The sequence below is a fragment of the Odontesthes bonariensis genome, chromosome 14 (assembly GCF_027942865.1).
Source record: "Odontesthes bonariensis isolate fOdoBon6 chromosome 14, fOdoBon6.hap1, whole genome shotgun sequence".
NCBI lineage: Eukaryota > Metazoa > Chordata > Actinopteri > Atheriniformes > Atherinopsidae > Odontesthes > Odontesthes bonariensis.
Window position 1 is genome coordinate 21,866,673 of NC_134519.1, and position 112,187 is coordinate 21,978,859.

A 112,187-nucleotide genomic window follows, 5' to 3' on the forward strand; every position below is an offset into this window, starting at 1 on the left:
AGCTCAGAGAGTGTAAAATGGAAGACAAAATGGCACCTGATGTACCCGTGGCATTTGAATTTCTCTCCCTCAGCTGTTCCCAGGAAAGCAGGAAGGCTCAGTCTCACATAGACAGGCAGCACAACAGTTTAAGAATTCCCCAAGTGAGTTAGACACACAAATCTCGTTGATAAAGACAAATACCTGCTTTAGGTTCTTGCTGCTGCTGTTCACACCACGTACTTTCGGGTAATGAAACGCATAATAAAATGGGTTGATCATGGAAGACTAATTTGTTTATCTCTGGTTGTAGGTAATAAGCATTTTTTTCCAAGGTATGAAACCAAGAAATATCAGTGTGATACTACCATCTGCAGGGGGAAATATGGTATTACTCTTAAAAGGTGTTGGTTTTGTTGTTGTTTTGCTTTGTTTGAGTATGTTCTTTTGGTACGTCCATCATAAGCCAGAAATATTCTGGATTTTCTAAATATCTCAATTTTGCAGCTGTGACCATAAAGGAGCTACACCGTTTGATACGTACCTGCAACATTTCTTTCTCATGTATTCTCAATATTATCTTTATTGTAGTCTATGTCTTCTTACTTTCTTTATTATGTCTACCCGTGGTAACTTTGCATTTATATATAGTTTTTAGTCATTTGCATCTCCTAGCCGATATGTTTGTGGGAGTTTTTAATGTCTCTTTGTAGTAATTTTGTTGATTTTCATGAAAAGACCTGTTAACAGTCACTTCAAACTAATGCCCATAACTAGGGGGCCTCATGCATATTTGGGCTCCAGGTCTAGTTTTTCTTAGCCCTGTTCAATAATCCTTCCATAAGTGGATGGATGTCTAAATATCAATGCATGTCTGCTTCATTTATAGCTGTTTACACATTGGCCACTATTCTTAAGTTATGGTCAGGGATAATTTTACTGTCCAAGGTTCCATTATTACTGATTTTTGATGTTAGATTGTATTTCTGTATCCCGTTAGATGTTACACCTCTTTTCCTTCTGTATTTTTATGTTCTTAATTTGATCCGTGTTCCGTTTTGTGTTGACATGTGGTAACTTAAAGCATGCCAGTCTCCGCCTCTTTCTCCAGCTCATTAACACAGGAGTCCAGTTCTAAAGGTTGTGCTGTCCTTAAAGGGGAACTGCGGTATTTTCAACATTAAGCCTCTTTTCTGAGTCGTCTGCAATGTTTTCGAACCCCCCTCACCGCTTTTTTTATGTTTACTGCTGTCTCCTGTATTTGCCTAATTTTGATTCTTCTCAACCTGCTTCAGAATGGCAAGTCATGCGCATGTCCAAAAAGGTCCGTAAAAGCACAATAAACGTCCGTTTTCAAAATAATCAACTCACCGGAGTGGTTACTGGTGTGCACTGGTAATCCATATCAAATTTCGTTGCGAAAAGTTGCTTCTGTCAAGTTTTATTTGGCAACTCGTTCATGCTCGCACTATTTTCTTAGCGGTGGCGGAGTAATATCAACGAACATCTAGTACAAAATGTCAAATAAAACACGACAGAAGCAACTTTTCGCAACGAAATTTGATATGGATTACCAGTGCACACCAGTAACCACTCCGGTGAGTTGATTATTTTGAAAACGGACGTTTATGGTGCTTTTACGGACCTTTTTGGACATGCGCATGACTTGCCATTCTGAAGCAGGTTGAGAAGAATCAAAATTAGGCAAATACAGGAGACAGCAGTAAACATAAAAAAAGCGGTGAGGGGGGTTCTAAAACATTGCAGACGACTCAGAAAAGAGGCTTAATGTTGAAAATACCGCAGTTCCCCTTTAAGCTGGCATGTTGTTCTTTTGCCTCAGGTGCACTGGAGATCCAGCAATAAAATACGAATGTATCCTATGTGTGCTGAATCAATAGAGGCCAAATTTGAGAAATAATTGCAGCATTTCTGTGTATCGCTCCCTTGAATCGCAGTAGCTCAACAGTGGAAACTTGTATTTCATAAGTATCTTTGGCTATGATCTTGCCCATTAACAGCTGCTGAGTGAGGGAACCTAAAGTGACATGTTAAGGGAAGTTTTACCTACTTAGAAATGCTAATTGCTGATAGGAAGATGCACTTTATTTGCGTTCAACAACTTTTCTTTTAAAACGTTTCACTGAATATTTAGCTTTCTATGTCATACAAAGTGTAAGTGTGATGACTCAATCTTCTTTTTGTTTCAATATTTTGGAAATAACTGATATTGGTTTCTTTAAATTGTGTGATGTCCCAAATCAAAAGCACAAAAGTGAAATGCTGAATGTATTCCTCGTTACACTTGTTCAAAATGACGAACTGCCTCTTACACCTTTTCTTGCTCCTTTAATAACACACTTTGTTGTATGAATTCATGATACTTTTAGCCTAATTAAGTACCACACACTAACTATTACTATAGAAGAAAAAAAAAGACATTTCCTTAGTTTTCGAGCAAAGACACAAGACACAGAGTTTCTCTGAAGCATAACTTGAATGCGCAACAAAGATTTAACAATTTTTTTAAGGAGTATTTGAAAGCCACATGACTGCAGGACAACCACGTGTTAGAAAACGTAGCCCCGCCCAGAGCTATAGCCCCGCCTACAACAAAACATGAGCCACTGTGAAGATGTGATGTTTCTCTCTTTAAGCCAATTCTGTGAACTTAGATTTTAGATCATTTCGTGTATCATTATCGTTGTACCAACACATCCACAGTAAGCTCACGCGTCCTGTCTGAGGACTAATAGTTGCTGTAAATTACCACACGTGGACTTATTCGCAGTGAAGAACCGGCTTACGCTTGTTTACCCGCCACAGACGTGCCGAAGCCAACAAGTAGTTTGTAACTAATAAGTAAGTAATGTGCAATTCAGAGTCCGTTCTTAATAATTTATGTCACACTCTTACATTAACTTTACGGAATATGGCATTCTTGATTAAACTGAACAGCGCGTTCTCTTCCGCGCATGCGCTGTACGTCGTGGGCGTGGTTACTACACTGGGTTAGTTTGCTGAGGGAAGTTCAAGAGCACCAAGTAACTGATAACAGCTTCCACTTGCGTTAACGATTTAGGCATTTAATGTTTAAAAGCTACAATAGAAAACGACATTAATTAAAAAATAATAATAAACAAACCCTCATGTGCCTGTTTAAGTCTGAATTTATACACGAGAAGTTCATTATAATGTCATTATAACAGTATTATTACTACATTTATTAATTGGAATGAATTTGATTGAAAACAAGTTTCTTCAACCACCTTCAAGATGTCACAGCAAGTGGGAATTTGTATTCAAAGCAGCCAAGCGTATTGTCCAAGAGATGAAAAGCATGAAAACACATTAATCTCTCAGGAAAAATAAAGATGTTTGGTACAAGCAAACTGCCATGCAAGCTTTTACGTACGATGACTAGGTATGGTCTGCAGTAATTACAGCAATTTACCTGTAAACTGATTATTTTCCCATGATATTGTTTATTCCATAAAATGTAAAAAAAAAAAAAAAGTGTTCCAGCAACAAAGGTGCTGGAAAAATGTTTAATGTTTGATTTGTATTAATAAAAAATGGGGGAAAAGGCAATATCTCGTTTTAGAGACTGACTTTAAGGGGATTTGGGGAATTTAAAAAAAAATTAAAAATGAATAAACAATTATCAAAATACAGATGACAGATGAGTTTCTACTGATTAATTGTCTCAACTTCTGCAGAACTTGATGTAGATGTCTGTGTTGTACATTTACTTTTTTGATGTTTTTAAAAAAAAAATCGATTCGATCTGCTCATTGTACACGTTTACACTGTGAAAGTGATTCTCGAATTCTGGCACCAAGTAACCCTCACTCACTCATTACTTTGATTTCTCTCGTATTAGCAGGGGTTCCTGCCGATTGAGAGCAGGTGAAGGTAAAACAACCAGCGCGGTGAAAATAGTATCATTGTGACATATCCAGTATTTAGAAATATTTTGTCAAATTGACTTGTTGCAGAGAATATGGACTACCTGCCAGATGACAACTCCAGATACAAAGACGTTGCCTACTGGGATGAGAGGTACAAGACGGAGCAGAGCTATGACTGGTTGGGGAGCCTCTCCAAATTCCAGCACCTTCTGGAAAAACTGATCAAGAAAGACGACTCTATTCTGATACTGGGTTAGTAGTTTTTCTTCTTTTGCGTCTTTGGCATCTTTTCACCACTCAATGATGTGCACACAGAACACACGCTGCAGCCCAAACGCTGCAGCAAACTGTCAGAGCTTCTTTCTCACTTGTCCGTTCCTGTCACTTCTGCGCTGTCTGCTGCAAATAAAGGGAGAAGTCCCTGCCATCATTTGTCATTATGGCTGTCACATATAATCCACGGGATTGTCATTACTGTCATTACGATAGCCAATAGTGTCATAAAACCTTTCCAGTCAGTCATTTGCGTAGAATTACCCATAGGTGGTGTTGTGGTGGAAGTGACTTCAGATGTAAAGTGTTGAAACACTTGACAATTGTTCAGATGTGGAAACTTCTGCTGAATAGTTCTACTTTTTAATTTAGTACTTTGATGGAGCTGGATGGTGTCTGATCATTATCAGCAGCATTTCCCGTTTTTTACAATTTATTTACGAAGCAAAACCAAGTGTTAGTTGGGCACAAGTAGTGACGGACAGGATCATACTTGAAAATACAGAATACAGTTGACAAAATGATTATTTGATCCGCAGGGAACCGTTTTTTTATGATCCGCCATCACTGCTCTGACAACATAACATTAATGTGCATTACATGGAAATTGTAGGCTGGATCACTTTATGTACTGAGTGAAGCTGCTTCAAGAGCTACAGGTAATTTGGTCCAAATGATGTGTTATCTGTCAGAGATGGGTTTACCTGTCGAAGTCTGTGGAAACTCACTAACGTAAAGGCCCAGTGACTTCTTGATGCCCCCTTTTCAGCTCAGTCTGGGCTGTTTCAGTGTATATGCTGCAGTGGTGCTAAGTTACGTTATACATTCTGATGGGGAAAAAATATTAATAAGGAATCTGCTGATAAAAGTGTAGATGTGAAAGAGTCTTGCTGTTTCAGTACATGTTCTGAATGAAAAAAAGCTGAGAATAACATTCCAGCAAATGTCCACAGGGTGTCACTGTTGCACTGAAATTAATCCAGCTCCCTTGCATTCACCTGCCTCGCTGTCCTTTTATGTCCCTGCTGCTGCTCTGTAAGGCTACAGAGCTACACAAGCATTTCAGTTGGGAACATGGCATTTTGGCTGATGGAGTAGAGTCGATCTTCACAGGAATCCTAACTGCACCAAATGTGAAGCTTGACGACCTTGACTCATACTAGATAATTACTTAAACAAAGACGTGCCAATGTTTTAACCCACCAAGCCAGTGCGCAGCTGTTACGTCGCACTCTCAACTGCACGGATTAATTTAAACACGATCAAAACAAGCATTCTTTCTCTGAGGCTGATGTGTTATTATTCTTACAAGCAGATGTTTAGAATGCAAAAGATGGCAGGGGGGTCTTATTCCTCTTTGGTGGCACAGAGTTTGGTCGACTCCTCTTTGGTGCAAGCTTTGTTTCTGCATGTGCACTGATGTTTGTGGGTGTTTCGGTGTGTCAGGGGTTCATTAAATTGGTGCCGGGGAGTGACAGGGGCCTTCTGCGAGGCGTTTGTGTGCTGATGGGAACAAGACCGGTGGGGTTGTCAAAAGTTGGGCTTTCTTTTCTCAACAAAAGCTCTGTGTTTTGATGCTTCTTTATTTCCAGAATGCCCACAGCTTTATGTGTCAGAAGGTCTTACAATTCACTTTCCATTTGTGTGTTGATAATATGGTACCTTACTGGTGATGAACTGTATTTTGAATTAGTAAGTTAGAGACGGTCTGAGATAAGATGCAGCCTCATTTTTCAGTGTGAGTCATAGGCACACCTACAGCAGAGGCGTGAGTGGGCTCAGAGACTCTGAGAGTCTGACATATAGGACATCTTCTCTTGCTTTAGTCCCGCATTACGCCGCACCAGGTCTGACCACTTTCTGTACTTTGATTTAAACTCAAACGAGAACCGTCATGCTCGAGAGCTCTCATCTTGAAATGGGAATCTTTCTCTGTCTCTCTTCTCTTCCCCAAATCACGAGAGTGCACAGATGGGGAGCTACGGAGGGAATCAAGACGTGTGAAGAATCACGTTTTGTGTCGAAATGAAGAGCTTCTCAAAGCACTTTAATGTAACCGTGCTCTGACAAGTGCTCGCCACACGTCTCACTGGCTACACTACTTTGTCAAACCTGAAAGCTCAGAGACAGCTGACTCCTGTGAAACGACACATAACGTTATCTCCTAACGGTATCTGGGGATTTAACTTTACAGAAAAATGGAGAAGGAGGAAGATTTGAGGAGAGACTGAAGGTGCCACAGAGCTGTTTGTGGGCTGATGAGTGAATACAAGAAAGATCTGGAAGGGAGGTAAATAGCTAATCAAGTTTGGTCCGCTCGGCTTTCTGAGATGGAGGTCATTTCCATTTAGATAATCCGAACAAGAGAGAAAGAACGGGGCGTGATGCATAGATGAGAACTCCTGGCGGTTTTGCTGCATCCTGGTGGCAGATTTGATAAAGTTTCTACATGCATGTCATGCTTAACTTTATATCTACAGCTTTATGTCACAACTTGATCTTTTACTCAACACTCAACACGGCACGTCCAGCGTCCGCTTCTTTTCTGAAGAAGACTCCCCAAAGCCTTGTTTTTTTGCTCCTTTACCTTCATTAACATATGAGATCGTGTGTAATTGCAGGAGATAATGGAGCATGCCTGACCATGCAGGCCAATGCTACTCAGTGGTTGTCAATAATAAATGAATAAGAATTTTCAAAAAGTGATTTTATTGTTTGTTTTCAGCAAAAAGCCCATTAGTCCAATAAGTTTTTTTTTGTGTTTGGACCACCAGCCAGCCAATCATAGAGTGTGAATTTAAAAAATTTTAACTAGAGTGGATCGTTGGTGGTATTACACTTTAAGTTACATCTACATCAGCTTAAAGTATAAAAGCTGATGACTTTCTCCTCCACATTGTAGAGGAGGGGCCATGATTTACAGTTTTCCCAATACTCATTATGTGAAAACTGTTCACACACTTTATACTTTATGCAGCTTGTCGTGTGAGAGCAAAGCACCCTGCACACATTTTTCCCCGATGAAGGAAAAAGTTTGTCATCGACCTGAAAAACAGTCACTTAATCTCCTTTGATTTCCAATCGAATTTTTTGCTGGAAGTGAACGTACCAACTACATTAGTCAGACTAAGAGGTTCACACATGTTTTAGTATTTCTATGCAGAGGGGACTCATTTTATCCGGTACCTTTCATCACTCGTATGTCACAATGAGTGAAAGGCAGGACTGGAGGAATTTGTCCAAGTCGTGCACACCGTGGGAACTACAGTGTGGAGGTTGGAGTACTTTTTAGAGCATAGTACTTTGTTTTCACTTCAGAAATGTCTCAAGGAAATGTGTTTTGGGTTGTGGGGGCAAGTTGACCTTTTTCAGCTTCCCCATAGACCCAGCAGCTTGGATAAGTGGATGCAGTTTGTTTTTCCTGGCCAGTTGGGGAAAAGATTTGGATTTGTTGGACAGTTTTATGAATAAGAACCAGCGTGACGCTGGCTTTGAGAGGAGACAGGAATTGAAAGTTTCAGCCGTTCCATCACAAGAAAAGACACAAATCTGAGCCGCAAGCATCGAGTGAAACTGTTTCAAATGTCTGCGTTGGGTTGGTATTATAATTACAAACATTATAGTTACGCTGAGTCAAAAAGCAGCCAAGGGGGCCGATGCTACTTTGTGTGAATACATTTATACACAAGACGGCTGAACAGATCCGTTTGTTGCTTCTACAACCGCTCAGAAACACAGACCATACTTAATCTTTATTTTGATGGTTCATCATGCTGCTCGCTTTGATATTTGGGATCTGTTTCTGTTTCTCGCCCTCACCCGCCCCCTCGGCAAACTGTCAGGACTTCGACCAATCAGAAGACTCTTTTTTCCAGCTCCACTCGTTCTCAGGAGGAAACTTCCCCAAGATAAAGCTCTGCCTTGTTCTCAACTCATTCTAAACTATTTGGAGTTGTGAAGTGTGCAAAGCTAATCTAGAGGTACCCAAGATTTTTACTGATTAGATGACCGGGAGGGATCATGTCATCTCCACTTTAATGTACATCTTTATTAGGAACAAAGAGACATCAGGCTGATGAGGAAACTGCAGGAAAAAAACAAAACTGTGAAAAAAAGTCAATTTTAATGGTTTCGCTTTGTTAATAAAGTTGCAAATAAAAATAAAGATACTCGTAGCTCTTTTTATGTAGGATGTTTTTTTTTAAATTGGTGCTTTCAGGAGTTGCACAGCCTACTTAGACACCCTCTTCAAGCTCACTGACATCCGGTCAGTTTTGTTTTAGCTTTAAAATAACCAGCATCACTTTGAACGATGATTGGGATAACCACAAGTATGATCCAGCATTTGTCCTGAAAACGTGGACAAATACCGGAATGGGTTGGAATATGAAAGGCCTGTAGTAATGAAATACAAAAAAATGTCATTGCCACATAATTATCAGCCTCATAATGTGACGTTCTCATTGTTATTATGCTCATTACATGCTGGTCTGGCTGCATGGTAAGATAAAGGCTCGGAGTCATGTGTGTCATGGCATTGCGTCAAACAGCCCCTGACCCTCCGTCTCACCAGTATGTGAGTTTGCAACATTATCAAACATTAGCAATGATCAGCTCACACATGGCCCAGTTCCTGCCTGCCACAAAGCCCCAGCTCCTTCATTTATGGCCTGCCCCAGGCCGCAGCCAGTGATGTAATGACCCCGCGTCTCCAAGTGCTCACTGCTCAGGGCTTGTTCCCCAAAGCTGGGGGGGGGGGGGGGAATGATGTAATGGCTCTTTAATCTTGCGGTGTATGTAGCTGAGGTGCGTGTGTTGTAGTACCGCAAGAGTTTCTGTGTTGGATACAACCGATCAGACCCGAGAGGTGCGTTTGAGTGTCCGCAGGGCATCTGAAAACTGTATGGGTGCGTTTTAGCATCAGGGTCAACAGTTCAGAGTTGGACCAATTTTCATTTAAAGTGCTTGTTGTCACACATACTCTTGACCAGGAAAATTCAGTTCGACATGAGGTTTTTTTTTTGGTTGGAAGCTCCGGTTGTGAATTTAGATATCTCTGTTTTGAGTCATCAAATGAAGCCCCTTGAAGTGAGCATTTTTGTACAGATTCAACAATATCACAGACAGTTATTTTTTATGCAGTTCCAATAAGCAGTTCATGCTGATAAAAGGTATTCTCTAACTCAGGGCATTTAGGCCCTGAATTGTTCTTTCATTTCAGCTGACCCACTGACATTATTGGTTTGTCCCTCCCTTGCTCCTTTCAGTTCCTGAGGAGGATGTAAGTGGTGTTTATTGCCAAAGGAATTGTGAGTGTGACTGTGCGGTTAGCTTGTGTGACGACATGCTGTTTTTTTTTTTTTTTTATAAATAATATTGCTACACGATAGCAACACCATAACCTTTTGAAGTCCAGCCTCCATCACTTTATTCACCTTTAGCCTCATTGTTCCGGTTTCTTTTCTACCTCTTCATCACATCCTTGAGTCACCTCCATTTTGTCTCCCCCACCCCACCTCTCATTTCAACACGGACCATCGTCTTACTTCTCGTCTTTTACCCTCCCCTATGTCCGTTTGTCAGCATTTGATGTCACAGATGTCCACCTGTGTACCCTGAGCGGGGTCCAGCTCTATATATACACCCTGAGCAGAGGTGTTTACAACTGTGTTGAGAGGTGTGTGAGCTGCATTTTTCGCTGGAGAGTCCAGCTAACTGACCGGGCTATTATGTTGATTTACGACTCATTGAGAAATTGGCATCCCCCTGAGTTTGTTTTTTTTCTTGCACATTTCAAGAGGAACCTTTCAGGCACTGCTGCTGTATAATTTCTGTTATATACTTTATCAATTGAGGTCAGTATTCAAATGAGTGTTGGATATTTAATGCGCAGAATTATTTTTAAAGATTTATAGTAGAAAGCCGCCTTTAAACATACAGAGGTGTGTCTCTCTGTGCTTGTTTGTCCCCATCAGCATGAGCACGTTGGAAAAAGCGTACTCCCATCCCAGCTCTCATTTCAAAGTAGTAGTTGTTGGCTTCTGTGGTAGTTATTGACATTTTTGTCAACAGTTTTTCTGTTTCAGTTCTTACAGATAGATACATTTAACGAATTTCCCTCCAGATAAAACTCCATTTTTTTTGTTACTGTCACACACACACATATATAAAAGCAAAACATTTAACATACCTCAGAATCAGTGAACGTTGTACCATGGATTTGAAACTCATTTGGCAGTGACACGACGACTGGACCGTTACTAATTGAAGCCTCTCACAAGTGAACCGTGCTGTTCTCTTTGCTTTTGAAATGTGCCGTGTCATCGTCCGACTCGTGGCTATTGGATTAGCGCTGCACAGTGACACACACACCTTTACCTGGAGTTTAATTTGTCTGCAGAGTCCAGGTAGAGCCTTTTCTGTGGGGAAAAGTTGGCACACACAGCAGCTCCAAGAACAAGCGGTGAAACCCGAGGTTCTTTGCAACCGAATACTTCCAACACACCTCTGGTCCTGGCGAGCTAACGTCTCACCCTTCTCCATTCTGCATTAAGCTTTGTCACACAAAACTATCCACATTTAGCAGAAAACACGTTGCCGTTACTCAGATTAGAAATGGGAGATGATAAACAGTCAATCTCTCGTACAATAAGAATTTTTACTTACCAGACACAAACTGTTCCCATGTTTTTAAACTTGAATCACAGTTGTCTCACTGAATTGCTGCAGTCCATTTGTCTCTCTATGACTTTTTCGACTTTTCTAAAAAGACTTCTTTCTGCGTCTGTTGGTGCAGTCGATTGCATAATAGTTCTCCCCTGTTTTAGACGCGAGTTCTCTGTTTTCTTGCAGGTCACAGTCCACGGTCGTTGACCCAGCTGTCTTTTTTGCCACTCATACAGCAGAAATTCTTGCATCTTATAACAGAAAACTCTTGGACTTACTTGGGTATTTAATGTTATTGATTACATCTTTATTTTCTCACTGTGAGAAGTAAAGGGTCCACATTAAAAAGAGATGGATTACTTCAGTTCAATGCATTACCTTCAGGTGCATTCTCAAAGATGAGCCCTTTTCTTTAAGGTTAACGGGAGATCATTTATTTTTACTCATGATTTTATGTCATACATCTTTAAGCTGGAGGATCATTTAGGTTGGTAGGAGAACTCTGTGACAACCCTGTTCCCTGTTTTGCCCACCTACAGTGTTATAAATGCACACACGGGCTCATACACTCTCAGAGAGGCAAAGTGCTGATGGAATGGAAAGTCACTGGCAACATGGAGAGCATGGGACAGAGTGAGAGAGGTTTGAAGTCTCTGCAGCTGTCAGATGATCCAACTCATAACAGATTTGCTTTTGCACTTGGAGTTCATCCCTCATTTCTAAAGCTTTAGTTTCTACAACTTTTTACATGATCTTTGCCTAAATGTTTTAGTCTTTATCATCTCTTATTGCTATTATTTCCACTCTGTATTCTCCTTTTCCCCTTGTTTATCTGTATTCGGTCATCAGTTTAATCTTTCTTTTCCTCTCCTCACTCCGCACACCTGCATGCATTCATTCATCCAACAACAACAGCAGAACCGTGTGGCATACGAAGCTATCAGGGGAATAATAGTACCAGGAGACAGGCCTTAGCTATTTCACGCTTGCTTCAACAGAAGCAAAGGGCCTTTCCTGCCTAAAGTGGCTGGGGTTGGAGCATGTATGACCAGATAGGCTTGAATCCACTCAGCTCCCCCCTGGTTTGTGCTAGATATTAGTTTCATGTATGTGACAATGACCTAATTCTGTGTTGAACGTGTCGTCTTAGAGGCCACAGTGAGCCCAGATAAGTTTAAATGTTAATTACGCTCTCGCAAAGTTCCTTCATTGACGATGCTGAAGGATTTGCGTGCCTTGCTTGAGAACGAGCAGCGGTGATGTGGAAATCTTAAGTCTTTTGTCAGGAGGAAGTCGATGCAGCGTTTAATGTAACTGCTCAACAAACCAAGGCAGCAGAGGTTGTTTTGTCTGCAGTGTCCTCTGGCTTCAACGGGAGGGAAATTACACTCTCACACACCCCCACACCTATGCGTATACCTTTACTGACCTTTCACACAAACCGTGTACACCACTGCACTGTCTGATAGAGATCAGCTGGAACTTCTGCTGCAGGTGCAAAGCATCAGATGAGGGTCGATGTGAATGCACGATGATTTGAGTAAATGAATGGCTGAAGGCTTGACTGAATGAATGAATGAAAGATGAGCAGAGGAGAGTGTGGCTGGTAGCAGATAGAACCCTTTACCCCCCCATTCTCTCTCCTTCCATCTCCCCCTCTCTACCCTCCTCCTCCCCTCTTCTCTGCATTTGCTGTTCTCAGTGTTCAGGGAGCCCTCTCCATGCAGCAGTCAGTAAGTCAGTAGGGGTAACCCTCCCTCCAATCAGCCCTTTCCTCCTACTCCCCTCCCTACCTCCCAACTTTTTGCTGCTGTAAGGAGTGGTGCTGTTTATGAATGAGCCTTGTAGCCGCAGACTGTGAATGAACAATGAAAGGGAGTGAGCAGATAAGGTTGCGGGCTGAATGGAATGCAGCAAAGCAATGTGGAAGATGGTGGAAAGATGGTGAATGAAAGTCACAGACTGGGGAAAGGGATGGTGGTGTAACCTTGGTGTTAAAATGAAAGAATGTGAAATCTCATCGGAGAGATGGGCGCGCTCCATTTGTGGTCCATTGATAGGCCACTCTATGTGTGTTTGTGTGTGCATGTCTGTGTTCACACACATGCGCGTGCAGATCAGGGAGGATGCTGTGAAAGAGGATACCTGGAAAGGTGGCTGCTTTGCCTTTAAGCCAATGGGAATCTCCACTACCTAACCAACACATGCACACACCCGCACACGGTCCTCTCTGCAAGCTACCGCTCCGTGCTTTGAATAATAACAGGGTTACCCGGGCAACCAGGCAAGTATGATCGATGGGCCTGGCCCTGATAAACAGAGCACACAGGGGGGGCAGTGGTGTGTGTGTGTGTGTGTGTGTGTGTGTGTGTGTGTGTGTGTGTGTCGCAGGCTTTCTGATGTTGCAGTGGGAGTTTCTTTGTTCGCGAACAAGTAAAAAATCTCTGATTTATCCTTTCTTTTAAAGGTTTTTATAACCAACCTGTGATCATGTGTGTGGATATTTAAACCACACAAAATGCAGTGGAGGTGGGTTTACTGATTTTGTGTGGATGTGGAATTTGTTTATATATTTTGTCTTTTATTGGCACTGAACACCCTCAGTCAGGTGTGTGTGTGTGTTCACTCCCTCAGTCCAACTATGGGGGTGACCACACATACTATCCTGATTCATGGGCTTACAGTAAAAGCACAGTCACTGGAAGACACGGGAAGAGACCACACGGCTTTCGCTCTCACTCAGAGTGCAAATTACACGGCAAAACAATAAATCCGACTACTTGACGTGATTAAATAGGTTATGCAAACAATTATTCTTTTACAGATACGGTTTTTGTCAGATTGTTGGAAAAAATAAAGTGGGTTGAATGAGGTTGGGGGATGTAAGATATGTAAGGAAAGTGAAGGTAGCACGAGGAATAAAGCAAGTGACTCGTCTTCCTGTGAAGGCGCCACGGTCCTGATCAGAATTATTGGCACCCTTAACTGATATTTGGTCGCTGAGCCCTTTTCACCAATCACAGCCTCTAAATTTGACTTGTAACCATCTAGAATTTTCTTCTGTCTGCTGGTACTGTAGTTTCTGGAACTCTTCTGCTTGCGTAATACAAGCTCTTTGTAGTGTGCATGAAAGGCAGATTTCAGCTCTTTCCAAAGGAATTCATTGGTAATTAGGTCAGGACTGCTCGCTGGTCAACTTAAAACAGTCAGTCTTTTCCTTTTCAATCTTTAGTATGTGCTCTTTGATGTTGTTTTATGCTGAAAAATACTGACAGCATCACCTAAAACCCAGTATTCTTACTTTTTTTTGCTGTAAAATTCTTCGTAATCTCTTGATTTCAATGCTTCTTTGATACATTTAATGACTCAAGTACCAGAGGCAACAAAGCTGCTAAATCTCCATGTTTTACTGAAGGAAGGGGGAACATTTCTTTGTAGGCTTCATTTCAGCTATTAATGGATACGCTGCATTTCCGTCTTACTTTACTTTCCTCTTTCCGAAACACAATATTCTAGAAGGACCGGGGCTTATCTATGGAAGTTTTTGGAAACATTAGTCTCGCCTCTTTGTGTTTATCTGTCATTAATGGTGTCTCCTTTGGCCGTCATCCTTGGGGCAGCACGAGCCTCAGTCCGCAGCATATGGAACAGGCTGATATCAGAAGTTCACATTGTTCTGTGTCAGCTTAAAGCTCGTTATATGTCATGTGGTGTGTCGTCCGTCCCACAATCCACAGCAACCTTCACCGACTTTACTCACAGATTTCTTTTTCTTTTTTTGTTAGATAAGGTTTTTCAAGATCTTTGGCCATGGCGTTGTAGCCTTTGGAATTGTTCTGCTTTTTTTTTATTATACCGTCTTCGGTTCCCCCTGGTCTTTGTCATCGTTAAAGAGAAACTGGATACAATCATAGCTTATGATTATAAAAATGAGCTATTTAAGGTAAAGTGAATACTGAAAATAAAGCACAAAGAGGTCTTATTTTGTTCTGTTTAAATTCATCTTATACCACAGCAAGTTTTTCCTGCATTAAAGATTCTGAATGTCAGTCATGGCTGTAAGACTTCTGATTGGCTGCTCATCTCAAGTGGCCATCCCTCGAAGTGTTCTTTGCTACAGAAATGGTAACGTTCACATCAAAAATGACAGTTGTGATTAATTTACAGACATAAAGACTTGTATGGCTATGGAAGATGATGATTGCACAACACTGGTTCATTTTCATTAATATCTGAGGCAGCTCAGGGGCGTCAATAATTATGACCAGGATTGTATGGTATGAAGAGGTGCCTTCCAAGGAGAACTGGATTACATAGGAAATTTCAACAGCACAGATACTTTCTGGAAACAATGCCCCAAATAATAAGCGGATAATCTGCCAAACACAAGGTCTGATGTTAATTTAACTGGTTGGATGAAACTCAGTGAAATCTCTTCACCCCAAGGTCAGCAAGCTTACCACACGAGTGGATGTGCTGATGGAGAGGAAGCTGCACGGAAAGTTTGCTATTAAAGTAGATAACAGTAGGTAGAGGTAGCCGTCCACTGTACTGTGCGGTTGAGGTGGCCCAGAGCTTTACAACTGCACAGCATCTTTGTACGCCAGCAGCCACACGTAACCGTCTTATTTCAGTTGCAGCCCTGAGTGCCTGCAGATGTGTTCGTTGAAGTGTCAGTGGATGGTGCGGTTGATGACTAATGAATTGAAATATGGAGCCACTCTTCTTCCCTGAGTAACTAAGTATTCTGTAATGGTGCTGGCACAACCAGTCACATCCAGCTGCATGTGCAAAGTATGTGTGATCGATGGAATCGTGTAACAATAAGGAAAGAGCCTCTTGGTTATTTGTTGCCTTTGGGTTACAAGGCCCACATTTTAGTGGAACTGGAAAAGTAATTGAGTTTACGTAAAACCCCCCTCTCTCTGCACTGCTCTCTCCTGCCACACTTTAACTCACACCCTTCCCTCTTTCTCATCTTTTCCCCTCCTCAGTGTTTCTTCTCTGTTCCCCTTTTTTTCCAGTAGAAAGGAGAAGGAGGTCTGAAGAGCGGCTGCCGAGAGGTGCATGTGCAGCCAGAGTCACTTCCAAAGAGTGGATGTCATCTCGGAGCCTGCTGTGATTTGTTCAAAAAGACATCAAGTCAGCCTCAGAGATGGGTTGTCTAAGTGCGTTCAGTCGCGCTGCTCTTTTGTCATCAACGTCAAAAGAAACGCTGTGCTCCCTGTGACAATTGCTGTATGGTGCGGCACAGAAAGTGGCTTTTCTGTGACCTTGTTGACTTAAATCAGTGATTCCAGCCACGGGCTCCGTCTGGAAAAATCTACATGCAAGATTAAAAAATGGCTTTGAGAGAATTGCATCATTTCATAGGATTAACTGATGGCAAAATTAAAAGTACAGATGGACATTGGAGCACATGAGGCCCTTCTTTGGAGCTGAGAGTAACATATCACTAAACATATCTCTAATGTCGAAACATTTGAAAATGTGTACGTTTCAGTCACGGGATGCCTTCAGCGCAGAACACGTATATATACATTTAAGACATATCAAGCTACATTAGTGTTGTATTTTTTCCTCTTGGATTTAATTGTTCACCCATATTTGGACGTTGTCATGGGTACATGTTTGTGTTTCACAAAAAAAGCTGGCAGCCACAGTTGTGTCCAGCAGCTCAGACCTGATGAAGAGGAGTATGAAACAGCCACGGCTCTGGACAGTGTGTTGTACTTTATTGCATCAGCAGTAAGCTTCCGAGGCAGGCACACATCTGACGCACACACCCACGCACAATTGAGCAAATATGCTCACACACATTTAATTACACCTAATAGAAGTTAACAACTAAACAGTATATTGTGTAGTATATATGTGGTTAATTAAGGTTTTTCTCTGAGAATAAAGTTGTAAGACAGAATTGGGTCTTTTATTTTTGGCTTAGTTAGAGACAGCTTGGCTCTCTCTGCGAGTGTCTCAGTGGCGTCATTACCCTGTCATCACATAGCTCTGAGCAGGGAAACCCCTATCAGCGAGGTGATATGTGTGCGTCATCGGTCTGCCGATGCATTTAGTTACCTCCGGTGACGCAGTTATACGTGGATGTGGGTGATTTGAAGGTGAAGATGCTGCTCGTGTCAATGAGCTGTTTAGATGTGTACTGTACATTATACTGTGGGGATTTCCTAATTCCTATGCCTATTCTCAACTAACAAATAATATATTTTTGGCCTTTTGGAAATATTCAGTGACCAATCCAACAACATTTCTTTTCAATAACTGCAGTAAGCCTTTTCAACCATGAAGTATATATTTCTTCTGTTCACATTCAACCTTTGGTGAAGTGGCAACCACAGCCTCTCGAATGTTGTTCAAAGAAGGAGTGTTGCCCTCTCCTGCTGCAAATCTCTAGCCTGAGAGGGACTCACAAAGTCTGTCCTGCATAAAGATCATGTTCTGCCAGAAAGCTGCAGATTTCTTCCCGCCGCCCTGCTTGAAGGGAGATTATTTGAGAAATCGGCAGGAAGTTTTGGCACTGTTTTTCCAGTGGGCCCTAGGCCTGTTCTTAAAGGAGACATTTGACATTATATCTTGTGTTCTTAATGAAACGTCTGTGACCTCCTTTAGTCCACATACAGTGATACAGTACAGTGGTAGGGATACAGCTTTAGACACAAATTCAAGTCGATGACCCTTAAAGCAATTTGTATGTAGTAGTTTGCCTGACAGCTCACTCAAACCCACACAGTACATTGAGCTCACGCTACCACACACCAGACTAATATAAAAATCATTGACTGACAGTTTTATGCTCAAATGCTTACACATGCAATGCCAAAAAAAGAAGCTGGATTTCCTTGTCAGAAATAAAAGAAAGTACTGGTGGAACACGTTTAGCTTGTTTCTTTCTTGAGTTCAGGGAACAGTGCTTGTTAACACCAGATTATGTCATCCTGGACATGTCACTGTGAAGGAAAGGATTTGTTCTTGGGATATTGAACTGCTAGCTGTGAGTTTATGTCCATATCATCTACCAAGAGAGTTAACCTGTTTTATTTTGGTAGGAGTATATGTTTTACCTGGCTTCGATGCCGACACATGTCATCACCCCAGTCTACGCCAGGCTACAAATACAACATTCCAACGTTTTCGTGGCAACCTAACCTCCTATCCAAACTCAAGCTTATGAACATCTCCCCCCACACTAGGACCCTATAAGACCTCCTCTACCCCTCACCCAGCCTGTTTGTTTCCAGCAGTCAGGTCAAGAGGAACCAGAACAAGGCTGCAGGTGTAGATGGTGTCTACCAGGGTCCTGAAGAAGCTATCTGTAATTCTGCAGCACCTCCTCAACTTTAGCCTGAGTCAGGAGAAAGTTCCATTGTGGTAGAAGATGTTCAGGACCCACTGCAGTTTGCTTATCTTCCTGGGGTTGGTGTTGAAGAGGCCATCATCTACATGCTTCATCGAGCCCACTCTCATCTGGACAAAGCATGGTGAGGTCCATCTTCTTTGATTTCTCCAGTGCTTTTAATACAATCCACCCTCTACTGTTGTGTAAGAAACTGCAGAACATACAGAAGGATGACTCCCCAACCACTTGGATTATTGACTACCGCACAAACAGACAGAGAAGGTGGTCAGCAGCACAGGAGCATGACAGGGAACTGTACTCTCACCCCTTTTCTTCACCCTGTACACCTCAGACTTTCAGTACAATCAGAGTCCTGTCATCTCCAGAAATACTCTGATGACTGCAGTTGTTGGTCGTATCAGTGATTGACAAGAGTTTGAATCCCTTTATGGCATCATGCGAGAACAATCACCTCACCTTGAACACAAACAAAACAAAAGAGATGATTGTGGATTTTAGGAGGACAAGGAGTAAGCCAAAATTCTCTAACCTAGGTGAAGAGGTGGAAAGGGTTGAGTCCTTTATTCATTCATTCTGCTGCACCTAATCTTCTTCCTTACCTGACCCACCTCATTAACACATCTTTGACAGCAGGCTCTTTTCCTTCTGCTTTCAAGAGTGCCAGAGTCACTCCTCTTCTAAAGAAACCAACTCTTGACCATTCAGAGATCAAGAACTACAGACCGGTATCCCTTCTACCCTTCCTGTCCAAAACTCTTTAACGTGCTGTCTTTAAACAACTTTCCTCTTACCTCCTCTTAGAACAACCCCCACCAGTCTGGGTTCAAGGTGGGCCACTCAACTGAGACGGCCCTCCTAGCAGTAACTGAGTCACTCCAAACTGCTCGAGCTAACTCTCTCTCCTCTGTCCTGATTCTCCTGGACCTATCTGCAGCATTTGACACAGTGAACCACCACATCCTTCTCTCTACCCTGGAGGGAATGGGTGTCTCTGGATCTGCGCTCTCCATGTTCTCATCCTACCTGACAGGTCGCTCCTACCAGGTCACACTGAGAGGGTCTGTGTCGAAGCCACGCAGGCTCACCACTGGGGTTCCGCAAGGTTCGGTCTTGGGTCCTCTTCTTTTCTCCCTCTACACATCATCTCTTGGTTCTATCATCCACTCCCATAACTTTTCCTACCACTGCTATGCAGATCTTTTCCCCCTTCTGATACCCAAGTGGAGGCACACATTGCTGCGTACCTGGCAGACATCTCGGGGTGGATGCACCACCTTAAGCTCAACCTGGACAAGACTGAGCTGGTGTTTCTCCCGGGGAAGGGCTTCCCGTTCCGAGACCTGGCCTTCACCATGGATGACTCCGTGGTGACGTCAACTCGGACCGCGAGGAATCTGGGTGTGACCGTGGATGACCAACTGTCGTTCTAGGCAAACATCGCATCAGTGACCCGTTCCTGCCGATTCCTCCTCTACAACATCCGGAGGATTCGCCCCTTCCTCACCGACAAGGCAGCGCAGGTGCTCATCCAGGCTTTTGTCATCTTGTCATCCGTTCCTCCAACACCAACCTTCTTCACACTCCCAGAACCCGCTCCCGCACCATGGGAGACCGGGCCTTTTCCTGCGCTGCCCCTCAGCTGTGGAACGCTTCCACATCTGATGGCTCCACAGACTGTGGAACACTTTAAAACAGGCCTGAAAACCTTTCTTTTTACCAAATGTTTAGAATGATCTCCCTTCAAATGCTCTATCCTGTATTTATTTCGTTTTAGCATTTAAAGGACTCACTACTTTTATTTGTGTATTTTATTTGCATTTTACTGTCCCTGCTTTTGAACCTAATATTTGTCTTTTATCCCACTGTAGCACTTTAAGATTTTATTGTAAATGTAAAGTGCGTTATAAATCAAATGTATTATTATTATTATTATTATTATTATCTCCCGCCTGGACTACTGCAACTCCCTCCTTGCTGGCGCCCCGGCTTCTGCCATCAGACCCCTGGAGCTGGTTCAGAAAGCTGCTGCTCGTCTGGTGTTCAACCTCCCCAAGTTCTCCCACACGACTCCCCTTCTCCGCTCTCTACACTCGCTCCCTGTAGCTACTCACATCCAGTTTAAGACTCTGGTGCTAGCCTACAGGGCAGTGGAAGGAACAGCTCCTTCATACCTCCAGGCTATGGTCAAGCCCTACACCCCCGCTCGACCACTTCGCTCTGTGGCCTCCAGGCGCCTGGCTGCCCCGTCACTCAGCGGTCCCTGCACACGATCGACACGGTCACGGCTTTTCTCTGTTCTGGCACCCCGATGGTGGAACGATCTCCCGACTGATGTCAGGACAGCTGGGTCGCTGCCCATCTTTCGCCGCAGGCTGAAAACCCATCTTTTCAGGAAACACTACCCAGATCCGCCCTCTTAGGACATCACCTGTTTCGTCCTAGCTTCTTATGCACTTATTTGTTTCCTAAATTGTCTTCCCATTTGTCAAGGTACCTAACTTACCGCACTTACTCTAGCACTAGTTATGCTCTTAGCTGTTTGGTTTTGGAAGGAAATGCACTTATGATTTCTTGTGACCTGAAGTTCTTTTGCCTACCGATGTGGAACACACTTATTGTAAGTCGCTTTGGATAAAAGCGTCTGCAAAATGACCGTAATGTAATGGAATGGAATACAGAAATCTGGGAGTCTACCGCAGACTGAGCTGGAAATGCAACGCCAAGGCCTGTCCTCAAGAAAGGACATAACAGACTGTTCTTCTTAACCCATTGACGCCGGATGTTGCTTAGCGCAACATTGCCCCTCGCGCCGGTTGTTGCGTAGCGCAACGTTGTCCCTAACGCCGGTTGTTGCGTAGCGCAACATTGTTCATTTATCATTATTTTCAAGACGCATGCAGCATGTAATGCACAATAATTGGTTCAAATATACATGAGGTGGGTGTTTTCGATTAGCCTGTTCTGCAATAGTGCGTTTGTAGCTAATTTGACAGCTCGGCTACAATGGCTGCGGTTAATGAGACATACTGTGACAGCGATGGAAGTGATGTGGAGTTGGCGCGGCCACACACCATCCAACTCGAAGTGGAGCCCCGTGTCAAAGCAGGAGATGAAATCTTTCATCGATCTCTGCCTAACTTTTGGAATAATCAAACTACCAACTCGCCGGGATTACTGGAGGCAGAGCAAGTGGCTGTATCAGACAAATGTAGCCCGAATGATGGCACGAGATCGTTTCGACATGATGTAATTATTTATTCTTGCGCTGCATTCTGACGACTTCTCATTCTTATTTGAGTGACGTTGCCCTTATGTCAAAAAAAAAGAGAGCCCGGTGCGAATTACTGCAGTATGACAACTATGATGTTTTAGAAGTCGTGTCACTGAAGTATACAGTATAACTGCACAATGCAAGATATATTGCAGGGTTTTTTATCATTCATTATTATTGCTGATATTATGATTATGATTTAGTTATAGTATAGTAACAGTATAGTAATAGTAGTATAATAAATAGCAGCATTGGGTATTATCCTGAATCATAAAGCAAAACTACATGAACCAAATGTCCAACATTGATAAAAAAAAAAAGTAATACAATCCAGCAAGCGAAATTTTTTTTAATTTTTCTTAGGTGTTTTCAATGAATTGTTTTTAGTGCAAAAAACCCTCAGGCATTGGGGACCTTTTCTAAAAACTGGCTTAGGCATTGAGCAGCCTTTTTTGCAGGTGCTTTAGGCGCCAATGGGTTAAGGAAGCTGAGGTCCTTCAATGTGTCCACCAAGATGTTGCATATCTTATGTAAGTCTGTGGCGGATGGTGCACAGACTTGTTTACTATGCTTTGCAGCCATCTGTATGGGAAGCATATCAGATCCAGTGACTAAAAGAAACTTAACAAATTGGTAAAGAGGGCTGGCTCTATGCTTGGGAATGCTCTGGAGTCCCTTGACCTGATTGTAAAATAAAGAGTGCTGCACTAGTCAGTGATGCAATTTCCCCTTTTCTTAAAAAAAAAGAAAAATTTGATTTGGTTTTATTTAGCTAAATTAACCCCCTCCCTAATTATTTTAACTATTTAAAACAAAATGTTTGACTGTCCAGAGATCACCTCCCAAAAATGTAGTTGTTTAAAGCAGTGTTTCCCAACCCTGGTCCTCAAGGCACACTGCCCTGCATGTTTTCCATGTTTCCCTGCTCCAGCACACCTGATTCAAATGAATGGGTCGTCCTCAGCATTCTGGAGAGCTTTAAGACCTGACCCAATTATTTGAATCAGGTGTGCTGGAGCAGGGAAACATGGAAAACATGCAGGGCAGTCTGCCTTGAGGACCAGGGTTGGGAAACACTGGTTTAAAGAGTGACAGATACTTTTCACTCATTTTTTTTTTTTTTTTAAAGGTAATGCTGCTGATTATTATTAATGATACAAACCTCAATGTAAGGTGTTCATTTCTTAAATCAAACCATCATACATATGATGAAAACACATATGCACCCTGAGAATTATATACAGTTGAAGTTTATATCATTTTGAGTTCTGTAAGAGTTATGTTCAGAATATTGTCAGGGCTAATCATTTTGACAGCACTGTTTGTGTGTACTTTGCAACACTCTTTGGCCAATATCGCAAACCTCTGTCTGTTAAATCACATAACACCGTCTCCAGCTGTGAGTTATAGCAGCTGAACCTCAGGTTATTTAGGTTGGCATAGCAACTATGTTTACCGAGTCTATGGGCCTGATAGTGATGTCTATACCCACTTTCTGACACCACTTACACGGATGTGATAGGCTGAAATGTCTGCTGTTGAAAGATTATCTATTAAAAACTACACAGAGGTGTTTGCTGTTCTCTTGGTGTGAAGCGCATTGTACTGTTAACCCAAGTGTTATTTCTTTCTGATACTGAACATATATTCGTCGCAACATCGTCTTTCTTTTGTCTTGTCATTATCTGATTTTTTTTTTTTTTTTTTACCCAAACCTTTCGTTGCACGTGTCCAATAGGATTTTTATTTGAAGAGTGCAGGCTTTGTGGGAGGCGGCAATCTTACATAATACTGCTTGTAATTCTGCAGGCACAGACTCCAGTACCTCCACTTCTGCATCTTAAAGTTACACATCTGTCTGTCTCTTTAACCCATGCTATGTGCATCAATGCCATTTATTTCTTCGTCTGTGTGTCTCTGAACAGGCAGATTACACTTTAGAGTTTATGTTTGTCATTTGCTAATTCTCTGCATGTGTCTTTTTCTTCTGTTTTGCTCAGTCTTCAGTATTTGCTTTATTTTCTCAGTGTCTGTATATTTCGTACTGCTCATATATCTTGGATAGAACAGTTAGTTTAGTTTGGTCGTTATAATCTTATGTAACTCTCCATTTGTCTTTGTAGTCTCCCTTGTCCAAAATGCACAAACACACACGTAACTACTCACACACACACACACGCTCAGGATGTACAACTCAGACAGAGTTTTATTCAAACAAGATTACGTTATCCTCTCTCTGTTTTCAGGGAAATTAGTTTAGTATTTTGGACTTTTTCACGGATCAGTGTCTCTTCTTGGTCATTTCCAGTGGCCTTGATAGCTCTTCATATTTTGTTTAGACATGGCTCCAGACTGACCTTTTGCATTGGTGCACCTAACTTTGTCTTTTAAGTGCGCTGCCAAAAAAACGTCTTTGTTTTGAAGTTAATTCTGTCTTGTTTTGATTCTTCATCGTCAGGACTCATTAAGAATAAAAGATAAGAGTTCCATTAGGTTCTTGTTGTTTATTATTTTTTTTATGAATGAATGAATGAATATGACGCAGAATTACAACTGCTATTGTAAGTAGCATGACCAGAAAACGTATTGATGATACACACAATAGAATCAGAATCAGAAAACTGAAAAGGAAATTGCTCAAATTGCGACTGCACAGCGAAATATGGAAAAAGAACTAACTGATGAAAATAGAAAGATAAAAATATTTTCAATAAATGTCAAATAAAATATAATAAGATAAAATATGTCAAACTATGTAAAGGTAGACAAATAAGTCTATAAGGTATATAACTTGTACTCCTGTACTGCACATAACATAAAAAGTGAAGAGTGTAGTGGTATGATGATGATGATGATTGTCAGGTTCAAATACCTACAAATTTATAAAGAAGCGAGAGAGAGACGTTTATAGGATTTTTAACTCATGAGGAGAACCGATGAGGAGACAGCCTTCACAGCTTCGTCCTGATCAATTCTAAACTGCTCCTCATGCCTCCTCCAATTTATTTAGGAAATGGGTGTGTACAACAAGGAGACAAAGAAAAGAGTATCCAATTACAAACAGCTCTAAAAAGAGACAGGGGGATCCACTTTCAGGCCGCATTCCTAACATTGGAATTTACGACCTTAACACAAATGAACAAGGCACAACTCTGCTTACACTCTTAATCAATACAACAAACAGAGTATATTATGGGATAACTACATAACATGCATTTACAACTCAACAATGATGATGATGATGATGATGAAGATGATGATGATATTGTCCATGATTGTGCAAGAACAATGAGTATATTGCACAAGGTGATAAACACATGTAACAAAAACCATGAAAATTTTTTATTTTGCACTTATCAACAGAAATATATTGCACATGATTACTCTTTTTAGGTGATTGATGTTAGCGGCTAAAAGTGCTCCTCCGTCCTGCCACCACGCCACAGAGCGGATGATCTTCATTGTTCATGATAGATTTGAGTCTCGACAACATTCTCTTATCCTTCACAGTCTCCAAAGTCTTGAGTTGAGATCAGTTTGATAAGTCTTTTTTTGTGTCCGCCACCTTCCAGCCACCATCCCGACATGTCACAGCAAAGAAGATGGCGCTGGCGACCACAGACTCATAGAACATCCTTAGCATGGTGCTGGAGGCTTCGAATGACTGCGTGGCACTTCTTGTAAGTGGCTGGCGAGTTCTTTGACCTGTCCAGTCTATGGTCCGTGCACACACCAAGATATTTATAATCCGGCACAATCTCCACATCCAACCCCCCGATGATGATGGGGTTAACTGGAGACCGTGTTCTACTCCGATCCACCACCAGTTCTTTAGTTTTTCTAATGTTGAGCTGCAACTGATTAGGCTCACACTAGTTCACAAAACCCTCCTGTACTCTCTCTGTATCTCATCCTCATGCCTGATGCATCCGACTGTCGCAGGGTCATCTGAGAATTTGTACCTGAAGGTGGATGTGTACAGGGTGAAGAGGAATGGTGACAGAACTGTACCTTGTGGAGCTCCTGTGTTACTTAATTCTGTATCAGACACACCAAACTGTAGCTTCCCGAGCTTAGTCCATAAACCACAAGACCAAAGGAGCATCTACCTGCATGGCACACACTCCCTAGTTGGCCTGGCTGAATGGCTTTGAAAGTGCTGGAGAAATTGAAGAACATAATTCTTAGAGTCCCTCCTGGCTTGTCCAGATGGCTGTTTACACTGTGCAGCAGGTAGATGATGGCATCATCCACACCCATCTCAGCCTGATAGGCAAACTGCAGGGACCTAATGCTGCCTGACCATGGGACTAGAGCCTGGCTCGGGCCGGATTTTTCTGTCCGAGCCCGGCCCTCAACCGACAGAAAAGTTCTCAAATCCGACCCGAGCCCGAGATTAATTAAAATATTTGGGTGGCCCGCCGGAAGCCCGAGACCAGTGACCAACGCAAGACGGCGCACCCTAATCAGTAAATACACATTGATGACAGCGCACCATTATCCACCATAATCCATTATAGCTTTAAGCGTTTCCACACAGTGGATTTCCCCCTCTCATTTTCCACGACTTTCAGTTCTCCAGAAGCTATTTTTCTTTTAATGTCCTCCATAGCGCTTCCAGCCAACTGAGCTCGGCTGCACTGATCGCACGTGTTTAATGTAAAGTTGTTCGAATGTTCGATATGCGTGCGTGCGCACCGAGCATGCACAGACCACAGATGCATGCTGCACGGCATGAGGCACGAATAGCCTACCAACATTTTCATTTATGCATATTCAATTATTTATGTTTATCACAAAAACTGACGTTTGCAATGAACTGAAACCTGTCCTCTGGCTGTTTATAATTTTCACGATGTCTGCTTGCTTTCGAGCCCGACCCGAGTCAAGAGACAGGGGGATCCACTTTCAGGCCGCATTCCTAACATTGGAATTTACGACCTTAACACAAATGAACAAGGCACAACTCTAGACATTAGAAATTAGACATTCTAATTTTTTGTCCGAGTCCGGCCCGGCCCGTCGGGTTCCGACCGGGCCCGTCGGGCTTCGGTCGGGTTGCCATACTCTACATGGGACACAGGATCTGAAGCACTAATCTCTCCAGGAATCTGGAATCTGGAGAGATTAGTGCTTCAGATCAGATTAGTTATTTGTGATTAATCTGGAAGAAGGTAGTTTTTGAAAACAAATCAATTTTCCTTAGAATTACCCAGGTAATAACTTTACAGTTGTCATTTAGCTTGTATAATACAGCATACTTCATGTGAACGCAGCTTTGCACTGACCTGTAACCAATGCTGTGCTGGATTGAAAGAATAGAAATGATGATTTTTCTCTCAGTGCCGCTTCTCTGCATTGTCTGTACGTATTAGAGTGGCTCTTGGAGATTGTATGAGCTGACCAGAGATCCAACGTGACTATTCAGTGAGTCAAGGAACGACGAGTGGTGATGACTGAATTGATAAATGGCTGAAACCACTTAGTGTTGACTCTTGCTTGCTGAAAGCTACTTTCACGCTATGTGAGCATGACTGATTTTAACGAACCTTAATGTACTATGTTCTTTGTGTTGCTGGCGTTGGAGTGTGATGTCTGTAGGAACACACAATCAGTCCACATTGTGAGCTATGTAAGATGGTATGACAATTTTCACTTAATCTTTGCAGGCAGTAAGTATAATTTGGTACTTTTGGGGTAAATGTCTCTTCTTACCATAAATGGAAAACTTTGTGCCTTTTAACAAGCTCCTCAAAGCAACGAGGAATTGTATTTTTGTTGAATAAGTTTGTTTGATAAGAAATCAGTCTGTAGTTTATCCATTACAAAGGACCCTTTGCACAACCTTGCAACAGTTATTTGATAAACTGTAAATATGCTGGTTATTACAAAGACACTTGCTGAGTTTTGTTGCCAGCAGTCAAAGCACTCAGTTTTTTTGATGATTAAAACATGTTCTTTTTTTTGGTCAGATTGGTTTATCAAAACTATAAGATATAACCAGAAAATCTTATTTCTTAATTCTTATATAAGACACAAATTTCATTATTGATGCAGTATATACAGTGCAATATCTCCAGAGTTCTTTTTTTGTGATAATAAAAAACATATTTCGATGATATTGTGTACTTTAGATGATGGAATAATACATTTTTTACAGCTTCACGTTGAAGAACAATATTTTATAAATTGTTTCACATTTTTTAGTAAAAGTTTTTTTGCAGATTGCTGAACCTCTGTCCATCTTTACTTCAGAGAGACTCTGCCTCTCTAAGGTGCTTTTTCCATATTCAGTCATGTTATTGACCTCTTACCAACTAAACACATTAGTTGCAACATGGTCCTCCAGCTGTTTCCTTTTAGTACCGCACACTTTGCCAGACTTTTGTTGTCCCTGTCCCAGCTTTTTTGAGATGTGTTGCTGCTATCACATTCAATATGAGCTAATATCTTTCATGAAATAGTGAGAAATCAGACTTTCAAGAGTTGATATGTTTTCTATTTTGTCATTTTGTCATTTTACACAGTGTGCTTCCTTTTTTTAGTGTGGAATTGGGGTTCTAATATCCAAGATATTCCAGGAAATTAAAGTGGCTGCTGATAAGGAGCCCTCTCCAATTACGTCTTGTGGATGTCCACCTCAGTCGGTGTTGTTTTTTTTAAACTCTTGTTTCCAATTAAAACAACTTCTTCTGCTGGTTAAATCGTCTCGCAATGTAGCTTGTACTGCCACCCTCTGGTAACACTATGCAGCCAAGTTTATTCACTGTAAACCAGTAGGTTGAAAGATGTCCGATTCAAATTTTGACTATATTTTATAATCATATTGTGCTCAAATGATGAGTTAAAAGATATAATAAGGATACTTTTGTTTGTATTGGGGGTTCTTTTGTCCAGTGGTGCATAACAAACAATCCTGTGTATGCATGGCCTATATTTGCCTGTACAGGGAATCAGTGAGCAGATGGTCTGCCATAGTTTGTATTCTCTGCTCACTTAACCTGAACCTTGAAATAACCCTTGCTTTTGAACACACACAGAAAGTATTAGGAAGAAAGGAAAGGAAGGTGAAACATGTTTGGTCAGCCAAGTAGGACTGAGAGGAATGAACCCATAAGGTTTGAGCTGTCTAATGCATTGAAATTTATCAAGACAATCCCTGCAATCCCCTCAGTATTATTCCACGTTGAAGTCTGCGAGAGTATCAAGAGACAAACCAAAACCACCACTGCAGAATCAATTCCTCTGCTTGTTGCCATAGCTACCTACTTCCCAAGACAATATTTATTTAAAAACACATTGTTATGCATTAATTTTACTGTTGAGCTGAAAAGAAAAGGTGGTGTTTTTGTGTCTTTGTGTGAGTTTAGGGAGGGTGAGAGCCAACAGCGATGTCACAGGACCTATACCATGATATAACCAAGGACTGTACTTATCACTTTATCAGGGATACAGTATATTGTGTTTATTTGACTATTAACTAAACACGCCTCCCTTACTGACTGTTTTATATGTTCTGTCATACTTTCCCTTTTCACACGGCATATGTTTGCACTTTACAGCTGTTTTAATGATTTGCTAGATGTTTTAGATATTTAGAAACAGTTGTCACAAAAGAAATTGTTTACATTTTTTTCTACATGTCACTTTGGTGTCATATGCCATCAAAGTCACTCCTTCTGATCAGGAGGGCCGAATGAAGAATCAGCACTGGATTTTTTCTTTGCTTCACTGTGGACATAGTTTGGCTAGCATTGGAAGTATCATTTGGAAAAAGATGTAAACTTTTTTTTAATACAACCCCATTTGAGTGCCTAGATAATTGTATTTCAAATGGGACGCTATAAGAGATAAAGCTTTTGGGACAAGGACTTAAGAGACTTGAGCATGTGATGAAATCTGAATCAAACAGATGGACAGATATGTTATAATTAGCTCAAGGACTGTCTTCCTTACACTGGATTGTAAATTACATTCTCAGCTACTACTTTGCCATCCCTTACACTTCGGCTTACGTTTTCAGCATATGAAGACGTCCCAAGCTGGGCAGGCCTGCTGTGTGGGGTTAGAGTTGCTTTGACATGACTGGGCTAATGTTGTTCAGAGGGAGGACCATGAACTGTTAGTGTACCTGTTACTGGGTTCATTAAAAAAAGAGGAAAAAAAGGGAACCAGACAAAGAGGGAAAAAAAAGAAAGATTTGGAGACAGGAGTGAATTGAGCTGCAGATTTTCACAAATCCCACTGATGGGAGTCCTTCCAGACCTCATGTTCCTATGCAGATTAAATCCAACGCACACACAGACACACACAAAATAGTTATACTCAAACTATGTCGCCCCAAACCGGACTGCGAATGCTATGTTATGACACAAGCTGTCACTCTGTCTTTCATTCGTGCGCTGCACAAACCCAGCTGATGAGGTTTCCTCTGTCCCTTTAACAAGACATAGCTCTTAGTTTAAAGAGCCATTTGCCTTCTGTGCGTTGTGCTGGGATGATGACTGTGTTTCCTGCCACTGTGTGCTGCTAATGAAACTACATGAAAGGCAATGAGTGCGAGGCCCATGATTATTTGATGATGAGAAAATCTGTGATTCTCTCTGGTTTTTATATTGAGTATAGTTAGGTTAATGAAATGCTGACACCCACAGTGTAGTGTCTTTCCTCTCTCATCTTAATAGTCTACTCTACTCTTCTTTTCTTTTATAATTGTTGAAGTATCTGTTGTGTCACGTTCTTTATTGATTTCTACTTCTTCGTCTTCGTCTTCTTCTTCTTCTTCTTCTTCTTCTTCTTCTTCTTCTTCTTCTTCTTCCTTAAGCCTTTTCTTTAAACCGCTTTGTGACTGGCCTCTGACTCTGTCCTGCTTTTCACTCTCTGCTGCCTCTTGTTTCTTCTTTACAGAGCCCCTTCATGACTCATGACTCATGGCAACCGCCCTCACGCCTCACACCTCTTGTCTCTTTGTACTCCTGGTGCTTGCATCTGTTTTCAGGTCCATTTTATGCCTGTCGACGCATATCTGTTTTTCTGTCTTTACCCTCGGCACACAGTCTTCCTTCTTTATCCCTGGCACCCTCCTCAGGAGTTCTTAGCCCAGGTTACATAATACATATTAGAGAGAAGCTAGGGGAGAAGTGGTGAAAGTAAGGAAGTGAAAATGGATGAAGGAGGGGAAGATGATATTGTCCTCATCTGCAGACAAGCCTTATTTTCTTATGTGTCCAAGCAACACATGTGGCCAGTCTGAGTCTTAATTTTTGGGCAGATTCTCATCTTATTTGTTGTTGTTTTGTGTAACTGCAGGGTTGTTGGATGTATGCTCTTTATTCACTCATTTTGGTTGGATTTTCTCACATACATTTCACAGTTACTTCTCTGCCTTCATGTTGCTCCTCTTTCTTTTCTCTTATTGTTTAAATGCATGTAGCCTTTGCTGCTGGTCCAGCTCATTTTCATCTTTAGGGGCTGACATCTGGGCTGCCTCTCTGCGCCTCCCCCTTTCTCCTCCTCCTCTCTCATCTAATTTCTATCGTGATTACGCTTTCCTTCCCTGACCTGAAATGATGTAACTTCATTTTGGCAGCAGACTTCACCCTTGCCAAGTTTTATTTTGTCCAGTCTTTGAGCAGTCCTTCCCCCCAGTCTCTGCCACCCACTCTTATCAGTCAGGGCCATTTCTTTTAGGTTTTAATGTTGTTCCCAATGCATATCCCAGCAACAGGTCAATGTTAGTGGGGCGAATAAGATTGAGGGGTGGAGAGAAATTCCAGTATGACAGCAGAGCAAAATGAAAAGATATTGGCACCAACATTTTCTGTGTTTTCCTTTGTTTTTTCGGAAACATTTTTGAGTCTACCATCCATCTATTTATTGTTTGGTTCCAGACCTTTAAATCGCACATCTTGTTCAGTTTTTGCTTGGCCAGAGCAAAGAACAGACTGTGTTGGGGCCTTGGGCATAGAATATGGAGGCTAAGAGGGCTCCAATCAGAATTTGTGGGGCCAATCACTGAATGTCAGAAGCAGGATTGGCTGGTACAGCTCATCGATCGCATGATGTTTATGAATCCTTTTATCTTTCATAAACATAATTTACTAATGTAGTTTTTGTAACTACAATCTTTTCATTCAGGGAGGAGAAGTTATCACGATTTGACTGCAACAGATTTATCATTAGGCAACGTGCGCATCATAACAATCTTTTAAACCACAGCAGCCTGCTCTTGGTTATTGGAACAGATTGGAGGTTAGAAAATAGTCTTTGTTTTAATATAAGCAATAACTGTTGACATAGAATACCAATTAAAGGTTTGAGAAAGAGTACAGCACGCTTGATGTTGTGATTTTTTTTTTTTTACACATAACACAAGAATCAATAGGTTTGTTAGGGCCGGGAGTGTCAAAATTGAAAAACTCTGGAAGAGAACCTTTCATGTTGAATAAATCACTAAACCTATAAACTATTTAAAAAGTAGTATTCGTTAAAGTAGGACTTCTTTCTGTAAAGGTTGAAGGAAATTGTTCAGAGGCCTTTTTTGGAGCTGCTAATTATAAAATTCCCATGTGGTCATGATGTTGCTTTAAGATTATGCCAGGTCACTGAAGATTTATTTTTCTGTGCTGCTGTCCTTCTACACGTTCCGGGGCTTTATAATTCTACACCCCGTAAATAGGAACTCAAGCCTGAGGTAGTCCCCGAGGACACTAAGAGCTTTGTCATAGATCAGCCTCTTGGGTCTGGAGATGATGTGCGATGTCATCTGAGGGATCTTAGTTTTAAACCTCCTCACAGAACCACTGTGGCATGACATCACCCTGTGATCACACATGTTGGCCTTGATTAATATTTAGCTTTGAATTATTTTTAATTGACTGCTAGCTAGCCAGACAGCATTTGGCCTTGGCAACTCATTCTTTGTCATATTCATGGTTTTTTGACAGCAAAGGGAAAATGTTAAACCTTTTATCTACCAACTTTTTAAATATGCACTGCATTCAGCATTGCTTTCGCGTGTGTTTGCCTATAGATATTTTGTGTATGTGCGATGATCTTTTCTGTCTTTCTTTTTTATTACTGTTCACTGAGGAGAGGGTAGGGCAGGGGAGGCAGGGGCTGCGTACACACCGAAGAGGACTGGTTAATATAAAGTAAAGCTTTTTAATCCACGATTCACTCTTCTCTTTCATATATTTGCTCTCATCTCTGGCAGGAAAAATCCTACTTGCATATTTTTAGTATTTGTGAGTCCAATCTGAGCGTCGGTGTTTGTAAAGGCACGAAGAGCTCAAATGTAATGATGTGCAAAATGTTCACCAATTGAAGGAAAAGGATAAAACCTTCCACTACGCTTTAGCTGTGCTAGCAGTGTTGCTGCACTGATGGTCAGTTAGTACATTTGTCCACCATCCTGGTCCCTCCAGACTGAAATCTCTCAGCACCTAATGAATGCTTAGATATGAGATTTTGAAGCCAAGTGACTTGACATTTACATGTTTTATTTCATTTGGTTTTATGTAAGGTTATAGCCTAAAGCTTACAAAATAAAGCAAATTATTTGAACATGTTTGCAAGGCGAATTTCCTTGCTGTGACCATGGCAACTTGAGTTCGCTAATTTAAGTTGCCCAACAAATATTACTGACACAAAATCTGCATTCCAAACTGCCAAGCGTGTTATCAACAAATACAAGAAAATGTATATTACTTTCTGCATACTGCTGTCAGTAGTGTTGTGCAGCATGACCTCTTAAACAGATTTAAAGACTTTGATTTAACCATAAGAAAATTAGAGGGATAAAAAGCTATTTTAATGGTGCCCTTAATTAGTTTGCCTTTCATGTCAGAAAAATGACAAAAACATCTTTAATAATCTTGATAATCAGAATTCGAGTAGCGGCACTGTTTTCAAGGCATAACAAAAAACCTGCAACACACAGCTTAATAAAAACCACGAGGGCTGCAAATACAGGTTTATCACTGCTGCGATATCAACATGTGCCACATCTGTCACATGTAGGAGGTGGCGAGGACCCAGGTGCAGACACAGCTTGAGAGCCAGGAGGTAAAATGAAAAGAAAAAACATTTATATTAAACAAAAGGCGCTGCAAAGCCGGATAACCATTTCCAAAAAAAGGACACTAGAAAACAAAACCAGAAAAAGTGGACCGAACTAGGAAAAGCAGGAATAATATAGAACTGAACAAGGACAGTGAGGACAACCGGGAGAAAACAGAGGATCTGACAAGGAGTGGACGAAACCAGGAGTTTAAATACAGACGAGGGTGACTGGTGAGTGAAGACAGCTGAGGGAAATAACACAGGCGAAGGGAGTGGAGCTGATGAGAGACTCAGGAGGTGAGGAAGTGAACAGGACTGAGATGAGACAGAAAAAACACAAAAAGACACAGATCATAACAACAGCCATATTGTGAAGACAGTTTGACTTGGAAAAATAAAGAAAATAACAGGCACAGGTGTTATCGAGAAATGAATTCCCCTCAGAAAAAGTTCTTCTTTTGTGCATGTTGTACAACCACTCAGCATGCACAGGCGCAGACATGGAATGCAGACTTTTTAATACATTTGGACTTAACACCTTGAGTTGATGTATTTGTTTATATTTCACAAGTAATATCGTCATCGCCATATTCAACAATCATAGCGCATATAGCATGTTTTCCGTAAAACCATCCCACCATAAATGCTGCCACAATAATGCAGCTCAGCCATATAAAAGGTTTCCTCCTCGTCTTGTTTCCAGATCAGAATAACAACTGGATTTGTGGGATAATGCAGATTTAATGTGAGCATGATGCAACTGTGTCAACACAGAATCTAAGTGAATACAGACTAAGTAGGGACTAAATAAAACCAGCTTTGTGCTGTGCTATGTTTATATTTATTAGGTGTTTGCATTTCAAGTAGAAACACTGTTCAAAATCAGATTATTCCATTATTATTCCACTAATAAGTGTGAAGTTTTCCACTAAAAGCGAACAAATTCGCAACCAATAATTATAAAATGAACAATATTAACAACTCCTTGAAACAACCCCTCCAAATTGATCTTCTTGTTTTTAACTGAAGCCTTTACCTGTGGAAGCATCTACTTGCCCGTAGTAGTTACCATTTGTAGGTTGTATGGACTTATATGAATCCCAAACATCTCACTGTTGATCTCAGAGTTCAGCATGTTCCTCCATAAGAGACCCAAGTGAAACTTGAAAATATTCTTGTCACCGAGCTCACCACTTCTCAGTGTTGTCAAATCAAGACTCTCAGCTTCCATAATATGGTCCTCCCTTAGTGCGAATACCAGAAAAGTAACAATCACTATCAGCCTACAGTATCAGGGGGGCAAGTTTGTACAGTTCCATTAACGCCCATTTTTATGTGTGCTCCTTAGTTTACTATTTGGCATGGTTCTCTGCCCTCTCATCAACACATTGTAAGTAAACAGATATCCCATAGCCTGAAAAACGCTGCTGGAAATGGTGCAACCCTGGTGTGACCTTCTCTTTGCTGTATGTGTGATACTGTGTGTGTTTCTGGCAGTTTGTTTGGTGGTGGTAACAGTTCAGGATCAGTGCCAGACCCACCGCTGAGCCTGGCGCCGCCTTTTCCAACCGTGCGCTTGTGTGTGTGTTGTGTTTCAGGACCTATGCTTGCTCTCTCATCAAGTATGCCGCTGGAGTCAACGCTGCAGTAGAGATGCCTAATAGAGAGAGCAGCAGAGAGAAGAGAGAGTTGGAGAAAGACTCTGAATACGTCATACCACCCGCTCGCTTCCAGCTTCTGCGCTCTCCTCTTCATTGTCGCACTTGCCAATTATGCCTTTTCACACTTATCTATCTCAGCCTGCTCTTCTTCCGCATCTATTCCCTTTCAATATCTACCCCACCCATTAAATTCCACCGCTCTTATCCTCATTCATTGCCCCAGCCTTTCACATCTCTTGCTTTCTCATTTCCACCAAATTGAATGTCATTCATACCTCTCCCTCGATCCCCTGCAGCCTGGGAAAAAGCCGTTCAGAGTTTCAGCAATCCTCAACACACTGCAGGTAGCCTCCGAACATCACAGATATCGCCACAGTGACACACTCACAGCTCTTCTTGGGGTTCCTGTTTTCGTGCCCATATAAGTACTTCCTCTGTGCCAAATGGTTGAGATCACAGTGTGGGTCTGACTGTAGCAGTTACGGTAAAAGGTCACTGTTTTTTTTTGGATGATGGGACTGTGTTTGTACTTTGGGAAGAGTGTTGTAAGATAAGAGGCACACAACTTTTGTTTTACACTCACACTGACTTCTCACGTCCTCCACTTCATCTTTCTTGCTTTTCTCATGGACGAAGGACACCCAGTCCCCGCCAAACGGGAGAAGTGGTCATGATTCAGTGAGAACTGATTATTTACTGTGTTTGTTTTTCCTTTCGTGCATCTCGTATCGTACAATCAAAGCAGCAGTTACTTGCAACAGGAAAAAAATAATTTGCCCAGGATCCATTATCCACTGGTTGACTGCAAGAAATATGGACAGAAATCACAGTGAATCACAAATGATAAATGACAGCTTTCTGATGCAGCATCAGACGAGCAGCCGGGTGACTGGATCAATATGTGTGTCTATGTATCTGCATGATGGGGAGTAGCGTTGACGCATTGGCATATTGCATGTAGCAGCAGACCAGAGGAAGGGACAAAGCATGCTGCATTAATCACCATCTTCATCCACCAGCCTGTCTTAGAGGCTGACTCACTCTTCAACTCTTCATTAGCAACTTCGTCGCTGTCAGCTGCTCATTGAAGACCTGAAAGCAGGCTGCAAACCCCACTATCATGCTGGTACAAACTACAGGAACTGTTTTGGAGCGAGCACGTTTTTTTTTTTAATATTCTGCCTGTCGGGTGTGGTTGACTCTCATGACATCATATACTAAAGCGTTTTTTAATGTTGAATCATTAATTGTCAACACGTGCACCATTTTAATACTAAGCCAGACAGCAAGCTTAGCCACTCATGTATCTGGCACAGATGTTCATTGGCTCTAAATGGATAACACTTAATGACTCAGTCTATGCATTCCTGGGCCATATAGAGGTAAGAGGAAATGTTTGTCATTTAATTCCTCTCACAGTATTTCTAGGCAGAATGGCATTATACAACATATGCCGGTATTTTATACGCTAAATGTTCCATTTTAATTCATTGCCACATGTGTGTCAAAAGCACTTTTATTTAAAGACTGCAATCAAATTTGAACCTTATCAGGTTTGCCTGTCCTGCAAAACAAGGCACACCTGTACAAATCACAAATAATTAAACAACAAGAAAAACACCTCTTCCTGGTGCTGCGTATGCCACGTAAATGCACGTGAAGCTACATCAATATATCTTATCACAGGAGATATCTCTTTTATTTAGGACTGCCGTGCCTCAGTGACATTCCAGGGAAAGAGATCACCTCAACTGCCTCAGGAATGTAAATGATTAAAAAAAAAAGTTGTGACTTGCACATTTTTCCTTGATTTTTAACTGTTTGGGATTTGAAATGGTTGGATTCCAAATGAGTTGGTGAGTTGTTCCCGTATCTCTTGCTTTAAGTGCAACATTTGTGGCATGTGCTGGATCAAGGATCAGTCTAAACAAAGGAGCACCTCCACTTTTATCTAAAAACATTTTAAAGTACGCTGAGAAGCTCAGAGTCGTCTCTTGTATCTTCCATGCTTCCCCCACAGTAACAGCAACACATCTCTGTGTTGTGATTGTGAGTGACTGCTCCATATTCCCTTGCTGAGTCATACTTAATGTGCCAACAAGTTCTGGACACTAATCTTGCTTTGGTCACATTGGTTTGGCAAAAGACAAACTGTGTGTTTTTTAATTGTGTTAAATAGAATATGTCAATGTATGGTATGGATGTGTGTGATTAATCTTGTGAACCTTTCCATCTACTGATATTCAAACAGTGGAAATATATATATATTTTTTTAAACAAATACTTTAGTATGGAACCCCGGTGCCATATACTGCTCAGCTTTAATCAAAGAGACAACTCTTTATATTAATTTGCAATTACTCATTCAATTAGTGCTGATAGGCTCCATGTCTTTGCATTTAAGTCTTGCTATTAATCATGTGATTTTTTTTTTTTTTTTTCAAACTCCTGACAGGCAGGTTGCTAAAGTTGCCTCTGCTAAGTAAAAGGCAGTCAGACGATGTTGCACACCTGACGTTGCTTGGTGCCTCTGCTGCCTCACTTGGGTGACGAGCTAGCCGCTGAGTCTGCAGGTTAACCATATAAAGTAAGACAGCTGTTTTGTAAAAAGTCTAAACAATCTTACCGTTATTTGTTACTTTACCATCTATGGTATAAAATAAAAAAAATACTTCAAAATGCTGCTAAACAGATGCTTTGGTGTTGTGTTTGTCCTCTCAGGGAAGCTTTATGCCCCCACCCCCTGTTTTCATTGCAAATGTAAGATTATTAGCTTTATCTACAAGTACAAGTCAACAGGGCATCCGGGTCAAGCTGATATTAGAACGTCATATACCTTATCACAAGTATGTGGTCTGAAGCACTTTCAAACGGGTCCCTATATTCAAATGGTAACAGCCTCAGAGCTAAGTGCTACTGAGTGAGGGCTGTTGTTTTTGCAACGGTGCGTATATTTCACTGCAGTTTTCCCAGGTTGAAAATGTACTTGAGGTGGTGGGTGGAGGGACCAAAACTGACAGGTGTACACCAAACGCCTCACATGCTGGCAATCTGTAGTTGAAACAGTAGCCTATTACAAAAAAACACCTTCTATCCATCCGTTCAGTGTAGTAGTGCCATTACAATAATCAATTACTTAAATTACCCATACAAACTAAAACTTATGCTGTGTTATTTAGAGACCTTTTAATACCTTGAATCAGCGGCTGTCACAGGGTAACAAATTTCTAGAAGCCCCCTTGATTTAGAGCCTGTTCTCAGATCAAGCTAGGACATGGTGAAACTGCAGGGAGACATGCTGTTTCCTCCAGCTGGAATCAATATGCTTTGTCAGCCATAAAGCTCCCACAGTGGACTGGGCCTCTTCTGTTGTGCCTGATCCATACTGCATAATCACGCCAAGGTCAAGCAAGAGAGCCATTTACATACAGACGCAGGCACCTTGAACTGACAAAACTTGCCTGCCAGCCGGGCAGAAAATTAACCAGTCAACTCAAGTTTGAGCCACTCTGTGTGTGTGTGTGTGTGTGTGTGTGTGTGTGTGTGTGTGTGCGCACACTTATAAGCTTAATAATACCTGTACTTTCTCTGCTATTCCATTTGGTCACAGACGCAGTCTTGGTAGGTGGCTAATTGAAAATACCTATACTGCTGTTACTCTCTCTTTTTCTTCTACACATAATGTCTGTGAGCATGTCCGTCTTTGTTGTGTTTACGTGCTTGTCTCTTGTTCACAGCATGGGTCATTCACAAGCATAACCGGCCCATGTTTTGGAATAATTGCAATAGTACCTCAAACATTTAAGTTAAAACGTATTTTTACACAATATTACGTCATTGTAGCATATTTTCATGAAATATCTGAGGGATCTTTGTCAGCGTGTCTGTTAAATCTTGTCACGTCATTTGCGAATAAGGGCTGTCAAGGAAGAAAAATAAAAAACAACTACTTCCATCTAACTTTGCTGTAGTACGGTATTTTATTTTAATTTTTTTATTCACTCTGCAGTAGTTTCCTCCTTCTAATGAACGTGTGTGTCATATGCCCATCTCATCACAGTTAAGGTGAGATGGATTAATCACATCCTGTGAATCTGCTCTTTCACACACTTACACACTCAGTGTATTGCTGAATCATGACCTTTCTGCTGCGACAACACTGACTCACTGACAGATTAAAACAATGCTGCAGTACAGAGGGAGATGTACACACACACAGGCAGACACACGCACACACGCACAGTGCATAATCACATAGGTCCATGCTAGTATGGCCTGATGGAAAAGTAAATATCAGTATCTCTGACTCAGCCTGGCTGAGTGGCTTTAATGAATGTCAAGGTGAGCGAGGAGGGAAGATGTTGACAGACACAGTCGATAATACAACCGTGCACGTAAACCCCAGACGAGCTCCTATGGTTCAGTTTTACTCGTACTGTAGGTAACACGACCTGACAAAAGCTGTGACAGTGTGGATTTTTCCACAGCAGTGAAAGGGACACACGGATTTCTTTTTTTTAAACTAATGGAGAGAGCTGGTGCTACATGTGTTCTTGCTGTGTCATACAGTGATGGTGATTTTCCATGACAGGTGTGGCACACTGAAAGGTGTCAGGGGAGATGTGTTGTATGTTGGCTTTATATTCAAACTGAGGTAAGAGACATTTATTCAAGCCATACATATACAATCAGCCTAAACGCCCCCCCCCCCCCCAGGTAAATTTAATGCAGATGATTCCCAGGGGTGGAAAGTAACGAATTACACTTACTCACGTTACTGTAATTGAGTACTTTTTATGTGTAATTTGTAATTTTCTGAGTAGTTTTTGAAATGTGTAATTTTTACTTTTACTCGAGTACATTTTGACCCAAGTACTTTTACTTCGCTACATTTGAAACCCCTCACGTTGCTGAGTAAAACAAATATTTATGGTGAAAAATTAAATGCGGGCGGAAATTTAAACAGCTGTCCCGGAACTGAAAGTAGCTGGGTTTCACTTGACGTCACTTCTGTATTTTCTAAGCGCGCGAACCTAAGTGGTGGGCAACTGGAGCTGGGTCCCATTGAAAACACTGTGTTTTGTCTGCCACTTTTTTTGCCCAAAATGCCTCAGTTTTGTGCCGTTTTTGGATGTTGCAATCGGTCTAACCGAGAGAAGGGAAAGGGTTACTATCGAGTACCTAAAGGCTCGTGTATACTTCGCAGCAGTGTGTCGCAGTGAGCTTGTCGCAGACACGACGCAGTTATTTTTGATTTATGCCTTGAAGCGCTGTCTGCGCTATGTTAATCCCACGCCACAACGCAAGAGGGACAATCACGATTCCTGATTTATGGTCGGAAACCAGGTCGTCTGCGTGTGTGTCGCAGTTAACGCAGACATGCCCCCGCCCCCTACGCAGACGCTACGCAGACACTCTGGTGCACCTCCTCAAAATTGTAATTCACCGCAGACATCGCCGCAGGGAGGAGAGAAAGGAGGCCTCTGATTGGTCAACTCTACATCCGCTCTACACTATGCGTATTTCCGGTTTGCTAACCGGCTGACGCTAACCGTGACGATTCTTTCGCCTCTCTGCCAGCTCCAGTAGTAGCAATATTTCTTCTATTTCTAGATCGATCAGCTGCATCTCAATCAAAGTGCGCATTCGTCCAGTCGCCATTGTTGTTGAATGACCTCCGTAACCGTAACACCCACAATCCTAGCTTGTTCGTGATTGTCCCTCTTGCGTTGTGGCGTGGGATTAACATAGCGCAGACAGCGCTTCAAGGCATAAATCAAAAATAACTGCGTCGTGTCTGCGACAAGCTCACTGCGACACACTGCTGCGAAGTATACACGAGCCTTAATGCTAGAGCCTTTACAATTTTGAGGAGGTGCACCAGAGTGTCTGCGTAGTGTCTGCGTAGGGGGCGGGGGCATGTCTGCGTTAACTGCGACACACACGCAGACGACCTGGTTTCCGACCATAAATCAGGCTTAAGGTAATCGCCCATAGAGGTGAGAAATGGAAAAAACTCACAGAACAACGCCGTAAAAAGTAGATAGCTAACTAGACGTTTACAGACTGGAGGAGCTGAATCTGCAAATGCTCGTGTCTGCGGTGACCACTTCGTCAAAGGTATGCGCGAAATCCAACTGTTTTGTAGTAGTGCATTAAAGTATTATGTTGTTAAATGCCAATCAACAGTAATGTAATACGGGCTACGTTTGGGCTTTGTTTTGAAGGCTGCCCCAGCGCGTTGTTGGCTACTGAGTAAGTGGACTGGGCTCCGACGTCAGTATTTGGATATTTGGATCTCGGCATTTTATCAAAACATAAACATTTTTTATTGTTATTCCACAATGAAGTCCCGCAGGTCAGAGGGTTCTGGGGAATTGGAGGGGTACCTTGCCTGTGTGTCGGAGAACATGGACCTGCTGAACTCCTTCCCAAACATTAAGAAGCTGTCTCTGAAACTCAACACAGGCCTTCCAGCCTCAGCTGCCTGTGAGAGGCTTTTTAGTTCAGCCGGGTTGCTCTTCACAGCAAAGAGAGCAAGACTTACAGCAAAAAACTTCGAAAATCAGCTGCTGCTGCTGAAATTGAACAAGAGCTTTTCCAGTCTAAAGTTGTAGATTATTGGCAGATATGTGGGATCCTGTGGGCACTGTATTTTGTATAGTGGGATCCTGTGAGCATTTTGTTTTATTTTGAGATGTGGTATCCTGTGGGCACTTAATTTTGTGTGCATTTTGTTTTTTTTAATACTTTGATTGTAGTTTAAATTTCTTTATTCTTATCATAGTGTTGTCCATTGGACAATAGGACTGAAAATTGTTTGCACTTTATTCAATTCAATTCAATTCAAAAATACTTTATTTATCCCAGAGGGAAATTAAATGTTGATGTAACTGAATTAAATCAAGGAGTTATTATAGATGCTGATGGCTGTGGGCAGGAAAGATTTCCTGTAGCGGTCCGTTTTGCATCCAAACTGAAGAAGCCTTTGACTGAAGAGACTCTGTTTTCCGATAACAGTCTCATGGAGAGGATGTTCAGGGTTGTCCATAATTATGGTACAAGTTGTGACTGTTCTTGTGAGGAAATATGTTCCTGAGCCCAGTTGATCTTTTGCAAGTGTGGATGTGCACTTTAATACACCTCGAAATAGATTAAAACAACTTGTACTGAATTTGATTCATGACTCATGCTTTTTTGCATTAAGAAACTGAAAGTAATTAAGTAATTTTTACTCAAATTACATTTTAAATTAAGTAATTTTGTACTTTTACTCAAGTAAATTTTGAGATGGGTAATTTTACTTTTACTCTGAGTAGAATTTAGGCAAAGTAAAGATACTTTTACTTAATTACAATTTTTCAGTACTCTTTCCACCTCTGATGATTCCATACAAGTCTTCGTGTTACAAACCTTATGGACTGGTACTTGGACCACTTTTAAGGCCCGTTTTTTGCATTGTGTACGGGTTTGCCGATGAGTAAAATTGGTATTTATTTATATTATATTTATTTATTAAGAGCATATATGTACGTAAAAAAAGACACAAGTACAGAAATGAACCAAATCTCTTAAGTTTTGTTAATAAAAAAAGGTTTAAAAAACTAAATGAATTCTGAACCTATGCCGTTTTTTTCTTGTTTGCAAGATTTTATTGCAGCACTTATTATAGCATTAAGGAGCAAACATTCAGCAAAGATTCATCATAGTTTGTTCCCGCTTTTGTAGCTGTAAATAGCCAGTGCTGTTATTCGTTCATTTCGTGACATTATCTGTGGAATTATTCTGACAAAAAAAAAAAATCATATCCCAAAGTAAGAAACGCAGCTGTGCATGCATGTCCATACCCAAAGAGAGAAACCAATCTAGTAAGATTACCGATGATTTGTTGCAGAACAGCACCATGGTTCTCATTCAAAAACGTTTCCAATTCATAGCTTACTGGTTATATAACAGCTACCGTTTACATCTTTTCCACGATGATAAAAACACTAAATGATGGAATATCTTTTTTAGGCATGGTGTTCATTCATCCATAGGAGATCCAGAGAGAATAAGGTGTCATACATCTGTATGTGTCAATACCACGATGCGAAGTGTGAGCGTATTTAGAGATGCTGTGTCGGGTGTTGATTGATGTCATTTTGTGTTGCCAATTCAGTGAAAAGAAAACTGCAAGTGGTGGGGATATGGACACAATAGCTCTATGAATAGCTGATTGTCATCACATTATATCAGTCTGTTCACTTTATTGTATCATTTTTTATAATTCCAAGGGAGGAATGCTTACTGTTGTTTCTGGAAGTGTAACAGGCCACAGCATCATCCTGTACGAGGACCCGATGTGCAGTGATAAATCTGACTCATACGGTGTGTTTGCCCCTACTGCTCCTTCATTTGCACAAAAATGGCAGATCAAATTGCATCATTTAGCCTCTCTACCACACTGTCTGTCTTTGTTTCTCTTGTCTAACTCCTACTCCCACTTTTAGTCACCCTACTTGCCTACTCTGTCTGACGGCTGCACAGCTTTTACATTAGTGCTCCATCCATCGTTCCTCATCTCAAGAGTTTTACCACAGCACAATAGGTGTTTCAGTGGCTGTTTGACCCCGTTTAAGACAAAAGTGGGCTTTAAATGCACACTGTAGTGCCGCAGCTTCCACAGATGAGAATTATTTTCTATGCGAAAGTTAAAGTGAGGCCTCTAGTTTTCCAAAAAAAAAAAGAAGAAAAACATGTGCAGCAAATGCTTGACTTATGTTATTGTATGAGTTCTGGCAACAAGGCATTAATGGTAATATAAAGAGGGATGTGGGTGGCTTTCAATAACTGTTAGTCCTGGAATAAAGAAGAAAAAAAAAGTGAGAAGCAATGGCTTTCTATCTTGTTGCAGTTTATTAAGCTTCCATTCCTGGTGCCTGTTGGTGTTTTGGATCGCAGAAAGGCTTTGGGCGCCATGCCACAACAGAGAGGCAGATTCATACTGTGGAGTCCTTCCAAAAGTCCTCCATCCCTCTCACATACACATGCACACACAGGCACACTCTCCATCAAACAGCCACACTGTCACAGGCACACGCTTAATTATTCAGCCACTAATTATCTCTATACCCGGTTACATAACTGAGGTTGCTTTTGTAAGTGGAGAGAAGAAGAGACTTGTGAAGAGAACTTGCCGGAAGAGCCGAGCTTTTGAGAGAATTTCATCTGGCCACGACACTGATGCAACTTTTCTGAAGCATCTGAAACTGCGAGAAAATCATTTCTCTGTAGAATATCTGAATCTGATGCAGATGCAAAGGGAGCGGTGGAGAGAAAAAAATGTACACATACTGAACCATAAATCCAGCCATGTTTGTAAATATCCCTTCATCAGATTACAGCAGTGCAAGCTGGTGATGTATGTACACATACGCAGAGAGTGATGTAAAAACACTGGGGACTTGGTGTACATCGAGCACCATGGAGACCAGGCTGCTTAGTTAACCCAGTCATGCATCTCTTTTTCTCTCTTCTCTCCTTTGCTCGCCCACTCTCTCCTTTTCTCTTCCACCGTTTCTTTTTTAGTTTTGTAAACCCTCTCCTCATCCACTTTGCTATCATATTTTTGGTGACTGAAAAACATGTATTGCATTAAAAGCCAAGGTCTCCTTTGCTGGAGGCTTCGGCACAGAGAAAGAAAACAAGATGGTGCATTCGAATTGACACAAACCTACAGAGTGGGGTTCACACAGCAAACGCTTAGAACAGAGCTTGTTTTTTTAAAGATGGGGCCTTCTTAATCTGGAAAGGAACCAACATTCTGACAAACTCCAGAAGTAAAACTCTAAACCTCAACTTAATTATGTGGCAACCTTTCCACACTTTGCAAAGTATTTTGCCTCTTTTGACAGCTATAAGGAGGATGCTGACGCACCCAGTCTCACCACACACTTAACTAAAAGAAACAGTTACTTTCACTGTAATGAAGCCCAGATTTCTCAGGATCAACAGCAACAAGCTCAGAGAATAGAATAGAAATAGAATAGAATAGAAAAATACTTTATTCATCCCCCAATGGGGGAAATTCAAATTCATCAAGTAGCTCAACATTTTTTTAAAATATTTACAATGATTGAATTAACAACAGTAAAACAACAATAATAATACTACTACTTACTAAATAATAATAAATGACTAAATGGCAAAATAAACAAATAAATAAAAGTCAATCAATCAATTTGAGAAGAACTCAGCAGTCACTGTTATAAAGCCTTATGGCTGTGGGAACAAAGGACCTCCTGAACCTCTCAGTCCTACAGCGCAGAGAGATGAGCCTCTCACTGCAGCTGCTCCTCTGTCCTGTCAGGATGCTGTGGAGAGGATGTTTATTGTTCTCCATCACAGAATCTAACTTCCGCCTCATCCGTTTCTCCACCACAGCACCGAGAGGGTCCAGCCTTCTGCCTACAACAGAACCAGCCTTTTTCACAAGTTTGTCCAGGCGCCTACAGTTTCTGTCTGTAGTGCAACTCCCCCAGCAGACAGCAGCATAGAACAGTGCACTCACAATGATAGTGTGATAAAACATGCACATCATATCACCGCAGACATTGAAGGACCTGAGCCGTCGCAGGAAAAAGAGACGGCTCTGGCCCCTCCTGTACAATGCGTCTATGTTGGCAGACCACTCCAGTTTATTATCCAGCACCACCCCCAGGTATTTGCAGGTCTGAACTGTCTCTATCTCCCCTCCATCAATGCAGACTGACTGGTATGGGGTTTTAGATCTCCTGAAGTCCACCACTTCTGGTGGTGTTCAGGAGCAAACAGTTCTTTTTGGTCCAGTCAGTAAAGGCCTCCACAAGGTCCCTGTACTCCTTCTCCTGTTCACCGCGCACACATGCCACAACAGCCGTATCATCAGAATACTTCTTCTGAATGTGGCATGACTCTGAGTTGTACCTGAAGTCTGATGTGCACAGGGTGAAAAGAAAAGGAGCCAAAACAGTACCCTGCGGAGCCCCAGTACTGCATTCTAGTGTTCCAGAAACACATTTCCCCATCCTGACATACTGTGGTCTGGCAGACAAATAGTCTATAATCCATGATGTCAGGGAGGGGGCCACACCCATACCGAGCAGCTTGTCTTTCAGTATGGGAGGCTGTATGGTGTTGAAGGCACTGGAGAAGTCAAAGAACATGCATCTCACATGTGAACCAGGCACATCCAGATAAGCATATACCCGATGCATAGTGGTGCAACGGATCATCATTGATCCGTGATCCGTTCGGATCAATTATTTCGGTTCGGCACACACATGATCCGCGGATTGCTTTATGAAAAAAAAAAAATTGTGCGCATGTTCAGTCCTCACACAGCCGTTACCATTCCTGCTAGTTTCCAGGGACAGAGCTACTTTCCACGCTCTGGGTAAAAGTCTGCAACAGTTCCTTCTTCAATAAGCAAACAGTCCTATGGCTCGTTTGTGATTTATTGTCCTCAGCGTAAAACATGTAGAACAGTGGGCATGGAAAATAAAAGTAGGCTAGACTTCGGTGCAGACTTTGCAGCGACATCACCCCGGTGTTTCACTGACAGGAGTGAAACCGAAAGCGGGTGAACAACCGCTCATCACCGCAGCATTTAGGCAGCCCCTTCCTTCACAATCTGACCGGGCTAAAGCGATCACAAACGCTATCGGTGTGTTTTTATGTTGCACTTTAAGTTTTTTTTTTTTATTATGTTGAAAAGAAGATTTTAATTGTGCACTTTAAAGCTGCAGTCTGCAAGATTTGTTGTTGTCATACGTAAAGTCCTACTTTTTGGCATTTTAAGAGTTTACATGATCTATCAGAACGCTTGAAGTTGAAAACGGTGACCTCCGTAGTCGCAAAATGCAAGAAATGCTTATTTTTTAACCGAAAAATAAAAAGTTATTCAACTTCCTGTCCCGCCCCTTCAAAACACATGAGAACTCGTGCACGTCTACGTGCACACCAGATGCGCCCACACGACTCCTCATTCATCAACTCACCTGTCATTTGCGATCATGGAAGACACAGTAAGTAGACTAGCCCGTAATGAAGTTCAATAGTCTAGATAAATAAGCGTGGGGACGAGCCTACCTTGTATCGCGCGTGCACAATCGGTGATTGACAGGCAACAGAGCCCAGCTCGTAAACCTGATTGGTTACCTTTTACCGGTCCGGTCTGCAATTTTGTAAACAAACCTGCTGGCTTTGGAGGGACCTAGCGGGACATATAGGGGACCTAGAGAACTCATTTTTTTTGTATTGGGGTATTTAATGTACTACTTTCAGAATCCCCGGACAGTTCCAGGCATTATGCTTGAAAAAGAGTTGCAGACTGCAGCTTTAAGTTGATTTTATATATTTCAATTTAATAATTTAAAAGTGTTAATAAACAAAAAGACAAAACATGTTTATTTGTCTTTTTTTTTATTTTTTATTTTTTTTTTGCTGATCCGAAAAATGATCCGATCCGTGACTCTGATCCGAGGAACGATCCGAACCGTGAGATTTTTGATCCGTTGCACCCCTACCGATGCAACATGTACAGAATCGCGTCTTCCACTCCTATGTGTTTCTGGTAGGCAAACTGGAGGGGATCAAGAGCCTCAGCAACCTGCAATTTCATGCGACGAACAAGAAGTCTATCCAAGGTCTTCATGATATGAGATGTCAAAGCCACCGCTCTGTAGTCATTCAGCTCCACCGGTTGCCCTAATTTGGGCACTGGTATGAGACAAGAAGTTTTCCACAGTACTGGGACTTTTTCCATTTGAATGCTCATATTGAAGAACCTCTGAAGAGGGACTGCTAGTTGACTAGCACAGTCCCTCAGAAGCCTTGGGCAGACTCCATCTGGGCCTGAAGCCCTCCCTGACTTAAGTCTCCTGAGCTCAGCTCTAACCTCCTCTATAGTTAGACACAGAGGTTGTAGCGGAGGGATGGTGACAGGAGTGATGTTGCTATCAACCATAGAGATGGGGCTGGGGTGCAGCTGGACAGAGGAGGGCTAGTGGTGGGAGTTGCTGTAGAGGTGGAGGAGCAGCTGGACCAAGGAGGCCAGGCGGTGGGAGCAACCACAGATGTGGAGATGCAGCTGTGCTCAGGATGCCTGGCAGTGGAAGCTGCCGCAGAGGTGGAGGTGCAGCTGGGCTCTGGATGCCTGGTGGTGGAAGCTGCCGCAGAGGTGGAGGTGCAGCTGGGCTGATGAGGCTAGGCGGTGGGAGCTGCCGCACAGATGGAGATGTGGCTGGGTTCAGAAGGCCTGGCAGTGGAAGCTGCCGTAGAGGTGGAGATGCAGCTGGGCTCAGGATGCATGGTGGTGGAAGCTGCCACACAGGTGGAGGTGTAGGTTGGCTGAGGAGACCAGGCGATGGAAGTTGCTGCAGAGGTGGAGGTACAGCTGGACAGAAGAAGCTTGTTGGTGACAGCAGAGGTGGAGGTGCAGTCAGGCGGAGGAGGAGGCTTGGCGATGCAGGTTGACATTGAGGTGGAAGTACAGCAGGGCAGTGGAAGCAGTATAGAGGAAGCTACTGTAGTGGTGGGGGTGGAGGGAGCAGCAGCAGAGGAGGGAAAAGCCACACTGTCAAACCTGTTGTAATAATGGTTGAAAGTATTGGCTCTGTCCACATCACCTTCTACAGACTGAGAGTTCTTCAGTCTGTATCCAGTGATGGTCCTCATGCCCCTCCACACCTCCTTGGTGTTATTGTTCTCCAGCTGTCTCTCCACCTTTTTCTTGTACTCCACCTTAGCTCGACGTAATGTCTTTTTAAGCTCCTGGTTCAGGAGGTCTTTGATGTCACTGGTGATCCATGGTTTGTTATTTGGATAGCACCTTACAGTCCTGACTGGAATCACAGTGTCCCTACAGAAGTTAATGTAGTCTGTGATGGTGCTGACCCTGCTGTCCATGTCAATGTCCATTTCATCTTCCTCCAGCAGTACAGCCCAGTCTGTGACATCAAAGCAGTCTCTCAATGCATCACTCGCCTCTGGTGACCACTTCCTGAAAGATCTGGTAGTAACAGGAAGTCTTTGTACACACGGTCTGTGTGTGGGTTGTAGATAGACCATGACCATGCTGTGATCCGATCCGTTACAGGTGCCGCCCTCAGTGGAATGTAAACAACGATGACGACTGTGTATGGGAATTGTCTGGGCGTATAAAATGCACGGAAACCAACTGACAGCAGTTCGATGTCTGGACAACAAACCCTCTCCTTAACGGTCACATTGCGGGGGTTTACCCATCTCTGATTAAAGAACAGTATAACACCCCCGCCTTTCCGCTTACCGCCGCTCGTACTCAGGTCTCGATCCGCTCGTATGGCTGTGAAGCCGGGTATGTCCACACATGAGTCTGGTGTGTTGTCGTTCAGCCAGGACTCAGACAGACAGATCAAACTGATCTCTTTAAACAGCCGTTGGTTCCGCACAAGCGCCTCTAATTCATCACACTTGTTAGGCAGTGAGTTAGCGTTTCCCATGATCACCGAGGGCAGAAAAGGTTTGTACCTCCACCTCCTGTTGTGCCTCTTTGCCTTTAGTTTCACTCCAGCTCTGCATCCACGGTACAGCTTTTTAAGCTCGGTCGGAATTGGATGTTTAATTCCGCGTCCAATCCTTGACAGTGCCAACAGTTCTTCTCTTGTGTACACTGCTCTAGTAGTAGTGCACATTGTCAAAAAATGAATTAAAACAAAAAAGCAGATCAATAAAAATAACATAAATGTTTAGATAGAAACAAAAAAGGAAAAATGACAAATAATCATATAAACTATGAGAAAATTGAGAGCTACACAGACTTGCTGCCGATAAGGTCGGCGCATAGCAACCGTATATATAGAGACTGATTGTATGAAATTGCCATAGAAAGCAAACAGATCAAGAGAGAATCCACTTTCCCTTGTGCATTCCATAGCTACCTGGACAACACAAAACAATTGCCCTTGTTTCCTAGTGGTTCTCTTAAAGGGATAGTTCGCCTCTTTTGACATGAAGCTGTATGACATTCCATACTAGCAATATCGTGCATTAACATTGACTTACCCCCACTGCGTCCTGTGAGCCGAGTTCCGGCCTCGTTTTGGCGTTGACGAAGGTAGTCCGGCTAGTTGGCTGGGGTCAAAAAATAAAGCGTTTTGCTTCTCAAAACAATATGTGTTCAAAAGAGTAATACATTTGCATTACAAAATCGTTCTCCATGAAATAGTCAGACCTCACAATTGCTTGGCGCTATTTTGTCTCCCTTCGTATCACTGCGTGCTCTGTAGACCGTGCAGACCGAAGTGCAGACCGAGGTGCAGACCGAGGAGTCCCCTGCTTTCGAGCAGTAAACACCGTGAAACAGGCGCGGCTGTCGGCAGGCGGCAGCGCAAATGTATTACTCTTTTGAACGCATATTGTTTTGAGAAGCAAAACGCTTTATATTTGTGGCCTCAGCCAACTAGCTTCGTAAACACCAAAATGAGGCCAGAACTCGGCTCACAGAACGCAGTGGGGGTAAGTCAATGTTAATGCACAATGTTGCTAGTATGGGATGTCATACGGCTTCATGTCAAAAGAGGCGAACTATCCCTTTTAAGTATTTTAACATTCTTCATGGTAAGGCAGACAGTGGAAAACACTGCCTAAGGACTGTCATTCTGCCGTGAAATTATGTCAAACTACCCAATCACAAAGGGATTGGACTATATTTTACACTTTGCTGTATTCACACACTTCAGCCCACTTTAGCCGGATTTCAGGTGACAGAGATAGACTACAGGGAGGAGTTGTAACAGCGATCTGAGTGCGGTCTGGACAACAAACTAGTGCCTGACACGACAAAAGAGATTACTGTTGATTTCTGGAGAAAACCTTCCAGAACTGCTTCGACCATTACAAGGTAATTAAAATAACATCACTTTATACGGACACCCCTTTTTTGGGCCCTGTACCCTTCTGGCAGAAGTTAAAACGTTAAAAAGTCTATAAACGCATGCACAAACTGTTTCGAGTGCAGTTTTTTTTCCAAGAGCTTTCACTGTTTGTCACATAGCACCTAATGGTTATACCTAATTAACCAAATAAAAGTGGACACTAACTTATGGGGAAATATAATGAGAGGTAATTGGTTAGAAAAAGATCCCATGTGACACTGTCAGATTTTTTTATTGTCTCAGTGCACACACACAAGCACCCTCCGCCCCAACACGTGCAGGCTTTTTATGACACGACTTTTTAAAAAAAAAAAATTTTTTTAAAACAGCTAAAATAAGCTTCACATCTGTGTAAATAATGGAAAATTCCTGTCGATTTCCATCTTTCATAATAGGTAATACGAGTAATACAAGCTGTGACACCAAACATACACATCTATATAATTAATGTGCATGTGCGCGTACACACACACACACATACACACGGAGTCACACACATAAACAAACAGGCTTCCACATGGGACCTTTCCATTTGTTGACATTTAGAGCAGTTGCAGCTAAACTTAGTGTGATCATGGAGTTCAGCTTACTCTGGGCAAGCCCAAAGCTTGGATGTGTGGGGGTGATGGACCTCGGTGTTGTTGCTAAGTGTGCATGTCCTCAGCATTGGCCACAGTCCCCATCCTTAATGTGTCTAAACCAGTCTGGGATGTGAATGCCACAAATGCTTCTTACATCATGGAGTTTCCACTGCTGCACTCGGCTCACCTGGCCGATGGCAGCTTTGATATTTCAAACTGCTGGCTCACACGCAGGGGTTCCCCACCCACCACCCCTCCTGACCATAGATGGTGTCCCTAAAGTTGCTCATTATGGATGGTTGTCATCTTGAACCTCAAAGGTCAATCCACCAATGTATGAGTCAGAAGTCAAGGACGTGAACTGAATGAAATTACTGCAAAAGAAACACACATATTATATAACATTACTGCTGTTGGATAATTTGCATTAATTGGGATGCAGATACCCGGCCATTGCAGATCTTAAAAACAAGTTTGGTCATCATTCAAGTAGAGTTCACATTCACTCTCCTATAGCCATTTTATATATACTTGTGCACTTGTGCAATAATTTATAATATGAACACCCGGTTTGAAAATTTAAGGGAGCAAAATGATAAATGAGATCCTAAATAATCCTCAGTTTCAGAATTTTCGGAGGGGAGTTGCAGTATGTACAAGTTCAGCCCCTCAGTTTGGTTTGGATATTGTACTCCGATAAAACACTTGCATGTTGTGGAGTTTTGTCTACATGCTTGATAAAACATCTGTGTATCAGCAGCTGAGGGATACAGGGTTATTCTTGTGGATTGCCTCAGAGGTTTCCTTTCCTGTGCTGTATCTCCTCTGCTGTTAGTCACATGTTAATCCGTTTTTTTATGAATATCAGACTTCATCAGGTCAGACACTCAAGCCGATACCATTGTTGGACAGAGCATCTCTGAGTCTGCCATAGAGAACAACCTGCATCTTTGGAAAATATTCCTCTCTGCATTAAAAGTGGCGTTACTTCCTATCTCAGTCAAATTTGTACATATTGTTTGTGTAGAATTTCCTGTGTTAATGGACACAGAAAAGCAAGCGCAATAAAAAAAAAACTAACATGTGACATTCAGATGACTGATATTAATCTGTTTGTTTTGCCAGGTTTGTTATGAGCGGTATGAAACATTTTAAGACTAGGACTCATATTTTCCATCACATGTTTACATAGCCAGCAGAAAGAGGTGATATGACACCTCTAACTTTAGTCTCCCCCTCTGCTGCTCTGAATAATCCAGAGGCATTCTCTGGTTATTGGGAGCTTATAGCTTACAGGAGACTGCCTTCAGTCTCCAAACTTGCTGTGGTATTTTCATTCAGAAGGCATTCCACATCCCATCGTTGCCATTTTAATCTACCCCTGACTTGATCTGACTTGAAGTCTGTGGTGACTTCAAACCTTTCATCTCAACAAGGCCTGCCAGAAGATCCCCACCTTTAAAAATGTCCTCACTTCAATGGTTTTATAAAGTAATGTTCCTCTCACATACACACAGACTCACATGCAGCCAGTGTGTGCAGGTGGGTCGACGTGTTTGTGTGTAGGTCAGAGGCTGCGGGGGCCACCAGCTGATGTAACAGACCCAGAATAAAAGTTGTCTTCTTGATGACAGCCTTGCAACTATAACTGTCGCAACAACCCCCAGGAACAAGATGTCATGTGACACCCCTTACTCAGAGCGAAGTACATGGAAAAAAACACACTCCCACACACACTCGCACATCAGTGTGTCTGTGGGGAAAACCCTTTGGAAACAATGTCTGGTGTGACTGGGGATTTGAGAGGGGTGGGGGCAGTGATTTAACCCAATGTGGACAGCACCATATGTGGCCTGGAAAGCGGGTTCTCATTTTTACCCCTAACTGAACAGTAGCTGTGAAATCACTTTTCATGACGGCTGAAGCCACAATATTTGCGCTGTCTCTTGCTGTTTTTAAAAGGAACGAGTACTTCAACTAATTCCTTGTTTGTGAAGTTGCCTTCTCCTCATGCAGTGTAGCTGCCAGTTGCTTTTGACAGTTATCTGAAAGACACTGGTGAGTCTGTGTAATTCAACTCTTGACACATTTCCTCGCCATCCATAAAGAAAATGTTCTGCTATGTGTGTGACAAGCAGTGATGACATATTTTCAGTCCTTGTTTTGAAGCCAACTTCTCAGACAGCTGGCACCACCTTCCACCCTCTGGTGTCCACAACACGCACGTGCACAAGCGCACAAGCGCACAAGCGCACGCTCACATTTGAATTTTTGTAAGTTATCTACTTTCTGTATTGTGATTAAAAACATAGTTCGACACAGTTCTTGTTTTAACTGTTTACCAGAACAAATGCAGGCTGACGAGACGTGCAGACTGTCAGCATCAAAGTTAGTGAAAAAGGGTTAATAACGACAGCTACTGAGAATTGGCTCTGCTTGTTTAGAACCGTGCAATGGAAAACCCAACAAGCAACTCTAGTTGATCCACACCATGTGATGGAAAATAGGCCAAAAGATCAACCCGTAAAAGAATGGAAAGTATTTAGTTGAAGCATACAGCATCTGAAATAAATAGAGGAGCTGTGACAACGTGGACATGCGTGGCTTCCAGTGGCACGCAGGGTCAGCAGTGTTTATCAGAGCTGTGAATTAAAACAGAAGCAACAGGAGGAATTCTGAATTCTGAAAAAGAAATTCTGTCTGCTCAGATTCAGCTAGATGCAGGAAATCTGACAGGACAGCACTTCACTGAACAGATGGACAGAACATACTGAGGAAGCAACCCAAGAGAAGTGGAAAACTCTGCAGTGGCCAAGTCAGTCAGCTGATAGCAACCTATCTGAGCTGCATGTCAATACAAGAAACATTAAAGGTGGAAACACTAACAAACAAAAAACATCTGAGGACAGCCACGGCAAGGGTTCTATATTACTAAGCATCATAAATGCGAAAATCCTTTTTTTTTTTAACTCTTTCGGTGCCATTGACGTCTATAGACGTCAATTTAAAAAAAAACGTTGTCTGCCAAAGACGTCTATAGACGTCAATTGCGTTTTTTAACGGAGCGGGCTGGGGGACAATCTAGCGGAGTTCGTCACTACATCTTAGGCTTGTAAACACTAAACAGAGAATATACTGGCAAAATTACCTGCAAGGTGGCAGCAGTGCCACTTTGCACAAAAAAAAAGAGCTCGTTTTCTCCATTTTTTTGGTCAAACAGCTGTTTTTGGTGAAACCAACCTATGTTCTACTGTCTATTACTAAAGGACTGAAAATGGTAGAAACAAACTTTTTTTTCCTGATCAAAGAAGAGAGTCTACTCTTTCTTTTGGTAATTTCGGTGTGTACATAGTCATAAGACACACTTTTCTGTGGGTCTTGGAAAATCAGTCAAAATACTGTAAAACACTTGGCAATATGGGTCTCTCTGCACTGAAAATGGCTGGCAGCCAATGAGTTAAGGGTACTTGTGAAAGGATTGAAACATGAAGATCATTATGCTTATTACTTTTGAGCCCCTATAGACAGGGAAAAGTATGAAAAATTGGAGTTGATATTCCTAAACGTATCATATACCGTTCTTCTTTTTAACCTCTTGAATTAAAACTCCACATTTCCACTTAGTACAGAATGAATGGTGTCATTGTCTAAATATTTCCAGATCTTTCTATATCTTTGGCTACAGATTCTCTTTTTTTCATGTTCTATCCATCTTTATCCATGTCTTTCTGGCATCTTCCGCCTTTTAGTCATGAACTGATGACAGTCGTGTGTACAGATGTAATGACCTTGTACCTTAGATTGTACAACATCAGCTTTCCACATGTTCAGCACCGCAGGCAAGCACATACAAATCTAAACAGGTAACAGACATGTTGTTCAGTGTGAAACTGAAAATGGAATCATTCTTCGACACTGGCGCACATTTGTGGAGCCGTTGCTGGCTTGTAATTAGTTGAAGCAGTGAGGTGATAACAAGCGGCAGCCACACATTTGCAACTGAGGTGTCGGTGCCATTGTGCTGCTAGGAGTCACAGCCCCACCTATCACACTCTCTCACGTGTTCCTGGGCAGATGCTCTTAAATACAGATACGTGTATACACCTTTTAAAAAGTACAAGCAAATGTTACTATCTTGACGGCTGCCTCACACAACCTTTTGCTGAGACAGAATATGAGCTTCGGTAGAGTTTATATGTCCCCCATAAGTCTTCCTCCTACTCTTTTCTTTTCCTCTTTGTCTTTGCCTACCTTCTCCACCCACTCCTCCTCCTCCTCCATCGACACCATCTGAGTCATATGATCCGAAAGGTGAGCTGCTGCATTCAGCTGGTTATTTTCATCTTGTCTTGCTACATGTGAGACTCTCTTCACTTTTCTTTTGTCATCGTGCTGTTCCCCTCTCATATCTGTCGTATCTATCTGTCAGCCAGCAGCTGGCAACAAGTTCAAACACTGATGATTTTTTTTTTTTTAAGTAAGGCATCATGTTAGGTTAAGCTGCACTACGTATGTGCACTTAATACGAGTCCTTCCTAAAATCTTAAGAGTGTCCATATAACACTTTGCATTGCTTTGTTCAATTTGCACAGTCCAAATAGAAAAAAAATTAACAGTGGGCGTGAAAATGACTTTTTCCATTTTCTTCAGATCACTTTACCAGTGAGCAGCTGTCTCTCGGTGACATGTTTTAATTTCTCAAGTTTGGGGTCTTGCTTTGGAGATTTTTTCCAGAAATAAAAATATTGCACATTATTTTATTTGTCAACTGCTGTGTTTAGCGCTTACTGTTGGACTTTACCAATATTGCCCCGCATAAGGGTGGTGGGGGACATCACAGTCATTCATCAGTTTAATCATCTTCACCTCCTCAATTTGACGCCCTCTCCTCTGTACCGTAGGGGGCTGCCCTTTTCATCTGACAATGTCTTGTTTTATTCCTCTTCCCTCAGGTTGTGGAAACAGCAGCATGAGTGGTGACATGTACAATGCCGGTTACCACGCTATCACCAATATTGATTACTCTTCAGTGTGCATCGGTAATATGAGTGCCAGATACAGCGACTGCCCCAGCATGACCTGGCACCAGATGGACGTCCGCCAGCTCTCATTCTCTGACGCATCATTTGATGTCATCCTAGAGAAGGCCACTCTGGATGCCATCATGGTGGAGGAGAAAACACCTTGGGAGGTGTCCCCTGAAACCGCCTGTTTTGTTCACCAAGCTCTGATAGAGGTATGGTTGAAGATTTTTGTGCATAGAGTTTAATCATTTTAGGACAAAGATCTGTTTGTATGGAAGGTATTCTTGCTAAAAAAAAAATAAATGTTTGATTTACTGTTGCTGTCGAAAAATCCGAAATGTCGTAGCTTAACAGTCTTAATCTTCAAATACTATTATCGTAGTAAATAACTCTCAGCTGTAGCAGCGTTTTTGGGCAGCTTCAGTGCTAAAATAAGATGTATTTTATGGTTAGAAATCTTAGCTTTTGTCAATATCAGTTTTCTTGAAAAGTTATTATGTGGAAACATTCAACCTCCGTCTGTATTGTACCAGCCCATGGTTCATGTAGTGATACTTTTGATGAATGAATGAACGAATGAATGAAGCAGTACAGCAGCCGGAGTGGGAGGTGGTTGGGCATGCACATCTCTCACACCAGAGACCAGGCCTCACATCTAGACTGTAATTTGTTTATATATGTTCAAAACAAGCACCTTGGTTAAGGCTGGGAAAAGACTGTTGAATGTAAGTTGTTATTTATTTCCTTTAAACCTCCGTTGAGCCTTGAGTGTCTCGAATGAGGTACAAGATCTTTCATTTGTTGGCGTGCTCGTAAAAATGACAGCACAGTGCACTAATTAGAAAACAATGTTTTGATAGGAGGATAACGTACATATCATACCAACGACTGCCCAACGTGCACCTACAGTACATTAGGTCAAATTTTCCCAAGTTTTCCTTAAAAGCAAACCGGAAAAACATATTCAAAAAGTGGAATGTCTGGAGGGGCAGTTTTTCCATGACTTGGCTGCATGAAAAGAGCAGGCAGCTTTGTAGAGCCTTGAGTGTGTCCTGGAAACATCTTAGAATCGCAGTGAAAGACCTAATGTCATGCTTAGTTGTATGAAAACATATCAGATTTAAGATATAAGATTGAGGTCATTCTTTCAATGAGATGCAACTTAGAGGTGCAGGATGTCATTTTTTCCTCTCTTATAGAGAGGCCTTACTGAGAGCGCTGGCTGCCATCCAAATAGCTTGCTACTTACTTCATTTCAGGCGGCTACTTTATTGCATACATATAAATTATACAACCACTCACCTCCAGTTCAAAATAATGCTTGTTGTAATACCATCCGCACTGGTTTCACATAAATGTGTATTCACACACTCTGAGAGGCTATGTCTTCTTTTAGATAGTTATACTTCTTCATAAAATGAAGTATTTTCCGAGCATTGGACATGATGCTCACTGAACTGGAAGCACAGCTGTACATCGCTGAAAATGAGATGTTAGCTGTGGTAACTAATCAAAGCCCAGAACCCAGTGTGGATGGTCTCAGTGTAGCTTCTTTAGTCCCCCAGCACGGTCCCAATCAGTGGGGAATGCTGGCTGATTTTTTTTTTTTAGCCTTAATGTTTCTGCAAGGGGGGTGCTCCCAGACTGGCCTATTTCCCTCACTGGCCCTCACTCCATGTCCTTTTTGAAAGCCCCGTATAAAGATTAGTGTAAGACACAAAGGTGGTTGCGTAACCCTGCTTTTTTAAATCTGTTAATCCAGACAACAGTCTGAAGCCAACCTTAACAGAGGCCTGAGAACGATTAAGTATAGTTTAACAACTTCTTTCTAAATTAAAGTTATAGTGATAAGATTTTTGTACGTAAGGTACAATACAAAAGTTGCATGGAAATATCATTTCCAGGACACAGAGTGAAATTTGTTTGCTGATGCTCTTTCAGTGTTATCATGTCCTCCAGACATTGAGTAGTTGCTCCAGTGCTTGGAGCGATATGTGTTTTAAGTTTAAGTTAAGTTTAGCATCGTGTGTAAACCGATTCCCTCGTGATCGACATCACAGTAGTAAGAGTATGCTGCCTTTTGAAAGACTGGAGTGCATTTGAATTCTTTTATGGCCGTGGCACACAAAACAAAAGGCCAAATGTATACACTGTGAATTGCCTCAGTTTCACCTTTTAGTGCTGTACAAATAGAGAGTGATCTGAATGCCCACAATAAGAGTTTATCTGCAAATTACTTTCTGACAGTGAAATCAGTAATAGTGGCACTTAACATTTCCACTCCACAGCCCATCACTTGACTGTCAGGATGCGAAGTGCTGTTGGCTGCAGCACTGTGTCAGTGCAACAGTGACAATGTTTTGGCCATTAGCCATGCTAGACCCTGACACGCAAGAGACAAGAGAACACCACTATTAACTGAAGTAGGTAGATCAAGATTTCTGAATTGGAAAGAATTACTCAGGAGCCTCTCGCTACCATATTTGAAGCGCAACTAAATGGGTCACAATCAAAAGTTTAGTTTGTAATTACAGGTTTGGGTTCTGGCTCAACACGCAGACTGAATATGAAATTACACTCGATGCGACAATGGAAAAGGTCAATATCTGAGCACGTGTATTTGAAATGCTGACATTTCTGAATATGCACAAATGTTATAATGCTTTCAGCTGAAAATGACAAAAACCAACATCTGCGCCCTGTTTAGAATTACGGATTAATCTAACATGTCTTTAAACTTTGGTGGCCAGAGCAACCAGGGAACAGATAAGTCATTTCTGTGAATGTGGCATTGATGAGATAACTTCAAACAAATATTAAATCAAAGACGAAGGAATCGCAAGTAATTTTAGTAATTCATGGAACAGGAAAAATGCTTTTGATAGTTCATTGATGTTGGTGAAATACTGTCAAGTCGGTGTCTCTTTACCACAGCGGTAATGTATTACAGTATCATGTCAACAAAGCCGCCACTCTTAACCAGATGGAAAGACTGTAAATCTTTAGCCGTAAATTAGGCAGTGGCTGCTGGAATTACCTTTGACCTTGTTGAGTTATGGCCGAGTTGTGATCGGAAAAAACGTTCAACGTCCCTAAATGATCTTGTGTGTTGTTGTTGTTATTTATCCTGGTGCTATTTGTACCGTCACCCAGGGATTCACCATCACGTCTCACCAGGTGAGTCTTCCGTTTTGTTGTTCTAATTAATCGATGCTCTTCTGTGCAATTTCCATTCTTTCTAGTAAAGAAAGGAAGAATTTTTCTGTAATGACATCTTCAGCGCAAAAATCAGGTTAGATTCTTATCTGTCCATTTTACATCTCTAATATCTGTGTCATATATGGAATCCGCCATCCCTGAAAGACTGTGAGATGGGATAAATGTTGCCGTGGTCAAGTATTTGAAGGAACTTTTGACCAAATGAACTCCGGATTCACAACCGTGAACCTTACCAGGGACAAGCCTGACTCATGAATTAAACAAAGGCATATACATTGCGATATATGGGCCGAGTTTTTAAGGACAGCATCTCACGCACACATGCACACAAAGGAGACAGTGCCCTGGGTGTTTTCCTCTAACAGAAGGAAGTATCAAAGGAAGATCAGTGAGTGTGGTTCGTGGACAGATGGGAGGATTCCACTCTCCTTCGAAAGGAGTGAGGCTGAGTTCATATAGCAGCTCTGTTTGGAAACCATAAAAGTTACAGAGTCGGGTTTCTGCTCACTAGTCATCACCTGCTCTTCTTTTCTCACCTTTTGATTCTCACTCCATTTCCCCTTCATTTATGCATTCAGTTCTCTCACCTGCTCCATGCTCAGGGCTGTGTAGTGACAGTAATGTGTGACTGTGATCATGTTGTCTTTGTACCACACTTTGAGTGGTATGCAAGTGTGCAATTGCTGGTGTATGTCTGTGTGTGTGTGTGTGTGTGTGTGTGTATTTATTATCACCTATAAGTCCATAGTCCTCTGCGCTACACCGTGGCTTATACGGGTACAGCAGTCACGATTCCTGTTCATGTGTGTGTGTGTGTGTGTTTTTCAGAAATGTGGGAGGTCTGTTGGGAGCCTGCTTTCTTACAGAAAACATCCTCGCAAATTAGAGGAGGGCAGATGGAAAGGGATGTGAAACAAAGGAGAACAAGGAAAGAAAGAGGGAACAGTTTAGTAGAAGCAAAAAAATGAACTGGTTGGCGGGATAAGAAGGAAGGAGATCTCTGAAGGATCTTTTGTTGAAATCACAGACAAGAAAGAATGAATTGACGAAAAAGCAGAAAGAGGAGGGTGAGGAAAGTGCATGACAGCAAAGGAGAAAGAGAGTGGGAGAAGAGAGGGGAAGACAGAAACCAAGACTGACAGAAAGCTAATGAGCAGTGTGCCAGTATAAGACCGATGGGAGCAAGGTAGCAAAGGAAAGAGTCAAAGAGGAGGGGAGGAAGACAAGTGCAGCACAGTTTGATATAAAACCTGCCCCGAGCCTGTTTCCTAACATATAATTGTGCCGAAGACAAAAAAGTAGTCATCTACTAGTGAAAATGATGCAACTTTATACTTAGAATACTAGGAGATTATTTATTTCATGTGCATTCTCATTCTGTTGATCTTTGAAGATACAAGAAATGCGTAACTCCTTGAGTTTTACTGCATAAACTTTAACTGTGGCATGTTTGGGAGTCCTTGTACCTGTGCCTGCAATAATAATATCTGTCTAATGAAGCACAGCTCTCGTTTGATTAAAAATATGTTGAGAACACTTGTATAAAGTGCACAAAGGTCCATATATATCTGTGATGATATTTCTTTGAGTCTCCTGTGTTGCGTCTGCTGCAGCTCGCTGCTGAATTTTCTTTTTTTGTTTTTCCAACGAAGTCAACAAGGAGCCTTTTTTTGCTGTTCGCTACTTTACCCATGATACTAATAATGCACTGCTCGAAGAGTGCTTTTGAGTTGGGATTTTGTTCTCAATAATGTCCGAAAGTTTCCTATATTCTTGCCGAAAGCCATATAACTTCAGTTTACCGTTGATTTAGGTCAACGGGGCATGCATAAGGTCAAGCTGATGGTGGAAGTTCGTCAGTCGTCAATGTTTTTTTTCAGGTCGCTTTCTGCTGGATCACAAGGAAAATAACTGCAGTAGGTCAGCTGCACTCACTGAAACATTCTGAACTCAAACAGGTCCTCACATTTAAAATTTTTCCCAAGTTTGTGTGAATTTGGAATGAAAGTGAAACGCCTTGTTGGACACATGGATATTCTCCAAGTCTTGCATCGGCATATTCCGCTCTTCCCAGCACAAGTGTCACAGTCAGCAGCAGACCTGAGTGCAGTTTCCGAGAGTTCTGTGTTATTTCAGGACAGCCCTTTAGTCTTTCTGCCTCTACCCTCATTCATCTTTCAACTGTGGTTCAGATGAATATATCAACTTGCACACTGCAGACACGTCACACCACTTTATAAACCATCCGACAATAAAGTCACAAGCCTTACCATCAAAACCATATGCATGGTTCTCACATTACTGGCATGGGGACGTAACAAAACAACTTTATAAACAGCATGTCACTTACCTCTTGTCGGTATGCTCGCGCATGTGAAAGCCCAAAAGAGTCAATGGACGATAATCCCATATACAAAACAATTATCTTCTCTAGAAAAACTGCGTTCAAGTATTTAAAACATTACAACAATACATGCCCAGTAACATTGTTGTAATATTTTAAATACTTGAACGCAGTTTTTCTAGAGAAGATAATTGCTTTGTATATGAGAGTATCATCCATTGACTCTTTTGGGCTTTCACATGCGCGAGCATACCGACAACCGGTAAGTGACATGCTGTTTATAAAGTTGTTTTGTAACGTCCCCATGCCAGTAATGTGAGAACCATGCATATGGTTTTGATGGTAAGGCTTGTGACTTTATTGTCGGATGGTTTATAAAGTGGTGTGACGTTTCTGCAGTGTGCAAGTTGTTGTTTTAAGTGGAAGGGTTAGCACTTGCCCCTTAGCCACCACGTATTAGCCTCGCATGACAGGCTGCGCAAACAGCGCAATCTCCGCACAGGGAGCGCCGATTTGCACCTGTCTGTGTCCTACTATCAGTATTTGACAACCTCTAGCAATGGGATTGCGCTTCAAATGCCCCGGAGTTCCCCTTTAATTTCCAGAAAGACAGCAAGTGATTATGTCAGCTGGAAACTTTCCATAGATAGAAATATTACAGTGAGCAGTGCCTGTGTCAGGTGGCTAATTTCTGTGTTTACCTGCAGTCACATTAAAAGCTGAGTTTGTCTTCAGCAAAAACAAGAACATTTACTTTAATGTGTATAATTGCCCCATGGGTTTACATGTTTCCCAGATACCTTTCATAGCGCTCTTGCTCAATATGTAATTTCAAAAATGTTTGCCCCTGTTATTACAATTGATTGATAACGTTTACACAGATTTAATAGTCTGGGTGTTTTCCTTTCATGGCATTGTTATAAACTGCAAAATCAAGATTTGTCATTAAAGCTGCCGTCGGCAGGTTTTCAAAATTCCGAGTCTAAAGTCGGAAAATTCGAACTGATACAACTTTCAGGTCCATCCCCAAACCCCTCCCCCTCTGTGGACGAGGTTGTGCACGTGAGTTCACACCAGTGTGCGCGCACACAAGCTGGGGGCAGACTCACGCTCAGCATGGAAGACGTGGTTGGTGACTGTTCTGCTCAGATAATAGATAAATAATAAACCTAATGTGATTGGTTAAAAACAGCCGGGCTCGCTCGATTTTTGCAAGCACGATTACAGGCTTCAGAGGGAGCTACAGAATTCGGGATTTTTCCTAAACAGCCTATTTCCTTTCAGAATCCCATGACAGTTCAAGCTAAAAAGTTGCAGACGGCAGCTTTAAAGATGGTCAGCAGATCACATCTGAATCGATGCTTAACAAATTCTCTTGTGCTTCAGACTTTCAGCTACCTTTTAACCACTAAAATGGGATCTGAAATGAGGCTAACTGATCTATGAAGCAGGTGAAAGCCACAAAAAAAAGGTGACTTCTGCCTTGCAGTTATCACTGTGTGGAATTCCACCGCGTAATGTCAGTGAAGTGAGTGGAAGATCAGGAAAAGTATCAGATGTAACAACATGTGCACCGAGCAGACTGCAACGAAGCTAGTTACAAAAGTTAAAACTGAATAGAATCTTCTTCAAAATAGTAAATATTATGATTTCATTGTACTTCATTTGTATCTGTACCGACAATTTGAACCACCAAACCTCTGTATGATGTAATAAAAAGACTGTGCAGGACCTAAATAGCTTTTTTATTTGTAAATACTCATGTTTAAGCTTAGAAATGTCACATTGAATGTGCCGAAGCACAGAGCCTGAGGGGAAAAAAGTCTGAAACCGTCCGGATACCCTCGGTTTGGACAATAATTTTGACTGAAGGCCAAAACTTTAGCACAACAATCAACTGAAATCCACCAGCAAAAAAGCAAGAAATCATGGCTGATCTCTGTTATTAGGAAAACACACAACTGGAATATGGAAGCATGGGAGGGCAGGTTTTACAACCAACACAACACCATACAACAAACGTAAAAACAAAGTTCTGTATGGTGTTGCACACACACAAATACACAATTTCACCATAGAGGCCGTTGTGCACTGACGTGTGAAATTTATTTCAATGCCTGACACGCTCTATGAATCCCTCTAGCTGTTGCTATGGCGGCTCTTTCATTGGATACCATTTCAGACTAGCACTTTTAATTGCTAACCTTTAGTACTGTCTAAATAGGTAAAGACTAGTCCTTGGGCTGATTCAGAGACATGAGTTTACCAGAAGACAGCTAATTTCTTGTCGTCTTAAATTAGTTGTGAATAAAAAGAATGCTTTTGTTTGAAGTTCTGTGACATCGATGTACTTGACATGGAGATTTTCTCTTACATCCTCTTCACTGTGTATTACGGGGATTTGGCAAAAGAGTAATGTCTTTGGAGGTGGTGCTACTGAAGGGGAGATTATGCAAGACCCAGAGGTTTACTTAAGTGCAACTTAAAATTTGACCTAGTTTACGTGTTTGGTAATTCTGCACAGTTGCAGTGTATAAAGATGAGGCAGTGAAGTCATGACTGTGCGGCAGATGTGCAAAAAGTTTTGCCTGATGGCCCAAGGCTGAGTTCCTGTCCATACTAGCAGCTTGGCAGTAGCATTGGCAGTATCAGCCTTGTCTTGTCAGTCTCTGGTCCACTGTGGAATATCTCAACCACTGCTCCACTGACGCACTTCAAACTTTTCATAAATCACAAAGTGCTTCTTGAAGTGAGGAAAGGATCCTTAATGGCTGCCATTTCTAGGATTTCACGCCATCAGATCTTGCAAAAGACTGTTCGAGTGTCCAGAATCCTTGAAAAGAACTTTGCCTTTCTTTCTGTAAAAACTTCTGTGTGTCCTCTTCATTCTAAAAACGCAGTCCTCTGCGCATGTCCGAAATGTTGCAGGTAGAAAATGTCAGTGCCGTTTCAATTTTTGTGTGTTGATGTTTCAATATGGCATCACTTGTGCTCAGTCTTAACCTAGCTGTTTAACTACAGAAAACCAATCATCGTGTGGAACATAGTTTGCATCATGCAAAAATAAGTTCTGAACACAGTTTGTTCTTAGGTATCAACATTACGTTGGTGTCGATTCTTTGTCATGCCGGTCATGGTAATTCTAAGACGTTGAATAAAGGCAAGTGGACTTTTCTTCTTGGTCTTTGAACACGTTTCACCTCACATATGAAAGGCTTCTTGAGGTCTAATGAGGTGGTTTGGAGTTTCAGGCTTACAGGCTGTAACTGGGACACCTCTCCGTTCTGTGGGTCATTTAGGTCATTGTCACATATGAGTTGTTTATTCGAGAATGCAATGCAGCAATTGCAATTGATGCATTCATTGATTTGTTTTTGAAGTGAACAACTGATGATTTTTAGCTCAAATGTGATTCATACCAACAGATAACAGAAACAACCTAATTTCTTAAAAAAAGTCATCATCCTATGTAAAATGTAACAACATTATTGGTTTGCAAGAAATTTAAAACCTGCTGTCTGCTTAAAAATGGCACAAATGTTACATAGCAACAAAATGTCAATGCATCAGCGTCATTGTTTTATGACTACAGGCTTATTTTGAATTTGATTTCAGATACACAAAAGAATTAGAAAAAAACACATGAAGTTCATCTGAAACAGCCAGAATCATAGTTGGGTAAAAACAGAGCGTAGAGTCTGAGTGCCAAACTGACATCTCATTTACATTTACATTCTACATAGCATTTCGACTTTTTAGAAAACAAGACTGTATGACTGTGAAGCTATCATGGAGGAGAGACTCATGTCATTAAACCATCCAGAGCTGGCTGAATGACTGATGACATTGATTGGTTGTTCCTGGCTCCTGCTGTGCAGAGCTTTCCGCTGCTTTGTTACCAAGAGGTCTGGATGCCTGCCAGGAAGACGGCCCCAGGGGAGCAGTCATATGTGGGCACACACGCAGCAAATGCAAATACCACACAGAAACACTGCAGCCTCCAATCTCACAGTTTCAGATTACGCAAATATTTTTGAACTTTTTATGTCACTTGTGTTTTTCAGTAACAGTGTGGATGTGTGTGATTGTCTCCTGTGTTTTGATCTCAGCGTGTTTTCATTGCTGTGTGAACCTTTTGTACTAGGATAAAGTGGATTATATCAATCCATTTAATTCTTTCTCACGAGTCACACTTTTTCTTCTCTACCTCACTTACCCCCATGTTATTTTATGAAAGGCTAAACTCGTAAAGGGAGTAGAGAATTCAGTGTAATCTGAATGCTTAAAATAATAATCCGAAACCTGATTCGCCTTCAATATTGCCTTTTGAGCAGCAGCAACATGGAAATGTCACTATGAATACCTCAGCCACAACAATAACAGCGCAGCCCTTAGTCTTGTGTGATTTTCACAACACTTTGCACATTGATGATGAAGGAATCATCAATCAAATATGTACATTTACCATAAGCATATGGTCAAGCATTGAGTCAATAAGAAATTACAAAAGGTGAAAATGTGCATTTTACAAGTTTATAACAATACTATGACATTGACCAGACACTATAACATTGGTTTTGCCCCCAGGATATGCACGCATTCAGTAAAGTTTACTTTAAAAGTTTAGTGTACGAGAAACCCGTCTATTTATTTCCATGAATGAATTATACGCATCTGCTGGGATGTTTATTTGCAATGGATAATGTTTTTGAAGCAATACGAAATTCACACTTAATCTAAAATTAGGTTTATCCTGCCTATTTGATCAGCTTTGACAAAGCTATGGTTTCATGAGGGAGTATAAATTATGGACCTTGATGCAAAGAGATTCTAAAGTACCCTTGATTTCCTTGAAGTGAGATTGTAGAAAGTACTCATACATTATCAGTGCATTAGCCACAAAAGATTGTGATCTGTTTAACCTCAGGTTGGAGAAGTAGGCGGGAGTACTGGCATGAAAGTTAATCAGTTTAAGAAAAAAATCCAATAAAATCTCCTCCTTACCTCACTGTTAGGCAGCCTCACTTGCCCAACAGGGGACCGAACCCATTATATCGCTCTGTGCTCTCCTCTGAGCCGTAAAGCTCACAGAGCGAGAGAGTTGCTGGGCTACCTCGATCAGTTAGTTTGTTTTATTAATGTTTCAACGCATCACTTTGGATCCACAATAACCTTTGAAAACATCAGACTCAGTATGTGTCCTGTCTGACGGTGGGGTAAACCTATGAAAAGGCTCTTTAGCGTTTAGGGTTAGGGTTAGAAGGATTTATTTAGTTATTGCTAGTTTATGCTGTAAATTGTTTTGGCTTCCATATCGGTACTCATGTCTACTGCTTCAAACTTTAAATGTGACAAATGTCATCCACTGTAGGTAAGAAAAATTATTCCTAGATTTTCAACTGCAAAGAAGCCAAACTCTACCGGAATCCAGTATTAAACCGGCCCTGGGGCCCCCTCTGTGCTGGAGAAATGAAGAAAATACTTTTCTTATTTGTTGATGTATGGCTTGTTTACTTGTTGCATTCAAATGTTGCTCAGTTTCTAACTGAAGACATTGTCTGTGAGGCATATTCACTACTCCTATCCAGATGCAGGATGTGTCATTTTGACAGTGTTGATGCAGCTTTCTATCACAGTCTGCTGCACCATAAGGAGCACACACACACACACACACACACGCACACACACACACACACACGCACACACACACACACATACACACACACACACACACACAGACCACTAAAGTCCTTTACATGCATGAGGAGAAATGTTGAGGTTGTAGATCATGTACTTCTTCTCATGCTTACAGCCAATACTGCATCACAGAGTTAGATAAATCATGTTAACATTTATTAATGACAAAAAGCCAGAAAACCGTTAGCTAGATTATTTTTTTCGGTATGGGTGTGTTTATGGGCTTAGTGTGTTGTGAACTGAATGTCCCACCTGTCAGAGCGGAGAGTGTTTTACTGACTTGCTTCATTTAAAGTCCTTCTTGAACTGACGGTTGGCAGCGGTAAAAAGACATTCAGTACCCTCCAAAAGTTCAAATACACAGAAAAAATTTCAGGTCTTAAGTTTCAGGTCTTGTCTTTGGCTTAAGTTCGTTTGATTTACTGCCAGTTTCATATGTCGATATATACAGACACTCAATAAATATATGCTGACATAGATTAATTTGTAAAGAGTACATCTGTGAAGGTTTAGGGAGGAGGAATTTGCAGCTGTGGAGATGCAGTTAATCAGTAAGGGAAATTTTCAGCTTGATTAATGGTGATATCTATAATATATTTATTAAAATCACTGTTTGTGTGTGTGTGGGTATTTATTACCCTACAACCCTGAAAAGCTCCAACCCCCTTTCCCTTTCCTTATACATGAACATGTCGTTTTACGCATGTGTGAGCTTTTGCTGTAGTCTTTGTCTATGCATTTTTTAAATCTTATATGTGTGTGCATTGTCGGCTATGTGTGGTTGCCTATTCGTGTGTGTTTGTATCTTTGAGTTTGCTGCTGTGCATGTGTACTGTGTTTCTCTGTGTGTGTGCGTGTGCTGATGTGCCTCCATGCCTTTTCACACCACTATTGTCGATAGCTATCTGCGCGCGTGTGTAGGTGTGCATTTTCAACTTCAGCAGAATGAAAGTAGAGCACTGGAGCACACGTGAGTGCGAGGAAACATGGGAGATTGCAGTTCTGCTTGCGCATGTGTAGTGATTTGAGCACGGGATCAAAAACAGGGTGTGTAAGTGCTTCTTGTGCTGCTTGTGGGCCACTATATGGATTAACAAAAATGTTTGTTTGTTTTCATGCATTATCGCACTTGTGCATCAACATGTGTGTCAGCATGTGATTTGCATACATGTCTGCTCGTGTGTGAGTGTGTATGTGTGTGTGTGTGTGTGTGTGTCGGGGAACGGACTGCTGAGCTGATTCCCCCAGCTCTTGAGAGATTTTTCACACGGCTCTGGAACGATTTGCTGCACATGCTCAGTCATATACAGACTTCCAACTCAAATTGGCAGATGGCATGTCCTGTTCACATAAATACCACCACCAAAACGGCACAGAATGTACTGTGTAGTATACTTATATTGTGCCATATTTGGTGTGTAATCTATGCTCATTGTATGTGTGTCTGTGTGTGTTAGTTTGCTTTCCTTTTAGTGTTTGGTTGGTTTGAAATGTGTGTGTTTTGTGTTTCAGGAGTTTTGTGAATAAGACACTTCCTTTTCTTCCCCCCTTTTTCATTATACTGTACTGATGGAGAGTTTTCTGTAAAATGGATGTGAAATATAAACACGATAAAATATTTGACACATTTTCTCTTTTCACCACATATTCCTCCTTGCCCTGTGTGCTGATTTCATCCCAAATCCTGCCTGCATTGTCTACCTCGTGCTTGCTTTTTCTATGTGTAGCTACGCTTGTTTATCCAGCGGTGAGGTTAACTCAGCTGGGAACAGGGAAGCCCCCGGAGCCAGATGCACTCCCTCTGTTCCCATTTCCACATAAAATCTTTAGCCCCCTCCCCCTGTTCAAGTCTCGCCCGCAGATGCTCACGCACACGCACAACACAATGTTTCAAGCTTACAACAAGATTGCCCACATGGATAAAACATGTCCAGTGATGTCCTGACATGACTGTGATTATGATGATTTCTCCCTCTGCTCTGTGAGGGCTGCAAATCAGAGTAGATTGAAGCTGTGGTTGACCTGTATAATAAGAGTAATGAAACATATACAAATATTGCTGAAATGCTATAAAAACTTACATCTTTCATTTCTTTTTGTTTGAACCTTTAACACACACAAGCGGAGGTGTTTTTCAGTGTCTTCTTCACTGACCAACTTAATGTCATTTAAAAAATATATACAAGTGTACACTTTGATGCCAACAACACACTCAGAGGCATGTTTACCATCACGTTAGCCCATTTTAACTGAGTGTATTAACTACTGGAGTTTCAAAAGAGGAATCTGTGTCCATGCTTTCTGAATACGGGATCTAAACAGCTGAACTGTCTGTGTTTGTCTGCTCCTTTCTGTTCACGATGTTTTATACGTTTTCAGTAGGAGACAGATCAGAGCGCAAGGAAGCAAGTCAAACACACACACTCTGTGCCTGTAAGTATCCGTGTCTATGAATCCCTGCTGTTGGAAGTTGTGCAGAATGAGGTCTGATTGTCCTGCTGAAATAAATAATCACTGACCTTGAGGGAAAAAGATGCGTCTTCACCAATCTACATACACCATATTGCCTGGGGATTATAATCCCTGACACTCATTAAATACCTTGAACAAATAAACAACTGAATGTCCCAGAAATAGTTTTTGGGGCCAAGGAAGAACGCTTAAAAATCTCTGCTCGACGTCAGTCTGTAATGTTAAAAACTACAAAGCCAGATTTCTGGGTGTTACTATGGAGCTTCTACGGCCATATCAAGCCACTGTCACCTGAAAGCTGGTCCATGCATTAATCTTCAGTAGATTTGATTACTCTAACAGTTTATTTACTGTTCTACCGAAAAGGTCAATCAGACAATCAGACTGTTTTTAGCTGATTCAGAACACTGCCGCTCAAGTCCTCACTAAGACCAGAAAAATGGACAGTATCACTTCAGTCCTGAGGGCTCTACACTAGCTTCCTGTCCATCAAGGAGTTGATTTTAAAATACTGCTGTTAGTTTTTAAACAGTTGAAGGCCTAAGTGCATCTCAGATCTTTTGGTGTGTTGTGAATCTTCAAGATATCTCAGGTCTTCAGGAACAGGTTTGCTTTTTGCCCCCAGAGTATAACTAAACACGGAGACACTGCTTTCAGCTTTTTTGGACCATGTATGTGGAGCACTCCCAGAAAACTGCCCGTCTGCATCAACTCTTGCTTCTGTTTAACCAAACTTAAGACTTTCCTGTTTACCACTGAAAATCCTCAATAGATTTAGCTGATTTTATTGAGCTGAGCTGCACTGTACCTTTCACTCTGTTTTGGACCTTCTCGCACACCTTTCCCTGCAGCTCGTCCTGTTTTTCAAACCCAGCCCTTGTGCAGGTTAGAAAAATCGAGAGGTGCGCAATAGCCCAAAACGAAACATAACAAAGAGCACTTTTTGCCAATTTTCGCACACGACACTGAACGAGGGTGAGAATGTCAAGTATTAGCGAAGCATGAGTGCTCAAAGTTCACACCCCTCCCATAGTGCCTTGTCCTTTATACACCAAGATTTTCCCAGACTGATTCTTCACTGTATTATGCTCTGTAGATGCTGAAAGGCTGACGTTCTTTGCAATCTTGCATCAAGAAATATTTTTTGATCTTATCAGTGGTTATCTGAGTTTGACACAAAATGGTGAACCTCAACTCTACTACTTTCTTTGAAAGACGAAGCTTTTGGTGGATGCCCCTTTTATACTGGATCCCAACACCCTCCAATTCTCCAATTAATCTGCTGATTGTAGAATCTTCCAGAGCGCTGTCACCATAAACCACAAACTTTGCTGTTATCTCTCCAAACCTTGAGTGTGTTGAAATGTGTTTTTGATTGTGTGAAATTTTAAATGTCTATATTTTCTAAATGCAATGAAGTCAATCACTTCAGGCACTGCTAAATAATTCTTTGGAGTCGTTTCTGTTCGATAAAGATTCAAACAAATTACAATTTGCCCCCCTACTTGTTACCAGTCTGTAAATATGTGCACAATACCAGAGCATGGAAAGCTTTTCCTGCCATGTTTAATTGAATATAAGTCAAGAAAACTTGAAAACACAAAACACCTTTGCCTCAGTGAGGGGGCATGCTCAAATCAAGTAAACATGCCACATGTGCACGCGCCATCTCACAAACACACACACACTAACACACGAAACAGCTCGCCCAGCTCACTGTTGCCAAGACAACCAATATCGACTATGGAACACTGTTCCTATGGAAACAACGGATGCCTAAAGGAGAAAGAGCATTAATTGGAATAAGAGAGTATATGGGGAGAGTGATGAGGGAGACCGAGGGCAAGGGACAGGAAAACAGATAATGAGGAAGAGCAAGTGTGGCTCTACAGTTGGTCAGAAAACCTGAAAAGAAGCCAAACGTACTTTGAAACAATTTTATATACGGGTGCTCTCGCTTTTTTTAAAATTTCCATTTGCTCTTTGTTTTTGGCCGTTATCAGTCTCAATCATTTCTCTTGTTTGTCCTGGCGACACAAGATAAGCACAACCCAGTAGGGAGCAAAAAAGGGGTTAATCCATGTTTAAGTGGATGCGGGGAAAACAATGTAGGCCAAAGGGAAGTGGAGTGAAGTGCAAACTTTGAAGGTTAGTAGATTATGCAAATTTGCCCGGAGTGTGCATGTGAGAGTGTTTCTGAACCCGTTTCTAAGTGTCAAACTTTTGCGTCTGCCACACACACCTCAAATGAATTCAGGTATACATTCATTAACATCAGTATTCCTGCATTCTCATTCCTGAGAGTTACTGAGAAGCATGCAGAAAGAAGCATCTTTGCTCTTACACGCACAAAGTTGTATTCATCTTTCTTCGTCTGTTTTACTGACACTTTGACGAAATTGCTTAACATTTACACCATTGAATGTATAAACTGGGTTATTCTTACATCGTGCACTCTTCCTAAATTCGCTGCAATATCTGGAGGCTTTGAAATAAGATGAACTCTCCATCCCCTGTACTGACTCTGTCCAGATCTTCCCTTTCTTTTGTTCTTCGGGCAACACAGAGTGTTAGAATGCAAAGGAATCAATACAGACACTTTTCTCACATTAAGGTCTCTCAAAGTCAGAGAGGAAGGAGGTAGGGAGGTAGGTATTTATCTGAAACACTTTTTTCCCCATTTAAACGTTAATTTTGCAGTTAAGGAGACTCAGATCAGTTAAGCATTTATTCAAGCTTACATCCTTGCTAAAGCTCGCTATGCACTGGCTGCAACCAGTTCTATCAGTAAGAGCTGCATGCTGGGTGTCATATTTTTCTCTTAACTGCACATTGGGGAGAACACATCATGTTATACATTGCATATTAAAAGATCAAGACACAAGAAAACATGCCGTCTTATTCAGAGACTTCATGGATGATGGGGAAACTCATCCAGCATGATCTGGATTATTTTCCTGCACAATATATGTGTGCATTGGCTCAGTGGTACAAAGTTTGCCATCCCTGGATTAGAACAGACTGGTGTGCTAGTTTTGTGTCCATGTGCCTGCTTGGGTTTTCTCTGGGTGATCAGACCTATTCTCACAGTCCAGAGACATGCACAACCGGTTAATTGTAAATTATAAATAGTCTGTCAGTGTGAGTGAGCATGGTTGTCTGTCTCTGTGTTAGCCCTGTGATGGACTGGTGACCTGTTCAGTGTTTCATTCCATGGCGGCTTGCTCTGGCCCCGAGCCTCTCTCTGCAGGATAAAGTGGATATTCCTTATGGATGGATGGATTTGAAGAATCCAAGAATCAGCTATGTGAACGTAGGAGAAAACTGTTTGTTTGCATGCTTGTGCACGGGCATGGTCTTGTTTGTGTAAGAGCACGCTCGAGTATGTGAAGTGTTTCTGGATTGATCGAACCAGCCAACTGTGAAAACTCCCTCCCTCCACACAGCAGATCAATCAAGCCTGTTGTCAGGTCACTTTCTCTCCTCTCTCCGCTCCTTTATAGGACACATAGAAGACTTGTAAGAAATGGCGTTTTCTCTGCTGGCAGAGGTCTGTACTGCTATATGTTGGTTCAGTATCAAGTGACCAAAAGGACCTCTTCACGTTTTACGTAATGGACCAGAGCAGATAGCGAATAGCTCTTTGCTACTTAAATGAGTTGATGAAGCAAGGGACGGCGCTGATTTGGACACTTGAGGTTCATCCCTCTTTTCTGAGATAGAACTGCATCCTACAGGTTCAAATGGATCACGTACCTCATCTATTATCAGATCTGCAATACATTTGGCTCTGTTGGGAGAACTACTGCAAGGTTTTATCGCCGAGCTGTTAAATGACCCACTGGTTTTGTATTATTCTGTGAGATTATCTCATATTTAAACTATATTTCCAGTAGATTTTTATGGAAGTGGGGAGTTTCTTTTTTGATTCAGATGAAGCTCATAGGTTATTCCATAACTAACATCAAATGTTACAAAAAGGAGTTTTTGGATAGTTAAAGGAAAATTCCAAGAATGCAGTGTTTAACATTAATAAAGTGAGAGGGGTGGGCAAACAAGAGGACAAAATCACCAGGACTAAAACACTTGTGAAAACTTAAGCAGAAAAGATGAGAAAATCCCTACTTTAATCATACAGTATGGGTCAGGCAGCCAAACAGATAAAATAACCTTCTGTTACATGATGACATCTTTTTTTCTTCTTGCTCCATGTTTGTGAACAAGCTTCCTGTTCAACCAACAAGTCCTCCAATCTGAACGGCCATGTAGCTTGCTTGTCCCAACTGTAAAAGCATGACCTGTGGAAGATTTTCTGAAATATATACATGTGTATACTCTTTTAAAAGAGCAAGAGAGGAGAGATGTTATTTCAGGACTGCTCTGGGTCCCTTTGTTTAAATATATATTTGCACTCAGGTTATGCTATCACTACCTGTTTAATTGATATACTTTTGTCCAATCTAAGGCTCCGAAGCTTATTTGGGTCCAGATTTTTGCAGGTACCTTTTTTTCTTCAACTGCAAGAGGTCACTGTAGGTCCTAATATTAGCATGCGCTTGTGAGCTAGAGTATTTTTTTATGCAGAAGAAGTCTCGTTTAACTTGATTTATCAAAGTCAAGATCTTGAAGCTTATGCACACCCACAAAAGGTATTACTGTTGTGTCAGCCGAGCAGTCATCCTCATATTGAGCACATTTATCCCTTCATCACATGACTGTGCCTTTAAAAGATTATCTTCATGCTTAATGTCCTGCTCTGTCCTTTGGTAGTGCAATTTTTCAGTGACTATACAGTAACTTATCAATAATAAATGGAAGTCAAACTACTTTAACCATCTCTACAGATCAGTTTAGCTATGTGCCGCTAAACTATTTATCTGGCCAACTTCTTGAAATCACTATACTTTTACTCTTGAGCATCACTCTAACCATTTGTAGAAAAAACACTGATTCTGATTATTATTATTATAATGAATGAAAAAATAAATAACAAAGAAACTGTTTATTGTTTCCCTTTGATTTTTTCTCCCTCAGTGTGGACATTAAAGGGTTAAGACAAACAGTCTGGCTGGATCAATATTTAAAAAAAAAAAAAAAGATGTCATACCTGCTCAGAATCTGTTAATGTTTTAAATTCCCAATGTTTAACAGTTTTCAAAGCCCTGATTCCACAGCAAAGGGAGTTAGTCTCTACCACAAAATAATCTGCCTCTGATTGCCTGACATGCCTCATTTGAAGTCCAGACTATTCTTCTTCTGTGTATCTATATCATCATGACACACATCTGCCAAATGACAAGTATAGTGGTTTGTTTGGTACAGCTGAAACAAAGAATGAACAGCTGCTTTACACGTCACCATTTTCAGGGTTTACCACACAATGTTAATATTTGGGATAGTATCAGCCTTGGCATTTTATGTCCTTTTTAAAGTAAGCATGCAGAAACCTTCCTCCGTCACCAGATGAGCTGAGAGTATTAAACGCTGCACATTTGTTACTCTGTGAAGTGGGGCTCAGATGTCCAACATTCACACACATTTTGTGTTAAATCCACAATTTTGATCGAAATTATGAATGCTTTCTATGTGAACTTAGCATTGGTGTTGGACTCCTATTCTCCGTACACGCTTGAACAAGTAGAAGAAGTAGCAATGAAAAGACGGGGCCGAATGTCACATCTGAATGTGTTACTTTCACCTTTCCCAGATCTAGACCAGACAGGAAAGTGTCTTAGTTTGGATTGAGGATGGGTTTTTATATATGTGTGTGTTTGTGTGTGTGTATTTGTCATTTAAGTGTACAGACAGAGCTCCCAGTGATAGCATTTCACTGATCTCTGATCTTCTGTCGCCACTAATCTAGCTTTAACCTTGACCTTCTAGTTCACAGAGGTTTAACATGATGTTCTGTCAGGTCGCTGCACGGCTCACCTCACCACATCTTAACTTACCCGTTTTTTACTTTAAAGGAGCCCTACAGCAGATGCATCACCAACTTCTCTCCTCGTCTGCTTCAAAAGCCGCTCATCCATGTGTCTCACTGTTAATCAGTATTCCTGCCATTTGGTGAAGATAAATCCACCACCTTTGTGTTTCATCTCTCTTTAATCTTATCCTTTTCGTCCCCGTCCCCCCCTCATCACTGCTGCATGGCAGATACCCTCGCAAGTCCAGGTTGCCAGATGTGCAGGGATTCCACTACTGAACAGCTGGCCAATGCCGCTAAGGACACACGCATACACAAATGCTCAAAAAAGGAAAAAAAATTGTTATGACATGCACACACAGATGTAAATCAGTGCCCTTCTGAGACACGGCTCCAGATGTGGAGGCAGAGTTCTTTGCTTTGTGTACTCTGTAGCAGAGCATTACATCTTTCTTTTCATTCGAGTCAGGCAGCACCAAACTGCTTCATAAGAGCATAATTATACATTTATTTAGCTGACACCTTCTATGCTGAAAGAGGTGTGATGCTGCGACAGTGACATTGGCATTTGCAACACAGCAGCTGTCAACAAGCTTTTGCCATACACCGATATTCACACACATACATTACAGGCCAACATTGAAGTGATGAAGAAATATGTAAATCGAGTCCAGAAGGTGTCCTCATATCTGTCATTACCCTCATATAAATACCCTTTGGTGTCACAAATCTAAGCACAATTAGTCTGGGTGGGTTGAGCTTTAAAGGTATGAAATTAATTTGTTGTATTTTGAAGTCTCCTCAGCTCAACAAAAAAATTCTATCACAATTGTGGAATCTCTTTATAAAAAGAGAACAAAGAGAACTTTTTCTTAAAACAAATTACCTGCTGACTGGAGATATGGATCAAACATTTAAAAACACACACTCACAATATCATTAACTTAGATCACAAGCATAAAGGTAAATGGGCATGGAGCTGTGGATTAGAATAGATTAGTTCTCTTTAAACAGATAACATGTATGCTGAGTATTACTCAAGCTTACTTGTGGGTTGGAGGCTTACATTTCTTTGGACAGAAGTGGTGTTGTGTAATACACCCAATCAGTTAATTAAATCGCCTCCTCGCCGTCAAACTGAAGTCATCGCAAACCTTTCATCCAGTCCTTTACAGAAAAAGGTGTTGCTGTAGGCAGCTGGGACAATTTATAGAGCAAAGTTTTCCTCAATTCTTCCTTATTCTCCTCTGGTTTTGGCCATCGGATGTTCTTTTTTTGTGTGGCCTCGTCTCTCTTTCTTCTTATCACATCACACCTTCTTAAACAACGACTCAAATCTTAATCAAAACATGTCATTGCACAAGCATAAGAATGAAAGCTGACAAAATATAAAATACTTGAATTGGGAATTGGGCTGGGCTCTTGCACTCTGTTGCATTTTGAATCTGGTTCAATCTGAATCAAGGAGAAGTTTTTTGAGTGTCTTTCCCTTCTTTTAGACTCCCCGATTTCCACTTTCTGTTAATAGTCTTTTATTCCATATTGCCTTACTTTAGTTTTCCTTTTTGATTATAGCTTCAGACTTTTTAATTTAGCTGCAATCTCAGACTTTCATGAGCTTTCCAATGAGGCTCTTTCTTTTTTAATTTATTTCTTAAGGTGCCTGGCTCCATTCCTGCATCTGGATCATCACCAGAACACTCTGATCACAAAATGTATTGATTGCGATCATTTCTAGGAGAATAAAACAAACCTGTCACTACTCATTGGCTCCAGGTAGTTTGCTTATAGTAACTGGAAACAGTTGTGGTGATTGCATGGCATTTGTGTGAGGAGAATCTCACGGTTAAAGTTAATATTTCAACATCACAGGCTCCAGTATTTAGAGCAGTTAACTCCAAACAACCCAGCTAAAACACTCAATCTAAACAAGCTATTTTGATTGAGAAGTTTTACATGTTTTGATATATGAACTTTTACTTGTTTATCTATCATTTCTTTCATAAGCTGAAAATTCTAATAGCACAGTAATAAGAGGTAAAGTTACTTAAACATGTCTTAGCTTATTAAATTAGCACACAGACTTGTACCTCGAAAGCCCATTAATAAAATTGTATATCTCGTTTATGTCCACAAATAAAAATTATATAAATAAAAAAAATGAAAAGTTAAGTTATGAGCATGATTTCCTCAGTAAGCAATCATTGCCTGGAAATCAGAACTTTACTAGCCCCTTGCAATAAATATTCTGACAGCAAACCCCCTGAGACATTTCCCAAAATGTCAAACTTTTTCAGCTGGTACTGTATCTCCAGGTCATAAATATGAATTAGGCTACCAGTAAAAAAGGTTAGCCAGCATGAGATTACTCATCTAGACTTAGTTATTTTTGGGGTATGGTCATGTAGAACATGGTTTTATTTATGCAGAACGCTGACGTTCTAAACCTTTGTATAAACATTATTGTATTTGCATTTGCTAAAACCTTATTTACCTGCTACATTTGGTTCGATTACAAACTATGTCCAATTCTACTAATGGAGAAAACCATACGTTAGAAATGTTTTTAGGGGTTCTGCTGTATGTGCACTACGTTAATAATTGATTTCCTGTTTGCACATCTTTGCTGTCAGCTTTGTTTGTATTTCAGGCCCTTGTGTTTGTATTGCAGCTGTAATGGAGGGTCTGACTGAACTTTGCAGTCCAGTTGGTCCACTTTGTCAGAGCCCCAGGGCATATAAGCCTCAAACTGCATAAACAAGTGACAATCTGAATGTATTTGTGTGTATGCATCCATCTGTCCTATAGTGCTTCCTGCCAGTTGCTGTACATATTGTTTGTTCCTGAGTGTAGTACACAACATGCTCCAAGGCTCTTTATGTGACAGCAGTGAAATAGACTAACCCGGCAGGCTGCAGTCCAAATTCGGCCAGGGAAAGATTAGAGGGCTAGATGGAGATGAAGAGGGGGAGGTGTGAGTGTGCAAGGAGACATTACGGGAAATCAAATGTCCCACGGCTGGTCGGTCTGTAATTTCTGGGAAACAGCCGTCTATGTGGACATCTGCAAATGAGTGTGTTAGCCTTGGATTTACCTGCATTGCCTCCTTGTTATTTTCTCAGTCACAAACATATGCTGCTGTTCACTGCTCTCCTCTGCTGTTCATATTGTTTGTAATAATTGTGAATACTAAAAGACATTCAGCCGTTAACTTGAAGGTGCAGTCCTTTATTGACGCCTGATCCACAAATGAAACTTGAGACTTTTTTGAAGACTCTGCTTTTCATTCCCTCTTTTTACCTTAAATGTAACACAACAAACATTAAACCTAACATTTAAACATTAAAACCCTTAAACCTAAACTAGCTGATTCCCACGTGAATCCTCAACTCTCCAGAGGTCAAAATGTTCTCTTTCTGAATGTCTTAAACTCAAAACACTTCTCCCTGGTTGTATTGTCAGCTATTTCACTGTTATGTAATATTTTCAGCACACCATAGGAGTGAAATGAATGTCACCGAAGCTGCTCCCTTCTTTTCTCCAATGCAACATCTTCATTATTCCAAAAAGCAGAGTGAATTGTACGCTGAAGCTCTGGTTACAGGTGAGCTGTGTTAATGCTTCAAATTGAAGTTTGCACCTAATTTGAGTCCCGTTCCCCCCCCCCCTCACACACACACACTTTACTTTCTCTATGTTTTTGCTTCTCTCACGTTCTTTCCTCACCTCCCTCCCCCTGAACAAAATCTCCACCACCCAGACGCCCGAGTCTGTTCCAGGGCCTGTTTCCATAGCAACGTGTTACCATGGAAACTAGGTGACAGTGTGGCGCATCCCTCCCATCCCATCCCAACCCACCACTGCTAGGCGAGAGGTGTTCAGAGAGGGAAAGTTTTCTTTGTTCATCTTGTTTTTACTGAAATCAAAGTGAGACTGCAGGTTTGATTTTAACTCATTATTTCAGACATGCGGAGAATCTACAGAAAAAGATATAGTCTTTAAATGTAGATTAACAATTCAATGGATTTGTGTATTGCATGCATGCAGTATACAAGTCTTCCATTCATGAAAGGTGTTTGGATGACAGTCGTTGCATGTTCAGTTGATGTGATTTGAAGAATATAAATCAACATCTGTGATGACCCACTTTCATTTTACAGATGTGTCCATTTTCCAATTACATGCATTTTTCTCCTCACCATCCAAAGAAGTTTTTCAAGCACCCCTTCATTGTGTAGGCTTGCAATAACCCCATTGCTTGAGAAAAGATGCAGTTATACAAAAACATGCAAAAATGGACCGGTCTTTTCTATCGGCTCAAATTTGGCATAGCAGCAGAGCCCTCAGAAGACAAAGCCGCTCATGTGTTAAGGGACAGAGGATGAGGGGAGGTGGGGAAGGGACTATGTTGTGCTGTCTTATATGTTCGGAACAGTTACTATAGCTCTGAAGTTAAAACCATTCTGCTCCACTGTATGAAGTCAGTTTGTTCTGACCTATACTGAATAGATTTGAAAAGGAGGAATATTTGGACTCGGCACAGCAGCATAAGCATCCCAGTCTGTTGTGGGTTTTGTTTCTAGCCAGATTGTTGCCTCAGTATTCATTTATGAAAAACAACAGCCTGGGGGCATGTAGAATTTTCCTAAAACAGCCACTGCTTCTTGAATCCATCCTTCCTCTGATGCAGGAAGGACAGGGAGGGAAGAAGAAGTGACAGATAAGAAGGGTGCAAAAGAAAACAGAGGGTGTGATAGAGTGACAGAGTGACAGCCTGCTGCTGAGGTGGTATCAGTTCTTGCTACTACTGATGTCTGATTCTTAGGAAATGTCATTTAGACATACTGTCATGTTACATTTTAAACACCAGCGGGCATAAATGACTTAAGTTCCTCATTATCTAAAAGCCTTTTTATATGAAAAGCAGACAAAAGAACTGCTTACAGCAAAGATTTTAAAGCACAGAAGGTTTTCCTCTTGTCTCAGTTTCAGAAGTATAATGAAGGGTCCAGAGTCTGAGGAGACCTAAGTGGCCGAGCTGCAACCCACTGCCTAATGGTGCTAACCTGGTTTACAGCACATGACTAGATGCTGCCATGGCAATCTACAGGCTGCATACTCTGCCCGCAGGATCGACTGCTGCCACAAAAATAGCTCCTCAATAAACGCAACTGTTCACCGGCACTTGCGCAAGTCAAGACACAATTGAGCATCTGTTGAATTGGACATTTTCTAGTTGGACAGAACAGCTCACAGTGCTGAGCACTTGTTTTGTTTGTGGTTATTCACTGGAAAGACTCAAAACAGTAAAAAGGAAGGAGGTCGATTTAAAAAAATAAAAACTTTCTAGGCATTTTCAGGCTTTGATGTGGAGTGTAACTAGCTCCAGCTTTGATGCCAGTGGCAAGATGCAAAGGGATTTGTTCGGCCCCCTTTGGGATTTGCTCTGGGAAAAGCACCCTTGATGTTGTTTGTCGTTGCTGTCCATGGAAATCAAACCAACATTCAACTTGGAGAACGTGCCGCCAACGAGATAAGCAATATTTGACAACATGCAGCTCACATCAGCTGGTTTTGAATTAATTTTAATACATAAAACAACAGTTTGGAACTAGCCTGACAACGAGAATACATACAGTTAAGATTTTGTTAATTTATTCACAAGGTATTTATTTGTCTCAGTGAGAGACTACTCTAAAGTACAGCAGTAAACAGTTTGCATTTATTTTGAGCTTCCATCCAAACATCTGTATCGAGGCCTTAGATGCATCCTCCAGACGAAAGTGCCTCTGCAGAAAAAGCTGCTCTGAGCAGGTTTCCCAACAACACAGTTATATCCAACAGCAAACCTCTTTCAAACCTATCTATCCAGGCAGTACTTCACTTAAAGCGATTTAAATACACTTAAAGTGTATTTTTAGTGCTTAAAATCTAAAATGAGGGTCTAGAAATTCAAATAAAATATGCACTGAAATCATATCTCAGCACACACCTTTTAAGGTAAGGGGTAATAAATAATGTCTCATTGTATTGTTGTATGAATACATGACGATAATTGCCTTAAGTGTTTGGTTTTCATCCAGTTCCACTAACATCCTTTATATCATCAGCAAAGACGTGACTTATGATCTAAGTCCCGACTGAATATCAAATTTGTTTGATATTTTCTAGTCAGGATGAGTGTTGAGTGAGCAATCAGCGAGGAGCTAAAGCCAGAGAGAGCAAGAGATGGGCATCATGAGACACGAAAAGGGGAAACTTGCAAAAGGAAAAAGAACAGACAAACATGACGCAGAGCATAAATAAACTACGGTCTCCTGTGGAGACTGAACGGAAATCAGTTGAACTCTGGTGAGAACAGCCATGCCTCTTGGATGTTTCCAGCATCGTGACAAACTCGAGAGAAAAAAGAAAACTCATCAAAACACAATGAACCACGAGAAGCTGCTTGTAGCATGTAAAGTTTAACGGTAATGACGAGAGAGAGGTTTGTTTGCTTTACTGCTGCTTGATAGAGTCTGGAATTAAGTCTGGCAAAAAAAAATGTTAAGTGTGTGACCCGCTGTCACAGATCAGCCGTGTGATGTAAACCCACTCAGACTTCAAAACTCTCAAAAGCAACAGAAACACGTAATGAAGTGTGAATAATACAGGCAATCTCAGTCTGAACCTGACCTTATGGTTGCATGTGGGTATTTGAGGGAGCACTTCGGATTCTAGACCTGTATTAAATCTGACCGCTTCATTAATCTAATGGTTCCAATCTGTATACCTGCCATGATTGAGACGTACAGTAATTTGGTCTCTTTTGCTGTGTGCTGTCAGTCCTGATGCTGCAGTACAACCGTTGGGAAATTCCTCTGGCTATTGAATAAGCTTCTTAACCAGTGACTCGCTCCCACTTCAGTCACCTCAACATCAGCTTGTACAGCGACTGCTACTCTGTTCGCTGTGGGAGTCCGGACCAACCAGGGGGAAGTAGAAAACACCTGTGAACCGCAATGTATTGTCATTCTGTCATCGTGGGCACAGCGATAATTCATGTATTCAGCTAGCGTTCTTGGCGAGATACAGCATTAAATGCCAGGTGTCTTAACTTAGACCAAAGGATGTGTTTCCACAGAAGCTGAACAGAAAGCTGTGGCTCAGCATTGCCAGCACAGCCATCAGATGTCCGAATGAAGCCAACTATCTTTTGGAGGATCCACCCTCCACTAAATGTTTGCCTCACCACAGATTCTATTCATAGACACCCTCACTGGCCAGATACCAGGCACAGCACATCTCACTACAACAGAGAGTTGCTTTTAACTGCTATGTATATTTGCATTATGAATGCTATTAAGCTGCTCCTTTTGATTGATTCAGTTAGTAAAAAATAGTCTAGTATTTTTTCTGGTGTCTTCAGCCAGACATGGCACATGTACCCACATTTCTCTGGAACTAGACTATACAGTCAGTTGGAGAAGTGTACAATCCAAGTCAAATAAATGGGGGGGGGGGTTGTAAATTGTCTGAACTGTAAGATAATCAAACAAAAGAAAATGGCTGTGTCTGGGGATTTTGGTCATATTTACTGTATATAACCCCCACCCTGACAGAGGCAGGTTCCCACATGCATAAAGAAGTATGCAAAAGTACAATTAATTTGACAGCATCCTCACTTTAGTTTTAGCGTCTAAAAGCATTTGCACCCCATTTCATGAGGAGATGTACTGTATGCGAACATTATGCACACACTAATCTCTCTTCCTCATTTCAAACCTTCATTTTCTGCATCTCGCTCTCTGTGGTCATCACTCTCTAATGAGTTTTCAGTCCCACCACCACCACCACATACAGTACAGTCACACTACACTGAGCTCCAACCCTTCACTTGTTACCCTCTGCAGCTATGACTGCCTGGCTGTGAAGGCTCCAGCACTTGTCTGATTTTCTTACTCTATAATGAGACAGTAGAGGCTTCGTTAGAGAACAGTTTTATGATTTAGCACTTAATGAGTCTCAGCCTGGTTTGGTGTGAAAAGCTGCCGGGTCAAAAAAAGAAAAAGAGTTCTGTCTTATTGTTGACCCAGAGAGAACTGAGAGATAATTGCAGTATTGCCCATAACAGGGGACATTTGAAGACACCTTATCTTTATCCATAAACAGAGACTATAGTCGGAGACATATTTTCTGTTATGTATGTCTCACAATATTGACACACTTTTTTCTAGCCTGAAAGCTTTTGAGGGGGCCATATTTGTCCTTTGAGATAATCATTGTTATTCTCAGGTAGTTTATTTGTCATTTCTATAAATATAAAGATATTGTCAACTGCCAGGAAAAGGTCCTTCCGAGGTCATGGTGCAGATACTGTGTTTGCCATAAAGCACTGAGTAACACTGGAAATAAATTAGCTTAGAAGATATCGTGTTGGTCACTGTCTTTTCTTAATCTTGTTAATCCAGACAAACTACGTGCTAACAAACAAAAATCCCAAAGTTTACAAATTTTTATATCAGTCTCTTCTCTCAGCTTCCAGCCTTGAGATGTAACATCGTTAACAAAGATTTTTGGAGCTTAAGTAATTGAGGCCCAAAGAGATGCTTAAAATATATCAGTGTCGCAGGAACCAATGCAGGCCTAATGTATCATAAAACGTAAGCTAATGTGTCAGTTTCTCTCATCCTAATTTCTATTTACATCCAGATTACATACTCTCATGACCAGTGTTTGGACTGTGTCTTATTTATTTTTTTGTTCTTCAGGCTCTGTGCTTCAGCATATTTGGTTTGAGATGAAAATAGGGATAGTACATTAAACTGCCAGGATTCAGTTTTAATTTGAGTCTGGATACATTAATGTAGGTAGAACTTTGTGGAGGACTTTTTAACAAACATGCCTGCGATTTAGGGGTACAGAAGTAATTGAAAGTAAATATGAGAAACTGGTATGATCATGTTTATTGTTTCATGGAAAATTCTTTGCCCGAGGTGTTTGACACACAGCTACATGCATTGCCCTTGGGTCGTGTGTTTTTGATAGCAGATCATCTGATGAAGAATATCTGACATTTTGAGTGGATTTGGCTAGAATCAGAGCGCACAGGACGTTCTGGGTCACTTCTTCATTCATGCTTCAAGAGCACAGTTCTTCAAAAGTCTCATCTAAAGAGTCCTACAAAATCAAACGTTTTTTTAAGAAAGCTCTTAACCATTCTACAAAGTGCTACATTTTCTACCTACTATAAATGCTACCTGCATGTTCTGTAATTTTCAAATAAAACACTTATTACACCCAGTGTAATCTTGCAAAAAAAATAATAAAAAATGGGACGTCTAAAGCAGAAAAATCTAAAGTAAAAGCTTGAAACAACCATATTTAATCAACAGCTATTGTTCCATAATGGCACTGAACACAGCGTTTTGTGCTGTGATGACATTAAATGCATCGAGTCCGGGCTACTCTCTCCGGCTCCCCCGGAACACGCAATTATTGTCGTCTCCTATTATTCCTCCGCCTCTTACTAAATCAGTGAAATTGGTGGGTTTGTACTGTTTTGAGTATTGAGAAATATCTTTGGTAACGTGCCTCGGTATTGATTTGCCAATTAGCCATGTGTCAGTCCATATCACCTTGATATGGATCCCAGTTTGGCAGTTGAGATCGGATTTAAAAAAACAATGGATTAACTGGACGGTAAGTCATTATTCACTGGCACAGTGCATCTCAAACAGCAAATGATTTCTGAATGAAAGGATTGCAAACATATATTGTTTAACACGACTGATGTGACAAGTGCAGTATCGAAGAATTATAGCTTTTTTAATCAAGTTGTCCTATAAAACTCAACTTGGGCCGCATTGATAAGCTTTTTCTGTTTGTTAAATAGCTGAAAAAAAAATGCCTGGCTCTCTCGCTTCCAAACCTCATGAATAAACTTGCTGAAATTGTTTGGGTTTTTCCGTTTCCTTTCCCTACGTTGTTATGGAAACTGGCCTGCCTGCGCCTGCAGCAGTCCTGAGCTGAACAGAAGTTTCCTGTATCTCATGCTCTGCGCAGTCACTCATTAGCAGGTAATCAACGCTCTGCGTCCCGTGCACCATGGTGCACAGACTGACACTGGAAGCAGTTCTGTGCTGTTTTGTTTTTCTTGAGGATTTCTTTTCTGCTCTATGGAACTTAAAAAGAAACCTTTGGTGAACCTTTGCTCTTCTTCCTTTTATTGCAGAGCTTGCAGTGACTTGTATACAACCATACTCACACAATAAAAACAACCCCTAAAAGTGTCCAAGATAAATGAATCACACCCTGTGGCACACTCCTCATTTCTTTGTCACAAATACCCCCCACTTTAGGTGAAGTGCAAGCAGACTGAGTTTGGGTGGCCAAAACTGTAAAGATCTAAGGAGGAAAGGTGCTGCTTGGCTGCACTCCAAGGGCAATAAGGCAGGAAGATAATGGTGATATGATTGATAAAGACTGAAGACCCATCTGGTTGTTAGGAACTGTGGCCCCTGGTACAAAGCAGCATTTCCTCTCCCCACAGCTTTGTGCTTCAGCCTATGTATGTTTAGTCCCATTGCCTCTGGCCAAAGTGCGAAGATATCTGTAAGATGTTTAAAAGGTAAACAAACTCTGCAAGGCAGTCCCTGTAATCTGATCTTTATTTAAGGTGTTTTCAAACAATATTCTTCAATTTGAAAAGTAAGAGGAGTCCAAGGATGAAGGCTAAGTGGTTGGTTTAGCAGAAGAATTTGGTCGACCTTCGTTTTATGTCTGAGGTAGAGAAAGTCATGTAGTCTCAAGTTCATGGCCTCACTCAACACCTCACTGGTAATTGTTGTATTCCTGCTTCAGAGTTGAATGGGATGTATGAGAGTGATGAAGGTGGTTAAGTGCTCAATTTTTTGTGTGATGCCATTTCCAGTTTTTAGTGACTTCCCTGTGCTAGTGGCCCATTGAAAGGAGTGGACTGTGTTAGTGTGCCGTGGGAACCTCCATCGGGCTGTCCTGTCCCCCTTTCTATCCCGCGGGAGACCCCTTCAGCAGCCAGACACACTGGCCCATTTTTACCTCCTGCTCTGCCTCTCTTACTGTGTCTCTCTCCTCCTCCAGCTGCTGCCAAGCTCTTCATCTCTGGCTCCCATTAAAAAGGACAGAACACACTTTACTGATGTAGTTGTTTTGGCACTCTGTGTATCCAGAGAATGTGTCACTATGAGATTGACTTTTGTATTGCTGTCTGGCAGCCTATGCCACAAATCAAGTGGTAAATTATATAAAGCAATATAGCACTAGCTGCCATGCAAGATACAAGATGCAGCTAAAGAGAGATGGGTTTATTTAGCACCTTTATGGCAAACTTTTCTTACCAGGATAAACTTCCACAAGTGTGCTGTGATCAATCTCTGTTCTATTAAAACCAGGAGGACAACTCAGATCCGACTGTCATTCGGATATTTATAATTTAAACATTTTTCTCAAATGAGTTAACGGCCATCTGATAATGATTTAAGTCAAAATTTATGCAGAGATACAGAAAATTCCTTAAGACTTGCAAACTTTTCATGCAAAACTACACATATAAGTCATGAGTTTGATATGTATGTTAGTGTGTTAAAGGCTGTAAAAAAGAAGAATTTTGAGAGTGATAAAAAAAGAGAGAGACGCAGGGTACAAAAAGGAACAAGTTAGAAAAATAGGGGAACACCCTCCCTCCTCTCTGTCTGCCTGTTTCGAAGCCAAACGTGTCCCTTACCAGCCGCTCACGTTTTGCTCTAGTTTCCCCGCAGCTCTTATTCTTCTGTGTTGTTTCTTTTTCTAAAGTATTCTTAAAGGCAGATGAGTTTATTAATTACACATTTGCTGACTCCGTTCCCTCCCGTCCAACTCAAAGTTTTTCATAAAGTCTGCATCATTTTTTCAGCGCACTGAGCCAAAAAAAGCAAACTTTGCTTGATATATTTCGCATCTTTGACCACAGCGGTCTGCTGCTGTAAAGCCGTGACCAGTGGTGGAGGAAGTACTGAAGTGTAGTACTTAAGTAAAAGTATAAATACCCAGCAAAATATATACTTAAGTAAAAGTAGAAGTACTGCATCAAAAATCCTACTTAAGTAAAAGTCATAAGTACTGACTTTTAAATTTACTTTAAGTATTAAAAGTAAAAGTACTCGCGCTATTGGTTGTCTTTCAATGTCTAGGCCATTTTGATGAGGAATGCAGGTATAGCTACTGGTAATACTTAAGCCTCTACAGAAGTCAATGTTAGTAAAACCTACAAGCAACATTGAAGCTGACAGAGCCACCTGATTGGTTTAAACATATTTTTGTGTAGCAGGGTGTATTCAGGTATAAACAAGTTAAATTTAAGACTTTTTAAGACCTTTTAATACCACTTCTAAATGAAATTTAAGACCAAACGTACGATGGAAATACCAAGTATTTCCAAGTAAACACACTGACAGTAAAACGGTAAAATGACAAATGACGGTTGAGTTTAAGAACATCGGCTAAATGTGTGTCATGCGAAAAGATCACAAAAGTGTCATCACTGTCCTAAATTAAATTTATTACAATATTTTCAGAACATTTAAGTCCCATGAACAAATGCTTATAAAATCAAGTAAATATATTTTTAAAAAAAATACTGTTCCTTTAGAGCAAAAAGAAAAATACACAAATATTTAAGACCCATGCAATCTGAATTTAAGATTTAATACTTTTTAAGGTCTTATTTTCAGGAAAATTGATTTACGACTTTTTAAGACTTTTTAAGGACCCGCGGCCACCCTGTGTAGGCAACGTTATGGCGAAACTGCATTTATAAAATGTAACGAGTAACAACACATATTGTAGAAATGTAGTGGAGTAGAAAGTATAGATAATAGCTGCAAAATGTAGTGGAGTAACAGTCGAAAGTATGCATTATTATTTATACTTAAGTAAAGTACAAATACGGAAAAATTTACTTAAGTACAGTAACGAAGTAAAAATACTCCGTTACATTCCACCACTGGCCGTGATCACGGAGGACGCATTTATAAAGGAGACGTTATGAAATTACACATACCGTACGCACATCTCCGTGTACTCACACGGAGGACGCATTTATAAAAGAGACGTTATGAAATTAAACATACGCACATCTCCGTCCACTCACACGGAGGAATATATGCATGAAAGGCAGAGCTGGGAGCATGACAGTGGGCGGGTGTGGGTGTCTGAAGTGTGTCTCTGTCTTCCTCCACCGGTGCGAAATGTAGTTCAGTAATTAAAGCAAACCTCTGTCTGGTCCCCAGTGGAGAAGGGAAAGCAGAAAGGGTGAGGAGGCAGCGAGGGGGAGTGGGACAGATAAAGGAGAAAGAAGAGATAAAAGCAAGAGTCGGTTATTTTTTGATGAAGAAAAAAGTTTTGATTTTATGAATGCGAATCTGAATGTGAAGATGTCGATCACTTAGACACGGGTCCTCAAACTCACAGCACACACCAACACTAACACTGCGCCACATGAATCTATCATGCAAAAGCAGCCTGAAGCCAAGAGCTTCCGTCGTTTTAAATGGAGGCAACCTCACAAGAGCTTTCTTCTTTTTGAAGAGGCAGAGCATTAGCAGTGGCCTAGTTCAGAGCAACATTTACTGTCAAAAAACAGTGGTTATTTGTCTTTCTTGAACTCTTGCATTAACCCAAAGTACCACCGCTAATAAGGCTGCAGAGAAAGATGTCTACCCGTTATGCTTGTCAGCACACTGAAACAGCCTCAGCTCTCAAAGAAATGGTGTGACCCACATACTACTGTATGTTACTGAGACAACCGCCAATCCTTTATCTCCATTGCAAAGCAGAGTTGAGAAGAAGAGATGTGTTTATTTAAAAAGCTGGATGCTGCCGTCTTCTCAGTTGCCTGAGCCTCCACAAGCCCACACGACCTGCTCTCAAGGGAGGGTGTTTAGCCGAGAAATCACCATCATGAATCTGTGTTCACTCTTTGGCAAAGCATGGGGAGCTTTGCGCACATGCACCCTGGCACAAGCAAGCCGTTTTGCCCCCCTTTCTGATGTATAATTCATCTGTGTAGTCAGTGGGAGGAGGAGATGGGGTGAGGAGAGGAGATGGGGTGAGGAGAGGAAATTCGGGGGAGGAAAGGTGGGTGGGCAAAAAGGAGGAGACAAGGAGTGGGAATCCAGCACTCTCACGTTTTGCATGTTTTGTTTTTCACTGCTCCAACTACTGTAAGTCTTCCAGTGGGAACATGGGCCCATATAGATAGAGGAAAATAGTTGTGCTGTTTACCCATCTGTTATCTTCTTAAGACTTTTTTAAAAACTTGTGTTAGAACTTTAGTTTTTTCATTTCAAACCTATTTATGAGGAAAAGACATTAATCGTGCAGCAGCCCACTCACTTAGGTAAATTTATACTTGGCATTGCACAAAATGAAGCTCCTTCAGGGCAGATGGTGTCCTATAGCATTTACACATTTGGCTCTGTGAGGCAGAGGCTTGGAGAAGGAAGAAGAGAAAGAGAGGGATAAAATTGGGATGAGGGGATGAGGGAAACAAAGCAGTCTGTTGCACCCCTGGAGGGAGGGGCAGAAGAGCAGATTTGCTTTGTTTAGACCCTCTCCCTCTTTGTTTCCTCATCTCCTCGAGAAGCTTACACGTTTTCGCCAGCCACATGCTTGGCTGCAGGCTACTGGTGAGGTGAAATGGAAAGAAAGAGGGGTGGTTGATTTCCAATGCGGGGGGGGGGCTGCAGAGCTTCATGATACCAGTAAACAAGCTGCGAGAATATATTAAACATGATATGAACATATGACCTAGATAAAAAAGTGCACCTCCTCCCACTTTTTTTTTTCTTGCCCCGCTTCAAGTGTCGTGTGCTCGTGAACAATTAAGAACGGCACAAATTTGCCGCTTTAAATGCGTGTCGTTCTGTTTTGTGTGTGGGTGTAGAGTATCTCAAAAGGAGACGGTAGCTGTGGTCCGTACAGGTCTGCTGTCCAGAGATAGCACTCTGTTGTTGTCTCTTCCCACTGATCGGCTCCGCTTCACCCACGGTGAAGTGGGTGTGCACTCACACAAAGCACCACCTCTGCCTGCCCCCCTCCACTAATCCTCCTCCATACTTCTGCTCCCATCATCAATTTGGAGCAGACTATTCTTTTTTTTTTTTTTTTTTTCCCCACAAAACAAACAAAGCCTTTTTAGATGGACGTGTTTTTTAAAAGTGTCAAATTTTGAGACAGCAGAACCGCTGATTTTCTTCTGATTCCACGTGTTCTTCTTTGTCAAAACTCCAAACATTACTCTTAGTTCAGCAATATCACTGTGATCAGGGTTCCAGCTGTGAGAGGTCTGCTAGTACTTCGACTTTATTCCACGGTTAACATTTTTAGTCTGCAAAAGGACGCTTTGAAGCTGCAAAATGCTGTAGGAAAACGTTCAGTTGTTTTGGGTGTTGTGAGGTCCGGCTTCCAAAGGATTGTGATTGTGACAAATCGCTTGTTTTTACTCCTGACACCCCGCACTCAAAGGGACCTAAAACCTCACTACGAGAGAAAGTTATTATATTTAAAGTTAAGTTAAGTTCATAACCACTGTGGGTTATTGACTTTTTCTGTCAACAAGGTTTTCTTGGTCAGGCTGAAATATTAAAACATAATAGTAGACGTGCACTTAGTGTAGATTTGACAATGTCTCAAAAGAAATTATACAGGGGGACCAGTTTTAGTTTCTGGCCTAAGATCAAATTAAAATAACCAGTCTTCCAGTCATATTCATCGGTCAACTCAGTGGAGGGAATGTTTCAAAGGTCTGGGCCGAGGCAATCACTTGCCTTAACGTCACCACTTTTAGCCGTGTATTTGAACGCTTCGATCCAAATGTTTCCATTGTATGTTTAGTAGGTCCTATTTGTCACAAAGTAGTTAACTCAGACCCACCTACACTAAATGTTGCTGCTTATAACACAGAGAAACAGGAGTGGAGACACAGGCAGTTAAAGACTGTGGGTGGTTAGAGGTTTGAGTTACGGGTGTAAAATTGTAATATGATTTAGACAGCTAATGGGGATCCTCTTAAACAAATACAAGAAACAAATAAAGAAATATATCGGTTTTATGTTTTCTTCCTTGCAGCTTCTTGGGGTTGTAATTACATAACATCAGGAAACCTTTCATAGCAGCTGCTCCACACCTCAGGTATCTTTGTCCTTGATATCCAATCGTGTTTTTACTGTTTTTTGTAGATTATCAAGAATTCATTTCAAATTCAGACCCGGTTGTTATTGTTTTTATTTTTATTTCAACTATATGAAAATGTCAAAGTGTTGAGAGACTGTTGTTAAAGCACAAGAACTGGAGAGGATGACTCTGTGTTCAGTAGCCACTCACTTACCTTTGCGTTCTCGGATGAATCCAGATTACGAAACCTGGGGGTCTGGCTGAGTGAAACGGCACGGTGCTGACAACCCGCCTCTCTGTCCTCATCTGACCACCAAAGATAGTCTGTTATCTCATGTACAGTATCTTCGGGCAAAACTGAGCTCAAAGAAGAGAGAATGGAGATAACAAAGGATGAGCCGTAATATTGTGGTTCACTGAGGACAGAAAGTCAAAGCAATGAATAGGAGAAAATAAAGATGTTCATCTGGAAAAAGGGAGACTACTGAGTAGATGAAATGTCATTCTCCTTGGACCAACACCTTATCTTTTCTCTGGTTAATGTGGAAAGGTCAGGGAGGGACTTGGACTGACATATACAAAGTTAATATTTCAAAGGTTTAGACAAGTTCATCTATTTCTGCCAAAGCACACAGTAATGTGGAAAAGTCTTCAGCCACCCTGCATTTCTGGATCATTTCTTTCTTGGGAGCCAGACAGATATCGGCTGCTTTTTTCAGTTCAATCCTCATACCTGACTATTTTCAGAGGAATGTGTTATTTTGTTTGTCAAGCCACTAAACAGTGACTTATGAATCATTCAAACATGAAAAGATACTTAACTCAAGGGATGAACTGGTGTTGGGCCTACACATAAAGGACAACTTTGCAAATAATACATTTTAATACTATCTTCAGGCACTTTCTTTTTACCAGCCTGTAGCAACAATTACAAAGATAACAGTTTGAAAAAGTAGTATTTTCACACCAGCAAAGTGATTCCCAAAGCTCACAACTTGACATATGTCAACATGACATGCAGAGTGTCCTTAAAGTGGACAAGTGGAGGATAAAAGAGTAACTGGCAAGCCTAAAAAAACTATCCACAGCCAAATGAACAGTATCTGAAAGTGATGTACTTACACCTCAACATTACTGAAGCCATGTGGGATCATCTTCAAAAGGTAGCCAACATCCAAAAAAGAGCTTTTGATTGTCTTTCAAGAAGCCTGAAGAAATGAGCAGAAAGCTTATCTAAGAGGGTTCAGGCTGTGCTGAAGAATGAAAGTAATGATTCCAGATTTTAACAAACTGCGCTTTTGCCTCGTGCTCTGTGTTTTCATGTATCCTTGCACACGTTTCAATGCATTGAGCACCGACTGTATCTTCTGTTTTCATGGCAGTATATGAAGGAATCGGGGGGGGGGGTTAAGATTCTTGCACAGTACTGCAGACCGGGCTGCGTTGTACAAACTAGTTCAGGTGTGTGAACGCAAAAATAAAAGGAACTTCTGTATTTGTTATTTTCATAACACAAATCTTTTTTTTTTCCCTATAAATAAGACCAGATTTTTTTGAATTGGCAATATTTCAATGAAATAATGCAACTGCAGGGACTATTTGGATTGTCAGCAAATTTAACAAGATCACCATGCCAGCACTGACATGCTAGTATGATAAAGGGATTTATTATTTGCATGACTGTTGTTTAGCTTTTTGGCATTGTACTGATTAACATTAAACACACATACACACACACACAAAAGTTTTGAACCTGATGATGGCGCCCCACGAAGAACATCAGGAAATCCATTGGTCCCTTTGGGAACCATTTTTATCAGTATTATAGTTGGTGTCAGTCCATCGAGTTGATGTTGTGCTCTGATCATAGACTGCACATAATCAACTCGATGGACTGACACCAACTATAATACTACACTGATTTGTGGTCCAAGGCCTCAAAGCCTTAAGTTTAGTATTTGGCTGTCGCCATCTTGACTTTTTACAAGTGGAATTTTATGCAAGAGATGGATGTACAGCAAGTACATTCAGTGATTCACCCGTCACGACTGAAAGCCTCAATGAGACTTCTTATTCAGCATGGGAGGAAAACCTTTTTGGTGCCGAAATTTAAAAAATAAATTTATGTTTCAGGAATGTTAATTTCTGTTAAACCATATATTTTGGAAGCTGCTTGATTGAGGAAAACAACCCCTCACATTGAGATTTAGCTTCATGTTAGTCTATAAGAGAGCTGCAGAGACACTAAAGACAACGGAATAGTCTCCAGTTCAAAGTACACTAACCCTCGGAAACCCTGTTCCCCTCACCTTCTCGAGAAGTGAGATGGCAAAGTGAAAAATTCCTTATAAATGTTTAATTCATGTTAGTGAGATCAACTGGGAATTCTTATGTGCAACTTAACTCTGACTCTCATGTTTCCTCTTTGTTGCAGTACAGTCAAGACAGGTCAGGTCACTTAGACACAAGCTTCCGCCACCATGCTGAATAATTCAGGCCAGACCACGATACCGTGTGTGTGTGTCTGTGAAAGAGAGAGAGTTAACAGTGGTTTCCCTGGTTCTCTAACCTTATGGCCCACATTAGGTCATTTTACAAATGTCTGATTGACAGGGGCTGGATTAAAACCAGGATTTGTGTGTATGTGGATGCTGTTTAGGCTGTACATCTTGATGCTTCTTTAGTTCTTTGGCTTCATTTTCCATTAACTTTCATCCCTATGTTAATAACCCAAGTGTGTGTCCTTTATATATACATAGCATAGATGCTTCTCATTGAATATGACCTCTCACTTGTGATTTATATACGTTCAGTTACAGTGCTTGGGCTAAACATACAAAATGTGTAGAAAAATGACTCCGCTAACAAGGTGCACCCTCCTGCACTCCCTAAGGAAGATTTCTGTGTTTGAAGACATGCTGATAGTCATGCATCCGGCAAACACACAGTGAAATGGGGCATTTGCCAAAATGCCTCTTTTGCAGCAAATAGCCTAAGACATCACACAACATTTTTATGCTTCCGATTGCTTCTCTGCTACAGTGGTTATAGCTGATTTTTTTAACCTTAGCTGAGTCTCATCTCAGGTTCCGATGACCTCAGTCCTCCACTCACCTGTGACATAAGCCTCTGAAATTACACTGCAGAGGTACAGAGCGTGCACACACACACACGTCATTTTCATGAATAATTTCTGAAGTGGTGAAGTCAGGATGTTGCATTTTAGCTCCCATTGTGATTTGCCGATTCATTTCAACCTCTGAGGGCTGCATGTGAACTGTATTTTGGCTTTAATAGGAAGTTATCTGGCACGTGAAATCCGGAGGAAACTTGCTCAGTTTGTCATATTTTTTAGTGAAAAGGCAAACGTGTGCTTGGCATGAAGGCTGCATGTGAAAAAGTCTGATACTCTTAAAGTCCCCCTCCACTAAAAATATACTTTTACACTTTTTTAACGTGTTCATATGGTGTTGTTGTTTTTTTTTGGTTTTTGTTTTTTACCACGGTTGGGGATTTTTGCTTTGATTCTGCAGAGCACCGCCCTTTCAATTCAAGCCGCTCAGATGTTCTACATAGACTATTTGAAGGAACCAAATCAGTTATAAAGTGTTCCAACAATTTATCGGAGTGACACCATGAGTAGGAGCAGGCATGTCGAATAAGCCACTGCTGAGGCTGCCAGTTCTGGCTCAGCGAGGCAGAACAACGTTTTTCCACAGGAGAGAGAGGTCTCGCGCAGGCAGTGACTCCTCTCACCCCCACTCTCAAATTTGACCCCAAAACAGCTGGGTTCGCCGTTAAACTTATTATGAAGAAGACTGATACTATTCTGATCATTAATCTGTGACATACCGCAAGTAGGAGAGGGCATGTCGATAAGTTTGTTTTTTCTAAAGTCACTTCTCTTTGTCGCACTCTCAGTCACAATTAAAATATTAGTCAAGCTTCCATCAATGATTTCCCTTTAACTGAACTAAACCTAATAAATCCTTTCCAGTGTAGCTATCAGTATTTATTCACTTGTTAGTTGTTACTATTTAAGATATGATGTTCTTGAACTGTGTATACAAAGAAGAATGTTACGCTAGTTGCTGAACACAATGGACAATACTGCACACCCTCTTCACAACACAATGATACAACAGATCATTGTGTTGTGTTCAGTCAGAGGCTTCTTTAGCTAGACTGAAACAAAAAACAGTACGGGTCATTTCTGCCAGCAGCAAAAGCCATATGCAGGGGCTCAGATCGTTAAACTGTATGCAAAAACCACAGAGGGTTTGTTACCAAAACCCAGTTGGTTTCAGTGTTTTCCATTGAGCATTTAAACCCATTCAGCACAATGTAGAAGCCTGCTATTCCCACAAAAACAGATAAATCAAACAGTCACACTGTAGAACTGAATCCACACACACATCTTGAATAGATATTTCTAAGTTGCTTCTGCTTTCACTGTTTGAACAAAGCTTGACTCAAGACATCCTCGACCTTTCTTTCTTCCAGATCCTCAAGTCTCACAACTTTGACGGAGATTTTGTTTGTTTGTTGAATATGTGCTGTTTTTTGGAAATTCCAGTTTTGCAATCATTATAGTGCAATCATCAGCAACCTTCAAGTTGCCCCAAGGCAGGCTCAGTATCTTTGAATATGATAAAATATGCATGTTTTTTTTTTTTTTTTTTTTTCCCCAGTCTAGAAATAATCATGAAAGTACGGTGAAGGATAAAGAGATTGTTCATTTCAGCCCCCATGCCTCCTCACCCTCTCAACTGGATCTTTCACCTCCCTGTTTCTGTGCATTATATTACTTAATTTATTCCGTATCCAAGAACACCTCCACCCATCCCTTCGCTTCTCCTCCATGTCGCTGCACGGAGTGAATAATTCATACTCGGGCTTCATGCTGGTGGATATAAATCATGTGAGAAGAGCAGGATACATGTGCTCATCTCAGAGCGACTCTTCTCTCCAAAGGCCCCAACATCGTGGGTTTGGGGGGGGGCTTCTCTACTCTACCACAGCTTACTTCACAGAGCACAGCTTCTGTCCTGACTTCAGGACCTTACCATCCCTGCTTTTTATGACAGTGACATGTTAGCACAGGCATGAAGCCACGCACAGAGACCATGCTGTAGCCTCTCACTACGCATTTATGTCCCACGGCTTTATGAACTATCTCTTTTCGTTTTTTTTGTTTACATAATGTAACTGACCCAGCTATATTCCCACAAACTCTATAGCTCTGAAGTTTTCTGTACATTACCTTGAAGATCTATGTGTTTTGCTATTGCTTCACTTCCCTCCGCATACTTTCTACATCGTGCCCTGCCTCATGTGCAGCAGCCACTCCGGAGCATTTCAGAGGGTCGGGAAGCATCTCACTTGGATGATCTCCTGTTGTTTAGTACAAGCATGAAAGCGCCACTCCAGACAACATCCTGAGTCCAGGTGTCAAAAACAGTTTATGAAGTACAAAATCTTTGTTGCACTCCAGTCACTGTTCTGCATATTCTGTCCCCTCACTCCCACACACACTTCTGTCTCTGGTGAAACTCGCTGCCAAAGTCTGACTAAATCTGTGTCGGTTTTCATACTCTGTGTGATTGTGTGTGAATTTAAAAAGTGTGTGTGTGTGTGTATACTGTACTGTTATTTTATTGAGTTCTGCAGTCCTCCCAAGAAGCTGCTCTCTGTGAATGCATCTCACACGGAGGATGAATGCACCAGTAAAGGAATCCAAGTAACAATTATTTGTCTGAAGGGACTGTAATAGTTTTCTTGCTGTCACACTGCATTATCAGACTGCCCAACTGAGCAGCAGCACTGAACTGAAATGATCAGTGTCTGAAGTGTCTCCCCTGGGTGACCATGATTTAATGCATGTCCCTGCTTGGAGAGTTTATTGTTGAAAGTGATTTGTGATTTGACAGATATATAAAAGTGGCAATTTGCAAATTTGATTTGGTTTATATCAAGTAACATGTACGTGTAAGACTCAAATTTCCATTTTTGTTCAGAGGATTGTTTCTCCAATAACCTCACCATGGATAAACCACATCTTATCATGGCTCTGGTCTTATTTTCAAAGAACCTGCCACGTGTAACGATAAGATGTTACCGCTGAGTTTTCAGAGTGCTGAAAGATTATACTCTCAGCCTAGAGTTAGTTTTTACCTAAGATGCATTTTAGTCTTAATAAGGATGTCACGGGTGACTGTAAACTTGGACATTTGCAAATCAAGCTGTCTGATTGGCTGATTCAACCCCTTTAGATTAAAAATTCAACAGGTTCAACGGACTAAAACGAAAAGCTAAACATACTGTGAACCATTTACAAGAATATATCCAAGACACATCTTTGCAGCCATTAAAGGAATGGTTCGGCGTAAAATGATCATTTGAGCATCACATGGTCATGCCACATAATTTATATGGGTGATGAGCCTTTCTCCGAAAGACCGCGGCATTCCGAAGTTGGCTATTTTGAAGTGTTTTGTTAGAAACGCAGCCAAAGCAACTGTACGGGGCCAATTTGGAAAATATAAGAAATCGGTTGTTTTTCCGCGATAAACAAGCTCAAAAGCGCTACATACTTCAGCTGTGTCATAACAAAGGCCTCGTCAAGCAAACCGAGGCACAGAGAAGTTCATCGGACCACACAGCCTTTCACTGGCTTGTGTTTTTTGAGGCATCACCGGTAGTTCCAACTCCTGCTTCAAGTTATCAAAGGGAGGCTGAGACGCAAATATGGCAGAAGACGACCATCATTTTTTCGAAGACGAGCCATTTGCGTTTGAAGGCCAACTATACTTGTTTGAGCCCGAATATACAGACGAGGAGTTGCGGGAACGGGAGGAACAACAGAGATGTGCGGAGCAAGCGTCAGTGGGCGCTTCTGCTCGGTCGCGTACTGGAGGTACATGGTGGTACGACAACCGGTGAAAACACAAGCCAGTGAAAGGCTGTGTGGTCCGATGAACTTCTCTGTGCCTCGGTTTGCTTGACGAGGCCTTTGTTATGACACAGCTGAAGTATGTAGCGCTTTTGAGCTTGTTTATCGCGGAAAAACAACCGATTTCTTATATTTTCCAAATTGGCCCCGTACAGTTGCATTGGCTGCGTTTCTAACAAAACACTTCAAAATAGCCAACTTCGGAATGCCGCGGTCTTTCGGAGAAAGGCTCATCACCCATATAAATTATGTGGCATGACCATGTGATGCTCAAATTATCATTTTACGCCGAACCATTCCTTTAAAAGGATAAATCCAGCTCCACATCCAAATAAATGACACGAACCACGTTCAGAATATCTGTTGCTATGAAAAAATGAACAAATTAAAGATGGTCCAAAAATGGTTTAGAGAATGTGAAGCTGATGTCCCTGTTGTTGGTTTGCTCAGATGCCGTATTATATTTCTGCTCGCTCTAGGCTGTCCTTTGTCTGCACAGACCCTGAACTCTGACTTCAGGATGGTGTTTCTCTCAAGCTATAGGATCAGCCTCGAAAATCAAATCTCAGTCTATTTCTATTCTTCATAACCAAATGCCAAACATATATAGCCTTTGTAAGTAAAATAATTAAAAAAAAACAAGTCTCTAATGAATTTCAAAATTAGAGCATGTTATTATCAGTATAGTAACTAATAACTCAAAACCATTGTGATTATAAAATAAACACACTGCTCAATGTTCTGTATTTGGAAGTATTGTAGTTAATTTGCCTTAATGAATTGGTCAAAAAAGGTAGTCATACCTCAGACATACTGGCTTATTAGTAGAAATTTCTCATCAAGGCATGCGTACTTGTTACCCTCCCCCCATCTTTGGCAAGTATCACAGCTCGTTAACACCTTTTGTTGCAACCAAGAATTGTTCAGGTCTTCTGTCTTCCTGTAAAAAGCCACGAAATCTATGAGAGTCACTAGCTTGTACAAACACACTGCTAATTTTGGTCTATCTATTGGTTCCATTCCTATGATGTTCAGATGGGGCAACTGTCAGAGCCGTGCAGAAAACCTTCAGATTGCACTGCAGAATGAACTGTGGATTTTAAGATGTGATCACTATTCTACTGCAGAACTCATCATCTTTGGATCCTCAGCTTTAGACAGATAGTATGATGTTTGCTTTCTGATATTTTATTGTACCCAATCTTTCATCGACTGGTGACATGCTCTCCTTCCATTGGCTGTAGCACATGCCCCAATCATGATCTATCCAACGGCAGCGGATGAATTGTGTCTTAACAGTTGGATGGTTTTCATTAACTTCTGCACACTTTGTCTCTGTGACCTCCTTCATTCTTGTTGTTGCTTCATAATTAGATTATGGGAATGACGCTAACTGAAAAAAAATACTTTTCCTATTTTCTCACAGCCTTGCTTGGCTTTGTGGGCACCAGTGGTTTTAATTTTTCGAGAATTGTGCAGCTGTAAAATCCATAGCTGCTTTAAATGATCATAATCTGGCTTTTAACAATTATTATTATGAACAAGACATTATCAGTGAAAGTAAATTAAGGTCTAAGACCTCGTTTAAAAAAGAAAAAGCAACAAGGCAACAAATTTTGCAAGCAAAGCCAAATAAGAAAGACACATGCATGAACGTTCAAGCTGCCAAAATGTTCATGCACTCAATGATTCTTTCTCATTTCACATATTGTCTAACAAGCTGGTCTCAGACTAACCCCACATCTCTGAAACTTACAGTCTTTATACAAGCAGACACTGAAAGTACTTGACAAGAAACCAAAACACTGCACTGCTTCATTTTATCAAAATACAATCTTTTAAATTGGGACAATCTTATTAAGTACACGAATGTCTGTCAGACATACAAAATCCTGCATGAGAAGGCCCCACCTCCTCTTAGTGATTTTATCATTCTAAGAACATCTACACATAGAACCACATGGGGAGTGTCTCGGGGTGACTGTATTATTCCATTAAGAAAAAGTGCCTTTAGTCAGTCAGCTTATTCTGTTAAAGCTTCTCACGAATGGAATACCAGTCCCACAACAATTAGGGACATCAACACGTATAAATTATTTCGCTCTCATTTTAAACAATGGCTGATCAGTGGTCAGACTTGTCAACATTAAACCCTGCTGCTGCTGACATAACGTGTTTCACTTGTGAATGTGTGATTCTCTTTTGACCTAGTGTAAACCTTGTGTTTTTAAGATTTTATCAGCAGTTTGTTAAATTATCATGCATCTACCAAATGTTTTAATCGGTTTTATCAATGCTTGATACTCAGTGATGATTTTATGCTTTTATTAAATGCTTTGCTGCTGCTACGTGTGCTTAAAGAATAGCTATGCTGATCCTCAGAACTACTTGTATCTTACTGTTTCCTACCATCATTGTTGCTCTCTCTATTATGAACTAACACTGTCTTAATATGTTGTTCTGAATTGTTGATGATTTTATTGCTGAACATTCCATGTTTTTTTTAGGGTGCCATTGTACACTGGCCACCAGGACTACAGATGAAACTAGCCTTTGGCTAACTCTGGCATGTTACAGATGGGCTGTTATTAATATGCATTGTCCTGTTAAAAAATAAAAGTGAAATTTAAATTTAAATTGAACGAAGGTGCCCACCTACATTTCCCCATAGCTCCTATGTCTTTACGTTTTTGCCTCTTGGATCAAATGAATAAATAAATAAATTTTTTGTCCAAAATTATTCTTTTGAAAATATCTAAAGGTAGTTATCAGGTTTGTATATCCAGTTATCGCGCATAGATGATGCTGGTTATGACACAGCACTGTCATATAATTCAATGACTGCCTCTTAGGGTGGCAGAGGAAAAAAAGATGATGTGAATTGTGATGCTGTCTGATTTCCTAGCAATGTGGATTATGCTAATGTCTCCTAATACTCTTCTCCTTGTTTTTTTGTTGCTGTTCTCTCAGATTAGCCGCTGCTTGAAACCCGGGGGCCGCTTTGTCTCCATTACTTTTGCCCAGCCCTTCTTCAGGAAGCGCCTCTACGCTCGCGGCCAGTACAACTGGTCGATCAGACATCACAGTTACGGGGACGGCTTTGAATATTTCATGTATGTAATGACCAAAGGGGAGGAGCTCAGCCCAGAAGATGCCGCCCTGGAACAAAAGCTGCTGGAGGAGAGCAAGTTCCCACCTTCCAGCCTCATCACCGCACAAAATGAAGAAAAGGAGGACTTCCTGTCTAATATTGATTTGTGAGAGGACTGGAATAAGCATATCATGTAAACTCAGGAATACATCTATAAGATTGCCTTTATAAGCATGTTCTATAGTGTGATAATGAGTTGAGAGAAGCAACTTCTCAGGCTTTAAAGAACACAACAGAAATTTGTTTTCCCAACTTTCACTGTTATAACAACTTGTTTCTAACTGGATTTCACACCTCGATGTATGCAACGCAACACAGTCATTTGTAATGACAGCATTATATAAAGAAATTATTGTATTTTGATAAATCTGCTTCAGTTCAATAAATAATAAGATTTATTTAAGAAAATGAAAATCATGGTATTTCACCATAAAGATGGAGATTGAGAAAACTGGAGAGCAAACCCTAAAAACTAAGAGACATTACCAGATTTCCAGAAAGGTTTATTAGAATTTTGGTTACTTTTCTTTAATGTTGGTGCGATTCTCTCCAAAGATCTTTAAACTGTAAGGGAGTTGCTGAAGAAGAGACATGAGGTGATGACACTTCATGAGAAGGAACACTTCTATGAAGGCTTCAATAACAAAATAATTAACAAATTAAAGTTATAGAATAATTTATTGCCTAAAAGATATATGAACATGGAAGTGAATCATGTGATTCTGAGGTTTATAAGTATCATAGTAGTTTATCAGTGTTAAAATTGGATAGTACATGCAGTAGTGACATGGAAAAATATTTCCATTAGATCGTAAATGTAAAAAATATTCTTTGTATTTTTTTTACAGTCCAAGTCTTTGTTTTAAACTTTTTCTCCATTTTATGGTGAATTTATAAAATGGCAGCACATAGATATTGAAAGTGGATGAAAATACTGTTCAAGTTACCCAGTCAAAAGCAGACTTTTACCAACCGCTCACAACTGCTGAAATAGATTAGGTTAACGATTACTCATCATGGTTTCCCTGCTAGGCTTCTCAGTGGTGTGGGGGTTAGCAGCATCGCCTCACAGCGAGCAAGGCTGGGGCCTTTCTGTGTGGAGTTTGCATGTTCTCCTCGTGCACACATGGGTTCTCTCCGGGTACTCCGGCTTCTTCCCACCGTCCGGAAATATGCATGTTAGGTTAATACGTGATTTGAAATTGACCGTAGGAGTGAGTATGTGCTTGGTTGTGACCCTGAATTGGATTAAGCTGGTTTAAAAAATGGATGGATGGACGGACGGTTTCCCTCCTGCCTGTGTCACAGTTTCCTTTTTTACTTCCCGGTCAAATGTCATGCCTGAAAATATATTTCAATACACTTCAGCAATATGTGTTTTTTCAAGGTCCACTTCAAATTCTGAGCAAATTGCAGGACGAACGGGCAATTCTAGACAGAGCGCACAACAGCGGCACCTGCTCATTTGTAAAGTCAGTGCTGAAGTCGATCAGTGTATCAGTGTGTCCTTCTGTTCGGTTGGAGTGGTATACCTCGGTGTTGTGTCTGCTTTAGATTCCAGAAAAAAGCTGCTAATGGGGATCTGCTGTGTTTGACACACCTGTATAGCAGCATGTTTTCACCTCCCCAAGTACATAAAGTAACAGCGGACCCTGTGTGTAATTTGTTGAGGACACATGATACGAGTCTCTGGTCCTGTGCTTTCTGCTGCTAAAAATATAGACCAGAGTGGGGGGAGAGATCCGTGCGTGCAGACAGGCAGGAAGACTTCTGACTGGAGGGGACCACATTAATAAAGAAGAAATCATTTATTTTTAATCCTCCACTGAGATCTAATTACCGCCTATTTTTAAGACTTTGGGAAAAAAAGGCTGTGTGATTTTTCAGACGGCTCTTCTGTCTTCCCATGGTTCCTTAGCTGGAGTATCATGATAGTTTGGTCAACTCTATAACTTCAGTTTTAACGACCACAAGGTCGCTGTTGTTGCTGTTGATCATCTGACCAAGTCACACAAACTTACCCTTTCAGCATGTTGAACCCAAATGAGAAGCTTGTAGAAGAGGCCGTTGTTACCCTAAACTACTAGTGCTTGGTTTGCTGATGTGCAATCATCTCAATTTAGATAACATCCAATACTTTTACAGTGCATCTAAACATGTCAGCCCATGTCAACTTGCAGTCACTAAAAATGTTTCCAAACTGCAGAACTGCTCTGATAAAATCCTGATGTTATAACTGATGTTGTGCTCTTTGATTTAAAGGACTGGACTTTATTTGTTGGTCTGACATGCTAACAATTGCTCAACAATACTTTCTACTTGCTGAGAATAAAAGGCTTTTTTAATCTGGGATGGCAGTTCGCATAACAATCTCTGCTTTAGGTCCACTTCGTTGTTGTTCAGGAGGTTTGGCAAACTCCAGCCGCTGAGGAGTATGCAGTCCAGTGAAAAAGCTTTGAGCTGAGAATGTAAACTGGTATAGCAATATGTTCCTAAATGTATTAGTGTATTCAGCTGAATGAAAATAGAATTTTTCTTTGCATGTTTGTTACTGAAAGAAGATTTAACTCTACCACTGTGTACCTTGGAGTTCATTAACTACTCATTTTACATTATGCACACAAGCATTTATGGGTCAATCCTGATAGTTATCTGGCTGTTATCTGCTTTCTATGGTAAAAAATTGGTGTAATACCCTGACTACTTGGGTGGGAGGGTTCAGGAACAGCCCACCACCTATTTGACTGGGACGGTGGGTGACATGAAGGTGCTTATGTAAGCCTTAAATGGTCATTGTTTTGATATCGACTAGAGAGGCTGCAGCCATGCTGCTGCACTGGGACTAGATTTGATGATTCATTACTCTTTGGGTGGATGGAGGCTGGATGTGTCCCTACACGTGGAGAGCAAATTTTTCTACTTAATTTTCCCACAAAGCATGATGCAGCTTTCTTCCTCATTTGTATGTAGTTTAATCTTACCTCTGTTTGTGTTGTCAGTATGTGAATATTTTAAAAACTCATAAGTCCTTTAAATTTAATTTTCAGCTGCCTCACTGGGACTGACTGATCTGCAATGGCATAGATGCAGACAGTGAGATTTAACTGGACTGGACTTAAGTTATATAACCAGAGAGCGGAGCAGAGGTCTTACGTAGTAGAGGTTTGGGCATTATTTAAACACAAATCCTGTCTTCTGGACTTTTTTTTTTTTTTTTTTACATGCTCTTTTATTATCCAGGTCTCTCTGGCTGTGAGAAAGAAGAGCCAGGATTTTTTGTTTTTTCTCCTGCTGCTAATTGTCCTCCATGCTCTTTTGCCCAAGGGCAGCAACAACACTAATCTATGACATGCTCAATGCTTCTCTGTCTCTCTTTAACTTTCCCAATCACTCCACTTCTCACACCACCATGCTGTCCTCTGGTAGGATCGTTTGACCCAGAGGGATTTGTTGTGTGGGTGTTATGCGACAGATCATACAGGTCAAAAAGGTCGAATGCATGCTTTGACACAACAGCTCTGAGTTTATTCTGCCCAGTTTGTGTTTAAAATGAATCCCAACACAGCTTTACTTCCTGCATCCCACTGCAATATCAGCATTTATGATGGCTCTAATGATGAGACTTACCAAGTTAACTAAACGTTAGGTTTACACAGTCATACATTTTTTTTTAAAGCTGTATTTTTTTTAAATGCTATTCATCGTTGATGCACTTCTTGTCCTGTTTAGTTTGAAATGCTCCATTTGAGCTGCTATAAATTTAAGGCCCTGCTAAATCCTTCTGACTGGTAATCCATAATTTGCAAAAAGAAATGAGTTGTGTGACATAGCTACTCATGATTTTACAAAACTAGCCACAAGGAAGGCATTAGACTGTTTGTGTTACATGATGATTTAAATGATGGAAGAAAAAGGAAAGTGCAAAAAGTGAAACATTTCCTCATCAAACAAACCTCTAGTTAGCCAGACGTAAGTGAAAGATGACGAAAAAGGGAATGTTAAAATCATTATCCGCCGTCAGTAGTAAAAATCCATATCAGTGGGTCTTCATGGAACACCACAAGGGTCATATTACCTATTGAAACACATTAAAGGCCTTAGCAAATAAATATTCACAGGTCTTGCTTTCTCTTCTTCCGTTAAAGAAGATAAACACTGTAAAAGGTAACACAATGTGACTGCTTCAGTGACTGAAAAATGGGTCAAACTCATCGATCTGAATGAGGAAATGCTATAAAACATGCCAGTTAACCTGCTTTTACTGTTGTAGAGTCCTTCCTCTTGGTCCATTTAGATTTGATCATTTAATAAGCAAACCTCTGTTTAAGCTTCCAAATACTGTAATCAAGAACGTCGATGCTGCAGCAAACTATTTGCCGACATAGAGAAGCAGTAACGATCTTAGAAGAAACAGTCACTCTCCTGCTGTGTATCACAATCCAAGCTTCTTTGGTCTATGCTGTAGCTTCCAGGCCTCTTTAAAATGTGGCACACTTTCCAGGTTATTCTGTGCACATTGCTCTGACTTTCCTAAAATGAGGAGCCTTATGAGATGCGAAAGTACTCCAAATGAAGCCTGGTCTTGTTTTTAATTGTCTAAGTCGGAAATGCTGTCACTCTTATATGACATCCAGTGATTCTGATTTATACATCAATTTTAAACCTATTTTAGACCCAATATTAATGATTATACAAACATAACTAATTAGATCATTTGAATGATTTTATGGAAGTACATTAACGTTTGCACTGTTGGTATATTAATCATTTACTCAACCAGTAAGGGCCAGATAGTCTTAAACATTCTTGATTAGCTGAAATACCCATTATGTTACATGACCCTAACCTTTGAGGTGCTTCTTTTGAACTAAAAGTGCTTTTGTTTGGTGGTTTTATTATCTGCATTTCATGGACAGTCTGTCAATAGAGATTTGGAGAGGTTCCCAATCTGATTTCTACATTCATTATGACTGTTTATTTCTCTTTTTCTTTTTCTAGATGACTTTTTCCAACATCCCAAAGGTACTTATGCAACCACAGAGCTCAATATCACATATAAATTGTGGCCAAATATTTGTAAGTATATTAAAATCTTCCTTTTACCTATGGCCCGTTTAGACACTTGCTTTAGACTAGTGTTCAAAGGATAAAGGGAATTGCTATTGTTGCTTTTGATGCTGTGTGGGCAAAGAGGAAACAGCAGTGCAAATCTGCCCATGTCTCTTGAGGCAGCATAATAGCATAATACTGTATATTGAATGGCAGACTTATGTAACAGTAGGAGGAATATTAATGGATGACCAAATCAGGGTGGAGTGACAGTGGTATTTGTGTACTAGAGCGATGACAGCAGAGGTTACAATGACATTTACAACGTTCTGTCAGTGTCCAACTGAAGGATTTACCTTGTTCTGTACTCTGACGCTGCATGTTTGTGATGACTGTCTCCACTCAGTTTTTCTGTGATTGCACTGTAAACTGTTCAGTGGGTAGCCATCCACAGAATGTTTTTTATTGACCGCATGGCAGGCACTCCCACACCATGATCTACAGCTCCCAGTAACAGTCAGGTAGCCTCTGACCCTCATCAGATGTCAAGCTCATCATCCAGCAGCAGGTCATCAGCTGTAGGCGTAGATACCCATCTTTCATGATAGTTTAAAGAAGTATTTATGTTTTATTATCCTCTGCAAATCCTATCAAATTGCCAAAAAAACAAATGATTGCTGAAAAGTAGCGTCGGTCACCAAAAAGACGTAAAGACGGGATTGTATGAGAGTAACCAATTAAAGAAGAAACCTTGATTAGATGAGTCAACATTTGGAATAAATGTAGCTGCATCCATGCAGAGATTAAGGGGTCACAGAAAGTTTTGATATTTAAAATGAAGGGTATTATACAATGCTAGCTTTACTAATATTTACCCAGAGGAGGTTAGAGCCAACTTAGAGCCATGATTCAGCATTTTTGAAAACACACTGTACTGTACCAAGCATATAAGAAAGCACAAAGACAAATAAAAAAATTGAGAAAAACTGCTAGCTTAGACTTGTCAAAAGATGATTACTGGTCATTTTAAATATTGATTTTTTTTATTTTTTTTATCAGTGAATAAATACATATTAAGCCACGGTAAATGTTCAAAGCTTTGTTTGTTCTTCAGTTTTAGGTCATTGCAAAGCGTGCAGGGGAGCATATATAACTGACCATACATAACCATGCTCATGTGAGCATTTATGCTTGTGTAATATTCAGCCCCTCGAAGCCATTGTTGGCAGCAGGGCTTCTAACACTGCGTGACTAAAAGCAAGTTTTTTTTTAAAGTAACTCTAATTCTGTGACTGTGTGGGGAGCTAATAAATGTTTGATAACAAGGAGTTTTAGTGAAGCTACTGTAACACTTAAAAGAGGGAAGATTTCAAAGGAGACAACATTGAGCTGAGGGAATTGGCTGAACTTGAAATAAAATGAGAAAATAGCTGCAAGTAGAAAGCTGCTTATTGTGTTTGCATTGTAAACAGACATGATTCAACTCTGGCCATTATACATTTGGGCTCCACTGGGGCATGATAGCTGGGAAAAGCGGTGTGCCCTGTAAACTCAAGCAGACCAGTCACAGTTAGAAGCCCTGCTGTAGGGTACACGTAAACTCCTAGACTCTGCATTGACATTGAAGCATAAAACCTTTAAAGATCAGATTTTTGAAAGCTGCTGCCAGTGATTTTTTTAATTCATTTTTTTTTTTTTTTAAATACATCTATGACTTTGATGCATCAATAATTTACAAGATGCACAAAATGCATCTAATAGATATGTAGGCCACAGTGTTAAACAACTTGATTCAGTTTATTTATCAAGGAATTGAATGGGTGGAAAAGTTGAGGAGAGTAGAGAGAGCATGTTATCTTTCTAAATCATCTCAAATATATTCTCGTAATCTCTAAAGTGCCATTTCACATTATTTATATCCCAACATTTACAGATTTATGCATCTCCGGTACATATAGTTGCACTTGAAAGTTCATGAACCTTTTTACTATATAGAGTTTTACTATTCATGCATAGATATTATATAAAACATCATTGTTCACATAAGTCTTCAAGTTAGAGAAATAGGTCCAATATATATTTGTGTGGTGACCCCTCATCTTCAGTGTCTGGTGGGACCCCTTTTGCAACTGTAACTGCAACTAAAAGTTTCCATGAAATGTCCTTTCACTGTATTTCCATTTGTTTAACATCAGTCCTTTTAGTCCAACACATTAACTTTATTCTTTTTTAAATTTTCTTTAGCAGAATTGCTTCTATTATCAGATGCATTTTACAGATAGATGCCCGTACACTCTCTTGTAGAATTCGTTGTTGAAAAACTATCATTTGTCTGAAAAAGTCCTGACCGGGATGACACAAAGCAGGCACAAACCATGATACTGCCACCAGCATGTTTCACCAACGGGCTAAGGTTCATATGCTGAAATGCAATGTTATTTTTTCTCCAAATTGAAAACTGTTTAGGCCTTATTGCTTGTCCAAGTAATCCTTAGCAATATTCTCTTTGAGGAGCAGTGACTTTCTCCTTGCAGCCCTGTCTTCTCCTGGTTGGGGAATCAAGAACATCAACATTACTGAGAGAGACCTTTATTTATTTAGAAGATACTCTGTGTTCCTTTGTGACCTTTCAAATTCACACTTTGTCACTGGTGTGATCTTTGCTGGTCAGCCTCTCCTGGAGAGGATAACAATGGGCCTGGATGTCCTACATTTGCAGATATTCTGTCTGATTGTGGATGCATGGAGTCCAAGCTTTTTAGAGCTGCTAACATATTCTGTGAAGTTCTGACTATAACAGCCTCTTTGGAAAAAAAAGGATGGGGTGGGGGGGGCCCTGATTGCCCTGAACTAAAATTTCCCTTTAAAATGCACCACAGTTACATTCAGTTGATCATGGTACTGAGGAAATGTTTCATCCTGTCTGTTCTAGTGGATTCTCATTGCAAAGATGTTTTGTTTGTTTTATAAAGCCCCATTCATCCCTGTTCTCCTTTGGGTACCTAGTGATAATTATTGAAACAAAAAGAAAAATGTTATTCTTTAAGTCCCCGGGCTCTTTATTGCCAAAGACAATTTTAGTTGGGAAATTATGCATTAGTATGCACAACTTACAATGTCCAATGAGCTATTCAGCATCACAACGACAGTAAACATAGTATACACTGCAGTACAGCTCCTGTGTTCATAGACACACACATGACAGGACTAGTAGTATGAGGCAGAAATGACACAATCCAATTTATGCCCAAATATGTCAGCCCGGTTCCGGTCATCCAGGGCTGTCCATTACCATCAAAAGTATAATAGGCAACAAACAAACACACACGCACACAGCATCCATTACTACATGATCAATAGCACTATTTGTTCACAGTGTTGATGTGACTGGGACACTCAATACTCTTGCTGATGGGAATGTGGATGGTTACACTTGTGATGCTTCACTGATGTCCTTTTATTAGAGTGAAGTGCAATTCAGAATGATATAAGGATCAGCGTCCATGTGTTTGTCAGAGCACGTATAGCTTTTTATAGATGTGTAATGGCAACGTAGACATTCTTGAAACAATAAACTGTGATTTATCCAGTTTGGTTTCCAGGAACATCGGAGTGTGATTACAGGGAAATTAATTTCCATTGGGTCATTATCAACGCTGCTCAGGTTTGTGTACTACAGGTGGAAGAGAGGTGATACTGGCTGACCCAATTTCCTGCCCAACACTGCTGGCAAACATTGTAGTACAGTAGTCTTCACCCTTTTCTTCCACCTGACACTTTCACCTAATTTCCCAGATCTCTTGATGTAAAAGAGCAATGCTTCCCATCTTGAATCGTATCTAGCTTTTGGCCGGGTTTTTCTAGTTACCAAACAAAAATAAAGAATGTGCGGGGGTTTTGCTAAGGTGAATAAGAATCCACCTAATAAAGCTGAAAATCTAAGACTAGTAGATGAGTGGCTCCACTTCTTCCATATAAGATGATAGTGATATATAGGCAGATTTGGTAAGAAGAAATAAGATACCGAGTTTGATTAATACTAGATTCAGTGTCTCTAAGTCTTATGTTAGTCTGCCAGAGATTTACCAAAGTCACTGTGTTCTGTTCCATCAAATGCTGCTGAGCAATACCATCATATCATCTGTCACAAGGATACAATAGATGAGCCCAGCTGGAAACACTGGAATAAGCATAAGGTTTGTATTTGAGGACTTTCTTGCTGCATTAGAGGTGGAAACTAACTAAACTGAGTGTGTACAAGCCTGTGTGCGAGCCACTGTACGAGAGCACTTTAGAGCCGGGCTTTGATAGAGGATCATGTGGCCAATCGTTGCTCCCCAGGGCTCTGTGATTTAATGGATTCACTTTTGTAGGCCAGAACGAAGCTGTTTAACAACTCAACAGATGGATCACTGTTTTTTCTCCACTCTTTAATTAAGAATCAGTATTTACTGTCACTAAGGTG

General features: G+C 41.0%; 1 protein-coding gene across 1 annotated transcript; it reads left to right on the forward strand.

Moving 5' to 3' along the window:
* Nucleotides 1–2,596: 2,596 nt before the first annotated feature.
* ece2a (endothelin converting enzyme 2a) lies at nt 2,597–103,038 on the forward strand. The gene is made up of 4 exons (XM_075483549.1): nt 2,597–2,841; nt 3,978–4,142; nt 56,671–56,954; nt 102,493–103,038. Exons 2-4 carry the CDS (start codon nt 3,983–3,985, stop codon nt 102,781–102,783), a joined length of 735 nt encoding a protein of 244 aa, XP_075339664.1. The 5' UTR covers nt 2,597–2,841; nt 3,978–3,982; the 3' UTR covers nt 102,784–103,038.
* Nucleotides 103,039–112,187: the final 9,149 nt, after the last annotated feature.

What these genes read in the sequence shown, in the direction of transcription:
- ece2a (XM_075483549.1), top strand. Translation starts at nt 3,983, where the DNA reads ATGGACTACCTGCCAGATGACAACTCCAGATACAAAGACGTTGCCTAC. An exon ending in CGACTCTATTCTGATACTGG is followed by an intron (nt 4,143 to 56,670) that starts GTTAGTAGTTTT and finishes CTCTTCCCTCAG; the next exon opens with GTTGTGGAAACAGCAGCATG. An exon ending in TTCACCAAGCTCTGATAGAG is followed by an intron (nt 56,955 to 102,492) that starts GTATGGTTGAAG and finishes CTGTTCTCTCAG; the next exon opens with ATTAGCCGCTGCTTGAAACC.